Source organism: Amblyomma maculatum, chromosome 3 (genome assembly GCF_055883805.1).
Source record: "Amblyomma maculatum isolate TAMU_Amacu chromosome 3, ASM5588380v1, whole genome shotgun sequence".
Taxonomy (NCBI): domain Eukaryota; kingdom Metazoa; phylum Arthropoda; class Arachnida; order Ixodida; family Ixodidae; genus Amblyomma; species Amblyomma maculatum.
In genome coordinates this window covers 173,081,236-173,225,414 of record NC_139346.1, presented here as the reverse complement: position 1 = coordinate 173,225,414, position 144,179 = coordinate 173,081,236, and the positions used below count along the sequence as shown (strand labels likewise).

Sequence of the window (144,179 nt, the reverse complement as noted above, 5' to 3'; positions counted from 1 at the left end):
TCAGAGCGTGCTTCGCGGGGCACCAGACAGGAGGGCAACCCCCGCTTTTTTTTTCTCTCTCTGTGCTCGCGCACCGCCGTCTGCACGCGAGCCCGCGATGGCCGCGCGGCCGCTCCGCCGGCGCTCGCTTGGTCGCGACACGCAAGCCGTGACGTAGAGTCACGTGAGAGAAGCGAGCGCGCTGACTGGACCGTCTTTCGTGGGGCGGAGTCCGACGTACGCCGGACCGGCGGCGCCTTGGAGCAAAACCCCACGGCGCCGGCCACCCGATTTCGGGGAGTACTGGCACCATCAACTCCCCTTCTCGGGCGAGCGCCGGCGCGACGGAGGCGACGGAGGAGAGAAAAACCGGCTATGAGAATGAGGCCTCAGACGCAGGCCGGCAGACGTTGTTGGCCGGCGGCGTCCCAGGCCAGCTGGATGGCGGCTAGCTGGAGCTCAGGGTCCGAGCAGCGCAGCATGGTCTCCCAGAGTTGCGGCGTCAGATTTAGACCCCTCCCGGGAGAAAAGGGGCAGTCCCAGAGGATGTGTTCGAGGGTCCCTCTCGAGTCACAGTTTGCACACAATTCAGATCTTTCTCCTGGGAGCATATGGCTCACCAGGAGCGGGTGCGGAAATGTCCCAGTCTGAAGGCGACGCCAGGCGATGGCCTGCCTGAAATTTAGGGTAGGGGCTGGCGCAGCAGCCACCCGTCTACTGAGTCTATAATGCTGCAGAATTTCTGTGTAAGATTTGGCACACTCTATGGTCCCCGCTCCAAGTCCGCCCTCTCTGCCACCGGCTCGGTGGTAGAGCCCTCGAGCCATGGCATGGGCGGATTCGTTGCCGGGAACGCCAGTGTGCGATGGAGTCCAAATCAGCTGTATAGTTCTCGAGATTGGTGATTGCTGTAATATTCGAATTGCCTGGGGAGCAATAAACCCACGACTGTAATTTCGTATGGCAGTTTTGCTGTCGCAGATCACGAAACGCGCCTTTGTCTGGGCGCAGGCTAGAGCTACAGCCACTTCCTCAGCTGCCTCAGGAGATCTAGTTTTCAGGGTGACCGCGGTGATCGGTCTACCCGACCCATTCGATACCGCTGCAACCATAAAGGAGCTTGCCCCTCCGGCAGCATCTACAAAGGCTACTTCCTCCGGCGGCAAGCGGCTAAATTTCCTACTGAGCATTTGAGCTCTTTTTTCCCGACGCTCCGTATGGTGTTCGGGATGCATGTTTTTTGGCAGCGGAGGTATCCATAGCCTGTCCCGTACAGCCATGTCTATTTCAGATTTTGTCTGAGCGCCTCCCCAAGTGTCGATGCCCAGTTTTTCTAGAATGGATCTGCCTGCGGCGGTTAGGCGGAGCCGTTCTACCTGTGAAGTGCGTACCGCTTCCGCGATTTCATCCCATGTGTTATGGATGCCCAGTTGCAGGAGGCTAGCGGTGGAAGTACAGCGCGGGAGTCCAAGGGCTCTTTTAATACTTGTGCGGATGAGGCTGGTCAAACAAGCTGCATTGCACTTACATTTACAAACTGCATGACATGTTTTGCTTTCCACAACGAGAGTCATGCGCGTGGGCTATCTACTGCAAGGAACCTCCGGAAGCATATGACGCCAAGCGAACAGAACATTTTTATTCGTTTAGTTCCTTATAGGAATAGGGAACAGCTGGACAAGTACACGGTTGAGTGCTAAGAGATTACGACCCTCTCATTTAGACCAGAACACGCTCTTCTGCTTGCAGCATTTTGAACTGCCATTTATGAAAAAACGGAGGGCAAATAAAGGGAATAGTCAACGCATGTACACGTCGGCAAACTTGACATTTACTGTATGCAGCCCGGGCAATCCAGAATATGCCAGGCAGGGCCACTGCTGTGGAATTAGTGAAGGTCTTGATTACTGTGTCAGTCTTCATATGCCAAAGCAAGTTTTCGAATTGGGAACAATGGGGATGGGTGTGTGCCTGACGAAGGAAATGGGCGCGAGCCACGTAAAAATCGCGGGCTAGCTGGCCATCAGATAACAACACAGAAGAAGCTTTACACCTATGTGAGATTACAGTAGATATAATATGCGACACAACATACCATCAGGAATACTCCAGACTCGACCATTCCACCTTTGTTTACAGCAACCGGCAGCTACACGTCACGTCGCCATCTTCCAACGACTACGATGCCAGGTGTAAACCTTGTTCATCGGCCAGATTTAGAAAGGATAAATCATTTTTCAACCATCAAATAGTTGAATGATAATGGCGTTCATGCGTTCACCGCTCAAATGCATAGGCTGAAAAAGTATCTTTTCCTCTAGTGAGTATATTAACATAAGGTATGCATTCTTGCGCCATGACCTGCATATTCGTTTACCTCGCAGTTTGGTGCGAAGTCAAGGATGAGTCATTGACAGCGGCGTGGTCGTTATTTTTAAATGAGAGAGAGATAGAAAGAGAGGGAGAGAGAATAAACTTTACCGTAATAACGTGGGTTGTTCACCCAAATCCGTGGAACCACTGTCTAATAGAGCCCTCCAGGCCCGACCGATCAGCTGGCGCTGAAGGGGGAGTACTGTGAGAGCCAGCTTTGCCCTGCTCATCGCCAATTTCCTACAACCTGCAGGTTTTACGTTGTTCGGGGCAGTTACAAACAATGTGGATGATGTCTACAATTTCTCTGCAGGCCGGACATGCATTTGTGGGGCATTGCGCCGGGGAAATCGTATTGTGTCGAGCTAGGTTTGGTAGTGCACGGGCTTGCATGTTTCGCTATACAGTGACTTCATAATCTGAGAGTGCTTGCCGCTCCCATTTTCTGTTTACTACCGAAAAAAGCTTCGGATTTCTTCGCGCCATATGATTCTAAAAATTGAGCTTTTCCTTGTTCCGAAATCTGATATGACATTGCCTTGTACGCGGCTTCGAATTCGCCCTTAGTTCCATCGATCCAACTGTGGTATTTAAAATGTGATTGGTTGGTTTTAGTTAACAAGATGGATATAGAGGACTATTTCATTGCCGTGTATTGTGCCCGCCGCAGCAGAAAGTTTCGTCCTGCAAATATTTTTTTTTCTATTTTGAACCCGCTATTTATTAAAGTTACTTGAATTCTTCCCTGTAACGTCCTGTGTGGTTTTCTCGTTTTAAACTGGGCTCTAACAGTAGGAATGCTAGGAAGCGCGTGGCTGCTTTTCAAAAGAGGGATCGGTGTGGGTGGCTGATCCTGTGCCTCTGCAGCTGGTAACGCAGGTGCTTTTCTCGGTTACAGCGGAGGCTCCATCTCACTGCAGATTCTTATCGTGCCTTCTTCACACTCACCGCTTTAATGGTAGGCGATGGCTGGAGCGATGCACTTTTTGCAAACAACCGAAGCTTTACTCCTGTGGAGCTACGAACAAATGCGACGTTCTCCTAATCATGTGAAGCCATTCTAATCAGTGGTTCTGAATAAATGAGCTTAGAGTAGGGTCGTCAAAATAAATTAGCGATAACCTCTTATAGATGGGGATTTTTGTGGTTTTTGAACCAAGGTGTTCTCGCTTTTTTGAAGTCTGATCCTCGTCCTCAGTATTAGTTCAACTCTTGAGTATTTGTTGTACATTGTAAGCATAATAAACGAAAGGAAATATATGTATACAAACTTAACCTTACGCACCACTACAGTTGTCACTGCAGCCTGCGAATAACTTTTCACGCAAACAGTAGTGTTGTGAGCCCATGAAAAGCGAAGTAAATATTTCTTTTTAACGTGTAAGTAAAATCGAAGGGTGCAAAAGCCAGCTGGAAGATCCAAGCAACTACCCCGTCTTTGTTCCACTTCGCACACGCCGTGTTCGAAAACGTGAGCTGCAAAAACGTCTTTATCATGTTCAGGTGTAGCTTTGAAAATAACTACGAAGCTCAGGTCTCGACGTTGCCGTGCCTCAAAGCGCAATGAGAAAGCCGCTACGAAAATGTTAACCAAAAGGGTTGTGAAAGCGCCGGATTGTTCAGGTATAGTTAACGTAGCGATGCTGTGAAGGAAACTGTGCAGTTCGAAAGACATACTATCACAAGACCGTCTGGTTTAATAGTTCGTAGCAGTGAGCACAACGAAGGACCTTGCAAGACTGTGCACCCGACTGTTATCATAAAATGTTAACCAAAAGGGTTGTGAAAGCGCCGGATAGTTCAGGTATAGTTAACGTAGCGATGCTGTGAAGGAAACTGTGCAGTTCGAAAGACATACTATCACAAGACCATCTGGTTTAATAGTTCGTAGCAGTGAGCACAACGAAGGACCTTGCAAGACTGTGCACCCGACTGTTATCATAAAATGTTAACCAAAAGGGTTGTGAAAGCGCCGGATAGTTCAGGTAGAGTTAACGTAGCGATGCTGTGGAGGAAACTGTACAGTTACAAATATACACTATCACAAAATTATCGGGTTTAATAGTTCTCAGCTGTGAGCACAACGAAGGACCTTGCAAGACTGTGCACCCGACTGTTATCATAAAATGTTAACCAAAAGGGTTGTGAAAGCGCCGGATAGTTCAGGTAGAGTTAACGTAGCGATGCTGTGAAGGAAACTGTACAGTTACAAATATACAGTATCACAAAACCATCTGGTTTAATAGTTCGCAGCAGTGAGCACAACGAAGGACCTTGCAAAACTGTGCACCCGACTGTTATCAGAAAATGTTACCCAAAGGGTTGTGAAAGCGCCGGATAGTTCATGTAGAGTTAACGTAGCGATGCTGTGAAGGAAACTGTACAGTTACAAATATACAGTATCACAAAACCATCTGGTTTAATAGTTCGTAGCAGTGAGCACAACGAAGGACCTTGCAAGACTGTGCACCCGACTGTTATCAGAAAATGTTAACCAAAAGGGTTGTGAAAGCGCCGGATAGTTCAGGTATAGTTAACGTAGCGATGCTGTGAAGGAAATTGTACAGTTACAAATATACACTATCACAAAACCATCTGGTTGAATAGTTCACAGCAGTGAGCACAACGAAGGGACCTTGCAAGACGGTGCACCCGACTGTTATTATTTTTTGTTTGAGCAGTAGCCCTATAAGGTACAAGGCGTCCATGAAAGTAAATTTAAGACAGTTATGAAGCAAATGTGGAGATGGAAATTATGAAGTACCCAGGCCTTTCATACTGCCATGTACCACCAAACATACAATTTCGCAACAGAAACTCCACTAGAGCATGAGCCCTTGTCTGCACGTGCGGTGACCCCGGCTCGTGGGTAAACTAATAACACGCGCTCGTATGCGGGTGCGCCTGTGATTAGGAAACCGCGCTCTGTTTGCCCCGCACACGCGGTCCTGTCAAGTGCAGCGAGTACAGAACCACCGGCTCCTCGACAGCGCCGAGATTTGAGGGGACTGTGCATGGAGGAAGGAAAAAGGGACTGTTTATTGGTAGCTGCTATGGAGCAAGCGGTCCCTTTGAAATCACCGCAGTGACGCAACTGAGTCCCTTCGTCTCTAGTACCCTTTCAAGAGCCGTCACCATGTTGCCTTTTGTCGATGATTTACAGCGCTACAACAGCGCGCACAGAAGTAATAAGTAAATAATAAAATAAGAATAGTTCTCGTTTTGCTCGCTTTGAAAGAGTGAGGTCTGTACCCGATGAATACTCCGTTTTAATCTGCGCCGTCCGCGGTGATTGCGAGTCGTCAGGTGAAGCTCCGCAAATCTGCCTTAGCGTGGAGAGAGCAAACGCTGCCCCAGTGAATGCGCTTCGAGTGAATAGGGCTTTGCGAATTCAAACAACGCGTCCATTTATGTGTGTATCTAGGACGTTCTCGGGCTGCGAAGAACTGCGGGAAGAATTTACTTAACCGTATTACTTATTCATCGCAAAATCTCGATCTAGTGCTGGGTAAGGATAAAGACATTGATAAGGTCTTTATAAGTGATACAAAAGAACTAGAATTTTTTTTCTGAGGCAAATTTATGAAGACTTTGGTTGGTTGGTTGGTTGGTTCATAGGAAGGGAAAGGCGCAGTATCTGTCACACTTGCTCTGTGGACACCTGAACCGCGCCGTAAGGGAAGGGATGAGGGTGGGAGTGAAAGTGGATAGAGAGAAAGGGGGGCCGTAGTGGAGGGCTACGGAGTAATTTCGACCACCTGGGGATCTTTAACGTGCACTGACATCGCACAGCACACGACGCCACTTCGTTTCGCCTCCATCGAAACGCAGCCGCCGAGGCCGGGATTCGATCCCGGGAACTCCGGCACAGTAGTCGGGCGTCTTACCACTGCACCACCCCGGCGGGGCTGAAGACTTTGCAAGACCTAGAATTTGAAAAATATTCTGTGCATTCAGGTATGGTTGGCTTTTAATTACACGTATTATTCACGCCATAGGTCACCTATCTCCACAGTTAGGGTTCTCCAGCATTATTGAAACGATTGAACTGCCAGTTCGTTCAGAGCAGCTGAAATAAATTCTTATCTGCAAGTATGAAAAGAAGAGATAATGAAAGGGCTTTCACTCCTACCTTCCTCCCTTCCCTTAAAGCGCGGTTGAGGTGTCCACAGAGCAAGTGTGACAGATACAGCGCCTTTCCCTTCCATTACACCAATTAATAATATTATTTCTGGGACTGCACCGTCAAATAAAAGTGCTCGAAGACCTTTACAAGAGCCGAAAGAAGAGTTCTGTACACAGTTGTTGCCAAAGGCTATAGGGATCCAATATTGAAACAATTCGTAACAGCACAGTTTTAACTTGGCCACTCAGAGCTGCACACTTCTCCGAATGCAGAGTAATGACTCGTCTCAAGCGGGGCGGATAGCGGTTTGCGAAGGCGGCATTCGAGCGGAATTGGTGTTACGAGAAATTGCTGGTGAAGATAAAGCCACAGCGGAGAGCTTGATTTTATATCCGGTAGAACGTGACAATTATATAACACGCGCCTCTCGTGCCTCTTTCAAATATTAAACATTGCGGGCCGCATGAACGGCTGCTTTTGCCCAGGCACCAAGTGTCTTGTGACAAAGCGGCATTCCCACGCACTTCGCAAGCACCATGGTGCTGAGCACTATACTGGTCTGGGTCCTCGTACTGCAAGAGCGATTCGGAACGTCACGTTGAATTTACCACTGGCGCTGTTTGAAGTCGTCGCCAATAATATTTCACTTCTCAGATATTTCCCAATATTCACCATGTGAGGGAGAAGCAAGTATTAGACGAGGAGGAGGAATTGAATGTCATAACCGATTACGAGACACCCGCCCTTCCTTTAGGCACTGCTCTTCTCTGACACTTTGACTTAAGCTGTTGTCCCGACAGAGTCGGCTCTTTAAAACTGTCGGCTGTTTCCCATATATGCACCTTCAACCAGATAGCAGGATCTTGTGTTTACCTAGGAAATTTTCATAATTTGCAAGCATTCTATGGCGATTCTCTCGGATACACAGTACTGGAGAAAAGGAAAAAAAAAAAAAAGTCAGGAACGTAACGGGAAAAAATTCCGAATCCAAAAACTGTTCGCAACTTCGCCCAATTGTTTGTCCAATTTGACGGCCCTGCATAGTTTCCTCTCGATATTCGATGAAGCGCAGAATAAATAAATGAGAAGGTAACAAAAAAGGTACGCGAAAATTATATTTAACCAAAAGCTTCTGTTAGTTGTTAGTAGTGTAACGCTGACAGATAGGAAGCATGCAGAGTGGGTTAGAGAAATAACCCGAGTTACAGACATTACAGTCGAAATGAAGAATAAATGCCATGAGCAGGACATGTAATGCGTAGAGAGGATAACCGATGGTCAAGAAAAATAACCGTTTCGATTCCGATGAAAGACAAACGTATCAAGGAGTGGCAGAAAATTAGGTGGGTGGAGGAGGTTAAGAACTTCGTAGCGTTCAAGTGAATGCAGCTCGCACAGGACTGGGTTAGTTGCAGGGAAATGGGAGCGGTCTTCACTCTGCAGTGTTTATAGTATGGCTGCTGCTGCTGCTGATGATGATGATGATGAGTTGTTACTTACAAGAGTGGACACCGCAATATCGAAGCAGTAAAAGGTTTTCAATAATGTGGTCCTCCTCACGGAAGAGAATGTACTGATTATGATTACATTTTCCTAGTTCCCAGTTCACGCCGGTGGTAGCAGCCTCACAAAATTAATAGAGATACCTGCTCTGCGCTTCAGTCCCCCCCCCCCCTCCCCTCCTACTCTAAACCTTAATGAATAACCTCCAATTATGCTTAAGGGGCGTCGTGAACTGATAAAATTTGCCTTATGTAGATAGGGCACCGTTGCATTATTGAAATACTGAAAAAACGTCGTTATAAGGTGTCGGAATAATATCTGGACACCATGGAATTCACTGTAGAGATTGTGAGTGGGCGAAGGAAGACGAAAAGCATTGTTTGTCGCTTTATCATATAACAGAGCAGGACGAAACTGCGAGGGAGATAATCGAGGCTCAGGAAATATTGATACAGGTGCATATGTCAACACATCTTCGATACAATTATACTACAAAAAGAGTACCCTTTTTTGAGTTACTGTTAATTCCAGCTGATTTTACTAAGTGCGTTTGTTGTGAGGAGTTTACGTGTTCTGCTTTTCTTTCTTTTTATTGCCTTTTCTCTTCATTTTTCTTTTTTCTTCCTATCTTATTTTCTTCATTTTTTTTTTGGTGCATGTTTATTTTTCATCTTTTTTGTCGGATTGAGGACGAAAACCGTCATTTCTCAACCAGCGCTGTGTCGCTCCTCTTGTTTGGTGTGTTTTTTATGTCTTTTCACAGTTTTTCCGGAAGCTGCTAATCCAGTAATACCCATAGCACTAGAGGCCATCCATAGTATATTATACACAGTTTATGAGCAGGAACCGCTGGGAAAATAAATAAATAAATTAATAGGTTATATTATAATTAATTAATTAATTAATTGTAAGGAGAATGGGGAGTAATCCATCGTACACGCCAGAACGTCGAGTAGCAGCTCGTTGCCTCATCAGGACGTCGGAACTCTGACACAACTGAGTAACGTCGAGCACGGTTTGCGGGTTTCTGGCTACCAACATTTGAAAGATATCGTCGAATATGCCCTTCAAGATGTTGCTAATCTTGCCACCTTCGGGCACTAAAGGCCGAGATCAACGAACGTCCTGTATGTAACTGGTGAATGTTTTCTCAGGGGGCTAAGCGCGGGCGCGGAGGCGTAGTTAGGCGCATTAGCGCATCGCGGGGCTCCCGAACACCTCCGAAAAGCTCCTCTTGAAAGCCGATCATGTGAGCAGATCGGGTTCTTGGTTTCGGAACCGTAGATTGGCTACATCATTCAGGTAAAATGGGACGTTGCCGAGCTTGGTGTTATCGTCCTACTTGTAGGCGCTTACGCGTTCGTACGATGACAACCTATCATCAACGTCCTGGTCATCTGCGCCACTGAAGAAGCTGGGGTCGCGCTGGCGAGATAGGAAATATTTGTTGATCACAGTGCCAAAGGCAATCGCACTTTTGAACTTTTAAAACCGATATGGCTCTTCTCAAATGCTGGCTACAAATCTCTGCTTTCAACCAGTATCATAACTGTAATATTTGAAAGGTTCAGTATTAGAAATTAGCTAACCAGCTTGCTAATTATTATTGTTCGCCTGATTCTGATGTTCATCAGCACTTATAGAAGTTAGCCGCAGAACCATCTTCAAATTTTAAAATTCCCATTTTTAAAGCTTTGGGTTACACGTTAGAGTTAGGTGAATCCGGATTGTCTGAACAGTTTTGAGCATGAAAGTAGGGTAAAGGGATTACAGCCTATTATGCCGTCGTCATTAGCGCAGCCTAATTCAGATTGTTTGACAGTAAAGGCGGAATAGAACATTTTCTTTGCTTTCAGAGTAGATGAATTTCCCCTTCCTCATTTGTATACCTTAAACTGACCCTTTCGTGATGAGGAAACCTCCAGCTTCCAGCGTTTTATTCTAGTGGTAGTTTGCTGCCGAAATGCTTATAACGACACCAATAACTCATCGGGTTTTGAAGAGAATAGGTTTGAGCAGGTTGGTTTTCTGCCTGCGGTATCAAAAGCAAAAAGGTAGTGACCTTGAAATAATTATACTTTTAATTTCTCTGTTCATGGACGACTTCAACCACCTTCAGATATTTCATAGAATTTTAGATGGATGTTGGTTTTATGCCTCGGTGTGAAAGTCCCATTCTTTGCACAAATAGCGCGTGTAGTGGCCTAATGTGAGTCTTAAGTAGAATTCAACATGTGTGAACCGGGGAGTGAAGCGCGACCTTTTTCTTTATTTCCAGAGTGGCGTAGCTGTCTTTTCCCGTTGATACTTGAACGCTGAGCCTTTCAAAACTGACTAGACGCCTGCCTGTCGGGTTTGTGCAGTGAAGCATAAGAAAGGGAAAGCAATGCTGCACGTATGTGTTACAAACTTTGTTTTCGCCTGAACTTCCGTTATATGCGCAGCATTGCCTTGTGAAACGTGGTTCCCGGGAGCGTCTGCGTTGGCGATTCGAGCACGAATCGGCTGTTCTGCACAGAGACAAGTGCACTCTACACAGACGGACGCACCCAGAGTTGCGTTCTGGCGGTACGGTCGTAGGGAACTCCTGCAGCACGGTCGCGGCCTGTGCCTTCTACCTGCAGCTGCGAGCTACTACCCACACGCTCCAAAACACACGCGAGCGCACGCACATCCTCGCCAACGAAGTACAGAGCGCATCGAGAGAGAAAGAGAGAGGTGGATGGAGGGAGCGAGGGAAGGAGGGGGCGTGCGCCACAGACCACTTCCGCGTTTGAGCCCGGGTCGATGAGGTGCCGCGACCAACTGTTGCTTCTCAGCAGGCCCCTTACCCTTTACTCCAGAGGTGCGCGCCGGCGCCAGGGAGGGTCTGTTGAGGATGATCGCCGTCGCGCGCAGGCTTCCCTTACCCTCTGACCTTTCCTAGTTTCCCCAAACGCATGTTCCCTGCGCTTCCAGCCACAGGAGGCGAATCACTGCTGAGACAAAAAGGAAGAGAGGGAATTAGGGAAAAGAGCGAGGGGAAGAGGCGCACCGAAGAAGAGAAGGTGGAGAAGGGCGGGAGGTAACGTGAAGAACATTACAGCAGTCTTGGCGACTATGCGCCGCAGAGACAAGACGGAAAGCGACCGCTTATTTCTCTTCTGTGACGGCAGTGTGCGCTGTAAGCGTACGGCGCCTAGGGGGCTTACATCGCGTCCGGCTCCGCGGCGAAACATGTAGGCTCCCTAACGGCGCCAGACTAAGCAGCGAATTGCTACGAGTGCCGGACTGAGCGATGCACTTCGGCGATTTCGCCAATATTTGTGCGCATCACCGGTTGCCTATTCTGCGCACTTCGCACCCAGAGATGCCAGGGCAGGCTGGTTACATTTTCCCACTCGGAGGAGGAGAAGGAGGAGGAGGAGGAGGAAGATGAGGAGGAAAGGCTGGGAGGTTAACCCGTAAAAGAAACCGGTTTTCTACCCTGCACTGGGAGAGAGGGGTAGGGGGGTATAAAAGTTGTGGGTGAGAGAGGGATGGGTAAAGAGAGTAAGTCAGATCACAGACATGTCACATCACGTCACAGTCATTACGTGATATTCCACTCGAAGACTGTCGAATGGGTTAGGCGGGCTAAAGCCCGTCGTCGTATGTGCCGTTGTCAGATGGGAGGAGGTTTGGCACCAGAAGGCACCGCACCTCAAGGTCTCACGCGGCCAAAATTTGTCCGATTCACATGATGGGGAACAGCGCGGTCTGAAAAGAGGACTTTCTAAAAATGCACTCTGTCTGGTAATGCGATTTATGCAGGTGCAGTCAGTTTCGTACGGACGGCCGGTTGGACGGGGAAAATGCCGAGAAGTGACGGGCTCGTGAGAAGGATGCTATTTTTAGTGTAACGACATTGGTCATATAACATAAAAGAAGTAATTAAAGGGATAATGAGGTGCAACCCCTTGCAAATGATTTTTTGATTAAAAATAATTCTTTGGCTCATTCTGTGCATGTTAAAGTTTGTCCGACAGCATGACGTGCATTTCTCGCCGAGGAAATTGAAATTGAATGCCTTTCCCGCCTGTTTACTTTAATTCCTGATGCCCTTCTAGGAAAGACAGTCTGCCATCGTTTTGAAATGAACGGAGGTGTAACGTAGCATCAGGGATGCGCGTCAACACGTTAGTGTCGACGCAAGCATTTTACTATCGAAATAGACCACTCGCTGGTGACGCTGGGACATATATATATATATATATATATATATATATATATATATATATATATATATATATATATATATATGGCCCCGCTAACCAAAATTGCAAAAATAAAGATTTTATATATATATATATATATATTGGAAAACAACGTATATATATGCGTTGTTTTCCAAGATTATAAAATAAAGATTTTATATATATATATATATATATATATATATATATATATATATATTGGAAAACAACGTATATATATGCGTTGTTTTCCAAGATTATAAAATCTTTATTTTTGCAATTTTGGTTAGCGGGGCCATATATATTATGTATGGCCCCGCTAACCAAAAATTGCAAAAATAAAGATTTTATAATCTTGGAAAACAACGTATATATATCGACAGCGGCCGATGTAGCTCAGTTGGAAGAGCACCGGACGCGATATTCGGAGGTCGTGGGTTCGGATCCCACCATCGGCACGTTGTTTTTTCTTCTACTTTGTGTTTAATTATCTTCCCCTAAACAGATTACATTACTAATTTCTGTGATTATCTAAGCAAATATTAAAAAAAAAAGACATAAAAGTGCCATCCCCAACGCTTTCCTTGGCCTCGCCGACTGTTGGCTTCTTTCCTTCATGTATTATAACGAGCACCCTCATTTCCCCTTAATTGATCTGCTTGTAGCTTACGGGGGTCTCGGTTCTGGCAGTCTTGAAGCCGTAGGTAGCGTAAGAGGGTTCTAGCACAGCTTTCGCCCTCGCTCTTGATCACGTTCTACGTGACGCTGGCGGTAACAAAGGACGTTCTACGTCCGCCGCTATGGCTGAGGGTGGCGCTGGTGAACGCTCTCAAGGTTCGCATACAGACAACATAAATACCCAAGCAAGTAGCAGGAGGGACAGCGGCCGATGTAGCTCAGTTGGAAGAGCACCGGACGCGATATTCGGAGGTCGTGGGTTCGGATCCCACCATCGGCACGTTGTTTTTTTTTCTACTTTGTGTTTAATTATCTTCCCCTAAACAGATTACATTACTAATTTCTGTGATTATCTAAGCAAATATTAAAAAAAAAGACATAAAAGTGCCATCCCCAACGCTTTCCTTGGCCTCGCCGACTGTTGGCTTCTTTCCTTCACATATATATATATATATATATATACACGTTGTTTTCCAAGATTAAGCACCGGACGCGATATTCGGAGGTCGTGGGTTCGGATCCCACCATCGGCACGTTGTTTTTTCTTCTACTTTGTGTTTAATTATCTTCCCCTAAACAGATTACATTACTAATTTCTGTGATTATCTAAGCAAATATTAAAAAAAAGACATAAAAGTGCCATCCCCAACGCTTTCCTTGGCCTCGCCGACTGTTGGCTTCTTTCCTTCATATATATATATATATATATATATATATATATATATATATATATATATATATATATATATATATATATATATATATATATATATATATATATATATATATATATATATATATATATATATATATATACGTATATATATACACGTTGTTTTCCAAGATTATAAAATCTTTATTTTTGCAATTTTGGTTAGTGGGGCCATTTCACGATCAAAACTCGATAACTTAAAGGCAAACTCCAAATTCTAAAGGTAAACCATAAATGGAAACTCCAAATTGTACTCAGGGTATAACAAGTTTTGAAATACTGTCCTTGATCAATACTCACGGCCCTGTTCCTCCGCGGTGGCTCATTAGTTAGGGTTTTCGAGCGTTTATCTAGAGATCGCCTCAAAAACGGTGTCCATCATAGCCGATGTCGTTTTGATAAGGAAACATACCGCGCCATACCGTACCAAACCATACCATACCTTACCGTACCGTACCGTACCGTACCATACCATACCACACCGTATCATACCATACCATACCATACCATACCATACCATACCATACCATACCATACCATACCATACCATACCATACCATACCATACCATACCACACCGTGCGATATGCTGTACCATACCATACCACACAATAGCGCATCATATCATACCTTGACCATGGTATGTATATCATACTAAACCAGATATTACCATATTACACCCCTTGCCCTGCCTCTTTCACCTTGACATCACTTGTCTTTCACCCCGACAATGGATACAAGCGACCGGAAAGTTATGTTTATGACCAAGTCATCGTTCCCGCTAACCTCCTCCTAACGCAGCTCCAAAGGGCAGCTCTTACTGAACGCTGCTTCTGCTATTCGACGTAATTGTCTTAGTGAATCAACAAAGAATAGTGCATGCGAATTTTAGTAGTGGAACTATCACAAGTGTTTGAGTAGTGGAACTATCACAAGTGTTTGAGAAGTGGAACTATCACTCTATTGCACTCATGTCACTCAAACACAGATATTTCGCGTGTAATCATCCGAGCGTTCGCAGCGCTGTACACTATGCTGTTAATACGCACATCAAGACCTTGCCGGAGCTTTTACACCGTTTCGCACCAGATGGTTTTGTTCGCCTAGAATCTCGTTCAATTCGTCCTTGTAATACATGCTTGAAAGTAGTGTGACGCAAGCCGCGACCACCCTCGTACACTCTCACCAACCTTTGTGAAACTGTATTTTGACAGAATGTTTATAGGCACAAAGTTCTCGCGACATCTACAAAAGTTGTCATCCTCCCTCTTACGCAATGAGAAGTTTGTTTCATCACCACACGTTATAACTTCACACTCAAGCCTTGTTTCGCAACGAACATGGATAACCAAAACGAGTTGCCGCCTCGCATTTCATGTCTAGGTATACTTTTTGTTAATATTTTGATGCAATGTTTTTCACGTTTCGTTAGCTATGATTTACTCAGCGATCCCACTATCAATATGCCTGCGGCGACCATACCACGCTTCGCTTCAAGGCAGTTCTATTGTGTGTTATGCAAAAGATATTAGAAGTTACCTCTTGCCTTGTAAAGTTTATTGCAACCTGTTTCAATTAGCGTGGAAGTCCCCTGAAACGAGCTGAGTTGAGTTGAAAGTCCTTTATTGACTAGGAAGGCCCATGGCCATGGATGGTGGTAATTGGGAGTAGGCAAAGTCTTCAGTGTTTGCACAAGTCATCAGTCATCTCACATTGCCCCTGAAATTTTATTCAAGTTCCATACTTTAATTATGGATGTTCTTATTAGTCAGAGAACTATCACTCTTAGTACTGTGTGTTGGTTTTATTTTTTTAGTGCATTCGGCTTACTTAGCTGATAATCTCTTATCGAGTACATCAGAAGTTCCGAAGTGGCTTCTCATCGGTCAGGGGTTTTGTCTAGCATATCATACTTAATAATAATAAAAAGTTATGGGGGATACTTAAGTTCTGCCTTTAAGGGTAGGACGTGACAGCAGGCTACCAGCCCTCATATAAAACCCCGCTGTAATCGAGCCGTATGAATGTGCCTGCTTGGCCTCGGTATAACGGGAATGCGAGGGTCCTGGCAGGCCTGCTTCTGGTATTATCCTCCCATATGAAAGGAGAGCCCCAGTTGGCAGTCAACCCATATCAGCTGCTAGCTACCGCATGGAAGTATTATTCACTCACAACGTCAATGTCGACGCCGACACAGGCCCGACGCCGGATTTTCGGTGAACGGGGCCTCTAACGTCGCGTTAAAAACAAAACAAAAGAAAGCGCCGCTTTTTGTAAGGCATGAAACAATTATTTGTAGCTCGAGGCATTTGTCAATCAAAACACTGAAACACTCAACGTGCTTCGTTGTAATGAGATAAGTGAAGTTTTATATATATATATATATATATATATATATATATATATATATATATATATATATATATATATATGAAGGAAAGAAGCCAACAGTCGGCGAGGCCAAGGAAAGCGTTGGGAATGGTACTTTATGTCCTTTTTTTTTTTTAATGTTTACTTGGATAAGCACAGAAATTAGTAATGTAATCTGTTTAGGGGAAAGGGTTCAGTTCCCACCATCGGCACGTTGTTTTTTCTTCTACATTGTGTTTAATTATCTTTCCCCTATATATATATATATATATATATATATATATATATATATATATATATATATATATATATATATATATATATATATATATATATATATAAAATCTGAATTTCGGAAATATATTTTGTAGCGGTGAAGACCTAATGTCCTAAATGTTTACTATAGCAACACGATAGCGTCAAATGCCGTGTTCATCGAAAATTCGGCATTGGCGTCGGTATTGGGGAGCACTTTATTGAGAGTGTTGTGCATGTAAGAAATGCATACCTAACACTGCCTGATCCACCCCAATGGTTGTCTCTATTGGATGAGCTGGCGATGTTGAAAAAAAATATTAGTACCTTGCTAGTCAAAGTGTGGCTCGCACGTTTCACCTGTTGTATTGCTTGTTCTGTTGAACATCGAAGTCGGCAATAAAGAAAAAAAGAAAGAGGTGGCGTTGTGAGCGAAACATGCACGGCTCTGGCGGTTGGTAGCTGACAGCTGACATGGTTGCGCACTGATTGGACGTAGGGTTTCCTACTATTACGTTTGGCACGAGCTACCGACTCGATCCTATCCTTTCATATGGGAGGGTGATGTCAGACTGAGCCTGCCAGTACCCCTGGAATTGACGCTACCCCTATAGGCCACTAAGGCACGTTCATACGGCTTGGTTAAAACGGGGCTTTATATGTTGGATGGTAGCCTACGCTATCGCGTCATGCCCTAAAAGCAGAGCTTACTCCATAACCTTTTTTTTCGCCAAATATTGTATTCGGGGAAAAAACATTCACATTACTACCTAGGATTCCACTTGAAATGGGTATCATCAAATACCTTTGATTAGTGCATAAGTACTACTCCCCGCGTGATTGAATTTCACCGGGTTGGCACTGAAGCCGCCATCTAGCAACCGCTCGAAATAAAATTTAAGCATAATTCGCTATCAGCCAGTTTCAAACCCAGGTCGTGGAAAAGGTGTCAGCTTGGCTGGTCATTCGAGCGCACATAGTGGACGTGATTCATAAGTGCCTGAACACGGTTCACAAGGCACTTTTGAACCGTGTTCTTTTTATGTGCGGATTCTATCGAAAAAAAAAAAACGCAATTTGTGCGTCATCTACACGTCGATAATTCTGTATAAGGCAGAGAAAACGTTTCTTGATCATTGCTTATCATGTACTACATAATTCTGAATGTGGTCCTTGCGCATGCGTCGGCAGTGGTATATATGTACGTGTTGTCTCTACAATAAATCTGATGTGAGTGGCGCTCTGTCCTGTTTTTCTTCTCTTGTGTGTGTGCGTCTGGTATTGGCGCTTTTAAATTTAAAATAACGAGCTACCAACTAGCCAAACCAGAAGTACCCTCACGTGACAAGTGGAGAGAAGTAAAGGCCAGCGACTACCCGGAAATCCAATCCCAAGCCGCTGCGTGAGCCTGTGTCGCAGTCTTTATGGCTTCGGAAGCACCTGGTGACCGCCTTTCCCGCAGTTTTTCTTTCCCCAATAAAGCTGCGTTTTACTTAACATGGCTGACAACTGCGTTAGATCACTGCGCCATTTCGCAATCCGGTTTCTTCACGTGCTAGGCTGCGAGGATTTTGTAATGGGGATCATGGCGGCCTCAGCTGCAGTGGCTCATTACCACGATGAGGAATTTCCCAGAGTGCATAACAGACACATTTGTGAACGAGGAGAGAAGTGTTTGTGTGGTTTTATATTTTAAATAGAGATATAACAAAAAACGAATTTTCGTTTTCCGACAAGGCAATCTATCTCATTTAATTTCGTAGTCGTGAATAGAACCACACACTTGCTTCAGCTCAATTCGGCTGACGCTTGGCTCAAACGATGCCATCCTTCATTTCAAATGTCGTCGCCTTCATCACCCTTAATCTCCTGTGAAAAAGTTGGACTAAAGTTCCTAAGTAGGACTCCTTGATCCTAATAAAATGATAAACTCCCGTACGAATCAATCTAATTATGGAAATACGTCGCAAAACAAAAACAAACGAAGCAAAACTTATCTAAAGGAATGCTGTTTTTTTGCTTCGGCACATATATCTGTGCTAGCTGAGCGTTCGCCTAATTCTAACTTCAATTTGATGTCCTATGCACTGATGCAACAAGTTACTGTTTTCATTCAATATTAATTAACGTGCCTCCCCTCAAACGCCCACTTTTCCAATGATACTTAAATAGGTAAGTTTTATTAACATGAATTCATCCTGCAGTACCGAATTCAGGCCCCCTTTCTGCCCGCTACCTTCCCTGTTGTTGTTTGTCAACCATCAAACATATTAATCAGCAGGTTGAAGACAAAGCTGACTATTAAACTTGGGGATAGTGATAGCTAACCATGATGGATTATTACTGTTTAGACAGGTTTGTAGACACGGTCTTGACACGGTCTTGACAATTCCTGCATAACTGAACAGACCTCAATACAAGAAACAACGAAGGAAGCTCTGTCAGCTTTAGCCTATTAGGTCTTCCTCTTTAGACTTCATAAAAAGAAAAAGAAAACAATAAGGATCCTCTTCAGACATTTTAATGTCCCTTGAGACTAGGAACCAGGACCGTAGCCGTACATTTCAAACAGAGCTGCCACAGCTGTAATTACGCCCTTTAAGATTGCTATTCACCTTTGTGCAACTGACTATATAGCTGCTTCTGACAGGTTTGCATGACCCCTTAAAGTGACTTACGAGAATATAGCTGCAGAACAAGACAGGCTAAACTAACGGTTATCTTTGCTGCACTGTGTGTACCAAGAAGTTGTGGATTTGTTTTATTGATACGAAAATGTCGAAACAAAACTCGGGATTACGCCGAAGCCGAGGACTCCGTGCTGATTTTGATCATCCGACTTTCCACCAACCTGAAGCAAAATCTAAATTCAAATGTGTGTTTGTCTATCGCCAGCATCATGCGACTAACGGGGCAGGGAATCTAACAGATGTCTTCGTACTCAGCAGACTTCTGCAGGCATCGAAACCCGGTGTGGCTGCGTGCTGTTGCTTGCCGTCGAACCCAGCAAAGGCACTTTCCTCGGCGTTGTTTCACAAGCTCAGGCCGTGGGAGGCGAGCAGAGAGCTCTGCGTGTGTCGGTATTGCCTTCGGCTTTTAGGGCTGACTTTGACGTACGCTGGCGGGTCGCTACATTGGACTTTCTTTTAGATATTCATTGTTATTACGTGGAAGAGGCGGATACCGCGGGTGGGAACAGGGTTCGAGAATGCCTAGCGGTCGTATAATAAATACGTGTGCACGGTAGCATGCGAATGATCTTTTATATTTTTATATTATCTCTTGTTCTGTTTTTTTTTTTTTTTTTTTTTTTTTTTTTTTTTTTTTTTTTACCATGATTGCTAGAGGTTAGCGCCCGAGACATGCCCCGCTCGTAGTCGACGTAGAGAAGTGATTACGCAGCCTCGGTGACAGAGGCCTGCTTAAAAAGTTTTAAAGCGTGAGCTAACCTGGTTAAGGGCAAAAAAGAAAAAGATAAATGTATGCACCTAAAACCGACTAGTTCGTTTACCGTGTATACGCTAATCTGGGGCTAGCGGGAAGGTCAATGCGCTGCTGTTAAACAGTCTGCGTTCGTGGAATAGTTGCAAAATATAAAACAGATACAGAAAAAGTTGTGAGAGTATGATATTGACCTCTCTTTGCTGTATTTTCTATTCTTGTCGCTCTATTTGCCCCCTCCCTCTTTGAATGAGTGAAAAACTACGGCCTGTTCTGGGAGGGTGTATCACTTTCTCAACTAAATACCGGGAATTTCAACGCAGGCTTAAACAAAATGTCTGAAAATTGTGTTTTAAAATAGCAGTAAAGTATCTGCAGGTACAAATTCTCAGTCGCGCAGACAGAATATGCTGCAAGATTCTTGTAATTATGTATATAAGCAATAAAACTCACTAATTACATATTTAATAGTTTGGTGGTTAGTCACAATGCAGGGTTTAAAGCCGCCATCAAGATGATGGCATATCAGTTTTTAAAACGAAAAAAAACGTTCGTTTTTTCTAAAGCCTTGCAGCACGATGAAATGTGACGTTTTTTGCCGTACGAAACCTAAACTGATCTAAGAGACACGACAGAAGATCAATGTATACCCGACATTCGGTGATGAAGTACGAAGTCGATACGGCACTTAGTTCGAACTGCAACTAGTATTGCGCCTTGTCATGTACAATTTCGGACAAAAGTTTATTTGCTTCAGTTTTTTTTTTTTTTTTTTTTTTGTAATTGTAACTGGAAGTTGCGATATGTACAACCTGCTTCTAGACGCTATAGTGCGCTTTCTTACAGACAAGTAATGCCCCTTTATGTGCGATAGAAAATGTGTGATTCCAATTGTAACGGAATAGAATACACCATTTATTATATTCGAACCTGTACAATATTTTGCCGCCTCGCAGCCTGCTGCAGTTCAAAGACCAGTCATTGCTAACTTCATGATCGTTATTTTTGACAGCGACGGAGCAAAATGAAGTGCATGAAACGTCGTAGTAGAGCAAACAATTGGCATTTGGCACCGCTACCACTCTGTACATCATCACTAGACGTCGCGTCAGTGCCTAGCTTTCTGCAAGTCTCTTGCGCAAAGTTTCGGTTTCGTACGGAAAACTGCGTCGGATATCCCCGCCCGACAGGGCTTTAGGAAATCCGTTCTTCGTCGTTTAAAAATTCGATATGAGATTGTCTTTCTCAGGCTTCTAACTCTTTGGGACTAAACACCAACTGCGATAGTTAAAAAGTTAATAAGTGGGTTTTAGGTGTTCAGTTCGTAATGAGAGAAGTATTGCTGCAAAGTTCGTGCGCCGGGCATGATAGTTTGTCCCTGGAAATATTTCTTTCTATTTCAAACTCACTATATTTAGAAAATGTTTAAAGTGTTTGACGAAACACCTGGCCTATAATGCTTTCAGCCCTAATGGTACCAACAAATTATAAGGTATAGAAATATTAAGATGCCGAGACTTCATGAGTTGCAGGTGTCAGCCCAACCGTTGCAAAGTTGACCATGTCTGTGGTAAAAATAGACGCATTCATTGTCTAACTGCCAAGTTTGATATTCTGGTTTGTGGCAGGTCTTTTTAATAAAACTTTAAAAGAACTGCCACAAACCAGAATAAGAAGCTTTAGAGTTAGACAATGAATGCGACTATATTTAACACAGTTATCGTCAATATCAGCAACTACCGGACTGACACTCACAACTCATCAAATGGTCTGTTACTCTATAATAAAGTTTAAACTCCAAAAGCGAGTCCGGCTATACATGACGACGTAGTGCAGGACTCCGAAAATTTCAACCACACGGGGTTCTCGTCCTCACTGAAAAGCGGTCACCGCGGCCGGGATTCGATTCCGCGTCCCTGGGCTAGCCGAACGCCTTCACCACTGAACCAAAATGGAGGGGCCCTCCGTCGGATGACTGTAATTACGGAGGCTAATTGTAATATAACACTACGTGTTTGGAAAGCGCCAGCTTCACGCGAATGTGGGACACACCTTGTGGCGAAGGGCTTCTTCTCGTGTGTGCGTACCTTTTTTGCATAAAGCTGCCGGTTTCGAAACATGTAGGATGCTAATTCCCTCACACAAGGGAGCTAGGCAGCGTTGATCTATTTTAAGGCGAAAGCCTTTAAGGGCGCATGCTGTCGTGGACAAAATGTGTCCCGCTTTAGCGGCATTCTGATTGGCCGAGGCGGGATGACGTCATAGAGGTATCGACCAATCACAGAGCACCACCACAGTATGCGCGAATGCGTGCCTTATATGGGCTTATGTCAATCAATGATCAAGTACTAATTAATTAATGAAATAATTACCAATTATCCAATTAAGTAATTCATCAATGAACTGGTTAATGGTTGCCTAAATAATTAATATTATTTACATACTAATTACTAATTATAATTAATTAACAAATGAATAAATAATTATTATTAGTGCCAGTTGCGTGGCAGAATGCGGCACTCAGGCTTTCGCCTTTCACTGCTTTGGTCGCTAACGTCCCTCGTAATTTTACCACCTTCAGTGTCCCCACAGGTGCGAGGTGCGCCGTGCTTTGCACGAGGCACGGAAAAGGGCTTGCTTGACGTTTTCACAAGTACAGCTTTGCAGATGGAGGGATGAACTAATATGGGTTCATCCATGAAAACGCATACTGGGGTACTAGACAGCGAGATGAGAGACGGAATGGCAGGCTGGAAAGCAACAGCCTTATATCCATTTCATGTCTTAAGATATACGCGCTATATAGTTAAAAGGCACGCGGTATCGATCCCCCTGCCGCTACCTAGTGAGAATGGTATAAAACGCCGGTTTATGTTGACGGCGTAAAAAGCACAATGTCTTCTTGCAGAATGACGGTAGAACTTTGGCGCGTAGACGATCCGCTCATGATATGTGGCATCGCATTCGCTGGATTTCAGTAGTTCACGCTTCTGGTAGTGAATTTGCAGTGCACCATTCGCGCTATATAAGCGAAGCTAGGAGAAACAATACCTCTTTTGAGCCTTACCTTTTTGTGGTACTGATATTTGGCTTTTGCTCTTTGCAAGAACATCTCTCGCCACAATTTAGAGCACACAAGGAGTTTTAGCACGGAACGTTGCGCTTATTCCATGCAACGCATGCTTACATTCATAATACGGGCGCGCTCCAAGTCCGCATGAAAAATAAATTTCTGTAAAATTCGCTCTCACTTCCATTAAAGCTGCACGTCTACTGCAGCCACCTCGGAACAAAAACGCGTTCTTTCCCTTAACGCACTGCCCTCGGCACCAGAGGGGAACAACCATGCTGCGCTTCCTTATGGAGGCGTCCAGGAGACCTCTATGTATCACCCGCACTTGCCTCCCGTATATAAGTCGGCGCGCATCGTCGGCTCTCTTCAGTGTCCGCATGTGCTGCGGGCGGCTTGTTTCCTGTTTCCCGAGGCCTGGTTTCGCAAAGCCTGCTGAGGGCTATACCATAAATGCTTAATGGTGCACCCGCATGTTTTTGGGGGCCAAGTTGATTGCTTAGTAGGTTTTGAGTCTTTTATCTTTGTCTAGAACCCCCATGCTGTCTCTCTGGCTCCGAGATAAAACGTGCTGCTCGCTTTGCCCTGGCCACACGCGAGCAGGAACACACACGCCAGCAAATGGCCACAAGGCTGTGTTTTGAATATTTAACGAGCCACTCCTTGTCGAGGGTGATTCTAGTCATGGCTTATTAAATAAAGTGGCGGGGAAACGAGCCTACTTGTAAACAGCGTGCCGCTAGCAGATGAAAGCACACCTTGAAAGCCTCTGGGAGACGTTTCTATCAACTTGGCCGGTGACTGTGCCTTTTTGTGGAGTTCATTTTGGTGCCGCCTGGAAAATATTTCGAAATCTTTCAGGATGCGGCGGCCATAACACTCTCCTTTTTTTATCCAGCGGAAATTCATCGGGCAAGAGGTGACAGAAGGTGAATTCAGAAGTTTAAAAAAAAATAAAAACGAAACGACTACAGTTAATTCTCTGTTGGGATGGAAGAAATGTTGAGCGAATTTTCTACAAGCCTTTGTATAGTTATTTTGTTTATGATGCATCACAGCGGTCGGAGCATTCTACATTGTAAATCCAAGTTTAACTGCGAAAGCAATGAATGGATAATAGAATTATTTATCAAATGATTGGCCAAACGCATGTAATACTGAAAAATGAAATTATGCCATCTTGCATAAAAAAAGACCTCGCTCCATGCTTATGCCCAAAAAACTTGCCACTTATAAGCTCACTCTTGCGAAAAATATCACTTTCTGTGCTTTCCGCTGAATACCCTAATTGCGATATGATTAGCGCCCATGCCTTCCAACACGGATGAACTACCACTGGCTGTCGCTCACTATCATAGAAACAACAAATTTACAATTTACGCATTCGCATGCAGTCTTTGTGACAATTTTGTATCCAAGCACAGCGTTGGAAGGTGCTCGCGCGTCGCCTAGTGTCGGCACAGTTTCCTGTGACGTCGGAGACAGTGCAGAGGGAGGAAGCGTTCCTCTTTCGCTCTCGACAAAAAGGGCAGAAACTCGTAGCGTTGCGGGGTCCTGTACCGTGGAAGCACTAACGATAACTGCGCCATAACCTTCGTACCGCTTCCTCACGGTCGCGTCGCAGGGGCCTTCGGCCTAACGAGAAAAACTTTATGAGTTCGCGTGGAGCCTCAGGAAGGTAACAGGGAAATTTATAACACAACATTTGCCCTTCTTCGCCTAGAAATATGCAGTCCATGAAGACGGGATGCAATGTCGGCACTTGTTTTATGAAACAAACTTCGGGGGGAGTAGATGATAGGCTTCGAGGGAAGTAGATAGCCGCAATATTTAAAACAAAAAAAGAAAAAAAATAGGCCTCGCATCATCTTTTGGTCGTGAGTACGAACTAAAGTCAAGATGCAAATTTAGTGTCTCGGCTTTTGTTTGGAGATGGTTTGTGCTTTTCATTTTTGAATAACATGAAAATTTCACCTGTCTAATTAATTTTTTTTTGGCGATAGAGAATCCCCTTTATATGATTCATGCTATTCCTGATAGCCGCATATTCTGTGTGAGTTAATAATTATGAATTTTGAATTTTTTTGCGTGTTTGTGTGTGCTCATTACGCATACAAATAAAGAGCACTTTGATTGATTGATTGATTGATTGATTGATTGATTGATTGATTGATTGATTGATTGATTGATTGATTGATTGATTGATTGATACTGTAGCGGATATGACAAAATCTGGATGGCGCCTGCTGCTTCATTAGCAGGTGCAGCGAGGAGTAAACTTCTGACCATACAGCTCCTCGGTGCGTTCGAGGTCCTATGTCAGTAACAATGCGAAATTTTTTATAAATGTGGTGGCCTGATAAATTAAAAATGAAAACTTTGCTGTTGAAGACGTGGGATGGCTTAAAGAGTTGAATAGGCTGTAAAGAACAACTCATTTGCGAACAACCTCCATGTTATCTGGATGCCCATGAATTTGGAAATGCGAATATTCTAAAACATAAGTTATTCTTTTGAAGGCATATTTTTCCTGATATTGAAGATTGCGCCGTAATAACCTTGGTATCCGCATATCCTCTCTCGGGCATTTGTAGCTTTCTCATTTTACTCTCACGAAATTAACGTCTTGGGTATTCTATGATGGACTTAACTACTGTGCATGAGCGCGGGACCGCAGTTAGAAGCAAAATTTTAATACGCACGGGAAGATTTGATTGTTCTTATTACGATGTTATTAACGGTGTCTTACAATGTCATGTAGTTTTTTCACGGCAAAAAACTGCCGTTCGAGAAAGCTAGACTTTTGAAGAATTGAAAACATCCTAAGTTGTTTTGCAAAGCGCAGGACTTTAGGTTTGTTTGAAACCATGGTTGTGATCGTTTTCTTTGTTTCTTGTTCTGCAAGTTGAACCTGGAGATCTGCTTCGGGGGTTCCCAGGACTGTACTCTGAATTCTTTAACAAAGTTTATATTTACCTGTATCTCCTTCATAATAATTTCTGAGGCAGTGCATATCCTCGACTGTGAACTTCCCTACGGCCAGCAGGTAATACAATTCTCACTAAAGATTTCGCTTTATTTTAGGCCCTGAATAAATAAAAGAAATGAACGAAAACGTAAACTACCCTGCGTATGCATGACAGGCATACACAGTCCATATATAACAGATGGCCATCATTGGCTAATTATTGAACAGTGAATTTCCATTATACCAGTGACGTTCCGCATGTCAACATAGAACTTGGAGGTGAATTTGTGCTTACTGCTTTGATGCATTCCTAACGCCTAAACAGCATTTTTAGAGGTGGAGGTGGCGATTTCTGGTTGCAAACTTAGGTATCTTTATAATTACTTCTTTCATCCTAACTCGCATCTTTCTGAAATATGGGGATTGTTCACCTATCACAGAAGAGTGTGAGTTAAAGTATTTGCACGAAAACATGCGACACAAAGTGCAATGATTCCGTCAAAATTTGTAAGGGCGAAATGATGCTGCATCCGAATTGTAAAAGATGCGAATTGTTCATTATTCATCACAAAGCTTTGTGTCCTCCACAGGCAGTCAAGATGCTTGCCGACCAGTCAGCGAGAACGCTTGTCTGTGCAGCATAATTGACTAAATCTCCTATGCGTCTCTAAACTATAGTAGATAGAGTCGCGAAGGCTGTCCTAATCCCTTTGCCATTTTCCAATACAGCCCTCTATGTAAGCACTGACCGGCTGTTCAGTTAACCCGGATCCCTGTAACAGCAGCTCTTTCACTTTACATGTAATATTTCTTCACACTAAACCAATCGTTGACTTTGAAATCACACTCTACACTTGTCAAGTAAATCCAGGAAAAAACATACCACCTCTGTCAGCACAATGTCCCGTATTCTGTGTGACGTCGAGGCAAGTCAAATAACTCTAGTTGGCCAAATTTTCCGGAGCCCTCCACTGCGATATCTCTCATGCCCTTAGTCGATAGGAACCAACCAACGTTCGCATTTGTTTCTACACTGCCCACCAAAGCTTGAGGTTCACTACACGCAGAAACTGTCAGGGGCACATCTAAACATGCTCTGTTGTCCAATTGGACAAACTGGTAATATGGTCGAGTGGGCATTAGTAGGTATTATTCCGTATTTTGTGTTTGCAGGGACTGAGTGATCATTAGTTTATTGCCTTACCTTTATTAAATCGTGCTCTGGTGACACAGGTCTTTGAATATTTGTGTTGATAGTACAGACCATGACCGACTGAAATAAAGACCTGCACATATAGTGGGGTCCTACGGGACCGCGTGCGCCACCTTTCGTTACCTCTCTCGCCGTAGAGAGTGCTTTGTTAACCTGTTCCTCTGCCATTATCATCATCATCAAATTATATATTAATTTAAACAAATTCTAAAGAAAAATACTTTTTTCAAGTTATACTTCAAATTCGCCTTTTTGTATTTTAGCGGAGAGGTTGTTTATTTCTATAATGTTTTTCTCTCGCCAGACGACATACCGCGATTCCGCTTTGTGTGACGACACTGCAGTTAACCTTCGCGCATGCGCAGTACAGGTGCTTGTGCATTACAGTGTGGACAGATAACTAAAATTATAGCGACGAAGAAAAATCACAAAACTAACCCATTTTTGAAGTAATGAAAAACACCCTTTTTATCAACAGGCTTACAGTAGCGCCAGGCCGCCTGTAGTGTTATTTCCGTAGCGGCGCGGGCTATGAACTAGAAAGTGTGTAATGGAGCAGTACTATTTTTGCAGGTCTTTATTTCAGTCCGTCTTAGTACCGACATTCTTCGCTGATATTTCATTCTATTTCCTACAACAAGCTCTTTTTTGAGGCTAGCGAGAACTTATGAATAAATATTATAAAAGATTATCTGTCCTTCCCCGCATGGGTCGACGATGTCCTTAGAAATCTAATACCGACAATGATGCGATGATACAGAGAGATACCGCTTTGATGCCTCTTCCATTAGTGTTTCAGATGAGTAATCGATTTGTCGAGGATTCGTGCAACCGAAGGCAAGCTTCCTCTGCGCGGGGCCAGTTTGTTCTTGAAGGTTCGATTGCAGCTGGATATTCCTGCATGCATATCACGCTCTCGCGTGCTCCGCATCTAATACATTTTTCTTTCTTGATCAGGCATGAAGCCAGATAGGATAAATGAGCTAGCCGCTATTTGCAATCGCCTAAAGTGCTTCGGCACACACAGTACTAAAGGCTAGCGAAACGTCGTCTTTAGAAAAACTCATAATCATTAGGTTCATCAAGATATGTGTTGGGTTTTAAACTAGAAGTGATGACGTCCTTCATAACTATTTCTTTTTCGTGCCAGATAACACAAGATGGATCGTTCTTCTATGGAGTTTGATAGGCAACGTACTCATCAGCCCAGTGGTCCCCATTGCGTACTAAGGAGTAGAGGCAATATATCCAATGCCTCTGATATTTTTCAGAACGCTCGTTTATAGCATTAGCGTCATTTGTAGCTAAAAACTCCGCGATTCAATATCGCCAAAGAAGGCAAGGAACTTGATTGCTTCTAAGCGTGATTCGCTAAAGTGAGCGCAGCGAACTGTCGACGAAAGATAAGAAAACCAAAGGTGAAGAAAACGCATTATGTACACTTTCTTCATTTCCATTTTTTTTTCATTACAAAAACACAACACTGAGAAACAATCAAACAAAACAGAAAACAAAACAGCTCTCTTGTGACGAGATTCTCTTTTTGATGTCTTTCTGCGATGTGACTGCGTACAGCATTAGGGATTCTCGCGACGACTGGACGACAACAACAACATGAAGTCGAGTGAAAGCACACGCGTATGTACAAGAGTTATGGCTTTCGAGTCATGGTATGAGCTGCCCGGGTCACTTGAAGATGGGCTTGGACAGCCAGGGGCAACTCTACTTGTTTGTCCTTTTTTTTCATTTTCCTTCCTTTTGTTTGTTGCCCCTTGGCTGGCCGTACCAACTGAACTCGGGATATGCGGCCCGACAGTGGCTCGTGATGGTGGTATCGTTGATTTGCCGAGGGGTTCCTGGGAGGAGCCCCTGGTAAATCAATGGCTGTTGGTTGGATGGCAGGCGCTGCCTTGTTCACCACAGGATGCACTTGTGAGTGAGGTTCAGGGGTGTCCCTTCGGGGCATCCGAAGGCGTGCGAGAACTCGACCAGGTTGCCCATCGGGATGTTGACCCTGTAGGGAAAGGGGGAATAGAGCTTATGGAACTACAAATATGGCCGAAAGCACACGCGCACCAAACTGACATGCTGATAAAGTTTCCCTAACAGCCCCTTGTATCTCTCATTTGTCAGCTGACTCAAAACTTATCGTGAAAGCTAGCATCCCGAGTTGCCACATTTGCTGCAACTTTAAGCGCAAGCGAGTTCGAGTTGTTACTAGAAATAGGGGTCATGACACTTTGCTTTCCTGTCACGTTTTAGTACAGCAGAAATTCGTTAATTTACTGTCTCACGTAGAATTAGCTTCATATTATTACATACAAATAAATTAAATCAATTAGGTGAAAAATAGAAATAAACAGGCAAATGCACATGTGCAAAGTAACGCCAAAGTTGGCTGCGTGCAAAACGAAGTACAAAGAAAAAAATATGTAATATAAAACGAAAACAGATAATAACGCTGAACAAATTCTCATCACTCTCTAAAACTAAGAATAAAGTGCCATTACAGTAGGACATCAGCCGATGGCAGCGCATTAACAAAATGATGGTTTAGTTTGGTTTGGTTTGGTTTATGGGATACAACGTCCCAAAGCGTCTCAGTCTATGAGAGGCGCTGTAGTGAAGGACACCGAAAATTTCGACCACCTGAACTTCTTTAACGTGCAGTGACGCACAGCACATGGCCATTGCTTTTCGCGCATTGCTTTTCGCGCATTGCTTTTCGCCGCAATCGAAAAGTGTCCTCTGCGGCCGGAATTCGATTCCGCATCCTTCAGCACAGTAGTCGAGTGCCGTAACCAGTCGTCACCACTGAGATTCTAACAAGGCCTTTGCATCACCTTCTCTCCCATCAGCGAACATCACGACAAGCGGACGAGCGATAAGGTGTCAGCCACTGAATCTGCGCGTACAGGCTTGGGTAAAGGGGCGAGATGACATCATGTGACTAGACTCAGATTCGCGCTCGCACCTTCATTTGCTGGTACTTTATCGCCATCCGCCTGTCGTGACGTAGGCTGCTGGGGTGCGCAGGCCTTGTCAAGATCTCGGTGGTGCCGTAACCAGTGCACGACCACAGCGGGTGTTAACGAAATGAGTTTCGGGAATTTTTTAGTATGCAGTTTTGTAGCTTCAGCTTCAGTGCTGAATGCAAGATGGTATAAAGTACAGGTATAAGATACACCTGTATTGCATTTTATACCTGTATAAAATGCAGGTAGAGAATCCACACGAAACTGAACTTTTTTTTTTTTTTTGTAAGATAACACTTCTGTAGCATCGAAAGTTCAGTATGTAGCGTATCTTGTGATTGTGTTTGGCGTTAATTTTCCGTCATGTGTAAAGTTTTCCAAATCTATTAATGCAATGGGAGCTATTTCGTGCGTGCTACTACGTAACAGCTACAAAACTACTGCTTTTTGTTGCATGTCCATATCAATTGAGATAACACCAATTAATATGTGATCTGTTTTTCGTATTGCTGTACACGTGAATTGTCGGGTTGTATACCTTGCCTTGTTCACGAAAAAGGTTTTTCTCTAATTTATGAAACGTTATACAGTCAGGTGCTTCATCCGGCACCAACTGCCTTCAGCTTCTGACCCTGCGTTCCAGGTTTATGTTTTTTATGCTGTTGAAGTTGAGATAATTTGAGGTAAATAGAATCATCTAGGGCTGTCAGCGTTAACAGTCCGTCGCACATCAAAGGAAGTGCTGCAGGGAGACGTAAAATATTATCGTCGGCAACACAGGGCACGAGAGAATACTGCCAAAGATTACTCGTAATTGGACAACGCGGCTCCGCCGCTGAGCATCTCCGTTTTGCGAAACATTACCTATAACGCTTGCCTGCGACAGATATAGCATGCGTCGAGGCAGTGGGCGCTTATATGCGCCTAATCTGAAGCTTTCCTCTTGGGATAAACGAAAGTGCACTCGCACTCTTAGCAGATTTATATGGCCTCCCACCACGCATTGCTCGGATTCAGCTCGTGTCAACTTGGACCGCTTTGCCGCACTGCGTTGAACTTTAAAGCCGTTCCAAAGCCAGAGTCAGAAATTTCACATTCCCGAACGCAGGACAAAAGGAAAATCGGGAAAGGTTCCCGGGAGAAATTCGCAAAGGGGTGAGGATGACGGGGCCCCTGGCACAAGTACAGGCCGGATAGACGGGGGACATCTCATTAACGAAGGATTGGTTGCGGATTGGGCTCCCTTCCATTCTCCCGTAACGGCGGAGGCGGCGGCGGCATGCAATCGAAAGGACCTCGAAGCAAATGTTGAAAAAACACCGACGCACAGGTTTGCTACCCTATGCTGACGTGTGTGCACGCGTACGCTTATAATCAATTAAACAAACGCGCACAGACACGCGCACGCAAGTAAGGAGCTCAAGGGATAGTTTTCCATTGGTGTTGCAAGATGTGCAGGCTTCTGCACGCGCTGCTGTTGCAGTCAGGACCGCTAAGCCCCTGGAAAATAAATCTGGTTAACTGCGCTTATCCAGCGTGCGCCCAGGTTCTGAACGGATACTAAACAGTCTCCCTTGAGACGCTCCTGGACGGTAAAACTCTGCGCGCGCTCGCGGACATTTTAGAAGGGAACTCGAAAAGCGCTATTTTATAGGCGTGTTCATTTCAGGAGCTGAATTTTAACTAAGTTGGTAGAACATTCTTGCAGGCTAGTTGGTGCATGACTTTTGCTGGAAGCTTAGCGCGAAAAAACAGGGCCAACAGAAACACTGAAAACAGGACAGGATACAGCGCTACTAACAACTAAGTATTTGCGAGTGGATCGATGTTCCATTTGCTCGCGCCGATGAAGCTTGTGAGATAGGAAAGACCCTTAACGTTGGCCATCTCGCGTGCTGCATTGGGCGGAAGCGGTTAGTTTTACGCCCTATTTCGCGAGTGGGAAATAACCCTACTAATTTTATGCGTTCCACGGTTATAGCGCACGCAAAATTATTCATCTCCTCAAATTGTAAAACAAGAGAAGAAAAATTAGGAGCGATAAAATATGCGTGATGTGCAAGAAATGCAAATTGATGCGGCGCCTTTTTCGACTTCGCTTATGGCGCAATGAGGGGCACATTAAGGTCATTTTCAATCAGTTTGACTGTTGACTGTTGCTACCCGAATCGTCACATCCGCCGGGTGCCATTTGCCGGCAATGTTTTAATCTGATGTGCGGAGCCAATTTCAGCTATCTCTAATTTTGCTGAAGTATGCTTGGTCATCCTTATTTTGACGAGTCATGCTTATTCATAATATAATAAGCCATTCTTGTCTTTAGTTTTCAATAGTATTTTTATCTACTATACCACTTGTCTCTTGTTATTCTCACCACCGATTCCATTTCCTCTCCTCACCTTATCCACACATAAAAGCACACGCCGAGAGAGAGAGACACAGAGAGAGGGGGGGGGGAGGAGGAGGAGGAGGAGGAGGAGGAGGAGGAGGAGGAGGAGGAGGAGGAGGAGGGAACTTTTCTTTGTACAAAAAAGTGACTATCCGGTGTTTCCGGGGTTAGACCCCGATGCTTGGGAGCGTCGCCTTAGTTACAGGCCGGTAGTGCCGACCGCGGCGGCATCTTCCGCCAGGCGCCGAGAGACTATCTTCGCCTCCAAGAAGTTCTTTTTGCTCCGACATTCACATAATTTTGAAAGGACTAACTTCATCCTGTAACTAACCGGTCGTAGATTCATGGACTGCTTGCTTTCTTTATGCTCATAGGCTTTTTATGCGCAGGAAGGGTTAGCTAGTACGGCCTATCAATAAGTTCGTATTTCTCGTGTAATTCTTTGAATGCACAAATACCAACTGGGACAGGAAATGCTCGCTCGGTGGCCGATGAACACGTTTCAGTATATCAAGTGCGCGATGGGACCTGAAAATCGTGACAACAGCCGTAGAGCGAACCTTCAATTTTTCGGTGTACCAGCCAGCACCTAATCAGAACGAGTTCTAACCCAGAAACTGCTTATTCCTGGCAACGAAGAAGAAAAAGAATAAAGTAAGCTGCATTGAATTATAGATCCGAAGCACATATCTTTCTTACTTAAACCAGGTACCATTGAAGTGCCCCCGACTGTTATACAGTGTCCAGCCCACTTATATCTGCCGTCGCTGTTATGACAAAGAGTTGCTTAATAAATGCAAAGGCGGTAATACCGTCCAGATATGTATTAGTGCCATGGAACTGCGTCTCAGATAAAAGTAACAACCATGCCCACGCCACTCGGTTATAGTGAACAAGGAGACACCGTAAACTCATCCGAAAAGGTGTGCTTCCTGTTAGCGTGTAGATCAAAGAGTCTCAGCTCAAAGACAGTTTATGTGTCCTGTTGCTGCTGCTGTTGTTGCTGTGCTGTGTTGCTGTAATGTGCAAGCAACGCAAAGGTAGTCAGCGCAGCCAGGGCGCAGGCACCAGGAGACTGTTTGCGTCGCATTTGTGTCATGCGGGCAGTACAAACTAAAATGAACATTATCAGGTTGCCTTCACATAACGTGTTGTATTTAGGGTCGGAGCGGCTCTAATTCTGAGCAAAACGTTGAGTTAGGACCCTACATCAGCGCGGAAACCGTAGCTTATATTTGGGATCTTAATGCAACGGTTAGCACAAGAGCGAGTCATGCTGAGCGCTCTGCGTGGGCATGCGCTGGGGGATTTCGTCGCTGGATCCCTATACATTTGTTGAGGTTCGAAGATAACGTTATAAGCGCTCCATGAGTTGCCTTGAATGCCTCAAGCGCCAATTACGCCCTAAAGCGGCTTGTTCGGTAGAACGGCCTCGACCGGGAGAAGGTAACCGGGCTTGAAAGCTTAGAAAACAGCTTGATAGGGTTTGCTTTAAACAAAGAAACGTGAGCAGCGCATTAATCGAAGAAAATATACAAAATACATGATATTTTTTGTCTTTGATAACTCAAACGCACTAACCAAGAACCGATACAACGAACCCAATCTGTCTGACCATGAGGTTCGTTATAAATGGGCTCGACTGGAAGCCTTGGTCTGCATGCACAGAACTGCTTGCCGGCAAGAGAGTTTTCATTTGTTGGCATATTGCCGTGCAGACATACTTTGATTTAGTTTTTTATGGCGTCTGCTAAAAAAGAAGATAATTGTTTCGTAATCGCTCACAAGGAGCAAAACAATTATGGATAAATATTCTCTTTAGCATTCTACATCAGACAAAAGCAAAACAATAGAAAGAAAGGAGAGGTATTGGCATTAAAACCCTAAGGCTTGATAAATCTCATGTATTCACCTGTATTTGGATGGACTGTGCGTGTCGTACTGGATGTCGTTCTTCAGTTCTTGTGTCCTCATGTTGGTACACCATGCCTGAAAGCAAGAACGGTCAATGCGAAGAGTCAAGATTCAGATTATGCGCGCGTTTTGGAATTTTGATGATTTGGATATGTACCGGGTATACCCTTCGCACTTGAGCGGCAATATCTTTTATATTATCGAACGATAAACTTTCGACCCTATCGCGTACATTGTGAGTCAATTCCGTAGAATCTATACTCGAAAACTACCGCTCAGGTTTCTTTCGCTCACAGTATAGCAGGAAAAAATTAGGGGAACACTTAAGTTCCGCCATTAAGGGCATGACGCGAGAGTGTTTCACACACACGGACCAAGCTTGCCACTTTTGAATTTTATTCCTTTACTATTTTTACTTTTAATGCACTGATACTGGGATCAGCAAATTTTGGCTTTCTATTCCGAGTAGCTTGATACCTTTGAAACACTTTGAATTTTGTTAAATAATTTCAATTATTTAATTGACAAATTACACACTCTAAATTTCTTATTAGCAGCATCAAACATTGGCTTTTCTTCTGAGCATTCTGAAATCTTCGCACCCCTTTTTACAATTTTTCATTTTTAACTATTTCAATTGGCTGCTCAATTGCAGCTTCTAGAATTTCTTATTTAGCATCATCAAGCATTGCCTCCTGATTCTGAACAGCATGACACTTTCGAGCCCCCTTGAGCCAATTTTGTATTTTAAATTAATTAATTGATCAGTTACTCACTATAATGTTCTAAATTAGTATCATCAAGCATTGGCGTTGTATCTAAGCATTTTGATACCTACCTTTGGACATCATTTCTTCGCTTTTTCATTTTTTAGATTATCAATCAAGGAATTGATCAATTACTTACTTTAAATCTTTTAATTGGCATCATAAAGCATTCGCTTTTGATTCTGAGCGTTTTGACACCCTTGAACAAATTCTTCTCTAAATTTTGATTTCTTTAATTCATCTATTAATGAATTAGTTACAATGCTTTCATTAGCTCGTCATCGCTTAGTAGAAACCAATTAATTATCAATCACTAGAACCACAATCTACTGCGATAAGGTTTTTTTTTTCTTTTTTTACGCAGCCCTCAATTATTTCCGACACACAGTGCCGACAACTACGACGCCGACGGCTTTTGAGGAGTACGAGCTGTATATTCGTTTAAAATGTAAAATAGTTGTTTGGAACATAAAGACGAATTAATTAATTACTTCCTTCTCAGTGAATGCTCCAAAAGTGGCTTAAGGAGGGATGAAGAAAGGAAGACAAAGATGCAGCTTAGGGGTAGGCACTGGGTTAATCTCTACCACCCGGGCTTCGCACGCAGTTGACGTTTGCATTTAAACACCCGGGCACGACCGAGTTAGTTGGCAGGAGCTTAGCAATCTCGACTCGGCAGCCCAGGATGCCCTTCTCGACATCATTAATTCTTACTGGGAGACCGGAACGGTACCGGATAACCTCAAGCTTTCTCTTATTCTTCCTATCCCTAAACCTGGCAAAAACCCTCGACTTCCTAGTAATTTGCGTCCAATTGCACTGACTTCACATCTCTGTAAACTCATCGAGCGCCTGCTGCATACCCGGATTAGTCACTACATTGAATACGTCAGAGCTCCGGGATGGGTGCCCAAAACCTATTACTTGGATAGGGGTGTACCTCAGGGCTCCATTCTCGGACCCATATTGTTCAACTTGGCCATGACACGCGTCGCCGAGAATCTGGAAATCAGCACAAGCGCAAGATTCGCTATATATGCCGATGATATTACCGTCTGGACTGAGGCAGCGGATTACGTAGACAAATATTCTATGGAGACTGAACTTCAGGCGGCCCTTCTTTGTCTTGAAGATACACTAACCAAAATTGGCCTCGAACTCGCACCACATAAAACAGAATTGATTAGTATCGACGGAAAACATAAAACCAACCCCAGTATGCAGATCCATCTTCACATCGGAGGCAACACCATCACCTCCTCAAATGGGCAAATCCGCATTCTTGGCCTGCCCATATCAAGCTGCAACAGCCCCCAGAAATGGGTTCGTCAGTTACAACGCCTTTGGCCAGCACTGCTACATACTATTCGTCGCCTGTCCAACCGGCATGGCGGTGCGCGGCAGCATGCCTGCCGTGCGATGGCCAGAGCAGCGGCGGTCGGAAAAATCCTCTATGGTACACCGGTCCTCCAACTGTCGAAGACTGACTTCGCTAAGGTCGAACGCCTTCATCGCGCTACACTGCGCACTATTACCGGTCTACCTAAGCACACTCCTATAGCCGAACTTGAGCGTTTGGCCGCTCTTCCACCGCTCACTACCATCGTTACCGAGTCACAGACGCGTCATCGAATACGTCTAGAGAACACTGTCCAGGGGCGTCGCCTGCTGGCCTGGGATGAACAGCGTAACGACAAAACACCAGCCCTATATGCATCACTTCCCCCTTGGGAGATGCCAGTAGTCACACGCGTCCATCGCCGACCTATAAACCGCGATTTTGTCATTCCCCGGGAGCTCCTAGCTGCCCATCACCGACAAGAGCGAATCCCCGATACGACTGACATATACACCGACGCATCCATTACAAGCGAATTCGCATCTATGGCCTGGGTATGCGATGACAACCCTTCCCTTTCAGGCGCTTATGCCTGCCATCTACCTCAGGGTACCCCTCTTCACGCTGAACTCCTCGCGATTTGGGGAGCCTTGTCAGGAGTGCCTTGCACCGGAACTGGGTCACTACGTATTCTTACTGATTCCTTTGAAGCTTACAAGGAAATCGCTACTCCGGGTTCACAAGATGCAACAGCTACGGCTATACAGCGCCTCCTTAAACGCCACCAACTCGCGACCAGAACTGTCGCTATTCACTGGACCCCAGGTCACTCGGACGAATCAGGGGGCAATGCGGCGGCACACGCCGCGGCTGCCTTGGCAGGTGGGATGTCCACATTTACTTCCCCACCCCCCTTGCTTCATCCTTATTCGACCTTGGGCGGGCAACTCACCCCTTCTCTTGCCCTTATGCACTATACTCGGACCAGTCTTCGTAGCCTCAGTCAGCATCGCATGCAGGTGGCCACACCAGACCCACCTTTTACGAGAAGAACCCACCTCACCCGAAGTCAAGAAGTCTTTTTGAATAAGCTCATCGCCCATGCGGCTTACACGCCACATATTATGGCCCGCTGGCGTCAGTATAAAGAGAAAATGATTACGTGCCCCCACTGTACGACTCTAACCTGCGGCGGCATATCTCATTTACTTTGGGAATGCCCTGCTTTTTCTACTGGACGCCCCGAGATCGAACCCTACCGCCTGAACTACCGTTCCCTTCTAGAAACTGATGCAAACACACAGATGATATTTGCCAAGTATGGCTCGCTTAGTGGCCTGGTTAGAGCAATGTGATTCGAGTGACGACCTAAATAAACAATGAAGATTATGTCTACTCCCCTTTATCCCCATCCATGGCCATGAGCCTTCCCATTCAATAAAGGACATTCAATCAATCAATCAATCACCATAGAAACGTTTCCGTCGCGGCTCATGGCAGACCTAGAGCACGATGTAAAATAGTGGCCTTGAGTTACTAGGCCGGCAGTTACAACAGAGCCACAACAGCGATTGCGTCTACTTTACTCGGCGTTCGCCAAAAACAACAACAGGGAAATATATGGTTTGGTCTGGTTTATGGGGTTTAACGTCCGAAAGTGACTCATGCTAAGAGAGATGCCGTAGTGGAGGTCTCCAGAAATTTCCGACACCTGGGTTCTTTTATATGCACAGACACCGCACAGCACATGGACGCCTCCCGGTTTCGCCTCCGTTAAAATGTGGCCCCTGCGGCCCGTTCGAAAATGTGTACTACGATCAGTAGCCGAGCTTCTCGACCCCTCAACCAATTCAGCAGATTATAGTGACTCATTTGGGACTGTCTTTATTTCTTTTTTTCGACTGCATGGATAATTATTAAATATATTCGGAATATGTATTCATTTTTTATATAGAATTCCATCTCACTCGCGTGGTAATGAATCGTTTTTTTTTTTTATTAGCACAAAGCTAAAAATCTTCAACAGAACCTACTTGCCATCTCAACACTTGTGCGCACCAGGTGAGGTACCGCGTAGGCAGCACGATGGAAACGTTTCGGTTGTGTATTAACCCTATATATTTGTAATTACTCGTATTCGCGGAATGCGTACATATACTTTGCCATCAGCCGTATCTCGACTCAAGGACACAGCATTCGGGCATTGCATAACGAATCCAAATCAACAGAATTTTGTTGTTACTTGACTTTTTGGAAATCAGCTATATCGACGCAACGCCCGATTCATTTTAATGTTGCGTGCAGTCATAGGCAGGGAACGCGAAGTGTGGGTTTACTTGAGCCAATCTGACAGAGAGATTAACGAATTCAGAAGTTTATTGCGGTTTAAATGCCACTGTTGTTTTATAGCTGCCGAGATTACATTTTAAACACAAAGGTGTGTGCACTGCGCCTCTGTGCATCTCCGAACATTGGCAGCCTCGTTATACTAGCGAGAAAGTTATAAGTACAGTTCATATTTTTACAGTATTCAATTTTCACACTAACACAGGGTAATTACACATATGGCAGTGTAAGAAGAGCACAATGAAGTGGCCTTCGTGGACCTTCAAGCATACATTGTCTAGAGCTCTGGTCCATTCATTTTCTGGTTTCAAAACTTATTCTGGATGCGAATATACCGGGGCGACAGCAAAATGTTTTCTTGGTCTGAGGATGAAAGATTCGACTGCGTCGAGAGATTTGACTATAGTAAGAACCACTTATCAGCCCAGGAGTAGGCTTCAGCGAAAAATACTAATTAAAACTACATTTATGGGGCCACTCCTCTACAACGCCTCTTTAGGAAATCTACCAGGTCTAACTAAATTTGTGTTTTTTTTTAGCAATATATCGTGGTATTTAGAACTTGTATATCCCGTTGTGTCATTAAATATTTTATTGATGCTTTTTTATATTTTTCTCCTGCATTACAATGAGTTGAGACGGTCCTGACTTACAGGGCGGGAAGCTCGCTGGTAGCTAAATTGAAAGCCATACCGTTGCTGTAGAGATGAAGAACATTTGGTCACTGGTGAAGCGTTCCAGGCCTGGCAGAGCGATGCCATTTGGCTTTCCCAGCTTGGCCAAGCTAATGCGATATGCCTATAAGAAAGAATTGAGATGCGCATTACGTGAAACGCCGAGAAACACTATATTCCCGTCACATGTGCAAGTTTCGAATGCCCAAGCTCTGTACAAGCGCACCATCGGCTTCGTTTACTCTCTCCCGGTTATATCAGACTAGACTACATGCTTGAACATATGGTAACAACCGTACAGTTCGAGGCGAGGAATGAAATGAAATCCCTAGCGCTCACAATGAGCAAATGGAAATTCGTAGGTATGAAACACTCCGCAAAACTAAGGAAACGAATACGGTCATTCTAAAATTAGATATGACGGGTAGCTAATCAAGTTTTGTTTCGTAAAGAAGCGTTTTGGGCAGGGAGGCTGGTGATGGCGGCACCTGCATTTCGTTTCTTGGTGTTCGATTTTATAAAAGCTCAATTTGTTGTTTAAAATTATTTGCTTGCGGTGAGAACGCAGTAGTGTGCGGCTAAATGCCAACCTGTGCTTTTCTTCAGTGACCCTTTTTAATTGAGAGCTCACGGCGTAATCTAGAAGGCCGCACAGCCGCCTCAGATGAAACAGTTACTTCGAAAATAATGATCCCCACACTCGAGAAGGCACAAATTATTAAAGGACAGGTATCCATGAAAAAAACTTTTGATTGCATTTCAGCGAAGCAGCCTACGTATTGTTTGGTGCTAGGCGTGTGTTAATTTTTTGGAAACAATGCATTTTGTGCAACCAATTGGATTGAAAATACAGCTTACCTATTCTAGAAAGTAACGAAGCACGCGCGCGCATACACAGAGAGACGAACGTGCACAATACCCGTGCATAGGACTGTGTGTTACAAATAGCTAGCTTCAAAACATTCATTGCCTTTGGCTTTTGTCAATTATTAAGGGCTTTAAACGTTACAAATCACATTTTGAATTACGCAATAAGTTGAGTTGCTGCTGGATTTGTGGAACAACGTCACCGTTTGCAGGAGCCATGGGAAAATGTGCTGAAAAACACGACAGAATAGAGAAGGACACACAATAAAGGATTATATCTTATAGGGTATGACGTGTGTATACGTGTTATGTGCACTGAGCACCAGTGCCTTCTTTTCTATAATTAGGGGTTCAGCCCCTAATTAGTTTATTTGATAGCCTGCGCTTCTTCTGTTCTGTGTGTACTTTTGAGCGTCAAAGTTGTTTTAGCGCATTTTCCCAAGGCTTCTGCAGACGATCACCAAGTAGTAAGGCAACAGCCCTGGTTTAAACGTTGCCATTGCAACTGAATCTCCTCTCACATCTCCGATACTCACAAAAAAAAAAAAAAAAAGACATTTATGCAAAATTTCTGCCGCTACTTCTGCATAGAGCAAGTTTCCTACAATTACTCACCCGAAATGCTTCTCGTATGCCGCCATTGTCAGCAATGTTCTCTCCTTGCGTGTTGATTCCATTGAGCTAATAATGGAGGGAGAGGAAAGGTAGTTATAATCGTATATTCTTCAACAAAATAAACCGAAAGTTATGGAAAAGTAACCGATAACGCTTTCGCCCATCGTTGTATGTCATCACTATATTTAATTTGATTGTCATAAGTGGGCGGTTATTTGATGTGTTTTGAACGCGTCCGAATCGCCGCGCACGTGCTATCCTGATGTCACTTCCGGCAACAGATGTGTTCGGGAAGTTTGCTTTCTAGGCTCTTCACTAGAACTCAGTTGGCATCAGCAGGTATAACACTATTATGAAACACGTTTCACATAAGGAGACATGTTCCTCCGTAGCTTTTTTTTTTTTTTTTTTTTTTAATAATAAAGCGATTCGAATGAAACGTTTACAACTGAGAGAAGTGTTTCCTTATTCCATGACACTTTTTTAGTTCTGAGATAACTCATTTCGTTTTTGTTCTCAGTTATATGAAAAAGTGAAAAACAGTGAAGGCTTGTGCGTCTGCTGAGCATCGCATTAATAATGACAGAGAAGTGCAAAATTCTAGTATTATATGCATGATTTTGAAAAAAAAAAATATCATAGCATGTGTATCGTTGTCAGCGGCTTGAGCATGAATATTTACAACATTTTGAATTTCAAACGCTAATAATTATTAAATTACTGTTTAAATAGTCGCATTTTGAATAATGAGAAATTTATTATGCAAAATGTGGTCTTGATGGGACTACGATATGCGCACAAAATATGCACAAAAGGCATATTTCGCCCAAAATAAGCAGTTGAGAAACACCGCGGCAGAAATTTATCGAAAAGTCCAGAGAAAAAGACATAGTTTTTGAGAAACGCTTTTATTACAATTATTTTCTGGGAGGTTGAAGCGGTGATGCCGCCGTTGTGAATAAAGTCACAGGCCTACCATCTTGAGCAAGCCTGATTGCGGGCGACGCCGCGAGGGCCCCGCCGTCCTGGCCCAGGATTCTAAGCTGTGACCACCATTATTCCTAGGCAGCAGCTCTAAGGAGTAATCTAATCAACAAATTGATGGTAAAAGAAAGCGCGAATTGATTGACCATGGTCTCCCCGGCAACGAAAACTAAAGCTGCTGGTCAGACCTGCATCCTTGCTAGCTCGGAAGTATTTCTTTATTTCGCTCGATTTTTTTTTTCGGACTATATTCTTCTCGTAATAACGACGTTACATGGCTCTGAACTCAAGAAACCGAGCATTTAGATGATGAGGTACGTGGACGTTCAAATATGCGTTGGAACAGAAGCGCATACAACATTCATCATTATGAATGCGCAACCTACGTTCATTCCCGCTTGGGGGTCCACGATGGTTCCGTACTGTTCAATGAAACACTTGGCTCGGTCGAGGAACTTTTGCCTCGTGTCATGTGTCCACCAGTTGCGAAGATTACCTTCGTAGTCGAATTGGCTACCTGCACGAAAATACGGAAACAGAACAGTTTGCAGTATTACAAACAAGTCATGAAAGCAATACAAGTTGTAGCTTTCCGATCATTGAAGATTTATTTTTGTGAATGTTATTATTTATGCATAATTTAGGTACTGCACCCGTACGTTACATGATATAGTATTAGGCGTTATGCAAAGGAACAGACACCCTCCCCTTAAATGCTGGCGGTGAATACAACATAGTAAACAGAAAACGATGGCCCATTTAGCAGCGCTTTAAGGATAGGTCAGTCAAGTGTCATACTTGAAAGGGAGGCGGGGGATGGGAGCGGGGGGGGGGGGGGGGGAGGGGGGGAGGGGGGGGTGACTGTCTGCGCCAAATCTATGCTGAACATGCTAAATAAGTATCAATGACATGTAAAAGAGAGTAAAAAGATGCAACTCCAGTCGTTTTACGCCCACCGCAATGCTCTCGGTATCGAAAGGGGAAAACTTGCCGGAAAATCCGGCAGAGGGTTACACTTTCTAGGCAATTTTCCTCGTCACGTACGCCAACGGCAGACAGCGCAAAGGAAAGTAATTGCTTCTCCACACTATAAACTGATGGCTCAGGCAGAATAATCCAACTGTCAATCGCTAGGCTCATGAGAAGGCAGCGCGGGCACAACACGTTCGGCTGTCATACTGGATGAACTATGCACACCATGTGTGGGTTCAGTGTGAGTTCAAGTGAAGGTTCACTTCTAAGCGCCAGGGGTAAATGAGATCGGATTTGCGCTACTGCATTGATATTGAGATCCACCGATGGTTGATGGTGATAGTGGTTTCTCAGCCACTCATTACTGTCTGTGAGCTCAGGCTATGCGTCTAGGTGTGCAGAGGCAGTAGTAACGCTCTTCTTTGTCCAATTTATATTGTCCAAGCAAGGTCTGCTTCCGAGCCACCGAGCGATTCAGTAGCGGCTATCTATTTAGAAGACCCGCGCACATCCCAGCCTTTCCAAAAGCGCAACATTGTCCTCTCTTTTCGCGGTTTCTATCACGTAAGCTGAGCCGTAGCGCTATCCTTGGCGTGTTGATGTGAAATGTCCGCAAATCAGTGTTGCGATTTTCGCCTCACCTGCATCGTCGAAGCCGTGAGTGATCTCGTGGCCAATGATGGAGCCGATTGCGCCCATATTTACAGAGCTGCAAGTCAAGAAAACGGCAAAGACCAATCAATCAATATGTTTGAGAAACATGTTTACCATCTTGCTTGCAGTGCATGAATGTCGGCGCAATAATAATAATAATAATAATAATAATAATAATAATAATAATAATAATAATAATAATAATAATAATAATAATAATAATAATAATAATAATAATAATAATAATAATAATAATAATAATAATAATAATAATAATAATAATAATAATAATAATAATAATAATAATAATCAGTCCTGACACAGCCACTCTGAACAAAGCTCGTTTCGAAGCTCAAATGTATGCTTCCATGGGCCGTCTGCGATTCTTCATCCCTGGAAAACGCTTGATCTCCTCCAGACACCTGACTCCATATGGAATCCACTGCGTCGCACCGATTAACCATTGCATATCTGCTCTCCGTATCTCATGCACTGCTCATGCCCATTTTGTCTTCTTAGTTTTATTGAGGACATAATTTGGCCAAGTTAGATTAATATCTGCCCTCTTCCTGTAGCTCATTGCACGGTCTGTAAATATTTATTATTCCATTTTGTCAGTCTAGGCCAGAACTGACCCGATGCAGTTGTTACGTACTTTGCTCTGGAATAATGTTGATAAGCTCCTATTCAGTGGCTTTAAGTAAAGATCTATCTTATATTAAGGGTAACAAGCTGTCTGCACAAAACTCTGTATTTCTGTTATTTCTTGTGTAGAGTTGGGCACGGCATCTGGATATTGCATACGAAAGGAAAACTACAGCTAGACAAAAAAAAAGTACTCTCCACAAAGAATTATGGGGTAATCATTAAGTTATTGGTCAAACTTTATTTCTTTTTATATTGCAGGGATACGCACATACGTAATAAACTTCAGTAAAAGTTTTGTTGTCTTTGCTAGCTCAGTCTGCTAGTCCGAATATGGGGTCAGTATACATGCTTACCTCAAATAAATGCTACAATCAAGAATATGAAACACGTCGACGCCTACCTTAAACTGGTTATCTCTTTTCAGAAACCTCAACAATAATATTCTTCATCGCAGCATAGCATGAAAAATTCGACATTCGCTTTTTGTGAATATATATCACACTAATTAGTTAGTAGTAAGTAACCTTCTCCACTAATTTCTAACGTGACAACATTCAAGGCCTCCCATTCACCAGAATAACTAGCGTCGTCGTTTTGAGCGAAAAATCACGAGCATGGTGCTGACAGTTGCTGGCTGGCCGCTGACATAGGCGCGCACTGACTGGACTTAAGGTTGCTGACGTCATTTTTGGCATCAGCTGCCAACTCAGGCCCCTCCATTCATATGAAAGGGTGATAACAGAATCGGCCTGCCAGGACCCTTGGAGCCTTGCATTGACTTTACTCCTAGGCCACACAGGCACGTTCATACAGCTTGATTCTTTATATGTTGGCTGGTAGCCTACACTGTCGCCTCCCAAAAGACGGAACTTAAGTGTTTCCCATTATTTTATAACAATAAAACTTTCTTCCGGAGAGCATGCATATACTTAGGAAAATAAGTGGCAAAAAATTAACACTTACGGGGGCAGGCCATAACCATAGAAAGGACTCTGAAGGATGCCAGCCGGAAATGCTGAAAGGAAAAGTAAAGTGAAGTCCTGATATAAATGTATCAAAATACGGCGCATTTCTGAATGGATTCCAGCTCTCCTGAAATAACAGCGCAAAACGTGGACGGAAGCGCAAGACGAGAAGACGACACAACGCGTCTTGTCCTCCCGTCCAGGTTTTGCGGTGTTGCCTCAGGATGAAAAATCAAGAGGCCCAAGCTGCTTTTCTGGATTCCAGCTCTGTGGTGAAATACTGTTGCCAGGATGCTAAGTGAATGATAGAAATCTATGCTTTTAGCATAAAAACGTTTCGTGCCCTGGCACGCTCTTTATCAGGAGATGCTAGCGTAAAATTGCGCCGCAGGTAGCCATGTGAGCGGGAAGCATCGGATGATACGGTTTCATTATATGCGTACAACTTGAACCTTTCTGCTTAATTCGAAAAAGAGACATGAACTAAACTTCTATCTCCGTTCTTGTCACGTGAAGCGATGCTGTTTATTTGTGCACTAATATGCAACTAATAAGGATGGCATGCGTGGTAATTACCAGATTGTCACTATTTGAGCACCACAAGTACAATACAAACATCATGAGGGACACAGACATATGGTGCTATCTGTGTCATTGTTTGTGCGCCTCTTTTCGCTGGTAAAATAATGCTTAACCAACCAGCTTAAGCTCCCATTAGGACTATTTATCATCTTAACCCTTAATAAAATGGGCAAGATAAACCGTACTTGATCATTTCTCACTAAGGGTCAGTGCATACTTCACAAAACAAGACTTCTGTTTCCGATATGAGCAACACACCTTTAAAAATATAATATAGAAACGCCCAACCCTTACATATTAGGGTTTGGTATCTGTAGAATCATGTCGTACTTCCGACTGACAGCGATTAATCCATTTTCTCAATATAATGGTAATTTGACTGTAGGGTAAGTATATCCGCCTGAAGTGTAAAGCATTATTCCTTTGGAATGGGAATACTAGTTCTTTTTTTTTCAACTTCCGTACGCATGCCCTTGAAAACAATATCGCGAGTAATTATATGCAAAAACCCGCTGTTGTTCTCAACTCAGTTTTCTAGAACTGCCGTTGCAAGGAACGCCTCGTGTACTTCAGAAGCGCTAGCTCAAAGCCACAGAGTTATCACAATTAGCAACGAAATATTTTTTAATACATGAAGTGATTGCCTCTTCCTTTTCTTTCACAGGGAAGTGTACGCTGCCACTCTTTTTTTATAGTGCGTACTTGCAGTGTAATTCCCCCCAGAATCATCCACGCTTCAGCTTCACTGCTTTAAGATCATTCATATTTCTTTTATTTGTGCAGGTGGCGCGGTAATTAACAAACAATGAAGCAACCTTGCTTGCATTTTGCGGTCGTTAAGAGTTTGACAGCATAAAGTTTTTGCAAGCTCCTTTCTAAGCTACTCTTTTATAGAGATTCGTTCGAGTAATGCAGTTTCGAGGAAGGGGTTAACCATCCCTCCTGTTTTCATTTTAAGCAGCTCTCTCTCTCTCGTGTAACCTATAATACGTAGTTTCGCATTCAATTCGAGAAATCCTTTTGAGACAAGACGATACAGAAATGTTTTCCTAAATCGCTTTCGCCTTTCAAAAGTATCTCTGACATCTTCCGAACTAACAGACTCCAGTACTACATGGCTGGCATCAAAAAACAAACGTAAAAATACACCGTGACGTCGCCGCCTGCCATCACGATAGAAGCGCACTGCGCTTCCATCAAGCGGCCGTGAATGTATTTTGTCATCAAGATTCGATATTTGCTCTTCCCTTCTGTCACACAGGCCTCATGAGCGAATTATGTACCGATAAATTTGCAGGGCAAATGAAAACGTACTTACCTATGGAGTTAGCGACCCGGTTGTAAAATGCGTTCACGACAGCGGATCCAACATACCTGCAAGGAAAATAATTCAAATTACTCATAATTCTGCAGAATTCCACCAATTGACTCTTTGCATCCTTGTTAAAAAATTTCAATCAGTCAATCAAGTGCAACAATATGTGAAAAACTATCATTGACCCAGGTTTACAAAATCACTCTTGTTAATCGGGATCGCCGTGTACATGACCACAGGCGCTTGTATCACGTGGCAAAGATATGCTACTGCTCAGTAATTATAGATGACACCAGCAAATCATGTACAGCTTTGCTTTTGGTCTTAAGGTTCTGGAATGTGAGTAGAAGAGGATTACTCCACATGTGAAGTTTTTCGCTCAGCTTGGCACAACGCAACTGGAGATAGAGAAAATTAAATCTTCATCGCCTGAACGACTTTGAATAAAAAGAAAAAAGTATTCGTTTGTCGCGAAGCAATTAGGAGCAAAGTAAATTACAGAACAGGCTTCATGCAATCGCACGTTTAATGTTCGTCTGTTCGAGCCAACGATGGGAAAGGAACACGTGAAGGTAGGTTCGCAAAGAATTGCCGAGATTTGAGGCGTCGCGCAGTATGGCTCCGCGTGCACAGCGTTTTGCAGAGAAATTCGTTGCTTCTAATCACCACAGCCGCTTTCGCATTTCCACGGAGGCCAAACCGAATAAGATAGTGGCATGTTAAAATTTCTGGGCACAACAAAGGAGCCTTGATTGACCGAGAGCCTCGACCAATCAAGGTTCCTCGGAGCTGCAGATAAATCTTGAAGACTAACCTGCAGCTCAGTACTACCGCGTACAAAGTACTTAGCACCTAAAGATTAGCTTCGGCAAGCAAGTAAAAATCTTCATCAAAAAACGTTCAATGTTTGTGAAGACCTGTGCCTGGTTACCGCCACGGCATTTCGCTGACTTGTGTTCTTGTAGCGCCTAAAAGACCATCTGCTTAACCAAATGACGACATACACTTTCTAAATCAAGGGATTTCCTCTCTCCCCGACGAAAAACATTTGGTCGATCTCCACATCGCTGTTGAAAATACAAATACAGTCCCTAGCATCAGCAAACGCGCTCACGTGAGAGCGCATCTGGGTCATGCAGCCTCTGCATAGCATTCCCACTAGTCAAAACGTGGAAGCAGGAGATTGAAGCTGTGGAATACGATGGCGGCGTTAATATCATATACTTCAGTATCGCACAATACAGAGCTGTAAGTGCGGTTGATTTTCAGTGCCACAATAGTGCGGCAATCGCAATAAGCGCTAAGCATCCTCGCAAATAGCTGCTGTGTGTAAGCTGTACTAACTTTTGCAACATTTCAGATATAGTTGACTTTGAAAGCTGTATTAAGAAATGACGAAAGTACGTGGTCACCGGTACCGAGAATTCCGTTCAGATACGTACGTACTTCCTTGATTAATAATTAATTTACCTGGTTCCAACCGCGTGAACACATTGAATGGATTTTCCAAATGAGGGCGACCGTATGAACATGTGGCAAGCTAAACGCACGCTGAAATTCACTTCAACAGTGGGCAGAATTGGCGTTCGTCCATTAATCACACGCATTGCATGAGAAATTTAACTATGCTTAAACAAACCTGTGTCATGCACTGTTGGTTAAGAAAGAGGCACACAAAAAAGGCTTACTCCTCACTTCTGTTGTAGGTCTTTCGAAGCTTCTCAAGCCTCTTGAGCATGCCGTTGTAACGGACGTTTAAGTACACGTTTAGGAACGGCGTTCCTGGAATGATTTTCTTAATCTGTGAAAAGATAAAAAAAACAATGCTGAAGCGACATTGAGTCCCGTAATGTTGGTAGCATCACAAACGAGTTCGCTGTAATGACAAGCGATATTTTTGATGAAGCAACGGCAAGGGCACATTGGCATATTGCAGGCTGCTTAGCAATCGAAAGAGATGGTAAGGTGTAGTAATAAAATGATCAACTCACAAGCCAAGAAGATTAATTGAAGCTTAAATCAGTGGAAGCACATTTTCGTCTGCACTTTCATTGTGAAAAAAACCCCATGAGTCGCAATAACCTCATAGGTTTCCTCATACTAAACTCATAATAAACTCGTAATATCCTCATATCATTTCATACGAATATCGTTCAACGTATGAAAAATATATGAGATTGTATGAGATTTGTATGAGTCTAGTATGAGCTTAGTATCAGATCTGAATGAGGTTATTGAAACTCATGCGGATTTTTTTCGCTAGGGTTGTGCCTAAAAGGGAGCTGAATAGTTATGCTGGTGTGCAAAATGTTGTTATAACTAGGAAACTTTATTAGATCGTTTCGGTAGACAGGGTATACATAGATCGGCAGAATTTTGTATCATATTTAATTGCGCTAGAATATTTTGGCAGAAACTATATGCACTTCTTGGCGGGAAGGCGTTCGTGCGCCCGCCATTTTTTGAAAAAGAATATACCCACGAGGTCGTAGCGGCTGTTGAGGTGAGTGTTGTTCTTGAGCCAGCTTGGGTACGCGATGTTGTCGACAATGGCATTCAGCTGAAATAAAGGAAGAAATTAGCACTCTCGTTTGGTGCTGGGTAAAATAAAATTGTTTATCATTTCGAGGTCTTTCGGAAATGCAATATCATCTTTTCTTTTGCCTTGATAACTTGCGCGAAATACACATTTCAGTTCTTCAAACTACAGTAATGAACTTCGCGAAAAGAGAATACGAAATCAGTATCTCGACGGTACGTCTCAAAACGTGCAGGGTTTGGGCCAATGTAAATATCCTACTCACTAGAGGCTGCAGTGGTTCCCGAGAGCTAAGTGCTGAGTCTTTTCTTGGGATCACGTGTGAGAGGCACTCAATAACTATAATGATTTTAAAGCATTTACAAATGATGCAGAAAATGTGCTTTAGATATCACAAAGTAGATGCCTATAAATATGACCTAAACAGCTACTTGTGCACCATTTTATGAATCATTAAAATTTAGGTAGCTAATAGAACACCAATGAATTGTTATATTTCACCCGTGATTTTTCGTTAGGCATGTGCACTTGTGTTCTTCATGCTTTATTTCGTCTCTCACTAACTGGAGTTCATCCTTATGTTGAAATATGTGGTAAACGTTATGTTCTATGAAAAATATGGGATTTTTCTGATAAAATCTCTTCAATTGAACTTTTAAAACTTTTTTTCTGGTGGTATGATATTAAGTGTAAAATATGCACACCTTATTTGCGGCCTGATCTTTAGTGTAGCCATCCATCCAATCGTTCTGTTGGAGCAGGGCGCTAAATGCCACTTTCAGATCGCTCACAAGTGAATCCATCTGCAAGAAGAAACAGGGGATGAAACAGCATTAATAAAAACAGATTAATAAGCGGTATTGAAGCTTTTTGGGAAATCATGAAATGCACATGTAAACATAATAGCCACACAGTAAAGGAACTGATATGAAGTTACACCACACGCGTCATCCAAATGCAGTTTTCAGAAGACCTCCGCAGCCTCGCATTCGGGGGGAGATGGGTTCGAGCCCCCAGTGGCGACGGGAACTAGCCGGTTTTCCAATTTTGTGTCGAGATGTCCCCTAGCATGGTACTTATTCTTTGAAGGGGGACACGTCTCTAGGTAAAGAGTGGAGGGGGAGTCATAGTGACTGTAGTGTGTCATAGTTGCATGGGTGTCTACGAGTAACAAAGTATCCACTAGCGTGACAATGGGCTCATAGTGGGACCTGCAATGCTGGGAGCCCTCGAAGGTTAGGCCACAGGAAACCGAACTTAGTGTGGACGTGACTGCAACCCACTGGCCCAAATGGGTACATATATCCTTCGGCTGAGTGTTCGACCAGTTGAGAAGCTCCACCTGGACAGGATGCCTTTGACATTCCCTTTAATACATTCGCCCGTCGCCCTTCCCATCAGCCGCGGGACGCACTTTGGTATCGCTGGATACCTATTCGTAAATTAGGTGGAAGCGCGGTCCCAGTCTGCTGCTCGGCCATAACAGGATTTCAGTGCTCGGAGATGTAACTCCCCCGGACAGTTCCGAGGAACTACCCCATTGGTAACAGCATTGGTAACAGCGATCATCCTTTTCCTATTCCCTCGATGGAATATTTAGGGGCGAGGGACCGAAATATGCATCGTGGGGTAAAGTACATTACGGGGCATTTCTATTGACTGAAGATGAGGGGAAAAGCCATTTCCCAAGATTTCACCCCAATACGGCGAACACAGGACCAGGGGAAAGCTTGTTCCGTTTTGTCACTTGAGGGCGCCAGGTGGCACACTTTCGCATTCGAAGCTAATGTTCCGTATGGGAAGCGGATGTAAGCTAATTCTCCGTCAGATCAAGTGAGCAACCCTTCTTTACTTTCATTGTTGCGCGTCCGAATCCTTCAAACAGGCGGTAGTTATTTTTTTTTTACCTCTATATCTCTAAGCAGTAAAACAGCAATTGTGAAAAATTAATCTGTGACCCATGACTTTCACCACTGCATCGGCTTCATTAAATGCTATATAGAGCAATGAGGTACAGCTGCTTGAGCAAACATTCCTATCGCCATGCCACTAGCCAATACTGGGACCAACTGATATGCTCTAACCTTTTTGAAATCTTTCCTCAGACTTTTACAGAATCTCAAGTAATTGCTTCCAGGACATTTGCATTACTTCTCCGGCCTATGGCAATGGCTACACATAGAGATCCCGCTGAGGTATGGCATCTCGTCATGGTCCGTACTGGGACCGGTTGTCGGAAAAACGTTAATGCATTGAAACGCCTTAGGTAATGAAGAGTAGGGTTCTTTGCGCTGTTTTACGGCCTTAAAAGGTTAAGGAGGAAGTCAATTCAGTCCTAAACTTCGGAATACAAGTTTGCATGGAGGAGCTCGAGCGCTTAACTGTGAACAGTATTTTACGCCCTTTTTTTCATTTCCTGTTCATAAATTCATGGTTGCTCTTAGCTGAAAATGAGGTGAGGTGACCTTGGAGCTTGGGCTAAATCGAGCAGCTTTGTCTTCCACCCACCAAATACGACATGAAAGGCGAACTTAAAATAGATGGCGTAATTTCTGAGTTCGTGTTCGGTTTTGTTTCTAGGTTTATTGGGTATAACCGTATAAGGCGATAAAGCTGTTCAGGCTTTGAGGGACGCCGTAGTTGAGGGCCCTAGAAATTTTGTCAATCTTAGGATATTTTACGGGCACTGACACCGCATAGTACACGGGGGACTTGCCTTTCACCTCCATCGAAAAGCGGCCACCTCTACTAGGGATTGGGTCCGTTTCGAGTTTTACGGCAATTTGAGAATTAAGGCTGCCAAATGAGAGGTTAAGAATGATGGCACAATGCACACCACCCAGGGTGTTGTGCAACATACGATGTGCAATACACTTTTAAAAAGTATAGAACAGAAACACTGGGCGGACAGGAATTGGTGTCACCAGTTGGTCCAGTAGTGCACTCTTGAGTTTTACCATATTTGCTTTTCCGACTACTGAATTGATCTTTTTTTTTTTTTTGCATTCCCTGATATCCCGAAAACTTCCAGCGCCGAAAACTTCCAGCGTCGAACACTTTTCATTCAGTGCAACCTTTACACCTCTGCCAGGAAATATGCGCTTTCAAGGCGGGCACTGCTTCGCCTGCGATACTAAAATGTCCCGTATGAGTTTTCTCAGTATTCTTTGCATTATGTCTTCCTTCTGTATCGATGGTCTACCTTGCAGAAAAATGATATATGCATGCAACACGTGGCTTCTGTGTTAAAAGAAACCTACGTCTTCCTTTGCCTGAGCGCTGAATTCCTTGTCTATGTACAGCCTTCCCATGGGGTGGTCGAGGAGCGCGCTGATACTGCCGATGCAGCGCTGCCAGATGGGTAGGATCTTTTCCACGCCCTGCACTACACGGACGAACTCAAATTCCAACTTGCGCAGGAGCTTGGACGATGTCGGCCCAAAGTTCTGCATGAGTCTCCACCCCACGTAGTTGTAGATGGTGGATCTGCGGTACAGAACGAGTGGGGGAACTGGTGAGATTGGGATGACAGTCAATATCGCGTAGCTGAGCTCGTACTGTCACCAATTTTACGTTACATGCGGAATGTGAATCTGCGGATTCACATTTCACAACTTCAAACTTCACACGTCTAAAATTCACAAATCCAGCTCAGGAAAGACCGATTCCTTCTTGTTTGAAAAAGGTGATGGAGGACTTTGTACTACTTGAATATCTTGTTCTCTATCCTTGCTAATTGTCATGCTCCTACCTCTTATGATTGTCATTTATATAATAGCATCTCATATGGATCTACCTTGTTCCGTACATAGTCCCATTATGAGTTGGTTCTGCGTTCTCCGACATCCTATTCTATTTCGACGTCTATATTTGTGTGTCACAAGTAGGTACGACTTCACCAACTCCTCGTTTACAGCTTCTTGTGCAGACACGTTCATGTCACGTAATCATTTCTGACATCACAAGTACCATTAACTACCACTTTCTCTCTTATAAGTCGTTTTTATCAGCAACCCTATCTCATTAGATGCCATCACGTGATTACAGTTTATATAAATATTGAGTTACGTTATCACTCTGATCAATGTTATCTCAGTATCATTATCATGACTATCTAGTGATCTGTGTGTTGCTTGGCTATGATATATCTCATCATAATTATTGATCGATTGTTAATTACTTATAATGATATAGCTCATCATAATTATTGATCTATTGTTATGACTTAGTTATCTTTAGTTATCGTCGTTGTCTCCTATACATATCTCGCTGCCACACGCCCTGTCCTGCCACCCATGACCCAAGAAATGCTTTACTGCTCTGTCTTATTTAATATCTGGCTTTTTTGTGGATATGCCGCTTAGTGCGCAACGTTGCAGCGCTACCTCACTTTTATGCAGCTCTAGGAACCCTCTTGAAACTAAATTGGTGCTGAGGATGAGTACATGCGTTGATAACGTGGGACACTTTTGTACCACCAAAAGTGTGTTACCTTCTCTGTAGATAGATAAATCAACTGTAATTAACGAAAAAGCGTTGTGTGCCCCGAAATCGATCAAGAAATGAAGTCAGTTACAATTAAACGCCGCAAATTCGTTATATTTTCTAAAAATTAAATAACGTCTCTCACAGACCAGAATTGAAGGAGGCTGCTCGGAAGGAGGCTGCAGCCATGAAATTAGGAGACGCCTGCTTCTGGGAAAGAGAGCAATGGTTAGCCTTGACCGCCTAGTAAAGAGCAGAGACATTAGTCTGCCAACCAAGATCCGTATAACCCGTGCTATGGTCTTTCCAGTTGTGATGTATGGATGCGAGAGTTGGACTGTGAAAAGGGCTGACCGCCGAAGAATTGGCGCGTTTGAATTGTGGTGCTGGCGAAGACTCTTAAGAGTTCCTTGGACTGCCAGAAGATCAAATCAGTCGATATTGTCGACCATAAACCCTGACTGCTCATTGGAGGGTCAAATTCTAAAGTTAAAGCTCAGCTACTTTGGTCATCTGATGAGAAGAGAGGAGTCGCTGGAGAAAGATTTGATGTTGGGAAAGGTTGTGGGTCGCCGGAGAAGGGGTAGGCAGCGAACGCGATGGTTAGATGGCATTCTCGAGGCATTGCAGATGAAGCTATGTGATGTTAAGAAGATAGTGAGAGACCGGAAAGCGTGGCGTGACATGGTCCATAGGGTCACGAAGAGTCGGACACGACTGAACGCCTGAACTGAACTGAACTGCTTAGCTTGCGCGTTTTTCTCACCTCAAACTAGGAACCATTCATAATTTCTTTAATCAAGGAGGCTTTGAAGGAAACCATCTCGCCGGAAATTCCAAAAAGGTTCTCGCCTTTTTTGGGACACCTTAGTGGCTAAAGGCGTTGTCGAATCGTCTTTAAACGCTCCGTAGGTAAGCAAGCACACTGAGCAGCGAAGAGCCGCTTCTACGCTGCTGATGTAAGGAATATGCTCTTCCCGCTCCCTGTAGAGATGTGACGGCAGATCACATATGCACTTGCCCCGGACATCAACCACCGAGACCTATCAGGACACATGGGCGCCACCGCTGAGCCATGGTGGCACTAATTTCGGACAGAGGTCTGCATATCTAATTCTAAGCCACTTATGCTGAAGAGCACATTTGAGCAAAGAAAAGAATACACACCGTAATAAAAATATATATACATATATATATATATATACCTAAATAAATGTGTTCGATAATGCGTCTAAAAATCCTAACACACATCATTTGCTCAATGGTTGTTTTGAGGTACGTGGGGCTCGGTGCGGTCGTAATGCGTTTTACACCTATTGTTTCAACGCTTTACATGGTTCGACGTCAAGAAGCAAGATAAATTAGGAGGGAGGCAGAGTTATATCAAGGAGAGGGAGCTACGGGCTCCTTAATGAGGCATATTCAAAAGTTCACCGAAGTAAGGCTAGCCGCTCGTAAGTCATCCTGAATGATACAAGGAGCGATCTAAAATTTTATCCTCAGATTTTACTGGGTAAAAATTGAATTGGGGGTGTGTACACTTTCCTTTCTTCATAAAAACCACTGACGCATGTTTCATCTGTAGATTGTTGATAAGCAGTAACAATGGCACCACAATATGTAGTGTTTAAGCTCACCCTTCAACCGTTTTGAGGAAGTCGAGAGTAGAGTTGTAGTATTCCGGTTCCCTCATGACAACGCCTTCCTCTTCCGTCATGGTAAGGTTAATTGGCTCGAAAATTTGGTTCAGTATATTCAGCCAGTCGACCTAAGGAAACAAAAGAGGAACCACAGTTACAAGCGGCTCTGTTACAGACTCGGAAGATTTGGAAACGTCCGTTCATTACGAGTGAAAATAGCAAAGGCTTCTGTAAATCGCCAGACATTGGGTAATCGCAAATCTGACCGGCATTGGAGTTCTATCTATTCTTGCCTGCTATCGCTGCTGATGATCGTTTCTCAAGATGGCACTTAGGTTTTTTACTATTACGACTTGCTCCACCCTTCAAGAAAAGAGTGAAATGTCCTTGAGTGGTAGCGCAAAAAGAGTGCCGCTTGCAGTTGTCATGTACTGTGCCCAGGTAGGTAGATGGTAATGACAGCTATTAATTTCTATCCACTATATAAAACTTACGGATTGCTCCTACAGCGCACCAAACTGACTCTGCAATTGACGCAGTGTTAAGCCCAAATTCGGCATTCAGGTTTATAACCAGCAAATAGGTGTGATCACGGTACTGGTGTGCCACGTCAAGGACATGAAAGGCGAAAGTTCAGACTGACCTTCACTCGTGCATTAATAGTCAAGATCTAGGAAGCACGTCACTATTTCGTGGCAGTTAAAAGCCACACCAGTGAAACGTGGCTAACAGATACATCTGCAAAACTTCAACCGGCAGTTACAACAATTAAATGCAGCTTTCGCCAACCTGGTGGTCGGAAATTGCACTGTTTTTCGCGTTCTCAGGTTACAGTAACAAAAAAAAGACAACCCTAGGGAAAAAGCCGCATGAGTCACGAAAACCTCATACAAATATCTCATACTGAACTCATTCTAAACTCATAAAAATCTCATATTATATGATATATTTCTTATATGGTGAATTATATTTGTATGAGATGATATGATATTGATATGAGTTTAGTATGAGAAGTCTGTTGAGGTTATTGGGAATCATAGGGTTTTTTCACTAGGGTTAAGAAGATGATAGACTGTAACTTGAACTGAACTTTAATTGACACGTGCGATGTCAATCCGGAAGCTGTTCTTTTTTATTTCTTGGAATTTAACCAACCATGAAGGAAGAATACCCCTACTTCTCCCCCTGATTTTAATGAAGCGACTGCACATAATTTTCATGGTTTTTTATGCAAGAATTACAGACAACTTCAATATTCTTTTTCTTCGTAGACCGATTTCTTTTTAATATACCCATTAGTAAAACCAAAAAAAAAAAAATCCGCTTGCCTGTGGGAACTCCGCACTCAAGTTGGCAATCGTCCGGCGGTTGTACATGGTGTCGAAAACTCGTCGATCTTCCGGAGATCTCGTGCGCTGCAAGAAAATTGGCAAATGCTTATATTGCTGCTCTTCCTAAGCAGACTTTCTACCTGGCTTGTTCCTTTGCTTCGTTGTTTTTGCCTTTCTTAGTTATTTATTTGCACTCTTCAGGACAAGACCCCGGAAGAAGCACCCAGCGGTATAATGACATACGTGAGCCGTTCCAACAAGCTTCGCGTGCTGAATTTTTTTTAGCTCAAGCTCCATGAGTAACTGGACATACTTCCTTCTTCGAGTGCACAAGTTGGTGCAGGCCGGAAAAAGAATATGCGCTCGACCGCGCACGGGGTCAAGGCTTTAATGCGCATCTGCCACTTGACAACTTATTGAAGTAAACCTTGGATCACGTTGCACCTGTCAGGCTCGTGCATCGGTAAAAAAATTATGAATATTTTTAGCGTGTTACGCAAGCGAAGATGGCATTGAGCGGCTGCACACAAACCCGTTATTGTTACGAAAGACCCTTTTTGGATGCGGATAGCGGGAAGTTTTATTCAACGAACAACATGCGCTTTGGTTCCAGGCAGTGTTTATGTCTCGACATCGGCTGGCGGAGCGTAAAGGAAGGAAAAACGAAAACAAAAAAGAGCGAAAAACGAAAAAACAAACAAAAAAGAGAGAAAGCCCTAGTCGTTCTAGGCCAGGGCATATGGAATCTATAAAAATGAATGGTGTAATGTGTAATTTTGTTTATTCTGTCAAAACATAATTTCCCTTTCAGGCTGCGCGCTGGTCAAGGTAGAGAGAACATTGGATTTGTTGGTGTCGCATTCAAGAACAACTACTCGCCGCATCTGTCCAATAGGAATCAGCGCCGAGGACCCAGATAATAGAAGTTCAGCTCATTTTTGTGTGGTGTGTTCTATACGTATAATTCGGCTAGCCTCTTCGTTGTTTCAGACTACTGCTCTCAAAATGTATGGCTTTTTCATCATTTTTATACAAACTTCTGACTTTTTGTGTGCTTTTCAACCGAATTAAATCAGTTCATTTCCCACTTAACAACCAAGACGGAGTGGTTGTAAACAAAAGGCGGCCATAGTCAGCTTAAGGAGTATACCAACCTAAATCATTTAAAGACAACACATACATCAAGAATTCACCAACGGATGCTCGTGAATACAGCATGCAGGTACAGTAGCCCAGCCAGATGCGGATTAGGAAGGAGACGCCCACAGCGCTATACCTGTCTAAATGTATTACCAACTAGTCCCATCAGTTCAGTTCAGTTCAGTCGTTCAGTCGTGTCCGACTCTTCGTGACCCTATGGACCATTTCACGCCACGCTTTCCGGTCTCTCACTATCTTCCTAACATCACATAACTTCATCTGCAGTGCCTCGAGGATGCCATCTAACCATCGCGTTCGCTGCCTACCCCTTCTCCGGCGACCGTCAACCTTTCCCAACATCAAATCTTTCTCCAGCGACTCCTCTCTTCTCATCAGATGACCAAAGTAGCTGAGTTTTAACTTTAGAATTTGACCCTCCAATGAGCAGTCAGGGTTTATGGTCGACAATATCGACTGATTTGATCTTCTGGCAGTCCAAGGAACTCTCAAGAGTCTTCGCCAGCACCACAATTCAAACGCGTCAATTCCTCGGCGGTCAGCCTTTTTCACAGTCCAACTCTCGCATCCATACATCACAACTGGAAAGACCATAGCATGAGTTATACGGATCTTGGTTGGCAGACTAATGTCTCTGCTCTTTACTAGGCGGTCAAGGCTAACCATTGCTCTCTTTCCCAGAAGCAGGCGTCTCCTAATTTCATGGCTGCAGTCTCCTTCCGAGGTAATCTTGGAGCCCAAGAAGAGAAAATCTGTCACAGCTTCCACTTCTTGTCCATTGATGCTCCAGGACTTGTTAGGGCAAGACGCCATGATCTTTGTCTTTTTGATGTTCAGTTTAAGCCCAAACTTCTCACTCTCTTCTTGTACGCGCATCAGAAGTCTCCTGAGTTCCACTTCACTTTCTGCCATTAAAGTGGTATCATCCGCATATCTAAGGTTGTTGATACATTTTCCAGCAATGTTCACTCCATATGAAGACTCGTCCAGACCGGCCTTCCTCATGATGTACTCTGCATATAGGTTAAATAGGCAGGGCGACAGTATGCAGCCTTGCCTCACTCCTTTCTCAATCGGAAACCAATCGGTAAGACCATGCCCAGTTCTGACTGTGGCCTCTTGTCCTTCATACAGGTTCCTGAGGAGACAGATGAGGTGAATTGGAACTCCCATCTCTTGGAGAGCTTGCCACAATCTGCTGTGATCTACGCAGTCAAACGCTTTCGCATAATCAATAAAGCAGAAGTAGATGGGTTTCTGGAACTCTCTTGCTTTTTCCATGATCCACCGGAGGTTGGCAATTTGGTCTCTAGTTCCTCTGCCCTTGCGAAACCCAGCTTGCACGTCCGGAAGCTCCCGATCCACATACTGCTGCAGCCTACCTTGGAGGATTTTCAACATCACCTTGCTAGCATGCGAAATAAGTGCGATCGTGCGGTAGTTGGAACAATCTTTGGCACTGCCTTTCTTTGGAATGGGGATGTACACTGACCTCCTCCAATCCTGTGGCCACTGCAGAGTTGTCCAAATCTTCTGACATAATGTATGCAGAATGCTAACAGCGTCATGGTTGAGGTTTTGAAGCAACTCAGCTGGAATGCCATCACTTCCGCTGGCTTTCTTCTTAGCAAGACTGGCTAAGGCCCATTCAACTTCACTCTTCAGGATGCCCGGCTCGAGATCAGTAATCACAACCGTCTTATGTTGGGTTTGCACATTCGGGTCCTTCTTGTACAGTTCTTCTGTGTATTCCTGCCACCTCTTCTTTATCTCTGAGGCTTCAGTGAGGTCCTTGCCTCGTTTGGCCTTTATCACGCCCAGCTTAGCACAGAAGCTTCCTTTGATATCTTTGATTGTCTTGTACAGAGCTCTTGTGTTCCTTAATTGGCTGTTGTCCTCAACTGCTTGGCACTGTATGTTCAGGAAGGCATTCTTATCTCTCCTTGCTATTTTCTGAAAATCCGCATTGAGAACCTTGTATCTTTCTCTTTCCCCCATAACTTTTGCCATCCTCCTTTCCTCAGCTATTTGCAAAGCCTCTTCAGATAACCAGTTTGCTTTCTTGCATTTCTTTTGCTTTGGAACTACCTTAGTAGCAACTTCTTGTATTATATCACGAACATCAGTCCACATCTCTTCGGGCTCTCTGTCTTCTAGATCTAATTCTTGAAATCGATTGCTCACTTCCACAGCATATTCTAATGGAATTTGATCCAGATCATACCTGAAAGGCCTTCTAGTTTTCTGAGTTTTCCTCAATCGAAGCTTAATTTTGGCAACAAGAAGCTGATGATCGGTGCCACAATCGGCCCCAGGCCTTGTTTTTACTGCTTGTATAGCGCTTCTCCATCTCTGCCGGCAAAGAATATAATCGATCTGATTCCTGTACAGACCGTCCAGTGAAGTCCATGTGTACAGGCGCCTCTTGTGCTGTTGAAAATGAGTATTCGCTATGGTCAGGTTGTTTTCTTGACAAAACTCTACTAGCCTCTGTCCAGCTTCATTCGACTCGCCAAGACCGAACTTGCCTACAATTCCGGATATTTCTTCACTCCCGACCTTAGCATTCCAGTCTCCTACGAGAAAAACGACGTCTGATGATGGGGTGCGGTCTAAAAGGCATTGTAGGTCCGCATAAAATCTCTCAACGTCAGCTTCTTCAGCAGTAGTGGTCGGTGCATAGACTTGGATAACTGTTATGTTGAGAGGGTGACCTTGGATCTGAAGTGAAATCATTCGGTCGTTTTTGGGGTTGTACCCTAGCACTGCTTTACCCATTCTTCTGTTTACTATGAGAGCGACCCCATTCCTTCTCTTGGATTCGTGCCCACAATAAAAGACATAATGGTCGCCGGAGTTAAATTCTCCCATTCCGGTCCACTTGAGCTCGCTGATACCCAAGATATCAATGTTCAATCGGTTCATTTCTTGCTTGACGACATCCAGTTTACCTTGCGTCATAGATCTTACATTCCATGTTGCTATGTGATATATCTCCTTGCAGCATCGGACTTTCCGGTCGCTTCCCGACACATCCACAACTGAGCGTCCTTTTGGCTTTAGCCCAGCCGCTTCATTCGTCCTGGAGCTACTAGGAATCGCCCTTTGTTCATCCCCAGTAACATGTGGGACGCCTTCCAACCTGGGGGGCTCATCTTCCGGCGCCATATCATTAATGGTATTGTGACTGGCCATAGGGTTTTCTTGGCAGGAAATACTGGAGTGGGTTGCCATTACCTTCTCCAGTGAATCACATTTTGTCCCATAAACGACCGTAATGCAGCAAATTGTGCTGCATAAGTGAACTTAAGCCGGGATATTTAAATACATATAGCAAAGTTCATCACGTGAACACGAAACCAAATCGAATTTAATCACAACATCCTGTTCAGAAGAGCTGAATAAAGGTATTCTTTCCCAAATTCAGCCAAGGTATCGGCAATATCAACTCAGCAAGCCTTGATGGCTAGCCTGGTGTTTTATTTACTTCGGCTAAGATTTGGTTATATTGTTCCTGATTTCTAGTTTCAAAGTGACACTAAGGCGATATTTATAAAGATTATGTGATTATGCGAACAAAAACTAAACAAAGCTGCAGTTGGGAGTCCGTATACAATTAACTGTATGCGTGTCGGAGATGCCTTTCGTTTTTGGGATGAAATGAATACGCTCAAGGCTAGCGAATTTTGTAGTAACACCCACCAACTGCCAGGAGTTTAAATGCGAGTAGAATATTTAATTGTACACCATCATTTTGTTTGTATAGGAAAGGTGTATTTTAATTAGACGGCGATTTAGGAACCGAGTTTTATGAAACTTTATTTTAAAAATGGTGCGAAAAAAGAAAGACTTATACGTAGTAACGCTAGTCAATAGCTTGAAAGCTCGGAACATATATGGAAACCTGCATACTCATTCAGCTGGTAACATTGTCACCAACATATGCTTGAATACATTTTCTTTTCCCGAGAAAACGCATATGTGATTTCTTGGTGCTTGTATAATATATATGTCTCGATTTTACCAATTTTGTCAATTTTGTGAACTCTCTGAAATCAACATGATTGATGGCGAATCTCTAATAAAAATAGGTGAGAAAAGACTAAAGACACGACTGAAGAAACCACAAAGCTAAAAAAAAAGGTGCCTCAGATCTAGCTTATTATTCGCTAGTCAGTAGGACAGTCAGTGAAGCCCGGTGGGCAGACAAGTCTTGCACAAGAGCCAACTACCAAGTATACGCCCAACTCCGCGCCCTGTTGGCTTACCCTTGCAAGCTGTGACTCGAAGTTGATAATGTCCTCGACGATGGCATCGATAGAGCTTGCGCTGAGGCTCGGCTTCATGAAGTGAATCGTTCCCGCCATGTACTTCTTGTACGCTTTGACGATGGGCTCGTTGTTAGGCGTGGTCATGTTGATGAGCTGGTTGCGGCCGATTCCAAAGCCGGGTTGATCGAACTGCAAGATGCAATGTCAAGTTTACCGGGAGATCAATGTTAGGAACTTACCACAGGTCTATATAGTTACCAGCGTAACTCGGTATTATGCATATGAAAATCTGCAGGGAGAAACTTATTGGGATAGTTAAGCATCGCCTTTAAGAACATGACGCTACATCGTCGATGGGTCCCGTCAGCGGTTCTTCTTGTTGTTGTTATAGGGGTGCAGAGATATTAAATTTTGAGATGTATAATTACATCGCAAAAAACAAAAAGAAATGATTGCTAGGAAATTGAGAAGGAAAGTAAAATATGAAAAACCAAAATAAAAAGGATAATTAATAACGCACGCAGTAGGAGAACACTGATATTTGTATTTCAAGTTTAAAATATTCAAAGCATGTTAGCAAGGCAGACGTTTTGATTCTATTAAAAAAGTTTTGAATGGCGTTAAAAACAGACTTGTGGCTGTACCCAAGCATGGTGGCACCGAACGTTAATAAAATCTGGCTGCTTAAATTTAGGCCCAGCTGTTGTAACGGCTTCTCCAAATATCGTTTTCTCATCATGGTAAAACGGCGGCAAAATAGCACGAACTGTTAATTGTTCCCGGTTCCCCACATAATGCGCAGACGGGAGTAAGCACTAAACCAGATCTGTGCATGTAGAAATTTAGTGGCGGAATAAGGCAGCGCAGCCTGGTTAGAGAGACTTCAGTCTGCCTTGATTGACATTATTTCCTACTTCAGGAATACTTGAGATGAAGGAAGTAGTCCGATGTTAATATAGATCCAGAGTGCGTGCTTAATAAGGAGCGCCTACGAAATCTCGCTGCTGCTATCTACGCTGTTGCCGGGAGGACAGGCAACACGGGGCCCATTGAGAGACTCTTTAGCTAGTCTATCAGCAACCTCATTGACTTTCACATTACTGTGGCCTGGTACCCTTGCCGATGCAGACACGGGCCCGGCTTCTTCTTTTTGTCAATAACAATGATTCTGTGGAAGTCCGCACAATGCAAGCCCCCGTGAAAAGTATGGAACCCAAAGGGTTTGCTTCAAAGTTGTTAAGAGAGGTTCTCGGGAACATCTGGCAGCCCAAAGCTTGGAAAGATGCAGGACACGAGATGAGTCCCAGTTTTCCACCTCTTTGATTAATTTACGTGCTGCCGCGGCATTTCCTTCTGTATACATCTTAATGATGTCTTATATCTGTATGTATTTCTTGTATTACTCCACATGATTGTATAGATTGTATTACTGATTGCACTTGCTGATCTTTTCATGCCTCGTGATGTCATTAATACTGAAATGTGTGTACCTTCCCTATCCTTCTTGGACATGCACCATGTCCGCAGTATTTCAAGAATAAATAAAATTACAAGGGTTCAACGCTGCTGAACCAAATATTGAGCGAAAGCATTAGCTGCGGGTGACCGAGCGTTCTTCTTCTCTTTTTCTTTTTCCTCATCCCAAATGTAAAGCCCCGCTTTAACCAAGCCGTATGAATCTGACTTAGTGGCCTATAGGGGTAACGTGAATGCCAGGGTCCTGGCAGGCTGATTCTGACATAACCGTCCCATGTGAAACGAGAGACCGAAGTGGCAGCTCCTGCCAGCCCACACCCTAGCGTCCCGTGGGGTGTGACATCACAACGTCATGTGGGTAAGACGTACGTGGCTACCGCCGCGCTACGCTGAAGGCTCGAAACCTAGAGTAGTATTTCTTTCGCAATAAAATAAAATTAATCTACGAGACACTTTCATAGTAAGCTTGAAGTCGCGGGCATCATGCAGCAAGACAGTGTACAGGTATACTCACGCTGATGACATAGACGGAAGTGTTCTTGAGGTCGACGCCCACGCCCGCGGCCATGATGAAGCTGAGCCCCGTCTTGGTGTAGGCTTGCACGTACAGCTCCTCCCAAGAGGGCGCATCGAGCCAACCCAGGGGTCGAGGCCACTCGTGAACACCGACGCTGCTGAGCATCGTGCGAAGGGCCGCGTACTTAGTCTCCTCGCTAATGGCTGAGGGGCGAAATAGAATGACATCACTTAGTTCATTGGCATGACGTCTTTCTATCAGATGGCATATGTTCATAAGACCTCGCCTTCCTGATTAGCTAGCGTGATGCTACGGTACATATCCGGCACATGTGCTTGTTGTGGTCATGAGACCAAATCTCATTAGTTGAAGGTCATTGTATTTTGTCTACACTCTGAGCTATAGTAACTATGCGTGGACTTGCCTGCTTTGCTATTCCAGCATATTAATAATCTCTGGCACTACTCCCTAGTGGGCCTCGCTACGATTGCTAAGGGTTTAGCTGTCGACTGCTGCTCCCGGGGACGCGATTTTGATTCCGGCCACGATACATCGTTTCAACGGAGGCGAAATGTAAGGCGCCCGTGCACTGTACGGCGTAAGTGCTCACCAATGAATCCCAGGTCGACGAAACTAATCCGGAGCCGTTTACTATGATGCCCTCACAGCCCATATCCCCATAACACACCATACCAACCGTACATCTTGCAAGTATTTATGTCATTCATGTCTATTGCTTCAATTAACCACTATCAGGTGCCCACAGTTAAACTGCCAAAATACGAACGAGCACAAAGTAATCATGTTTCGGTATTTACCATGGTGCTATAATTTCAGCCGACCACCTTCTTGACACGCGCATGCATAAAAACTGGACTGACAACCAGATAAAAAAGATCTTTGATAGAACAGCTATATCTATTAATGAACTCACATTCGTTGGTACAGCAGTGATAGGCAAGCACCACTTGGTCCGTGACGTTCTGGTCTTCAACCTTGTACGGCGCCTTCTCTAAAATATCTGCAATGCGAAACGCTCATCAACTACTGCGGCAGGCAGATGGCGTTGACGCATATGCAAAACAAGAAAAGGACTAGATTTTGCTCACCTTCGAGTTTTTTCCGCATCTTATATCTGATGATGGTTGTCTGATTGTTTATGGCGCAAAGGCAGCTTGGGCCAAATAGCGCCAAAAGCAAAGGGAGCCCCTTATATATGATTATATTCTACTTTTTCTTCTTGGTTATAGTTGCCCTACAATAAAGTAGACGCGTGAAATCTTTAATTTGCTCTCACAAGCCACAGTTAAGATTTATTAGTCGACGTTCGCTGCCTTTGTGCGGATATTCATGTTAGGAAATTGCCTTCGATAAGACCATCGGTGCTCTCTACGCTTGCCGCCCAATTGACCACTCTTCCATGACATCATTAGCCCAACTAGCCATTCATCCATGACATCATTATAAAAGCCCTTATGCGAAATTCAGGGCAGAATTCATAGGCGCAGAGGCTGCAGGCTTGATCAGCATTGCGGCATGGTTGATTAACGGCATGCAGCTTTGGTTAAGAAGATATCGTTAGACCAACAGGTAAGGCGCAGAATGTTTATTATTATAATTGGAACACATCTATTTGAGCAGTTTCTTATTACGAACTGCTTTCAGAGCCAAACTAGACTCTAAACGCTCACGATTCCCCTTTCCTATTGGTCGGCTGTGATCGGCGAGCAGGACATGCCCAAGAGGTGTAGAGAATCGCCAGCGTTTTAAGATTGGTTTTCCATTGAGAGCGGTTCGTAATCTTGCCCAGATTTATTGTTGGAAGACTAGCAGTATAACAAAAGCAACAGAGTCTATTTTAATGTTGCGTTTTGTAAACTGTTTTCAACCATAGGGCTGCATTCCGAATGGTGCTTTGCAAAAAAACTGTGTCAAAGTACGGGAGCATAATCGAATCTCTTTTCAGTTTCAAGTTCACTGCGAAAACAAGATTGCGACATGAAAGAGCAGCGCCAAGTGGTAGTCACTGCGACCACTGCTTCCTATACTAGCCTACTAAGAGTGCAGATAAACCTACCTCTCAGTTGATTAAGAACCTTCAGCCGCAGTCGATCGAACTTGCTGAACCTGCATGAACGAAGAAACGTTGAAAGTAAGAACAATGATTTCTGAAGGCAGTGGAAATTTTAAATGTAAAATCATTTGCATTTCGCAATTTAATGTGGTGAACGATTGCTTCAGAATATAGCCGTCATTTGCTTAGCGAGAAAACGCAAAAAGAAACAAACACGGACAACAGGAAAAGAAAGACACACGAGCGCTTACTTCCAATTGGTTTGCTTTCATGCGAGAAGCCGAGTTTTATACTCTTGTCACGTGCGCAGGCTTGCAAGGATAAAAGGACGCCAAGAGTCTTTTTCAAGTCAGACGTCAAATGCTCTTTTCTTTTTCGCTTTCACAATCAATATGACTAACGAACTCGCACAAACACAGCCATTATTACTTAGCAAGGCAGTTCACAAACAGTTTGAAAGGGCCGCGGCAGCTGTCTCGTTGATCTAACATGACACCGAAGCTAGGCTACGTTAAGACGCAAATAGCCTAGCTTTATTTTATTCCAAACGGGAACCATTCTTGATCGGTTTAAGAAAAACGACGATGGAACTTTTCTTTTTCTTTCTCCGCTCTGCAAATAATATTTTCGTCTTCACTACCCTTCACATTCCCCTCCTCCGTTTTGTTCCATCGTGATATCGCCAGAAGATAATGAAAAAAGTGAGCTATTGTATTTCTCATTGTTTTCTTTAGGAAATTAGTTAAGATTTCAATATTTCATTAGCGTTAGGTAGTGGACATCTGGCTGCATTTCCTTTCGTCTTACCGGATCATCAGTTCAATGTTTCAAAAGAAAGAAGAAGGAAATACAAGAAAAGAGGCCAAGAAAGAAAGAGCGAAAGAAAGAAACGAGTCAGATCAAGAGTAACTAGCTTTTTTTTTTCCTTTTTCTAATGGGATACCAGAATGAAACCTATAAGCGAAAATATCTTTTTCCAAAGTTACTTCTAGAATGAATGACAAGCGTAAGATAATATTTATTATTGTCTTTCCCCGAATCATTAATTTCGCGAACAAAGCGAAGGCTACGAGCCAGAGTCTGACATAATTGGACCGACACACAGTCGGCGAACGATCCGAAATAACGCTTACGTTAGCGGAAAAACTGCAAGCCTAGCTTCTTTCAAAATAAGCTGGCGCTTGTGGTACTAATCGTAAAGCAAACAGAGTTCGAGGAAAGAGACGAATACAAAACGCAGCTTGAACAGCGGCGGTCGTCATCAGTCTATGTAGTTGGGATTACCCACACCCATCGCGATACGCAGGAAAGCCACTTAGAGGCGAGGAAGTTGGATCGTTAGCCTCGGCCTTGACTCGAGCGCCTCTGTCGGAGAGAGAAAGCCAATTAGCGTATCGCTGGAAGCTCAGTCAAACACCACAACTTTTTCTACACGCCCTGCCGAGCACAAATTAATTTAATCGCCAGTCCTTTCCGTTATTAGGCGGTGACGCTAAGAGTGCGAGACGTCGACTTCGGTGGCACGCCTCTTCGCAGTTGCCCGCGGATGGACGATCATTCGCACACAGCTTCCATCGCCTTGCCTTCCACACCCCACTCACCTCTAATCTCGCTATCAAATCGCATAGCGCTCGCTTTCATCTTATCAGGTGCGTAATCATGCTACCCTCGGCCGTTCAGTAATTGTTATGCATCTCGTTTATTCTTGCACCACTTTTGCATTGTTAGGAATAAGGGGGGGGGGGGGGGTGATTACATTTCAGTCCCTATTTCGTTAGTTACACTCAGAATTATTATAAGCCCCGCACTCCCCCGTACCAAGACTGCATGAGCTCTCTGCCTGGTGGAAGAACTATGTTAGCAATAGAGCGTATTCGCGTCACTTGAAGGGCGCCATTTTGTTCTTCATTTATTCATCTTCAGCGGTGGAGGCCCTAACGTGTGGCCAGAGTTCTATATGTACGCATGGTGTTTTCGCATTGCTACTCGTATGTGTACTACAAATAGCGGCCGCAGTGACATCGGGGAATATTCCCCCACGACCTGTACTTTAGAAATAACTTTCTGCTATAATCCAAAGTAGAACTCACCATAAAATGCCTTCAATTAGTATTGAAAGGTTCATCCTTCCGTCAAAAGAAAACACCGCAAATTAAGCAAGATTAACCTTACGAACACGGCGAGAGAAATTACCTATAGGAAGTTTAATAAACGTGAAACAAAACATTTACAATGACCTGACCCTCTCCAGTTTCCTGCGTCTGTCCTGCTTACTGCTCTCAAGGGGTGCCGTGGTATCACCGCCTTCCAGAGGTGTGGAAATAAATTTATGTACCTAACGAAACACGCTCTCTTATGCTTGGCTTTGTCGACAAAGATAATCTTGGTTTCTGCTGAAGTGTGAATGTTCCGCGTTCGTGTTCCTATATATGGACCGAGACATTGAAGAAAATGAGGAAATCAGGGGAAAAACCTTATTTTCGAAGTGGAAATTTTAGTATGTGACACGGTGAGAATTTGTTTCAGTCCACCAAGTTTGGTCTGCCTTCAACAAGGGCAACAATTTTCTCGCTCGCCGAAAGACGACGCGTTTCATTCAAATTTAATTCATATTTTGTTACTTAAATCTCATTAATTTCGTACTGCGTATATATTTGCACTACCTCATTTGTCACACTCGCCTACGCTAACTTCGCTCATTCATATATATTAAACCAATCTGCAAGATATTCTTGCTGAAAGCTCATGCTTCTTAGGTTATATAATTGGGAGCTTACCAAGCATACTTCCGCACGGAGCTCACTGGATCTAGTCCATTATTTTTATTGCAGAAAGCATAACGTCCCAGCGGTTACCTTTTGTCGTATTCCCAGGAAAAACGCCCCATTTGTGCGTTTGCTACTGACTACCTTTTTTTTGCAAAGCTGTAGTGCAGTCCCACTCTAAGCTGTGGGCCGCGGGTTAAGGGAGGGAATTGTGGAGGGTGGAAGTGTAGGGAAAGAAAAGGGACGACGTTACATTGTGGCACACACAACGTTATTTTCTCATTTCCGACCATCCCTTGGGTACAGTACGCTTTGTCTTGGATACAATAGATTATATTAAGGCGCTTTTATGACACTCCCGACTTCCACTTCCGGGTACGTGGATGAGAATGGAGGCAATTTAAACCGCTCTAAACCTGACATGAAAAACGGTTTCGTCTCAATTTCCGCAGGTCTAGCTTTCCCCTCTGTGCCTAATCAAATGTTCTGAGCACGTCGCTATACCTTCTTCCGCAGTCCAAGTTTCACTATTACTGTCGCAATTCGATTTTAATAATCCTCCCCAGAGAAGGGGCTGAGCTCTGCCCATCGTTTTTTTTTGTTTTGTTTTTGTTTTGTGAATCGCGAAGTAATTGGGTTTTTCTTGAGCCTGTTTACAAAGCGTGGTTATTGCTAGCTCCCAGACATGGCCAAGTTTGTAGAAAATGAAGAAATGAATGTGAATGCTCGAGTGCTCACTCGCCTAGAAACGCTTGGCTTATTCCTCATTGCAACCAGCCTTCGTCACTCCATCATGGTCGCCATTTCATCTCGGAGCCCACATTTCTGCTGTCCTTCAGAAGCGTATGAGTCGACATGAGCGAGTCTGTGCAGCTTGTTTACCATGTTTTAAACTGGGTTGGCGCTTTCTACCTAATTGTGAAAAATCTCTGAGTACTTACGCATCTTCTTCGGTTTCAGCAAAACTTCCAGTCCCCCCCCCCCCCCTCCCCTCCTCCTTTCAAAGGATATAAACACCTTGTGACGCTGGGGCTACGTCGACCCGGCCTTCACTTGGTAGCGTGCAGAGACTCGGGGTTGAAGTAGGATTGAATCTTCGAAGTTGGTGAAATATGTACAAGCAGGTTTAATGGCACTTTGAGAAACTTATTTACAAGATTATTTACACGAAAAAGAAGGGTACATCAGCAAAATGGCAAGCGTTAAGAGTTCATAGCGAGAAGCGACTGGATGAGCCGTTTACCCAGGGCTCAGAGCGACATTTCGTGCTCTGCAGCGTCCTTAAAACCCCCTATGTCCAGCCCCTCTCTGAAGATGCTGACCAACCAAATCCAGGGCACGCCCCTCAGGTATCGGCATCCAATCGAACACATCACTGCACTGATGGTCTGAAGCACTGACTGGTCCGGCATTCATTCGTTGGGCGTGATCACTTGTTGGCGGGAAAAGCTTGGGAACGGCGTGGAGAGGAGGTACATTTCTATTCTTCAGCAAAGAAACCACAGGCTGGTTCTGACAAGTGGTTTTACTTCTCAGAAACCCGAGTGCACGTGGCGCCGCATCCGCTCCCAGCATTGTCCGTTTTCGACAATTGCAAATCTTTCCTGCATTCCTGGGAAATCACTTAATGGCTGTATGCGTCATGCTCCTTTCTTGTCCTGCACGTCAGCGGACATGTCACTCTGTCGTCTCCTTTGGAAAGTAGGCATTCCTCACTGGACGATAGGGCTTATCGACTGGAAGGGTGAACAAAAGAAAGAAAGCACTTCCTGCATTTCCCGCAGGGGGACGTTTCTTTGTGTTTTTCCAGACGTTCTCTTGGCAGGGTCAATTTGGCATTTGCAGAGTGTCCACAAAGCAAAACAGGCTTACAAAACAGGATTCCTGGAAACAGGCTCACTTAGAGCCATTGGACCATCACCACATATTCACAGCACTTATCCATGCCCACAGGCGAACAATAGAGCGCGCAAATGCGGATGCTTGGTCGTAACAGCCTCCTCCCCCGCCAGAAGAGTCTCGGAGGGCAGCAGTCCCAGCTGCTGCATGAAGAGACGACTTAATGGCCTGCACGTGAACGCTTGAAGCTCGCTGTTGCTTGTCGCGTTGTCTTGATTGTTGTAGGCCAAATTGCTCGAGCTGTCTGAAACTCAACCACATGTCGAAGCAAGCACTCGGCTCCCGTCTGAAGAGACCAGGTTAAAAGAAAACTGCCATTGTTGTTCGAGAAAAGCCCACTCTCAAGACGTTCAGGACCCACGTATTCCTAGAAAACCAAACGTGCTGCTTTACATAGTCACACATATACAAGCGCACGAAAAAAAAAAAAAAAAAAAAAAAAAAAACCTGATTATCAATTTGGATACATGGTGAGGAACATCTCGGACCGCTTAGAAAGAGCGGCTAAGCGCGTCCGCATTCCCATTTAACTTCCCCTTTTTGTATCTTATTTCAAAATTGTACTGCTGTAAAATCAAGCTCCACCTAAGAAGGCGACTGTTCTTCGATGTCGCAGTTTGCAGCCAAGCCAGGCGACAATGGTCCGTCTCTACGATGAATTTGGCCCCTCCAAGATAGCACTTCAATTTTTGAATGGCCCATACAATGCAAGCGCACTCTTTCTCTGACGCGCAATAAGCCCTCTCTCTAGAACTCAGTTTTCTGCTCAGGTAGAGCACGGGGTGCTCATTACCGTCGTCATCTCTCTGGCAGAGAACAGCACCTAACCCTCGATCACTGGCATCACACTGGACCGTGAATTCTCGGGCATAGTCTGGAGCTCGCAATACCGGACGACTAATCAGCACAGCCTTCAGGTTTACGAAGGAGGCTTCCTTTTGTTCGTCCCAGACTACATTTGTCGGTTCTGTCTTGCGGAGAGCGTCGGTCAGAGGGCTAGCCAAAGCTGAATAGTTAGGGATGTAGTGATTGTAGTATCCCGTCAGACCCAAGAATGCCCGAATTTCCGTCTTCGTAAATCTTAATCTCGCTGGGTTTCCTGAAACCTTGACCTACATTGTGACCCAAGTAGTCCACGGTCGCCCTTGCCAGGCAACATTTCTCGGCCTTTACGGTTAGTCCAGCTTGACGCAAAAGGCTCAGTACAGCTCTTAGATGTACCATATGGTCCGCCCATGAGTCGGAAAAAACCGCAATGTCATCTAAATAAGGCACCGCGAATGTTTCACACCCCTTTAAAACCCTATCCATGAGTCGGGAAAAACAAAATGGAGCATTTTTGAGCCCGAAACTCATCATTGTTGGCTGGTAGCTGCCCGTCGGAGTGACGAAAGCCGCGTATCTGCTGGCGCGTTCAGTGAGTGGTACTTGCCAGTATCCTCGAGTAAGGTCCAGCGTAGTCACATATGCCGCTCTACTGACCTGTTCTACTCTCTCCTCAATATTCGGAATAGGATACACTTGATCCCTGGTGAGAGAATTTAGCTTTCGGTAGTCTACCACAGGCCTAGGGTCTTTACCTGGAGCTTCTACTAAGATCATAGGCGAAGCATAATCGCTTTCCGAGGGTTTTATTACTCCCAATTCCAGCATGCGAGTTACTTCCCTATCCAGAATTTCTCTTTGCCTTGGAGAAAATCGGTAGCACCTTGATCGCACTGGCACGTCTGAAGTCAGCTCAATATCGTGCTCAGTCAAATCAGTTCTGCCTGGCCTGTCCACGAAGCAGGCCTCAAACTCTGTTATTATCTCGTCCAGATCGGACAGCTGGGATTTCTTTAGTTCTCCTCTCTGCTCCGTCTTTTTGAGAAGCTCCTGAGCGTTGCTTCCTTTTCCGCTGAGGCAAATCAAGTTGTCCCCCATCTCCTCGGGAAGGTTTAACGTTAGATTTACCACGGCTGGCTCCATAGCTAAGTCCTCTCGGGTTCCACTTAAAAGTCTCGTGAGATTACTAGACACTGGCGGCAAGAGGTCACTCTCAAGAACGTCCTCCTTCCGCGTCTCATCAAGCTCACTTTCAAGTTGACTTATCTGAGATGCCTCGCTCTCAAAGTTTTCCGACCTGCTATCTTCCGCATCTACCACTGTTTTAACTGCCGTTTCCTCCGCTGTGGATTCTTCTGGAATGAGCAGTGTAGCTAGTTCTCGCGCCTTTGAACGTGTTAGGGTTTGCACAACTCTGTCTCCGAAAAGGATGCCCCTCTTTCGCAGTAGCATGTCCGATTTGTTGGAGAACAAATACGGATAGCACTTAGGAAGCTTTCCTGAAACGGCAGCCTCGGTTGTTAATTCGCCGAAAGGGCCCTCGATGACCACGTTCGCGATCGGCAAGCACACACTCTGTTCCTCCACTACCTGGCGGATCCATGCACACTGTCCTGTATAGTCGGAAGGCGACACATACGCCGGATGGACAACATCCATCGTTGCGGCCGAATCGCGCAGTACCTTGCAAGGCTTCCCGTTGACTACTAGGTCATGCAGGTAGGGTTCCAAAAGCTGCATATTTTCATCGCAGTCACTGACATACGAGAAAGCAAACTTTTCTTTCCGGCAGTTGACGGCAATGTGACCCTGCTCATTACACCTAAAGCATGTGAGCGGCTTCCTAGCCTCAAGCTTTTTCTTTGTGTTCTGCGCGTTGGTCACTTCCCCACTTTTCTCACTGCCGTCCTTTCTAGGGCGTTTGCCTGAAGAAGCCTTCCTTTCTTCGTTTGCAAATCTAGCAAAGTGCCTTTTCTGACGGTTATTTACACTGAACTTGGGATTGCGGAGCCTATCTACTGCTGGGTTGCTGAATTGTCGGCGCGAAGCGTACTCCTCAATGAGTTCGGCAGCTTCAGTTGCCGACTTAATTTCGCCTCGGTCCTGTAACCAATTTCTTTCTTTTTCTGGGAGGCAGTTATAAAACTGCTCCAAAAGAATTCGCTCGACTACAGCGTCCCTATCACTGTAGGAATCTGTGCTCTTTAGCCACTCGCCCAAATTTACTCTTAAATTGTACAGGAATTCAGGGTAACTCTCGTCCCTGGACTTAGTAGCTTTCCGAAAACGTTGTCTGAACGCCTCGGCGCTAAGCCTATACTTTCTCAGAAGGCAAGCTTTGACCTTCTCGTAGTTGTCCGCGTCCTCCTTGCTTAGCCGCGCGACAACCTCCGCTGCCTCGCTGGGCAGAACCGTCAATAATCTCTGAGACCAAGTGTCTCGCTGGAAGGACAGTTTTTCGCAGGTTCGCTCAAAGTTAGCCAGATACAGACCGATATCCCCTGATATCACATATGGCTGCATGTACTTTGACATCTTGAAATCTGCCTCCTTGTTGAGACGAGGTACCGCTAGCTGGGGACAATCGCCCGACCTCTTGCTCAACTCTAGTTCTAATTTCCGGAGCTCAATTTCTTGGTCCAGCTTTTTTGCTTCTCTTTCAAGCTTCTCACGTTCGTGCTCCCTTTCCTCTTTTTCCCTCTCAAGTTCACGCTCCCTTTCCTCTTTTTCCCTCTGACGTTCGCGCTCCCTTTCCTCTTTTTCCCTCTGACGTTCGCGCTCCCTTTCCTCTTTTTCCCTCTGACGTTCGCGCTCCCTTTCCTCTTTTTCCCTCTCAAGTTCACGCTCACGCCTCTTTTCCTCTTTTTCCCGCTCTTTCTGCTGTCTGAGCTGCTCCTCCTTTTTTTGGGCAATGAGGTTCCATGCTTCACTGAGCTCCTCATCATCGGCTCCCAAATCTGTGATTGCCTTTATAATCAAAGGTTTTCGTGCCAAACCACTTGTATCAATTCCCAATTCCTCACACAATTGCAACAGTTCCGGTTTCTGCAGCTTTTGTAGGTCCATGATCGCTCCGAGTGTCGGCTACTTCCAAAACAACAGTGCAAACTACCAAACCTAAAGGCGTTTCAACACTTTTTACCAGTTCTAAAATCTAACCCTGTTCTAGAACCTGGTCCACATCAGAAGAAAAGCCAAGCACTCACCCACACATGGGATCGATGTTCCGAGCTGCTCTCTTGTTGGCCGATTGTTGCTCCTGCTTGTTGCTTGAGATGCCACCTCCGATCACCAGATGTTGTGGCTTGTAGATTCTGATCCACCTCGAATCACCAGATGTTGTAGCTTGTAGATCCAGATCCCACCTCCAGTCATCAGATGTTGTGGCTTGTAGATTCAGATCCCACCGCTGGTCACCAGTTGTCGTGACGCTGGGGCTACGTCGACCCGGCCTTCACTTGGTAGCGTGCAGAGACTCGGGGTTGAAGTAGGATTGAATCTTCGAAGTTGGTGAAATATGTACAAGCAGGTTTAATGGCACTTTGAGAAACTTATTTACAAGATTATTTACACGAAAAAGAAGGGTACATCAGCAAAATGGCAAGCGTTAAGAGTTCATAGCGAGAAGCGACTGGATGAGCCGTTTACCCAGGGCTCAGAGCGACATTTCGTGCTCTGCAGCGTCCTTAAAACCCCCTATGTCCAGCCCCTCTCTGAAGATGCTGACCAACCAAATCCAGGGCACGCCCCTCAGGTATCGGCATCCAATCGAACACATCACTGCACTGATGGTCTGAAGCACTGACTGGTCCGGCATTCATTCGTTGGGCGTGATCACTTGTTGGCGGGAAAAGCTTGGGAACGGCGAGGAGAGGAGGTACATTTCTATTCTTCAGCAAAGAAACCACAGGCTGGTTCTGACAAGTGGTTTTACTTCTCAGAAACCCGAGTGCACGTGGCGCCGCATCCGCTCCCAGCATTGTCCGTTTTCGACAATTGCAAATCTTTCCTGCATTCCTGGGAAATCACTTAATGGCTGTATGCGTCATGCTCCTTTCTTGTCCTGCACGTCAGCGGACATGTCACTCTGTCGTCTCCTTTGGAAAGTAGGCATTCCTCACTGGACGATAGGGCTTATCCACTGGAAGGGTGAACAAAAGAAAGAAAGCACTTCCTGCATTTCCCGCAGGGGGACGTTTCTTTGTGTTTTTCCAGACGTTCTCTTGGCAGGGTCAATTTGGCATTTGCAGAGTGTCCACAAAGCAAAACAGGCTTACAAAACAGGATTCCTGGAAACAGGCTCACTTAGAGCCATTGGACCATCACCACATATTCACAGCACTTATCCATGCCCACAGGCGAACAATAGAGCGCGCAAATGCGGATGCTTGGTCGTAACACACCTTCAAGGCCCGCTTCCTTCTCTGTCTTTTGCCTCCTGCTTCTCGTACAAATCCCGACGACGGGCCCTCGTGGATAAAATACCGCGCAATATCGCTGCATGCATTCTGTAAGCGCGACATACTTGCGACCGAGATGACCTTTTTATTTCTTCAATTTAGAACTACCGGATCTTATCGGGCTACATTCTACGCCTCCCGAAGAGCGCGGAGCTCAATAATGACGTCGGAGCTGGCGCTCTTTCTCAAAAGGAAAGAACAGGGACAAGAAAACGTCACACGCGACGGTGTCGCTGTCGAGACTGGGCACGTGCTCTTTTTCTGGCGCGCACATTGGCGCAACGCTGGCGCGGCTGACCGGTCGCTGGCTTATAAGGCGCCTTTGAAAGGTGCGGCGGCGGCGAGGGCCTCGGAGTCGCACCAGACGGCGGCGTTCAAGGTTAGCGGAAGTTGGTCCACACAACGCCTCTCAGGTGCTGGGGAGAGCGGAGAGACTCTTATACAAGAAGCGTGGCTCGCCTGTTGCCGCTGCTTTGCCGCCTCTTCTGCACGGACCGGCATGCAGTTCGTGACGGCCATGCTAATAAGACGTCGCTGATGAGACAATCGTAGGGGTGCCTACGCGGGGAACCTTTCGTGATGGCGCAAAAAAAAAAAAAAAAAAAAAAAAAGAAAGAAAGAAAGAGGAGTAGATGCGAAGGAATAAAGACATGTGCGGGGGTGAGAGAACAGATATTGCTCGCAGCGATCGCGTAAGCGTACGCTTCGCTTATCCGTGGCTATACTTTGCCGATAACAGAACTCGTGATGTGGGGGAAAATGCTTTTATGGCAACGAATGAGGGTGGTCAAGACAGGGAGTCTTGAAAGCCGACCGACGACGCATGTTATATAGAGAGCTCTTCTATCTCGTCCTCGCTTGTATTATGTCATCGTAATTCGCAGAAATGGGAGGACTGTAGCGTTGACGGGCTTATGCTTGTAGTGTAATGCTGTGGTGACGAAGCTCGGTACACAAAGCGGCAGGGAAAAGAAAAATTTCGCACCTCGGCATGCAGGATAAATTCGAAGTGATAAACGAATATGCTGAACATCGTTCATTACGCATCTCGCGAAGTTTTGTTGGCGTCCTTGGCAACTCCTGCGGCTGTATTCTATACAGTTGAACAAATTCTGGGCGCAGTACGTGTTCCAAACGGATGCGACAGCGAGGCTACTGGCTTCGTAAATGACGGTCCTGGTGCATCCTCGCTTTTCAGCCTTCCCACATTCCTATTTTGTTGTTCGACTTTTTTTTTTAAAGGCGAAAAGTTCGCACCGCAGCATTTATAAATAGCGCGCAACGCAGGTGATATCTCCAACAATGCCAAAGATTATAAAGCCAGTAATGTAAAGCGCTGACAAAAAGTAGAGTCAATGTTTAATTTCAAATGAATTGGGCAATTGAAAAACTTTTCTCTGCAGGAATTTCTCTCTCAGACCACGGTCATATAAGCCCAGAAATTGTACGTATGGAATATGGCCTTGTACAGTCATATACCACGCATCGTTCCGCCGCCGCAAGAACAAAGCAGTGTGAGTTTGAAACCTTGAATGAAACACAGCAACCTAACAGTAATTAGGTAAGTTGAGTCGCAAGTATCGTGTCACTGCGTTTAACAAGTGATCCTCATTTGTTAAACGCTTTGTAGAACTCCTGCAGAAAACGAATTTCCGACGAATTTGATTGATGAGAAATTAGGGTACTTTAGCTCTGTTTCTCATTGCGGAGTCATCATACCCTTGATGCAATTCATTGATCACTGACCATGGTAAAACACAAATGATGTTTCGGGAGCAGCTACGGCTCCTTTGTTCACAATGAACAACCGGCCGGACGTCACGTCCCGGGCTTTTCGTAGCGGTTAGTATTGCTCATAGAGATTCCCCACAGATAGGGTGCAGTGTGCTATCCGTGTTTGACCATAGTTAGTAACCTGTGAATTTCATCAAGCCGTGGTTCCTGACCAGACCGTATGCCTCCGAACCCTCGACTAAATCCTCATAACCATGTCCATCTATTATAATGGGGATATCTTCTTAAATTCTGCCCTTCCTTCTAGTTCCGATACTTTTCTTCGTCTGAGCTGTCTTGAATAAGCGGATACCTACGTGACCACATATGCAGTGTGGGCAGTATGCAGCCATGTGAAGTGATATGTACGTTTGTACAAACGGACGTGGTTGTTGTCTCGCACTCACGGGACAGCTCTGCAGAGAGTACACAAGAATTGTGCAATGCACAGTCTTTCTCAAAAGTGGGGTCTGCTTCTGAGCCACTTCTTGTGGTTTGTAATACATTTCCAGTCTTCCGAATCTCTTGATGGTAAGAAGATTGTTTTGTGCTACCCTCTCAGAAGGGAAGGACATCCTCTAATGCTAAATTAGCGCCACTAAACGACTCGGAAGCAGATACCCTCGGCTCCACGCTCTTGACAAAGGCTTCACATCTGCCCTGCAAGGCCTAGAATATGTTATCCCAGTTTTAAATATGGTACCGTACATAAGTGCGCACAGACGAGGTATTCGGTCGCATACCGCGCGGGCGGAGTTAAAAGCCCAGGCGATGCGCAGACCCACCACGCGCACGACAGCTCGAGGCCTCAGTTGACACGTCTTGTCATGTGAGTTTAGCGTAGAACAACAAGTATGAGGAAACGGGAAGGACACGGGTGCGGTTTGGGGTTCTATATGCGCTGCGCCGAGTTTCATCGTCCTTGCTGTGGTAATACACCTCAGAGCTGGCTACTACAGTCGTACGCAGTAAATCTCCCGCTTTCTTTGCATTCGCTGCGCCTGCTGCTTTTGCGCGGTGATGTCGTTCCTTCTTTTTTTTTTTTTTTCGTACCTGGCCCGTTCGTCCGGTATGGGGTTGTTGCGCATCCAGTTGTTGCACACGTAACCGTAGAAGTCCTGGCACGGGTCGACGCTTTCGTCCATCGACTGCAGAATCAGTTGAGCTGGAACAAAAACACAGCAGGGAAAAGAGTCACGAGTGCGGTCCGTTCGAACGCTGCAGTGTTCGTTCGTCTTGTGGCGAAAAATAAGAACTTCACTTGTCATAACTACTGTAGTAGTGAAAAAAAAAAAAAAAACTATAGGAAATTGTCTGTCATCGCTGCAGAATTTCCGTGCGATTTTTGGACATGAACATGTATACAGAGCGATAACGCGGATTTATGTGGTAACATTATAATTTTGTAAGCTCAGCAATGAAAAACACGCTGGACTACGAAAAATATCGGAAAAATAAAACAATCGAAGCACAAAAAGTATAACACAACTACAAAACGCCCAACGCTACGACAAAACTACAAATATTTTGTCCTATGTGGCACAAGGATTTGCCGTCTTCTCGACTTAGCTCTAGGGTCTTAATAAGCAGTGTACAAGCGGAGAGGTGTAGAGAGGGTGGTTATGCCCTCATTCACACCATGCACCGGATATTGTTTTGGGCGCGGCAGCAGTTAGGCTGTGCGGTTTGGTTTGGTTTGGTTTGGTTTATGGAGTTTAGCGTCGCAAAGCAACTAATGCTACGAGACACGCCATAGTGGACGGCTCCGGATATTTTGACCACTAGGGGTTCTTTAACATGCGTTGACATCGCACTGTACACATGGGAGCCTTGCTTTTCGCCTCCCTCGAAAAGCGGCCGCCGAGGCCGGGATTCAATCCCGCATCCTTGGGAACAGTAGTCGAGCGCCCTAACCCCTGCACGACCGCGGCGGGATTTAGGCTGTTCATTCCAAGCGTTGCTCAAGAGCTATTGTTTAAGTAATATGTTTGTTTCTGTTCTTGCATATACGGCCAGATTGAACTTGGTGTTGTCATCTGTTTAAGAGTATATGCATTCATTCTAACTGGACATTATAAAAGAAAATAATGGCTCTTCACGCACGGAATGAGGCCGCTTGGTAAGCCGTACGTCACACCTCGACTGCAAAAGTGAGCGACAGGACAAGAGTTGTTCCTTTTTTTTTTTTCGGAGTGATCCAAATCTACCCAAACTAAATCAGAAAAGCATGACTGTTTGTTATCCGCAATACCTATAGCGCTATTCAAATATTATATGACATGCTTTGCATGTAAGTTGGATCAACTCTACGTCTTCAAGTACTGAAACATCATGCGAATAGTTTTGCCAGTGTCAGCATCTACATTCTTTTTCAAATGTATACGGCGCAAGGAGTTTTGTTCGAAGCCCAGTAACGAGGCTCGTAAAGCAACTCTTGCGTTCGAAATCTCGTAGGTGACAAATCTAGCCCTCATTCTCTTCTAGCTTACATTCATATTCCAGTATTGCTGCCAGCAGTTGCGTTACAATGCTTAGAAGCAAACCTCTTGGACCGTATACTTTTGACAAAGACTGTAAATATTTTATTTCGCTTTTACCGGTAAGAAACTGTATAGCTGAGAGAGCTTTATGCTAGAACCTCTATTCTTGAGCCCTAATGAAACCTCAGTTCATAATAAAAACTGCTTAGAAATGATTACACGGCGGAGTAAACAGAAAAAACAATCACAACTTTCAGCCTGTAGCATTACTGGTACCGGGGTGCTTCACCAGTATCAGCAATTAAATGTGAATAATAGGCTTCTGTGAAGCGCTGCTTGACAGGTATCATTTTGTTGCGTTCCCTCTTTGGAAGTGGAAGAGTAAACTGACTAGAATATATGTTCTAGAATTTTCCGCCGGGGTGGCGCAGTGGTTACGGCGCTCGACTACTGTTCCCAAGGACGCGGGATCGAATCCCGGCCTCGGCGGCCGCTTTTCGATGGAGGCGAAAAGCAAGGCGCCCATAGGTGCAGTGCGATGTCAACGCACGTTAAAGAACCCCAGGTGGTCGAAATTTCCGCAGTCCTTCAATACGGCATCTCTCATAGCCTGAGTCGCTTTGGGACGTTAAACCCCACAAACCAAACCAAACCGAACCATGTTCTAGAATTTGTCCTGCTTCTCTGTTCCGAACGGAATCCATTATAATTGGCAAAATGGTTGGCGATAAGACAGATATAAAAACGACTTTACCACTGCTACTCCTGTTGATCTTTTCCGCGCCTGCAATTTGGCTAGTAGTAATGAATGCCGAAGGTCAATTCAACCGAGCCCAAGTGAACACTCATATTTGAATGTAACAGAGGTGCATTCCTGTTTTCTTGAAAACAGGGGCTAATGATTCCTTCGTTATTGGTTTGTTCTGGGTTCAGGTCTACCAGCGGTCGCTTCATATCCCACGCAGCAAATAATAAAAGTAGGTATAGATTAGTGAGCAGAGGTCTAGGTTCGGCGTGGCAGCTTTCGTTATCACAGGTTTTCAAAGAAATTCTCTGTGGATTTTCTTGCTATCACAGCTCAATTTGACCTAGTTTTGGTTTCTCAATTTGACTCATTTAGAAAAAAAAAAAGGGGGGGGGTGCGGGGGGGGGGGGGGGAAGACACCTCGAGTGATTGCACCATGACAGCAGGACATTGTACTTTCAGAAATATTTCGCTTCAAACACTTCCAAAGAGATCAAAGAGTCTGGCAGTTACAACTACAAAGCCTTGCAATTGCTTTTAAACGTGCGATTAAGGTAAGGAACGAGCAAAATGCTTACGAGGAACCCTTGACTGTGAGTCGGAATTACTGCAAATTATTGTCTACGTTTCAGCTACTTTAACTTCCCAGACGATTTAAAGGGCACTATGCTGTCAATAATTACCGTGGAGACGCAGTCTCAAGCAATGCTGCTGACGTCAGAAACATTTCCTTTTCCACTTTACTTACTTCTTCGCAGACAACCTAAAGCCGTTGCACAGTAATAATTAAAAAGTAAAAGAAATATGCGTCCTTTGAGCAGCACTAGCGTAACTGGCTGGCTGAAATTACTGTTTAGAGGCATGACTTTTTACTTTATTCGTGCATGCGTGCTTAACAAAAACAAACAAAAAATAATGTAACAGAAGATAAACGACCAAGTGGCAGACTATCTGAGTCTGCTACTTTGTCTTACGCCTTCAACTACGCTAAGGTATATATTCTCTCCTGAATGTATGTTTTGATTCTACAGAGCAAGCCATCACCTTTTTCTTCCTTACAACAATCTCCATTCCATATTGTCTCTGCCTTCCTTTCATGGAGGGCGCTTCCGGTTAACCAAGAGGGCCGTGTAAACACTACCCAATGCGACAGAGGTAATTTTGGTCGTCCACGCAGCTTTTAACGCGAGGCGATAAGGCTGCATTCAACGTTTTCGTCGCTACTGCTGGGTAGTAGCGTGCATCTAATCTTAGGACAATCTGTTTGTTGACCCGCTTGCGAAATGCTTCTAGTAGCGATTTTCATGTGGGGCCACGCGCCAGCAACAGATCACCTTCATCCCGATCTTATTACTCTCCCTAAAGCATTTGCTTTCAGCGCACAAAACAAAATTTTCAATTTCAGATTGATGCGCACTGGTTATCGCAGGGGTTAGCAACTACCAGAGAAGGAATGCAGACGTACCTCGTTCGTGACAAACTGTTGAATTGCAGACTTCTGTTGACAATTCCTGCTGACCTTTCCTCCAGACTGCAATGCAAATACAAAAAAGATCAACTCAGAGACAGTTGCTAACCTACTCGCGATAAGAACGCGGCCTTAAACTAATTAAACTGTAATAACAAATTTCCGTCTCTGTAAGTTAGGACGGTACATCTGGGATAGAAAGGACGACAGGGTACAAATTTAATATTAGTCTCGAGTGTTTATCTTCACACCTACTGCTCTTAAAAATTGAATCAAGAATGTCCCCATTTATAGCAGCTCACAGCTCGCGTTGTATCAGTGTCGCACCCCTCTCTCATACTTGCAGAGGTTACTGAGCTTGTTAGCTTAGCTGCCAGAGGCCTCGCCCTTCTGGCTCACTCAAGAACTGTTGCTAAATCTCCCCAAGGGAGTCTTTAAATACAGCAATATTTATGGACCACCTTTTTTGAGCGCAATATTCCTTTATTAGTGATCCATTCTGCCTCAATCGCCCGTATGGTGCTCAACAAATCTTGCATCTACCTAGAAAGTGAAGCCCTGTACGACAACGTTACTTTTATTTCACATTTAGCCACAATTGCGCGATGACTAATCACTTGCTATTCGGCGCTTTCGGGTCGAGATCCCTTTGTGCCATCAAAAAATCCCCATCATCATCGCCCTCAACGAAATATGGCGTTGCTTGCTTTTAAAGCGCACAAAGTACACGCATGTGTTATTTTGTACCTTGGCCGGCCGTTTCTTCGAGTAAACATCAGTTGTTAGTCCAGCGCTGTGCCGAGCACTTCTTTTCTTGTGTTTCATTCGCTGTTTGAATATGTTAGATTCGCAATTACTAGCCCAAATTGTCACCATGTTAAATTCCTCCCTGGTTACGTTTTTAAAATGGCCGGAGATTTAAGTTTGCTTTAAATCTTCGGCCATTTAGTACAAGTGAGTTGACTCAACGTTTCCTTTGGTATGTGTTTGCACTTTAGTTCGTTCAGTTAAAACGAATGCAATGCTCAAAAAGCGGTGGTAATCGTCCCCTGTGCGAAGACGTTTTTAGTACTGAATGCAATTCCTTGAATATTCTAGTTCCGTCTGAGAAAACGCTCTCCATGAAGAGTGCTTGCTGGGGTGGATGACTCGGGTTATTGTATGACAACATCCTTGAGCCTCACGCTTTAATTAATTTATTTCTCTACTTAATATTGGAGGTGAAGCTGATGCTGATGTCCACTTCCAACCAATTGATGCGTTTTACTAAAGTGATTATGTTTGAAATTTTGCGAATTTCTTTAAAAATTAATTACCCCCCCCCCCCCCCCCCCCGGTCATTACCACCGCCCTCCTTCGCCTTCTTACATTGTACGTGAAAACACGGTGCAAACGTTAGGTACACAAAATAAGTAGATACTATAGAGGAATTGTAAAATTGAGCGAGTAAAAATCGTACACCGTCCAGGCCTACGGGAGTGTTCAGATTCGTGTCCACCCTCAAACAAAAATTTCTCTTTGAAATTTAGTGAAGAAGAGCTCAATATACGAGCTGAGAATATACACACTTTAAACGCTGATTAACTCATCCCCTTCCCCCAGTGCAGAGTAGCAAACCGGTTTCTTTTACGGGTTAACTTCCCTGCGTTTCCTCCATATCTTCCTTCTCCTTAAACGCTGATTAAGATTTTTCAGTTCTCTTTCCTCGCTCTTTATTTCGAACAGGCTTATGCCAACTTCACAAATCAATTTATCTGTTTAGGAGAGACACAAATGACTTACAGATTTCTTGTCACCAGTTACAGGCTTACCTATTGCCACAAACTGCAAAGTTGCATATTGTGCGGCCGAAGAAATACACTAACCCCCCTCCTCCCTCCCCTCCTCTCGTATTAATGCGCAGCATCGCTGCCGAAGTCAAGGATTAGGGGTGCCACATCTTCCGTCCGTGCATTGTATCGGGTCTCTCTCAGGCTACGGGCAGAAGAAGGCGTATTGTACTCTGCGATTATTCCGGCTGCATCGCAAGCGGCCAGTGGCCGTCCTTACTGAGGAGACGATTGCGAACACCATTGCGGCAGGCGGTCTCATGCATGGTCGGTTACGCAGGCTACTCAGCGTGAGCTCCCTCTGCATGCGGTGCTGTTTTCCACAAAATTCCGGTTCTCCGCGTTGTCGCTCGTTATCTATTCTCTTCGGGAAGCGCGAAGTATAGGTTTGCGCGGGGTTCGATTGAGAAGCTTGGCAACAGGGGTGTCAAGGCCTCGACGATAAATGCAAAGCATTGCCGGAATGTAGCGGTGACTACAACACGGATCCACTGAGCTATCAATTTCGTTATGTAATCATACACTTGGCGCCCCTGCGACCCACTTCCTTTTATTTTTACCGCAAAATCACGTGCTTCACGGCTTTCTTTTTTATTTTTTTAGGTTTTATGCAGGAGGTTCGTAAGGACATGCTTTACCTCTAACCTGACTTCCTGGCGTCTTGCCGAGGTATGCGGAGCTCTCGAAGCGAGTTCTTAGAGGAAAGGACCTGTATCATCGACGACGACTAGTGTTGCTTTTTTTGTTTCATTAGTAGGCATAGATCCCGAAACCTGTCAGAAATGAGCAAAATAATGAAGGCCCATCTGATAAATGCTCAGACCTGCGAAGGCCTTCATTCTGGAAGTCGCCTGTCACGCACCTGAAGAGGAGTTTCACAACCCGCCTGTCATTTGCTGCGGTATTTTATTCGTTATAACTCATGGGCTGTAACTACAGGTCTCAGTATTGCCCTGTATGGAACGTCTAAATCTTCAAGACGTTTCGAGATGTCGCCGCTGTCCGAAATTTGGTTAAACATGGGTTCCAGCCAAGCTGCGAGCGAGGCAATGAATAATGCCCTTAGTTTTGCGATTCTCAGTTCTGCCTTCTCGATTTAGTTACACGCGTTAAACGTAATGACTATTACTGGTATGGTCGCGACAAAGAAACTAAAATGGCGGCGGTTTTGACTCTACTACGTCAATACCGAAAAACCCGCCCTGCTGCCAAGCTGCTATTGTTTAAGAGTCAGTGCAAGAGTCCCAACCTTTCGGCTTCGCCATGGCTACTGTTGTGGTTGCGATGAGAATAATGGCGATGACGATGAGAAAACCAACGCTGACCAGCAGGCACCGTTCCATCTTCGACCGCCGGTTCCACCAGGAACGGCCACTGCAAATATACAAATCAATGCTTAGATATGATGGCGTCGCTACGCACTGATACTGACAAGGCATACACAAATTTTATTTCCGTGCTGAGGTCACGACACTTCAACAAAAGCAGCAACGTCATGAATTGATAAGTGAAAAGAGTGCTGTATTTAAACGCTTTTTACTCGATATTTTACTTGCCCCTTTAATCAAGATAGGTGTACCACCTGTGACACCGGAGTGTGGAGATAGGAAAATGAAACTGCGGGGGTTACTCATAAAGCTAACACGTTAACCTAAAGCCTTAACCAAATAAAAGAATAAAACGCCGTAAGAGTTTGTGCTCAAATTAGACAACCTGGCAAATGAGCGTCGTTCAGTATAAATGTGTTAAGACGTAGATCCGTATTCGATGGAAAATGTTGAACAGTGATTTGGAGCTTAATGAGGTGTGCCATATTCACGGGGAACTGAGGTAAAGAAGGCATCACGGACTAGTATGGTGAACTAGAAACATGCACTTAACATATAGGAGTTGTAAAATGCTGATAATAATAATGGCATGGCTAGTTTGTTGCAAGAAAATTCCGCACTGAATATATTTTTCCATGAGAAGCACCATGGTCAAAAGTTGAGACAGAATAACAAAGCTGCAGAGATTTATATGTTCGGTAAAATTGACCTGCACTTCAACTTTAGAGTAGAAATTTTAAAATGCGTACCACGGTGTGCCGTTATTGCGCACATAAACGAAGCGGAAATTGTATTTTTAATGGTTTCTCAGGCGTTGGTTTTAACTCTAAAACGAAGGGAAGCACTGTACGAGTGTTTATATCGCGATGCGAAAAACCACGAGAATAGTATTAGACTCTCCTGGGTAAGTGAAGAAGGTTCATTGCACTCATTATCAAAATAGCGAACAAAATGGAATAGCTTTTCCTTTGTTCCTTTTATAGTTCAGCTCGCAACATGGGTAAAGGTGACGAATACTGCAAGCTACCGTGTAATTGTTATACCGCAAAAGAAATTGTTTCCTTCTCATCGATTGTCGCGTTTCGCAGATGGCGTGTAACAGGCCGATGATATCGGAAGTTGTCGAGCTTAGGGAACCATTACGCGTTGCATAACTTATAGTTGTTTCCTTTGTGTTGCGGCTATCACGCATTGATCGACATGCCACGGGCCGAATACAAGCGACAAATCGCGGTCATGGAAGAACACTTCGATTAGAAGATGCAAGTCCTGACACGTCCTTCTTTATTCGATGTTCGCAATTCTGTCGGAAAATTTTTAATAACGCAGATACGCGCAAACCCCCCCCCCCCCCCCCCCCCCCCCCCCCCCCCCCCCCCCCCCCCCCCTGCCCCAGCCCTCTGCAGAAATAATCGAGTGTTTTCTCATTTTGTGGTTTACTGACAATAAGTATAATTTTTGTGAACGGAGTAACTTTTTTTTTTAACGTGTGATCAGTTGTTCTTCGTTATGCACCTAATGTAGTGAATATGCTGCATAGTATTTTTCTTTTAAACACACACACGTCTGCATGAAAGAATGAGCAAAATCTAAAAGCCGAATAACGTGCGATTTACATTGCCCACGCGTATGGTTTGCTTTACAATATCGCGGAGGCCACCGCTCTGTGAGGCCTCAGATTTTACGCGACAGCCTAATGGGCTTGTTGTGCCGGACATCCATCTCCGCCTCTGGGTTTTAGTTTTGAGGAACGTGACAGAAAAAAAAAAAAATCCCACGTGATTTCCTATCGAAATCGTGACACAAACGTTCTTTGTGCAGCATTCACGGTGGTGTCATACCATCCCGCTTCACATTTAGCATCCGCCCGCTAGTTAAGCTGGAAGCTAGTATGCGACAGGGATCCGAACCGATGGCACATGTAGCGCTAATTATAGTCTGTCCATTCTATGTACCAGTGTCCACCAAGAAGTGAGGCAGATCCGCGCCTTCATTTCCCCCAAAACTAAACCAACCAAATAAGTTGAACGGTTTGCCAAATTGCCAAACTCTGTACCAGTCTCTCAGTGCAGAAAATAAAAAAATTTAAAATCTTGAAATAAAATGGCATTGTTATCACGTCTACTTTTAATGCGAAGCTTAAACGTCGTTCTGGTTGTTTTTGTTTTCTGTTTTTTTTTTTTTTTCAACAAGCAAACGAGCAAACGAGCAACCGAAACCACGAAGCTTTTCAACAAACCTGGGCTAATGTGATGGAAGCAAATGATGTACGCATGAGGCGTGTGTTAACACCCCTGCCTTGCGACAGATTGCAAACCCAGAAGGAATATTCCAAAATCCGCCAAGAAATTACTCGTTGTGCGAAGATGTAGTCTGGACGAGCGCCTCAGGATGTTTTCGCCGACGTATTTTCGCGAACACCAATTGCGTCGAAGAAAAGCAATAAAGTGAACGCGGAATTCTGCCTGGTGACTGATGAGCATGTCTTCCTCGTTGCGTATGGGTACTGGAGAGTTGGAGACTCCCGTTCCAAGGAAATATGCTTGGCGGAAAACGAAGAGGCGCCGTCGGGTGCTCGGTTTAGTTTTGACAGGCACACCGGCTATCAAATATAAGTTTAAAGATTTACTAAAGAAGCCGTCTAAGGTGCTCACGTCGTCTACGTGTGATGGAGTAGGATGTTTGTTGCAGAAAAAGATGGAGAGATTTTTTTTTTATTTTTTGCTTTTAGGAAAGAGGTGGAATGATTGCCGCATCGAGTGCGTCCAACGCTGTTCAAGCGCACCTGCAGTGCAACTAGTTCTGAGCCCAGTCGAATCAGAATCTTATGAAATCACACTTCCAGTGAAGCAATGTTAATCGTTACTTAGATACAGCATGTAGTTAACTTAAAGTAAAATATGTGCCTCGGTTTGCGCTAATACTGAACGTCACACAACAGACACCGTCCTCGCCAAGCGCCAAAGGTGATGGCGGCGCGTTCAAGTACTAAACGAATGGGAAAGCTCGCTTGAAAGCGTTTCGATGGTGGGGTTTCAAATATTACCTTTTTATGAGTAAACAAAAACTAAAAATCCCAGTTTTCTAAACCACCCACCATCATTAAATAGCCCCATCGGTCGTAACTCGGTGGAAAACGCCTATGGTAATCGAAGGAAATGTATTAACTTTTCACTGCAACAAACCATACAGAGGGGTGGGGCTGAACATTAAGACAAAGTGGAAAGCGTAGCTAAACGGTGCCTTAATTTTCCTGTGGGTTGTAAAAAGGTTCCTCCACTCGCGCTGAAGCCGCCGAAAATCGAAGGCGTGTACCGAAGATTCAAAATTCCCGAAGTAATTTTGGATGTTCATCGCTATTCGGCGCGTGGTGACTTTTGCATACGTTTTTCGAGGTTGTAGTACACGGGCGTCTCCGTATTCGTTCTCGTCAAAACGCGAAACCGCAGCCGCAGTTGAGCGAGATTAATCCAGCAATATCAGTGCAGATAGTGCTTGGAGCGGTCGAAGCTATAGAGTACATGATGTGATTTATGATCTCGCCCAAAACTCGTAGAGAAAATTCCGCTTCTTCAATGCATGAGAGAGCGAGCAAAAGGTGCCTTTTTTAATGTGACATGTCTTGATTTTTTTTTTCCTATTTCAAATGAGGCGGTGTGCTGCTATTCTTAACGATGTTACCCAAGGTCAAGATAATCCTAGCATGCATGGAGGTCCAGTGTTTACGAAACTTACACTTCTTTAGAACCCCGCCGGGGTGGCGCAGTGGTTACGGCGCTCGACTACTGTTCCCAAGGACGCGGGATCGAATCCCGGCCTCGGCGGCAGCTTTTCGATGGAGGCGAAAAGCAAGGCGCCCGTGTGCTGTGCGATGTCAGTGCACGTTAAAGAACCCCAGGTGGTCGAAATTTCCGGAGTCCTCCACTACGGCGTCTCTCATAGCCTGAGTCGCTTTGGGACGTTAAACCCCACAAACCAAACCACAAACCAAACTTCTTTAGCCCAGCTTTTGTGAGTATCAGGCAAAATAATGTAGAGGGGCATCCAAGTTAACCAAATTAGTATTTCGCTTAGATATTTTGGACAGAAAAAACTACAAGGGTTCAACGCTGCTGAACCAAATATTGAGCGAAAGCATTAGCTGCGGGTGACCGAGCATTCTTCTCTTTTTCTTCTTCCTTAGCCCACATATAAAGCCCCGCTTCAACCAACCCATATGAACGTGCCTTATTGGCCTATAGGGGTAACGTGAATACCAGGGTCCTGCAGGCTGATTCTGACATAACCGTCCCATGTGAAACGGGAGACCCAATTTGGCAGCTCCTGCAAGCTTGGGGTCGTCTACGATGGTCGTCTGAAGGTCACAGGTCAAACGTGATTACTGCCGAGACCACGCTGACGGCTTCAAAGTGCGAGTAGTATTGCTTTCGCAATAAAAAAAAAAAAGGTGTATAAAATCGAAGGTAGAACGGAAGAGATGGATTAATGAGCTAGGACGTTCGCCCCGACGTTTTGAAAATGTTTGCTGGTGATGCAGACGCGGGTATAAACCCTGTTGGCAGGCAATTTCCTTATCACTCCTTAAGCTTTCCAGTCAACACGTGTGCTTTACTTTATCGGTGGGTGTTTGCCCATTTTCGCCCGTGCGGCACGTGCAACGACTCTAAATTGTTGCCCCTCCGCTGCTGTTAGCGCTCAAGACCAAACCCGCGTCCCGAAACGCGTTTGAAAAAGCACTTCTTCGCACACCCGCTGGTCGAAAGAGATTATATTTAGCCGCGATCGATGCCCGGAGCGGACGTGTTAGTTTAGGAACCATGGAGCACTCCGGGAGTCCTTCCTGAAGAGCGTATATTGCGGGCAGCCTAAGAAAAACGCGTTCCGGATGACATACTCCGTGCCGCGTATACAAGCATTCTGGGCGCGCTCTATGCCCAGTGTCTACGCACGTACACTGCCAGAAATGATATCAATATATACACAAGCATTTTTTCTACAGATATACTGCATGCAAAAGGTTTTTCGTGGCTGTAATTGATTCTGCATCTTGTGAGCTGCCGGCTGAATAGCGTCGTTCGCGAGGTTGCCTTTGCAAGTTCTTAAGGAGCACTCTCTATTTGTTCTTTCTCAATTCCGATCGCTTCAGTCTGTTCGTCCATGATCGCCTACAATATTGTAGCACCATTTCATACCTAAACCGCTCAGCTCCAAGTTCGGAATACTCTTGTTTATAGCAGTGTACCGTCGAAATGCAGTAGCACTTTCTATAGTTTTGTACTATTCACATAGTGCACAATGTCAACCTCATGAGCAATGGAAATGACCCGGAGGAAAATAAGCCGGCCGTCTCACATCTCCTGAGAGGGTGTTATGCGTTTTGGAGTTTGCCGGCATGTAAGGGCCTTTCACAAAAAACGCCAACGACGTTCAAAGACGCGAGCAGCGGTGTGCTCCTGGGGCGAAAGCTTTGCGTCTCCCGAGAATTCTGCACCCAGGTAGATCTGACGGAGAGACAAGGTGAAGGTGGAAAAGAGGAGATATTAGTCGGAAGAATTAAGCTGCCGCAATCGGAATCAGCCGCCAGTTTGCAAAGCTGCATTTGGGGACATTATGAGGGTACGAAGACAGGATGGAGCTTTATTGTGGACGCGCTTGAAGAAAACGAAAGATGGTGGGATGCAGAGCGCTCAGTCATGTCTCGGCCTCGAAGAAGATAACAGTCGGGGAATCTTTGGCAGCAATTGCTGTTGCGTGCTTTTTCTTTTTATGTTTTGCGACGACGAAGGCGTGACATCGCGTCAGCATGCTTTGGCGTCAAACATGACGTCATTGCAAGCGACATGCTGAGATATGCAGGTCCTGCGACGTCATATGAAATCTATTAGAAAGATAAAGAAATATGAGCGAATACCTATATATAATCAACATCGCAAAAAAGCTGTTTCTAAATGTTGCGTTATATATTCCCAATCGAACTGGGCGTTTTCCCTTGCGGTTTTTCCCGCTTCCGTCGGCGGCTTAACGTGGATGTAAATGTTCGATTAGACCAGGCAATCGCGTGATGGCAGGGAATCATTACCGATCAACATTACCTCTCCAACCTGCTTACAATTTTCTAACGGGCATAAGCATACAACAAACTTGTCAACAAGACCGCGTGGAGGTAAGAAAAGCCTGGCGCAAAAGGTCAGGTTGGCAAGCGCTCAATATATGCTCGTGGTGGCAGATGGAAGTGTTTATGGCATCCTCTATTCTGTCCTCCACAGTTCTAGGAGCGGGAGATACAGCCATATGTAACTCATAAAATAAAAAGATCTGCAGTAAAAATACGTTTTGCAGTAAAACGACCGGTGCTCGCCCCCACAACGTTTGCCTGTAGGTTCGGAGTACATGTGCGACATCTCGCGTCGCCCGGAACAGGGAAAATCTTGTCGCTTATCGTTTAAACGAGCAATAATGCACGAGAAATATTTATTTTGCTCCTAGCGTACACCGATATAGTTTCTTCAATGTTCAAAGTTTTCGACAACTGCGGTGGCACGGGCGATGATAATCCGGACATCACCATGACGACATTTCGTATGATGTATGCCATCGCTAATCACTCTGTTTGCGTATAAGAGCGGGGGAAAATAAATGACAGCACGGAGGGCGAAGCATGCTGGTGATTTACTGAGTAAACAAACACCGAGGCCATCGGCTCGCAGCGCGAAGCACAGCTTGGCGACAAAACCGCGCGCTATCGACGGTCTCCCCTAGCTGCGCGTGAGTACCTACAAAGAGGGCTTTACTGACAAAACCGCCGGACCCTGACGGCATTTATTATTATTATTTTTTTTCATCGGATGGAATTACCGCGCCAACAGGAACCAACAAATCGATGCGCCCTCAAGCTTTTTTTTTTTTTTTTTTTCTCGCTCTCTGCCTGTCGCGCTTCCTTTTCGCGCTCTTAATGAAGAGCTGTTTGCGCTTTTGACATCCTCGCCATGCACCCAACCACCGACTTCAAGTGTAACCTCTGAGTTTACTTTTTTTTTTTTTTTTTGGTCAGTCTCGTTACATGCTGTGTATTTCCATTCCACATAATCAGGTTTCTTGCTTCGGTTTGTTACTGAAAAGCGAGCTTCCTCCTTCTAGAAATCTATCATCAAATGAATACAGTAAAATACGACTTGTGTGCTGTGGGGTATTTTTATGTATTTTGTTAGCACATGATGCACGGCAAGCTGTTTGTAAATACACCTGTGTAAGCGCAATTTTCTTTGTAAGGATAGACCGCTAATCCTCCTGCACTCCTCCCCCTCTTCCCTTTCCCCCACCTCTACTTTCTCTCCTGTCAGGAAAAAGAAAACGTTTTGTGCGCCGACGCAAGTGACTAATATTTTTTTTTAGTGGCAGATCCGACATTCCCGGAACAGCGCTGTGTTATCGTCATCTTTTATTTATTTGTTTTTTTTTTTTTTTGCTGAATGTTGAGGTGATCGTTCTTTTCTTTTTCGGCCTCGTACTGAATGTCATAAGCGTATAAAGCTTATTGTTGGCTACGCTAACACACTGTTCGAATAGTTGCGCATCATCCCTACTTCTCAACTTCATTCTCACTACTGAGTAGAGAGAAAGCGCCAATGTGTTCACCCCAAGCCGATAATTGCCGAAATTTAATCATGTGCATCCTTCCTTTCTCGCTATGAATGATTGAAGTATGTGCTGCATTCTACTCCATTTTACGGAATTTGCTAAGAAATATAGCGCATGGCAAGCCTAAACCCCATTATGTGCGTATACAATCTACCGAATAGCAACCCGTGAGTAGTCTCCTCTTTACGCTCGTGGGTAAGCTGGGAAAGCGCATTTTCGAGTGTAAAATACTTGGCTTCCTCTAAGCAGCGTAAAATTCTAAAGCGGGGGCAAGCTAGCTACGCAAGCGTTTTGCCATCTAACTCCTACAGATTATATATTACCTCTGCTCAATAAGGTTTCTCAGAGAAGCTGATCTTGCAGCAAACATCTTTAATATTAATCACTTATCAGGGCTTGGATGTTTTGCATGAGGATGCAATTGGCGTGATTGACGCAGGATCAATAAACACATGCGCGGCACGTTCTCTATTGAGAAATACGGAACCCGGCTTGGCAGAGCCTTAGAGTTAAATAAAGGTAGCGCTGTCGACTGAGACGTGAAAACAGGGCTAAATCGCAGATCGTGATATCGTTTTGTTCAGAGAACAGCGCAGGCAAGAAGCACTGGCGTCATCAACGGCGTCATGAAATAACTGTTTATCGAGCAAGGTCATGTGAAGGTGACATGCCAATGGTGACGTTTTCATCCCCCCTGTAACACATTGTGAAATGTTATTTTTCACTTATTCTTATGCGTAAATAAAAACGAAAAAAGCAACAGAAGAAGACGGAAAGAAATAGGCTTTTGGTGCTCCGAATACACTAAAATCAAGCCCCATGCGCTACGCAAGAAACTTTGGATGCAGGCAATATTTCGATAATCAGTAGCCTTCAATCTCCTTATCAAGGACAAAGGGACATCTAAGAAGGAACCGTATAAAGAGTTCTCTATTTTAGCAGCTCTAGTCAACCTTATATTTAAAAAAAAAACGCACTGTTTTAGCATAAGTTCCTCACCTGCTCTTGTTAGCAAACATCAATAAATCTCCAGTACACGAAACGACGTTGGTGTACTTGACAAGAAGACAAGCACATGGTAATTATGATTACTAAATAATTTGGACACCATATGTAGGCTTGGCCACTTTAGGAAATAACCACTGCGTCTAAGGTTCTTTGATGCATGGAATGTCAGCCAACATTATCTTAGAAGCTATTGTAAACCTAGGGTTACATGTCCAAATACCAGGCGTTTCTCATAACTGCTACACTATTTGTGAAACGCAGCTTTCAGCGGACACTCGGCGTGTGCGAGACGCCGTTTCGCAGACCCCTGCCCCTAAGGTGATTCGCATTTTTCTTTTCCTCTACAAAACCTCTCCACAACCAAACAAATGAAAATACATGTATGACATCGAAGGAATGGCCTTAGCATAAAAAAAAAATCCAGATATTAACGCACCATTATCGCCACGAGAATGCTAACCTCTTAGCTCTACGGTAAATAGTTCAGCCGTACAACCTGTGAATCTCCACTCACCTTCACTTTCAGCCGCACACCACCTCAGCCGAGAGCAAGCCGGTGCTTAACTGAACACGGCAAATAGCCATTGCCTATGGTATAAGCGGTGCCTATCCTTCGTTCGCTCCCCACGACTCGTGATCGACCATCAAGGAACGAATCACGCTTCTTTCTCTGTTTGTGTATTTGTGTCTTGTACGCGTGCTTGAGCTGTCATTAGGTGCCGGATACGTGTCTGACAATGCGCCTGCTACACCGGCTCTGTCCAGGAAAGAAACTGTCGACTCTACGCACTGCCCTCTGACAACGAAAAGTGTTTGCATTTCCTTTGAATGTACCCGTCCTGCCTTCACCGCTGTCGGTGATGCTGTTGTCATTGCTGTCTTGGCTTGCTTAGGCTGTCACCACATCCACGTTGAGTCCCGCAGTTAGTTATTATTAATGCGATGGAACTGGTGAGGTCGTTAAGAAGAGAAAAAGGAGCAGATGCGTAAAGAGGCGCCGTTGATGCTGAACTTGCGTTTGTCCGAAACAAGCAAAGAATCCTGAGTTCCTTCAGATGTAAAACATGATCTTTAAAACTAGCTACGATGGTTCCCTCAAGCTGGCGTTTCCATAAATTATTTTTATCGGCCGTAAACAATAACACGCGCCGTAAAAAACAAGAAAAAAAACAGACATTTTGATGATATTGGCATCGCTTGAAAAGTCGCCTATCACACAATGAAGTACATTTTTCTCTGAGAGAACCCCCAATGAAGCTCTCTGTGTGCACTGATTTGTGTGGGTGGTTTAAGCTCACAGCTGATCACGTGACAGCTTCCTTTTGAGGTCAACAAATGTTCCTACGTAAATCTCGCTGAATGGTAACAACGAAGGATCAGTATTCGTTCAATTGTGTATACTTTTCCTGGCTTTGTGCCTGATGCGTCTTGAGTCGAAGCGGTGAATTCCTGCCCGCCAGACCATGTCACTGTCTCTGTAGCTGCGACCGAGAGGCGCGTAGTTCAGCAAAGCGTCCTCTAGACATTTACAAGACGTTCATGGCTAACCGATGAGAGACAGCTGGCTCGAGCCCAGAGCTTCAAGGACGCGCAGGGCTACTTGAAAACAAAAACAAAAGCGAGCAAACCTCATAAAAGTAATTTCACGCAAAGGCTGCCGTACTCGAACCCTCGGCGCAGTGTTGGTTACATGCATCACTTGCTCAAGCCAGCCGCATTAGCGCCCGGCGGAATAATCGAAGAAACACGGCGTTGCTGTACATATTCTTTTTATGTATCACTTTGTATATGTATCTCTTTGTATGAAGATGTATCGCTTCGTATACTTTATTTTAACTATACCGGCCGTGCATGAAATTTTCGAGCTTGTATTGAATTCGTACGTTTTTTGTTTTTACCATATTGTGTTCGCCGGTTTTGCCTCTTTTGACTGCTTTTGCTGTACCAATAATATTTTTCATAAGTTTATACATCCATCCATAGGAGGTCCCGATACAGCCCTGAGCTCTGGGACCTCCTTCTGTATTATTTATGTAATACCTGTTATCATGAATAAACAAACTTTCTTTCTTCTTTCTTTTTATTTCGCGTGATAAAGGCAGCGCATATTCAGTGGACGACGCTTCACGGATGGACTAATACAGCGCGGGGACTAAAGGACAAGACATCTTGTTACATTGCGGCTCTATGGCGACGAAGATGGCGCGAAGCACGCGAGCTTCGCTTCGGACTCACAGGATGGCGCAAGACGTCTGTTGGTCGATAACGGAACAGGTTTAAAGTATTATCTCTGCATCCTGCTCATTTCGCGAGGAAAAACAAAACAAAATGAAAACACGAGGACTACGCTGACAGAATCGGGCGGAGAATCAAGAAAGAAAGATAATCGGCCGCTCCGCACAAACACAAAGACGTCATGACCGCGCCGGAACTGTCCTTGAGGAGCGTGGCCTCTCGGAGGACAAGGGATGACCGAAGAAGGACCTCGCGTGTGCCGTCGACACGGTGCTGTCGTCGCGCACAAAGTCGTGTCATTCAATGCCCATTTTGCGAGCCTGCCGAAAGGAGGCTCTTTTGTGCGACGTGTGACGCGCGCTTTAGGCGTCGCTTCTGGACTTTGTCTCAAAGTGTTTTCGCATAGCTCGTCTTCGCTCCAGCCTTTCTCATTCCTTCCCTCTTCCTTTCTTCCGTTTCCTTTGTCTGCTCACAGCGCGAGTTTCGCATGACGATGACCAAAGCCCTTTGAGTTCGGCTGCCTTCTCAAGTCTGCCTGTGTCTTGAATTTCAGCGCTGTAGCGAGGCTCTACGTAGAGTTATAAAAGAATATTTGTTTTCAAAACCCTTTTGAGCTATTCTGCGAAGTCGAGTCTGATTAAGCGAAGTGCCTAAGAATGTGTCATCCTGGAGATCGAAATGCTTGTGTGCCTGCCAGGTGTGACCGGCTTTGCAATTTCTGTGCATATTATGCATTGCATCCGGGAAGCGGCATTGCATATCCAAATACCGCATTCTTTTAATACTAATTTTGATGAGAATATGTCATGAAAATGAGTGATATATTTAAAACATGTTGCGCAGTGTTGAATAAACTTACACTGACAATGCAATCTTCTAGTGGAGAGCATAAATGGACAATTTCAAAGCAGCAACAGAGAAAACTGCATTCAATCTTATAAAGCTTAAGACGCTAGCTTCGGGAGGCGTGCAAATTTGAGTATGGTGTCATTTTCCTGCCGATAAGAGCCGTTTTCTAAATAGTCTCTACCAGGACGTCTGAGAGCGCTGCGACAGGATTCCTGTTATAACAACCTGAAACGCGAGCTGATTTCATCACAGGTTTTCCTCACAGTTACACGCCTCTATAAAAAGACTCTTTTCAATCATAAGTAATGCCCTGATAAGCATGCAGGAATATCCATCGAGCTCGCGGGTTGATTCATGTTTAAATAATTAGGCGCTCCGAACTTAAAAGAGCCCTCTCAAGAAAAACAGAACAAAAAAACAAAAAAGAAACGTCACCAGCGAATGGTTTTCCTAGATGCAGCAAGGTCTGCACTGTACAAATATGCAACGACAGGGAATTACGTATGAGACACGCAAAATGAATTTCGAGAGACATTTGTCATTTTTTTACGGCGGCTACTTACGAAGACCATCTTCCTTGTTGCGCAACAGTTGCGGCCCTCTTGCCTTCGTGTAAAAATTCCAGGATAGGGAGGTGCGGGGGGGGGGGGGGGGGGGGGGAGGCTTGGGGCGTTTTATGAATCAGTGTGAGCTCACGAGTCAGCAAAACATCTAGAATTCTAGATAATGGTGCCTTAATTGCCGCTGCTTAACACAGCTCCCCACTGTCGCTGGGACTTGGGTGAGTGCGCCCCGTGGTTAGATCTTTCCGTGCCTCGGGTATACGCAGTGAAGAGAAGAAAGTACGCTTGTTTCCGTGGCGCTTCTGGGCATTTCAGAAGCACCGCTGAGGCTACACAGTCCGAAAAACAGTACAGAAAATGTTCTGTTGTTATGACACAATTTCTTTGCGGTTTTTGACGGGAAGCCTGTTGTGACATCAGAACGTTCTGAAGTAACATCAGAAATTTCTGTAACAGAAAAGTGCTACAGAACTACTAACAACAGAAATATACTACAGAAAAAACTACAGAACTACAGAACAGTACTACAGAACTAAAGAAAAATCTGACTTTTACGACAGAACAACGGAATTTTTGTCATATTTTTGACACAGTTCTCTAGTTTTTTTTTTTTCGACTGGCCTAGGCTTATATGATGTGTCCCAGCGAAAGTTAACTGTTCTTTTAATATAAATGGAACATCCTAGTCCCCCTTTGAAACCAAATGATAGGTGTCGAGAGTCACGAGCAGTAGTCTTCAGTAAATTTCGTTCTTTAAAGATGAATAATAAGCAAAGTGTAAATAACTAGCATTCTATTTGTCAGCTATAGGAACGAAGTGTTAAGGTAGAAGTTGCTGGTCGTCTTTAAAAACTGCTAGCTGAGATATTCGCATCAGGGAACCGTTCAGGTAGAGTAGTTACTCGACCATCCTTAAAAGATGACTCGCGCAAGGAAACGCTGTCACAGGACAAAGTTGGTAGCGTCCCAAGACGAGTTTCAATAATTCCTCTTTTTGCTGAAACGCTTTTTTTTTCTTTTGCTGGGGCTTCGTGTGCGCAAAGGGTGAGTAACGCACATGTGGCAGAAGCTAGTCACGTGACACCTTTATTTGAAGGCCTGTATAATAAATGGTTCGTTAGGTGCAAACGTTTCAGTTGGCTGTATTTAAATACATTTTCCAATTTTCTGAATTCAAGTTCTCTTTCTGGCACTAACAATGCGATAGTTTTTAATTAGATTTGCTGATTGAATACATTCGAGAAAGAATACCGCATTTCAAGTAACGAGACTCTCAGCAGCTCTCACTTGGCTTTGCTGGAAGATGGCAGGCAAGTATTTTTTGAAAGCGTGGTTATTTTTACCGGGACAGCCCATTTATGCTGTATTGAGGAAGATTTCCACTCCCGGCGACACATGAACGACATGAACACGACAGAAAGACAAACAAATTTACCGACTTGAATGTTCAGGAAACAATATAATTTTTTACCGTTGCCTTATGCGTATCAACTTACCCTCGACTACAACGTGAACGTCGTCTAACAGCTCTAATACGGCTTCATTTGGGAACAAATTGGTGTTTATCATGTGAGAGCGAAGGTATACGTTCTGCTTATAGGTTCTATTTTCTCCAAAACGACTTCGTGGACGTCAAAAGCCGTATGTTTTGCAACGAATGGCAGAAGCGTGTCTTGCGCATACTGGTTAACCCTGTCATCCCTCAGCAAAAAAATAAAAAAAGGAACGCCAATTGAAAGTTTCTGAAGCAAATTTTCATATTCGTTAAGAAAATTATAAATACTGTGAACTTAAAATTAAGCAATTATTCTACCATTCGTGCTTCTAAGAATGATGAAACTGCACTCAGAAACTCAGGTGTACAGACAAAATTAAAGTCAAATTCATTTCAACTGTCCCATCAGAAGACAGAACCACAAGAGAACAGAAAATTGTACCACCATAGACATTGCGGACTGTACTACCCTTACGGTTATCTTTCGCAAAAAGTGGTCTTACAGCAAGTCTTCAAATTTTGTAGCGGCTGGCACATTTCCCCTGTTTCATAGATGATGTACAAAATGTCATTCGCGCAGTACTGCCGCAAACAAGGGAAGCAAGGGCAACCGAAGCGAAGGATGGCGTTCTAGCTTACGGGCGTAGTTACTGTTGTTGCAGGCCAGTCTTCCCTTGAAAGCAGGGACTGCCAATCATACCGCTTGAGCATCATTGGCTCGCAGGCTAAATGGAGCAGCCATGAGGGCCAACAGACAAAAGTATTCGCCGTGACGGGCATCTGACTTTAACAGACGTGAAGGTAACAGGCTTCCTTCGCAAGTGGGGGATTAGGAAACATAATAACGGGGAGGAGAGGGGAGGGGGGTCTAAGACTTTGCAGAGAATGCCTGCTAGCTATCTCCTCTTGCGTTAACGGGATAGGTGTTGTGGGCCAGTGTCGCAATATTTCTCACTGTAAACCTTTACGCAGACCTATTTCATTTGTGAGTTGGGAATGCATAATCGCATGCTTTTTCGACTCCGCTTACGGATCAATCAGTAAACTCATTCCTGACTCTGTTATGTCAGTTATGTCCGTGTGTTTGTTATTTCCGAGTTTTCTTTATTTTACTGCCTTGTATCGTCCGACCACACTCTTTCAGGAAAAAAAAAATAAAGGTTTCTAGCTCTATTTTTCCACCTGTCAACCTTGCCATGTTGTAGAGATGGCAGAGGCACAGCGCTCTGTGTTTGCCTTCTTGACACCCTTAGTACATTCGCAACACCATTCAGCTACTGCCTGAGCAAAATGTTACTCAAGTAGTCGTGAACCTTTAGGGAGAGACCTCTGGACCGGGAACAGTAGGCTCTTGAGAATAAGTCATCTGTTGTCACGTTGTATACGACGGTTTAGGACTTGGCGTACGCGTTTACTTCCTCGACACAATGCCCTGAAGGCGACAAGTCTGCTTGCGTGTTCTTGTCGCGTCCAGGTATAATCTGCACGGTCATGTTCAACAGGCTCGGTGCCCGACAGTTATCCTCGTTAGGCTGTCCGCAACCGTAACGCAGTACGGAGAGGACGTCCATCGCCTGGCATGATCGCTTAACGTATATCCACCACAGCGACAAGTTCGGCGGCAAGCAGAGCACGGCGACGCGGGATCGACAGCGCCGTCTACTCGTGGCGTGTCTCCGTTCCTGCACGCTCCTTTCGCAAGGAGGTAGCGCGCGTCATGCGTCCGCTGCATATTCAACAGGCCGCTGGCGCCGACGGCCGCACTGAGCCGTGCCTCATTGAAGCTTTACTCAAGCTTGTCGACATCGCCTTTATTGTGTCTCTTTTCTACTTTATTTTCTGTTTCTTTGGCAAGCCCCGCCCGAAGGGTATCCTCCGGTCCACTGACGCGTAAAACAAGCGCGTCGCCCAAGAAGGAGAAAGAGTGTATGGTTGTGCGCTGCAGGTGATGGCTGCATTAGAGCACGTGGCTTTCTCGAAATGAACACAGAGGCGGGTAACGTTCTCTGGTAGCTATGCAAAGGTTGTCTACTGGAAGGCATGGTTCTGAAACAGGGTTACTGAGAACACCTGCGGTAGCTTGTGGCAGAAATATCAATATGGAAGCGGAGTTTTTGGATATCAAAGTCGATGGTATCGTTTACGGACGCGTGGCTAACACTGGTGTGTTGTATACCCTTGAGCGCTACCAGTGTCAAGCGTTTTCGGAACTGAAGAGGAAGTCATAGCCGTACGTCTTACGCGAGAAAATAAGCAAATAAGTGCTTCCTCGGTTCGGTTCTCACCTCAGTCCCAGTTTGCATTACTGGTTATGCGAAAGTGAAATGCTATCTTGTTGCTTTATTGTTTGTTATAAGAAACTATAAGAAAAGAATAGTCTAAAGTAGAGCTGGCAATATTGGGATAGGTACATAATGATTGATGCGTGATCATATATTGGAGAAAATTGAGGTTTCGGGTAAGAAACGTAATTTGAAAATACCTTCATCGCAGAGAAAGGGGCACGTTTGCTGCTAATGGTATTGGTTAAGTATCAATATTGTCTTTCCTAAAAAGTAACAGAAATATCTGCTCCCAGAGAGGAGAAGAAAGAGGCAATTTGCGGCATAGGACGAGCTGCTTGAGATAGAGAAATTTTTATACCAATACGGTCCTACCAGCAGCTACAGCGAGCTGGACAATGCTATGTATTCGACTGATATCGTCCTGTAAGAAAAAAAGTCATTTGAAGAGCAGTCCTGAACAGTATACCGTAGCCTGCTAAGAGAATATGGCTTGTGGGGACAAAGTAAGCCTAATAATCATATGTGTGTTTTGTGTATATAGTAACGGTGTTCTACAATTATTGTTGAAATAGCAGCAAAACGAGACGGTTTCGTCATAGCAGTTAGTGCAATACCTATATATACACACCGTTTTTTTTTTCTTTTTTTTTTCAATGAGCAATATACACGATAGAAAGGAGATTTGCATGGTCATTGATTTATAAATATCAGACGGTCGCGAAATTATTAAGAAGTATATATGCAAAACAATGTCTCCGCACTGTTTGGGGCGCTGTCATTACAAGACGATCTATATTAGAGAACTTTCTTTGATTTCGGCATCTGATCAGTATTCTGAGGTGAAAATGCAGTCGCTATACACCGATTACCTACTCCTGGCCTACTATAGGCGTCACCGAAGGTCCGCTGTCGATGGCTGCGATAACAAAAAAAAAAAAAAGAAATGTTGGAAAGGACACTTAAACTGTGCCTTTAGGGTATGTCACGATAGCGCTAACCAGTCCCTCCCGCGGCTTCCTTTTATCCTCGCTCGCGTACACGCTCTTTGCCTATCGCTCAATCACTTATCCCTTGATTTGTGCCTGTGCTATCTAAAAAAATACTATTTAACGTATAGAGTCGTAAGCTACCACGTTATGATACCCAACAGAGGTAATAGTCCCGCTTAATTAACCAAGCTGTAATAACGCGCCTGCTTTGTCCAGCTGTAGTATGTCTGACTTCCGCCAATCAGTAGCCGGCCATGTCACCTCACACAGTCACTGCCATGATTTCTAGTCAATGCCAGCAACGCCAACGTCAGATTTGGTGGAAAAGGAAATCTTTAATGCCATCGATGTTTTCGCATTAAAATGCTTATAGTCCGACGGCAAAGAATCATTGCAGGTTACAGATGTGCGTCCAAGGAGATCGCCTATAAGCTCTACATTCTTTCTTTTTTTTTTTTTTAATTGCATCTATCATCTGCACCGCCGCGGTGGTGCAGTGGTAGGATGCCCGAATGCTTTGCCGGAGCTCCCAGGTTCGATCCCGATCGCCGGCGGCTGCTTTTCGATGAGGAGACACGGATAGGTGTCCGTGTGCTGTGCGATATCAGCGCACGTTAAGATCTTCAGGTGGTCGAACTTACAAAGTAGCCCTCCACTACCGACTCTTCTTTCTCTGTTACCTTCCTCCCTTCCCTTACGACGCGGTTTAGGTGTCCACAGAAAAAAGTGCGACAGATACTGCACCTTTCATTTCCGGTGAAAAAATTATTATTTTCTATCCTCTTAAAAACGACTCTTGCTGTTTATCAGGGCGCGAAGATGATATGCTCAAGGCCACGCCAGACAGTAAAGCAGTGTAGATATGGAAATGTTTGACCGAGCTGGAGAACTGCCGGGCTCAGTGGCATTGCTGAAATAATTTGTGGTTTAAGAACCAGCATCGGGTCGAGGGCGATGTCTGACGTAAAATAAGATTCTAGTATTGCTTTTTCTGATGCGCAAGGAAATGAAAGGCTGTTGGGCTAATGCTCGCAGTCGTAAACCAGTACGTGGTAAAATTATTAAAATGACTTTTGTCGTCGAATTAGTAGAGATACGAGGAATGTGCACGTAAAATGCGCGCAATCGACTTACTTTAGTGTTGGTAGCCGGCAGCACTTCAAATGATTTGTGGCGTAGGTTGTGAAAACACTTCAACGGCAGGAAATAAGTGTAAGCTAATCTTCTCACACGCTCAGCTTTTTTATTAGTTAGCTCTTGTTCACGGTTTTGGGAATAGAGAAGAAAAGCCGCAAGAAAGCCCAAAAAGCTAAATTTAATTACTTTGTGCACAGGAGATATTTAAATATTCGTGTGCCCATATTAACATAGGACCGATCCGATATGATCCACTACATATCATCCGTATATGAATTTAAGGCTGATCAAAGAGAGCTGTTTTTTGTTTTTTTTTTTCGGAAAAAAAAAAAAAAAAAACCTAACATAATACTCCAATCGGATCCTGTGCGGTACCTGAATAAATAAATTGCGAACTGAGCCTAGGTGAATGAGAGTGCGGTAGGAAAGGTGCGCAATTCAGCGTGACAAGATTGTAAACAGCAAGCGTCTTTGTTTGTTTAAAGTACTTCATTATTACAATTGGTTATTGCTCTTAATGCATGCACTGTTTTAGAGTACTTGTCCTTCGCGTTTTTATGACGGAATTATTTTGGCAGGCCGCTACACTCCACACAACGCGACACTGTGGTGTTCCGTAGGGGCTAAAGAAGCGATAATGGTTGCGCTTGCTCTAAAGCTCTTACATCGTTTATATCTCTCCACAGGATGATTTCTATATTGAAACGAGGACTAATTATTGTTGTTTTTGCGCCATTAACGCATAAAGAAAATACTGGATAGTTTTAACCACTACCGTTGGCAGCAATCGTTCTGATCTCTGTATATGTAAACACGCCCAACAGAAGACAGTGAAGAAAGTGAAATACGAGGGGTAAGGAATTGCTCAAACCACCTTTAGAACATGACCATTGTGCTTTTTCCTGGTAAACAAGGAAGATTACTTGTACACCACATTGACACAATCGGAAAGGCTCTCTTTGGTATGATTTATAACGTCCATAGGGTCTTTTTCAGGGAGAGCGAAGCGAACTGAATCTTTGGTGCAGTCGACAATGACAGAGCGAGATGAGGAACAGCCATGACACTGACGATGAAAAAAATGTTGCTTCCAAGAAGGAAGGCAAATGAAAATGAATCGCCTAGACACGCAGCATGAAAATCCTGGCTGTAAATGTGCTTAGATTTTTTGTAAGTATTGGAACAGAACTTCGCCGGATTCTCTGTGGATAGGGTGTTCGTCGGTAGGCTCCTAGAGTCATATTCGTGAGCATTCAGTTCAAGTATGCTTAATATTTTGATTTTACCAGATGTCTCATTTCGCCCTCTAAACTGTCACAGTTTTCTCGAGGTTGGGGGCGAACTGAGGGAATTCGAACTATTCTATATGAAATTAATTTTAGTGTGCTTCGCTTCATATAGACGTTTCATACCTATTAGAAGGGAAGGCGGGACAGTAATAAATATTTCTATTACATTATTTTGTTGATGCTCATCAATGATAACATCCTCTATAATTTCAAAACTTGCCTTGTGTTTCGACCCTCTCTCTTCTGATATGTTCTAGGGAGATCCGCAGCATGGAGCTCTTCGGACAATCATTTCATCCTGAAGCACGAGCGATTTTACACTTGAAGAGAGTGGTTGCTGCCTTTATTGGTGTGTTCCTAAATCCAATTACGGTCGAACTCACATGGAATTCCGGTGCAGAGGAGCAAGTCGACACTTAAGAGATGATTAGGGCATGCTACAATCGGAAGCGAACGCGGAGAAACGATGCCGCTGAGGCAAAGACAGAAACGCGCTTATTTAGCGCACGAGCAGCGGTCAGTTAAGCGACAGTAACATATGACAGCTGAAATCACGCCTTGGTGAACCCGTTCTGAATAAAGTGCGACAGAGCGACGTCAGCGTGAAGACTAGCCAACATAAGTGCAGCTAACTTGACGTCTTAGTTCTTACTCAAGCTGTACGGCCTATACATCGGAAACGTCGGTACAGCTTACATGCGACATGACTGCAATGGCATTACGTGAAGGCAAGTGCAAGAAAAGAATACCTGAGCTTTCTGATGTTTCTTATCTTTATTTTCTAAGATACAGAGGGTCTCATCTATGCCAACCACAAGGTCCCTAACCTTCAGAGCACAGGATACGGACACAGCGAATCGTTGACTTTGCGCCACGCGATGACTTCCGGAAAGTCCGCTTCGTAGCAAAGCAAATAGCTCAGCAAGAGAAATCCGAGGACGAGACGTTCGTTAACGAGGACGACCTCTCCACACGAGGTCGCGATAGTAGTATGCACGTGGAGCGACGACGAACGCGCGTCTCCTGTGTCATTGATTCACGACGACGTTGTAACGGCCAGTCGGCGTCTGTCGGGCGTTGTCGTTGGCTGTGTATGACTGCGAACGCCGTAAAAAAAAATTATTAATACTGCTGGAGCATTCCTGGTCGAGCTCAAGGTACATCAGGTGCACGCGAAAACCTTCACGTTAGCCTCCTTGGAAGTGTTGTGTGTTCTCACCCGTGAAACTCGTAACCGGTCACCGTTCATCCCCTGGCCAGGGTCCTTGGAGGGCGGGTCGAGACTGTCTCTTCGCGCCACCATCAGCGAATATTGCAATGCTGCTCGCTTAGACCGCAAGCTCTACCCCGACCCTCATCCTAATCTCTCCTTTAGGGAGGCTCATGTCCTCCGGCAGATACAGCTGAATACGCTCATAACCCTTGTACGGCTATATCTGTACAAATTCCGTCGTGATCCATCATGCCCCAACCGCCCTTCTCCTTATGCCAACTTTTCCCCCTGCCTATTTTCATGCGCGATTGCATTGCAATCGGTATTCTTTTCCACCCCCTCCCATACAATCTGGACCTGGGTGGACTGGCTTGGTGCGGAGAGCGAAGAAAGCGCCTGCTCGTCCAACAGGCCATCGATGTATTAGGCGCCTAAGTGTTGCGCCTCAATAAAGTATTCTACTACTACTACTACTACTACTACTACTACTACTACTCTGGTAAATTTAACAGAACAAAGACCACGCGTACCAAGAAAGTGGTGTTTGACAAGCTGGAAGCTATGCAGTTGACGCTATCGAATCTGAGGCTGCTAAACAGTTAGCGACAGCGTATTTTTCCTGCCCATCATTTCTTTTAATTGATGCGTAAGGCATCGCTGAACCTAGGCCGCCATGTGCAGCTCACCAAGACCGGCAAGCATTATAATAGCAGCTGGCCGATGACTATGACTTTCCAAGATGAAAACACGCGATGCGGGGTGCAAAACATGCGGCAGTGTCTAGTGTTTTCTCCTTTCCAATAACTGCATTTTATAGCACATGCATTTGGTTGAGTTTACTTATAAGGATTTAAAAGATTCCATTCAGGACAGTTAAAACAGGATATGCGCGTAAAAAGACAGGGCTTGTGCTGTAGGCAGCAGCTAAATTTGTGTTCCAACAGCAGCAGCAGAACTTACCCTCGCGTGCATCGTTTCCAGAAATATTCTACATTATCTGGCGTTCTATACAGACGCAAGAGCTAAATGGCGTAAAAAAAAAAGTGTTGTATGAAACTTTCTCTAGAGTTATTTTTTATAGTTGTGCTTTGAGGAAGCTAACTATAGTTATATAGTACTGAGTTGGACTCTGAGTGTAATACACAAAAGCTATTCCTTGTTGCTTCTTTCGAATATTAAACAGAAACAGGGGTCTCATTGGTTGTTGACGAATATATACGACTTTGTTAACTTGGATATACACGCAATCTGCTTCGAGATCGTTAGATCTAGACATCGGAAGTCTAGCGTTCCGGCAGCATTTCAGGGCCATTCGGATGTCGAAGTTTTAGGGGGTCGTACCACTACCCTGGAAATGGTCCGCTCTTGTCCGCTTAATGCTCTCAGATGCGGAAGCGCTTTGTCTCTCCAGCGTAAACGCGACCCTGCGAACGAAGGTCACATGTGGCTCCTTGGTAATAACGCTAGTCACAAACAAAACCCAAACAAAAAGGAAGCACGTCAAAAAAGACCAGAAGACTCCCGGAAACACGGTGGATAAACAAAAGCAGCATTCACTTGCGTCGACAGTGGAGAGGGTTTCAACGGGTCAATGGAAGAGCAAATAATGCACTGAGTGAGGTTAAGAGCAAATCAAACTTCTTGCCTGCAAGCCAACCGGGAACTAGCATACGCGCGTACAAACGAACATGCTGCCTCGTGTGTTTTTGGCAGAAAGAAAATAACAGAGACAAAAGGAACCGTAGTACTCGGAGGCGAGTGAGCTGCCCAGTCTGAAGAACGAGATCTTCAGTTCCTGGGGTGCGAGTTCTGTGGTACTGAGGAATGCCGTATGCAGTCCTTAGTCTACGAACAAAACTGAGAACGCAGTCGGTGCGTGGATGAGGTTGTTTTATTGTCTAAGCTGTTTTCTTTCCTTCTAGCTACTAAACCCTTCTTCGCGGTCGTCTCCGACTGCCAAGTTCAGATGCCATGGTCCCTGGATTCAAGCCAATGCCTCTCGGAAAACGCACCCGTCGCCTGAACAACTCCTGCCGCGAGACGGCGCTGGTGATTTGTTATTATTATTATTATTCTTTTCACTCTTTTCTCGCCATTCATCTAGTTCTGCTGCGCCTTTGACGGACATACGCCAGGCAGTCCGGCAGACAGGCTTACACAGTGGGAATTTGAACGGGCTGGGAAGCAAAAATGTCAAGACGGCTCCGCCAGTGCTAGCTCGCCCGCGGCACCAAAACACGCCACGAACGAGCACAGAGGTGAGCAGTTCCGTGCAGGACGACTGGATAACTCTCTGAAAGGACGAGTTTTCATGCGCTGCCTCTCTCTCTCTGAGGCGCAGTTTGCTGTTCTATCTTCTTCCGGACGACCGCGGAACGAGTGTCTTCGACAGAGTGTCTTAATTGTCTGTATAGGAAAAAGCGCTGAACCAGGGTTGGAGGGGCGGAAGGGGGGGGCTCAGTTTGCCAGCCGAGCCAACGTTTCGCCAAGTGGACCCAGAGAAAGACAAGTCCACTTATCGAAACTTTGGCTCGGCAGGCGAGCGGAGACTCCTCCCCCCCCCCCCCCCCCCCCCCCCCACCCTTGTTCAGTGCTCTTTCATATTGTGTAGCCATCTTTCTCTCATTCTACCCTTGCCTGCAGTACGAGAATTTGAGTAGCTGCCTCCGACTGTGCCGTAAGAACGGACCTTATGGGTTATGTTCATTGCAACACAGTGACGTCACTTCCAGACGGGCTCTGCGGCTAGCATCAACCGAGAAACTGGAGTAATGTGACGTCCGCACTTACTGGACACGACTCCGAAGCCCGTATGAGCTAATGCGTCACGGATTCCTCTAACCACGCTGCGCGCAACATCTCTCGCTTTCCGACCGAAGGGCAGCTGCTCTTGACGGGTGGCACCGATCCCAAAGGAGAAGAGGGAAGTAGGCAATAAAGGCCCGCTCTTGTATAAGCTCCCCACGTGCCGCAGAGCGAAAGTGAACAGGGAGCGGAAGTTGAACGGGCTCCTCATGAAGGCGGTTCTGGTTTTGCCACCCCAGCCAGCAGCCCGCAAGCGCGAGCCGACTGGATCGCTGGAGGGGTTGGGTGCATGTTCTCTGTGTCTCTTTTGCCTCCGCTCCGCTCAGCGTGCTGTTATAAGCTGGCCGGAATGTACTGTACCTCTCAGTCGCTGCTATTTGCTGTCTTCCTCGATTCTTATCGGGGTTGTGTACGCTTCGAAGAATGTCTCGCTCGGAGTTATGTGCGGAGATCTGCCAACTGTTGTTGCTTTGTCGTGTAGAGCTCAGGGTGAGGAAGCAGACATTTACTCGTCACGCGGGAAAGAAGAACGAACGCCCCAATAAAGTTGTTCTCCTCCCGGGCAAGAATTGACAGCGACAATGGTCCACTTCCCAAGACATGCACTTTCGTTGATAGCTGACACTGTAGTCCGAGTATTGTTTTTCGGGCCTGGTTGTGATTGCTGCATTGTGACTCGAGCCGGACGTCTAAGGCGCTTTTAGTTTCCGAAACTCGTGCGAATGTACGCAATAAAGAAAGGCGGCAGACGCTCGAAATACCGAGTGCGAGGCATGACTAACTATTGGTATCGGTTAGCAAAACAACATAAACTGTAGAAATAATCGCAAATTTGCAATCGTGAATCATTTCATACATTTTTCGAAAGAAGGGCAGCAAGATAATTGTTGTATTAAACGATAGTGAGCTCCTATGACGACCCAGCACACATGCTCCGTTCAAGAAACCCAACCTCATTATCTGTTAAAAAGATTCACGGGTCACTAACACATTCACAGGGGAGCGAACTTAGAGCGTTGAAGCTTTTGAGGGTTCTAGTGCAGTTGGTGAGGCCGCATTACCACCACGCACTGCACGTGATGCGCATGCGCGCTTGGTGTCAGGTTTTCTTAACTCATTGGAAGATAATGGCTGTTTCCGCCTGGTACACCTTCACGCTCTTCACTTTCCATTGTAAAGTTCACTGGTATAAATGCTCACCGCTGTTCCGATCATCCTCTCTGAGGCGGGAAGAAGAGAAGTGGAAACTCATGAACTCGTGAGTTTCTCATTTAACTGCACGAAATAGCAGTATCATGCAGTTACATGTGATACACAGCTGCCTTTTCCCTGACACCTAAGTTAATGTGTGTTATATGTTTTGACAGTTGGTACAATGTTTAACATGATTCAATACTTTTCTTCTGCCTGTTCATTTTAGTTTTTGTAAAGTTCTATAAAATATTCTGCATAAATAAAAAATAAATGAATGCAATTGTTCAGGAAGGAAGTCTTGAGGCCTATTTGGGGATTAAAAAAGAAAAACAAATTTCCTCTGAACTCACCATAATGCAGGTCAGTTTCAGAATACAGTTTTCGGGATTTGACGGCAAGGACTAAAAACGTTGCTCTTTTAAAATTCCTATAAAAAAATAATAATCAATTTTCTTATAGCGGCAAGTCCCCAAAATGCGTTGTTAATTTTCAGCAAACCATTGTTGGGAAAATTAGAGGTTCTATCGTTGTGTGATACATACAAAGGGAACAAATAGCCGCTGTCCCCTATAGGAAAGCAGGAAGGAGTTTTCACAAAGCAACAAGAACGACAAATCCCTTATGCTTTCCTTGTTGCTAGAGCACTTAGCTCCCTCTATATGTTCATTTTTAGGAAGTTAGAGGCTAACACTCAGTTCCTCGGCTGCAATGATTACAATTGCTATTCATTAAGCTTATAAGCTTAATGAATAGCAATGCGTGTATATTCCACAGCGGCTTTTGTTCGATTCAAATAAATGACGCAATGGCAACGGGTGTTTTCAAATCAGAGCTGCTGAAGGGAATATTGTTATTTTAGGAAGTAGCCTGGTACTAAACGTGCTCATGGGGCCTCGCAGTTCAGCCTTGAGCGCAGATACATGTGTCCAAACAACGGCCGAACTTAAGCGGCTGAGGCGACGCTCAAGTCTGGCCATGTCAGAACTTACTTTATTTTTTTTTTATTTTTGTTTTGTAGAGCAGGGATGGCATGCAGTTAGAACGCACAAATATGCTAAAGATAAAGAAAAAAACAGAGAGACCGGAATGGCAGCAGAGGAGGCCCTCTTTTCTTGGGAAAACCGAAAATTCCACGCTGAGTCAGCCGACCGCAGACGCGCCCCATGCTATTCGCGCAATTCGATCACGTCCACACTCTGCCGCAGTTCTGGGCGTCGTCGGCAGCGAAGAGCGTGGAGTCCGGAAAGCCGTCCGTGGGCCGTCGACGTCGGGAGGCGGTAGAAGTACACGCCTCGCCGCGATTTCCGCGGGAGGCTTTGCGATATGGTACGGAAGCTGAACAAGGCTCGGCTGTGTGTTCCCGGAGAAAAAAATTGAACACTGCACGGGGGACCAAAGGTACAGATAAAGCAAGAAAAAGAAAGAACGAACCAAGGAAGCAAGGAAGGAAGGAAAAAAGGGAAGGAAGGAGGGAGGGAGGGAGGGAGGGAGGGAGGGAGGGAGGGAGGGAGGGAAACAAAGGAAGGAAGGAAGGAAGGAAGGAAGGAAGGAAGGAAGGAAGGAAGGAAGGAAGGAAGGAAGGAAGGAAGGAAGGAAGGAAGGAAGGAAGGAAGGAAGGAAGGAAGGAAGCGAATATAAAAGGGGAAAATTCTGGCTGAATATTAAAATTTTACTTAACAAAAAAAGTGTAAGGAACAATAGGGAAGATTTAGCAATAGGCTCCTGATTCATCTCGAGAACGTAGATTATTTTTGCGTGCACCAAATCTCCGCACATCGGTATAGGATGCCGAAAGTGTAGCTGAATTAGTAAAATAAGAAACACTCACTCTTAGTAGGCAGTGAGTGTGTGTGTGAGTGAGTGAGTGAGTGAGTGAGTGAGTGAGTGAGTGAGTGAGTGAGTGAGTGAGTGAGTGAGTGAGTGAGTGAGTGAGTGAGGTGAGTGAGTGAGTGAGTGAGTGAGTGAGTGAGTGAGTGAGTGAGTGAGTGAGTGAGTGAGTGAGTGAGTGAGTGAGTGAGTGAGTGAGTGAGTGAGTGAGTGAGTGAGTGATAAAAATCAGTCTCTTAAGCCTCCTTCAGTTTTCGGTGAATCGCGAATTTAGAGAAACGTGTGATGCTGGACTCTCGCTCTGTTCTTGAAGGAAAAAGTGGAACTGGCTAATTACATGACAACGTATACAGCTCGTTGGGTCGAAAAGCCAACGCTGTACTTTAGGTTCGGCTCGGGTTTCGTCGGAAGTGCTCCGAACTTGGCAAGAAAAATGCAGGCCTGTAGTTGAGGTGGTGTCCTTTCCATTACGGTGCGGCTAAGATGTCCACGGAGAACTGTGAGCGATGCTGCGCCTTTCTGTCTTATGAGCGACTTTACAAACTAAGCGTACGTGTCTCTGTAGCCCGGTTCCGGCCCGGGTTTTGGGTCGAAATTTTTTTTCCGCAGCCCTCCATCACAGCACCTCTTCCTATCCGGTTCTCTTCCCTTACGGCGCAGTTCAGGTGTCCACGACAAAATTGTGACAGATCATGCGCTTTTCATTTCTAGCAAGCCAATCTACATTTTTGCGCGCAATGAAAACGATTAGCTGATTGAAATGGGACTGTTAAAAGTGATATCGTGTCAATTGTTAAAGCTTTAGCGCCCAGCTATTTTTTTTTTATTTTAGCTTCCATTACTTCACAGATTTCACGGGCTGTTCGAATTATCCGCTCTAGGCACTCAAGGTTATTCCTACTACAGCGAATCACGGTAGCCCATGACGGCTCTACCACTTACGGAATAAGAAATTCTGTATTCTCTACGAAGAAATAGAAACTATTTAGCTGTCTTTCTATGCTACCAAATGAAGCAAGCTTCCCCTTTATTTTTTTCTTTCGCCTACCTCTCCCCGCGCCTAGAGTAAACAACTAGGCATATTCCGGTACCCACTTTGGCTTTTTAACAGCCTACTTTAAAGAAACATTTTCACGCGATTGCTTTCTTCCAGGAATGGAAGACGTAGCGAACAACTTGTGGCCAGCAGGTGTAATGTCAGTCATCTGAACCTTCAACTCCCTATTTATTCAGGACAGCGTCTTATAACTCTATCATGGCGCACCAGTGAGTTCTTAGCTTGGGATCCACTCCGACGGAGTTTTTTTTTCTAGGATTTTGTGTCTTCTTAACGCATCAGGACAACATGCAGGTACATCACTGGATTCGCTAATCGTGCATAGCTGCTTCTAACGCATTGAAAGACCTCGTAGTGCCCTTCCAGTTTTTCCCTTATTGCAAGCATGTCTAATTTAACCTTGCCCCTCTATGCTTAGCGCTATACCAGCCTTATACTCAGCGTTATACCAAACGCTATCTTCTTTCAAGAGAGAGAGAGAGAAAGTACAGAAAACAGAAAATGCACCAGATTTCCCATCTGTGTCCATACGCCCGAATGGCGTGTGCGCTTTGCACATACATACTTCCAACGAGTGGCATTGCCCCCTCTTTCCGGCCTCTGACAGGTTCACTTGCCATCGGACAAACGGCCCACTTCAGAAAGGAAAATACAAGCGCAAAAAACACACAAAAAACGAAGAAAACGACAGGACAAGTGCTTGTCTTGTTGCTTTCTTCGTTCCGTGTGTGTGTGTTTTAATGAACTTTTTTCCCCTTCCAAAGCTAAGTACCATCTGGACCAGATACAAGTTCTGTTAAGCACACTTCACGGCAGATACAAACGAAACGTGCCCTCTCACCAAAGCTCATTGTATTAAAACAACATTTATTAAAACACCAGAGGATTCATTTATAACAGCATCAGTGCATGTCTCCCATGCCTGCAACATGCACGCCTAACTATCGAGCCGAGTTTTGTGCCTTGAATGACGAGGTGCGTGCTACTTCGCCGAAGGTTGTCTCATCTCGGTGACATGAAATGGCCGACGGACGAATTTTGCTACGTATGTACGTTGTGCACGTCACCAAGCAGCTCGAGTCAACGCCCCAGCGTTTTCAATCTTGCCCCATAGGGGGCACCCTCTTCCAAGAATCGATCCCCTTGCTTGTGTGACGATCTTATGTTGTGCCTCAATAAAAAAAAAAAAAAAATAACGAAGTGTCGACCAAAAAAAGCATAATTCAAAGAGAAAACATAGTTTATGTATGTGCCGCCGTCCACAGACACGTGGACATACTCTGGGTCGGGCCTCATACATAAGCACTCGACGCCTTGCTGAGACCTGTGTATATGTTGTCATATATGTAGGATGCGCCGTATGGTGGCGACTAAATTACAGTGGGTGTGCGACAGGAATTACTCCACACCGTCTGCTCTGGCCAGACGCGCGCCGAATGCGGAGCGAGCGAATCCTCTCGTGTGTCGTCACTATCAATATCCCGAGTCATCGTCCGCGGTAATCGAACCGGCGACCTTGGAATTAGTGCGGAAAGCGTTAGCTGTTCCTCTGTGCCGCATTTAGATGGCGGGAAGCGTCGCCCGTTGAAATGCTTACTTCGACCAAGTGCATCCTTTGACGTACAGTCTTGGTCAAACGTTTAGAGCCCAGGGGTTCTGCTTCCCAGCCACGCAGGGGGGCTCCTTCTGCATTCTTGGAAATGCTTGCCATTAGAGAAGGTAATATACAAGCAACTTATTAATTTCAAAAGGTTTGAGACCCTGGGAATGCATTACGAGCCGCATGAAGTGGCTCAGAAGCAAACTTCCTGGGCTTTAAACTTTTTACGCAGGCTGTACGAGGGCTTGCTGGTGTCAGGATTTATTGTCAAGAAATATGTTTACCGTCGAATGCTTTGTTTCTTTAGAAAAGGTGGGCTGTGGTCAGGTGAGCCTCGCAGTACGTTTTGAGCATAACAAATTACGAGTCCCCTTTGTTGCATTTGCGAATTTAAAACAACAGACCTAAAGGAGGGCATTTTTATAATGACTGCAAAACGAGGCTAAATATAAAACTGAACTGGCCGTTGAAGACAGTTATGAAAGAAGAGATGATGTATCGTCATCCCATTCTGTTCGAGCGCAGTCATGCAGGCGGTTAACGGCAGTAGGAGAAAATACTGCTGGGCGCCTTCTTTTTTTTTTTTTTTTTTGCATAGGAGGGGGTGGAGAGGAGATATACTCAGCAGAGGTGTGAACCGGTGTGGGAAATCATGCATATTCAACGCAGCTAGGCACTCGAGTAGCGCATCATTCATGTCACGAGCGCTCGCACGTGGCCAGCGACCACATTAGGCCATTACACAGGCGTTGCACGGGGATGCATAGAAATCAGTGGGCGTATTGATGTTTTCAATACATGCAGCCTTGGGGTATGCGATTACCACCACGCCTACGTTTGCTTAAGGACGTGCCTCTGGTTACCCGACCAGGTGCTGACGGTTCGTCTTGGCTTGTAAAGCTGTTTTTTTTTTTTTTTTTTTTTTTTTGTCTCTCTGAATTGTGTAATGCGACACTGCAGTTCTGTTTTCGCCTTTCTAGGGCACAGTTCTTATGCGTCCGTTCGGCGGTCGGGCCGCGTCACAGTGCACGTTAAAGAACCCCAGGTGGTCGAAATTTCCGGAGTTCTATACTATTGTGTCTCTTATAGCCTGAGTCGCTTTGGAACGTTAAACTCCACAATCCAAACCAAACCAAACCAAACCAACCGTTGTTTTCGGTGTAATCGAGCAAAAGAAAGTCACGAGCCATGAGCTGCGAGAGTGTTACGAGTCAAATAGAATGTCTTAGAAGAAGAGAAAAAAGAGAAATTGTGCCTGCGCCGCTCGTCCGCGGCTCTTTCTCTTCTTTCAAGGCATTCTCTTTCGAAAGTTGGTGAGAAAAGAAGTGATTTGTAACTACATATACATACATACAAGTATCTCCCTAATTCTTTGCCTCAATATATATAGCAAAAACTCTTAAATAGCCGCGCTGAAATTTTGCATTAGGACGTATTGTAACCTCCTTGGAATTTTTTTTTATGGATCAGAACAGCTGACGTCTTCGCTATATACACATATACATCGTTGATTAATTGATGGATATACTGATTGAGTGATTCATAAATCTACTGATTAATCGATTCATCGATCAATATAATGTATCGCTAGATCGATCGGCACAGAAATATTTCTAGTACATTACTTTTATTTGTTTCGATGAAGGCGAAAACCAAGGCGCCTGTGTTGTAGCGATGTCAGTGCACGTTAAGAAACTCTGGGTGGTCGAAAATTCCGGAACCCTCCACTACGGCGTCCCCCGTAGCCTGAGTAACTTTGGAATGTTAAACCCACAAATCAAACCATTACTTTTAATTGGGATGCAGCGATGAAATACTTTAAGATACCGCTACGAACATATCGATTAGAATGGTTTAACCTTCCGACGCTTGGAAGAATTGCCCTTTGACAGTTTGTGTTCCGTTTACACTGAGTAGGTAATACTACCCCGGAAAAACAATATGATCTGCGGCTGTGTTGATCGTGATGTGGCGCTGCGCAAAGGAACTGCGTTCATAAGCAACTTCCCGTTGAAAACAAATGCTTGACCAGAACGTCTGGGTAAGCTGATCGATTGAGCGGGCAAGTTAGTCAGCAGGCTGGTGCTGATTGCTGAACTAAAATTAAGTTCTTTACAAGATTTTGATGGACAAATGTTGACATTCAAATAAGAAGCAGTTACGCAAGTAGATATATAAACTGCTTTGTTTCGAACGCTGATAGTCATGGGAGACAAACAGAAATGCCTAAATAGGAAACGTTTTATAATTCCTAGCATTGAGGCCTCGAAGTACGGAAACCGATGAGGCCAAGCGAAGTGTCATAGGTGTTAGGTCCGGCGTGCAGAACCGGAAACGCCACCATACCGGTCTGGCAGTAGTTCGTTTAAACTTCGCGATTGTTGTCCCAGAACAAGCCAGAAGAGAGAGAGAGAGAGTAGAAGAGATCTATGTGAAGTAGAGCGTCACGCCATATAGCGCCCAGATCGGCAAGCGGCGCGGTGCCAAGTGGAAAACCGGTAGCCATTTGTAGTACGTAACGAACAACGCAATCGGCGTTTTCCTATGCCCTGGCCACCGCGCAAGCCGTCAACTGTGCTGACGCACGAGAAGTGGTTTACAGAGTAGAGGCTCCGATCAGCCGAAACGAAAGTAATCCGGCTGCATCGGCAGCAAAAATAGTCGACGGCAGTCAGCATCTCTAAAAGCATGCAGTAGCTGAGGAACGTACTTTTAAGGCACGCTTAAACGGCCGTCACAAAGTGCTCAGCGAAACATTAACGTCAGTGGGGGCCCTGAACCGTTGTACTTCTTGATTTAGCCGAATTTAAAGAACACTCTGGATTTTCCAGAGCCCGTTTCGAGCGTCGTCTGCAACGTTTTTGTTACGGAGCAGACGACGCAGATTCTGGCGAACTCTACCGGTTGGTTGGTCGGGCAGCGCTCAATCGTGATGGGCTCAAACCAGTTCAAGCCTCCCACAGCACTGCACGGTTCTTATGTGAGGCGCCGTATATACCCGTGCAATGTTTCGGTCGCGGTACGCTGGGTAAACGTTGAGAAATGGAGTGGCCGCTGCTAAGAACAAGAAAAGAAAAGCCAACATAGCGGTGCAACGAGTCCGACGTAATGAGAAGGATAAAAAGTAAATGGCGCAGTTCGACAGAATCGCAGGGGATTTTCGTTGTCCTTAGACGTGCGGTCTGTGCCAAGACGGTGGCGTCAGCATTTGTCACGACATTCTCCTTTTACTTTTTTTTTTTACTTTTTTGCCTATTCTAGTTGCTCTGTCGACTTCCTCGTAGCGCGGCTGAAAGTGAAAAGAGGGTGCTTACGTGAAGCGTTTTGTAACGCACTATTGCGGAACGCACAAAAGAGGTGTAAATAGAACATTAAAGCGCCACCAAGGAGCGACTTTCGTCGAGCTAGGGGCTCACTGTTTATTTTTTAAGAACTGCCTAATATACGGATTCAAATCGGAGGACGTCTGGGTAAAGTCACCAGAATAATGCTTTCTTGATGGGGCCAGTCAAGTTCTCACCAACCCGGCAGTGGTTAATAGAGCGTTAAATCAACACAGAAATGGATAAACGCTAGAAGGGTATCACATGAACAAAGCTGTACAAAATTTGTGGTGTGATAATTTTTTTTTTCTTTTACACTATAAGACCTAATTCCAATCCTTTTTATCACGGTTCCCGCTTTTTCAGGCTTACTTTCGGCTGTTCCAACGCCTACTTACAAGGTTTATATGATAATGGTAAAATAAAGCCTATGAGGAGCACTTGGAACCAATAAGATGTGAATAAGGCCGACTGTGCTATGCCATCAGCGAGGAGTGAAATCCACGACTTTCCACCATCACTCCGATGGTATTAGAGCGAAAATGATCCGATAACACGCCCGTCGTCCGGCCCGTCGCGAAAACAAAAGAAGCGGAAACAATTACGGAGAAGACGAGCTCCCAGGCAACTTGAGTGCCGGAATAAGATTCTTTGTTTCATCTCATAGGGAGGGGGGGTCTATAGCGAGGAAGCCAGGAGGAAGCCCCTCCCCTCACACACACACGCACAGAGAGCGAGAACTGAGAAACACGCGAGGCATACCGCGTTCTGATGGCTCTAAAATAGGGGCACTGGTGTCGGCTCTATAGAAAAATCGCCGCGGCTGCGCAAACGAGACCGAAAAAGCATTCGCTGCACGCACGCTATAGGTTGGACTCCGGCTTGGTTGAAACGGTCGGCTGTACAAATTTGTTCGACGCGTAGCGCGAGCCGCAAAACTCTTGTGATTGTGAGCGACGACGCGACTGGCACGAAAAAGGCCATCGGTACGAGTGAAAAGACTTGGCCGAGCCCTTGTTTGTGTGCTCCCAGCAGATATCCCTCAGCTTAGTAGGAAGTGTTTTTTTTTCTGTATTTTTGGTTACCTAGGCTCATTTTCTCTCTTTCTATTTCTCTCTCTCTCTCTGTTGTGGTCTTTTTGCTCTGTTTTGCTCGACCGCTTGATTTCTCCGAGCTTCGCTTGGCAAAAGGTAGCTCGTGTGCCCTCACTGAACAAAAATGCCTCGCGGGTGTTGACATTAGGAAGCGGAATGGAAAGAGGATTGCGTCGGGTCGCAGCAGCCCAGAAATTATTGTAACCTTGATAAACACGTCATAACTCACTCCTTGTTTACGTTCTTGTTGCACACTCCCGCTTACGATACCAATGTGGGCAGGAACGTCAACAGTACTGCAACTAGAGAAATAATAGAGCGATGACAATTATGGGTGCTAAGTTAATTAGAACACCAGCTCTTTCAAACTGGTTTCTACTGCCGCTATACTACGGCTCTAATTGGTACTACTACTGCCACCACTACTGCTTCTACTACTACTAGGTTGCTGCTACGAAATCTATTACGACTGCACTGCTACTAATACCACCACCACCACTGCGACTACTAACAAATCATTCCAACTATTACTACAACAGCTGCTACTGCTGCTATTATTACTATTGCACTACCATTACTGAAATTCGCCTGCCGTTGCTATGCCAATACTACTTCTAAGTGCTCATATCGCTTATGCTTAGATTTTAGTCTAATACAATATGCATATTGTTAGGTAGTTGTCCAGCACTCATCAATACAGGCCTATATTTGTACAAGCCAAATTCTTACCATATTCTGTATGCCCATGCATTCTGGGTTATGGACTTTGTACCAATTATTAAAATAAATATATATTATTTTTTTAATTGCATACTCTTTGTGCCGAGGGCTGCAACAACCTCGCCCCACTCGCTTGCCCAGTGTGCCGCCGCTCTTTACTCGGAGCGAGGAACTCTCAGGGAATTGCTCACGCCGAGCACGCCTGACTGCAAATAACTCGGCTGCCATTAGCTTAGTCTGCTTTCATGCAACGAAAAGGAATTAAGAGAAACCTCTGGCACTGGTTTATATATATATATATTGTGGACGCGACCCTATGGCTCATTGATTTCTGCATCTCTGATGTTCTTTTTCTGTGTTTCGAAAATATTTTAGTCGTAGGCGGGCACTTGGCAACCCCACCAAGGGCACGCGATGCAAGAAAGTTATTGAGGGTTCGAGTTCAGGGCACGTTTAGGATCTCAAGCTCACATCTAGGCAGAGGGATCCGTTTCAATGACGCGCTCACTGAGAACTTGTTGACACAGCGTTGCGGTAGAGAAATCAGTAGTAAAACAAGATGACGTTCGGAGTTCCCTCCATGAGCGCCGATCTCGTGCGTATAGTGCGAGAGGTCAGTGAGCCTGCGATTTATACACCCCCTAAGTAAGCGATACAAAAAAATACACATCCGTATACGCTTGAAAGCGTAGCTCTTCCGAAGCGTCAGACTAGCCCCGTCAGTGTTTTTCTTTATTTTTTATTTTTTTTAGAGATAGTATCGATCGTTTGAGCCTCATTGCCAATGGTTTATACAGCCCTTTGAAGACTCCGCCATGAAGCCCGAATACCCAGTTTACGAAAAGAAAGCAAGATCGATAGTCGAAAGGAAGTTGTGTTTGGGTTTATACAGTTTAGTCCTTTTACTTCTCACGCTTGACCGACCGAAGGGAAAGTTCATACTCGTTTCTCAAGTTTCGTCCCGTCGGAAATTTTTATATCATTTCATTTCTCTCCTCGAACAGTCGTGATTTTGAGGAGACATCGCGACAGCGTTATGATGGTTATTCCAGGGCACACCTCACCCCTTAATATTGACCATGATGAAGACAAAAAACAGCAGAGTAAAAGAAGTTATAGCTAACTTTACTAATATGGCAGGCAGTATACTATTATCACCGCATCTGATCGGCCCTCTCCCTGTACGCCAACTTACTGACCCGGTCACTACAATAAGCTCTTGTCGCTGGTACTGATGACCGTAGAGCGATATCTAGAACGCTGCACGTTCTAGTATGTAATAAAAAAATATTGAGATAGATACGATTAAATCTTTTCACGACATACCAAACACCGTTAGCAGTTCCTCTACTCTGTATACCTAGCACTTGATATTAACGCGGAACAGGAACGTGAGGATCAATGATAGGCTTTGTTGGTTTTCAGCTTACCCATTGTTAGAAGAGATAGCTTCCACATTAACGAGGCGTTAATATGCCGAGAGTTTCACCTACAGAATATTCATTCATTCAAGTACTGGCTTCAACGGGAGATGTATTTTTACACCGCACTAAAGAAGAAAGGAGCTCGATGACCGCGCATAGGGCTGCCGCATTGATTAACTGCTGCGATGGGCTGGTTTTCGCGCCTCTGAAAATGTTCTGAGCTGTATGAAAACGATATTTTGCAAGTACGCTAAGTTTTTGGTGCGCTGCTATAACCGTAGCAGTGATTGAAACCAATTCTTTGGCAATCGCCTCCGCAGCTAAAACAAAGAAAGCTGCCATTGCTTTTGCTGTTCCTATGCGGGTAAACAGGAAATGAAAAGACTGGCTATAGTGCGCATGTCGTTAAGCAGAATGCGCGACTGTCTATGAATCGCTTCCGGAGGTTACGGTGGTGACATCATAATATTCACAATCACGATCATATGTAAATAGCGAGCCCAATCCCACAAATTGAATGTAAAATATGATAAGAAAAATATATCAACTCCAATTGTATCGGCAGCCTCTAGGTTAATATTGACGTTGAATAAAGAACAATTACTTCAAACGGCGTAACCGCTATTTACGTTGGTTTCGCAAGTCTGAAAAGGTTTCTCGAGAGCGTACAATTAAAGTTGCTACATGCTGGTTTGTGCCTGGCACCAGTGCGACGGCCCGCCCTCCTGTACAGTTGTACGCATCTGCCCGCGTCGAGGTATTGCCGTAATTGCTGAGATGTTGCGAAAGCAGTGCTCATTTGTGTGTAGTTCTTCTTTCCCGTGCTTTGATCCTTGTGGCACCGAGCGGGGCTCGTTCTTTACACCGGAAGCCCTTAACGATTTCCTTCGGAGAAAACTGTTCTTCTAGAGAGAGAGAGCAAGACGTGTTACGAAGTCGTCGAACCGACCTCACCTTCAAAGCTGTCTGCCTGCTACCTCTATACTAGTATACTAGTCGCTTTTATAGAACAAAACTAGTTTGTAAAACAATGCGGTTTTGACGTTCTCCTCTCGATCGTTCTATTCGTGGCGGCATGCGTAAGTGCTCAGAATTGCAAATTTATCATTGGAGGTGTTCACTACGAATGCTACGTCGCTTGTGTAGAAGTTGAGGACGAAAAACATTGACTCCATTCGCACCTTAATACGGCTCCGGATCTTCTATAGTGTATGGCCGAACCTTTGCAGCAAAGGCTGATCATATGGTTTACTGTTCAAATCTAAATTATCAAAGGGTGCGGCTTCAAATTTCGTCGCAGAAAACAATTGGTCTAGCGAAACAACAATAAAACAACAAAAATATTCTTTTTTTATCAGAACAGTCTCAGTTTTTGTGTTCATTTATATGCGATTTGAATTGGTATTGCATTGTATGTTTAAGTGTGGACCATATTTTCTCGTATGTAACCATGCCAACCCTCTCTCCCCCGCTCTCCCTCTCCACCAAATGTAATGCCTGTGTGGGGCGTTTAGGGTATATGATTAAACAATTAAAAGAATCAGAAACCCTCTTTTTCTCGATTCAACAAGAGAGAAGGCCCAAACGTGTCTGCTTTGGGGATAGTTTCACATGATTTCTGAGCTCTTACGTAAGATTATTCTCTCTTCCGTTATTGCGTAGAGGCTCATTAGAATTATTACGCAGCATACATTGTTCAAAAGTTATTGCTGGCAGCGTACGTCGCAAACTCTTCAAATATTTGAGGATGCTTCTCTCTGTGCTCGTTCGCAAAACTATAACCAATGCGAGTAAGAGAAGAATAAAAACGTGCGATTTCACTCGAGAAGATGATATAATAACTAAAGTGTAAAAAAATGTACGAACGAAATAAAAAAAATACTGCTGCGATGAATGACAGCGGGCGTATGAGAATCAGCTTTGAAAAAAAAAAATATAAAAGCAACGAAAGAAGTCTGTCTGTCCGACCATGTACTAAGCGACCCGGAAACGCGCTGTCCGAAAAATCTTGCATTTAATGAGCAGCTGTCGTACCACCGCTCCTGTAATTTTGGGCACCCAGCGGTTCGTATTCACTGAGCAAGAGCTCCATTTTATCCTTTTCTTTCTACATCGTTTTTGTTCTCTTTATCAGGGCCCACTCCAACGTGTCGCTGGCAACGAAGGAGAAAGAGCTATTGTTCCAAAATGACCGGTTTTTGTCACATCTTCACCGTCGCGGTGAACGCGAGAATGTGCGAATAATAGTTATTACGAAGGAAAAAAAAAAAAAAAAAGACGTTCATTCAGTGCATTTGGTTGGGCTGGAGAAACCTCGTTGCTCTAATGTTGAACCTATACTGACACTATTATCAAAAATAATTGGAATTCTGCTTTTCTCACTGAACAACCTGGGCGGCGCTGTGGAAAGCTGTTTCATCAGGAATGTTTCTTTTTTTTTTTTGTTCTGCAAAGGCGTCTGACTATACGAAAATTCCTCCAGCTGTGAATCCAAGTGACAGCCCTCTTGCCCGCTTGCCCCCTCAATTCCCCCTCCCCCTTCCCGCTTTCGCAACCTTACCGTCCTAGTTTGTTCTTTTCATGATGAATACAATCAAACTCTGGGCCGTTTCGAGAAAACTATTCGGTACGCATTGATTTTCTTTTCCGGGCTGGAAATTTAGCTTATTGTCCTGGAAGATGTTCGTCACTTTCTGTGCATAATCTGCTAATTCGTTCCCGCTGTGGAATTACTCTGAATTCAACATCTGACAAGTCAGTGTTGTCTATATGACAGCGCTCATTTATAATTTGTTGCTGCTTCTCACGTCGCATACCACTTGGGGGAGACGGAGTCATTCACTCCTGCTCAGCCATACTTGATATTGTAATGAATTAAATATATCTATTGTGCAATGCTAAAAAACAAAAAAAAAAAAAATGCGACATTTATGAAGATAACTTTTATGAAAGCGTTTGCGTTCCGGCCTTTCGGTTCGTTTTGGTCGAGTAAGGACACATAGTGAAAGAAACACTGGGAAGTTTCGAGAGGAATTTGACTGTTAGAGTGACCAACTTGATAAATGTAAACAAATTACCGCGATCGAACTGGCTTCAACTGTGCCGTAAAATTGGCTTTACTTGACGACCTCGATTATCCTACGCTATACTAGTTAGCAGCACAAGCTTCTGGAGGTAACCGTGATCGCATGAAAACCAGTCACGTGACAGATGCATTAGATGTATATAGGCGCTTCTCGTGACATGTGACAACGATGCTTGGGAGACTGAACTTACACGAGTGAGTTACTTCATGGGCGAATGCCTCCTGTTATGTGTTTGCTGTGCAATCACGCCAAGGATATATTTAGCTCCCAAGTGACACGCTTGAAGGAAATGTGCGCAAAAATTAGTGCCAAGTGGTTAGGCTGGCGGTATTAACCGCGGAGAGAAGTCTGGCTGCTACCTTCCTGCATGATTGCGCTTATGAATTAAAAAACAAAAAGGGAAACTTGGTCTCTGCTACTCCTCTTTCCCCCAACTGCAGCCACTCTGCACGGCCGCGCACATGCAGAAGTAATATAATGCCTTGCCCGCCTATTCCCGCTAGTAACTAACAACGACATCAAAATAAGCTTAAACGTATCCAATCGTTCCGTTCCTAGCTAGTGACGGTTTCTTCTGGTACCCAAACAGAACTGTCAGCGGAAAAGAAACGTCAAAATCTTGCTGAGCCGGCTAAGCTGCAGGGACTCGAGAAAGCGGCAGTAATATGAAAGGGAAACAGAAGAGTGCATCGCTATGACAACGACGTCCGGTATATTATTGGCCAGGTAAAAGACCGCGCGAAACTGCAACAGCTCACCTGATCTCCTCTGGCTTCTTGGTGTCCATGGTGACTGGATGTGATGACGTTCAGCAAAACTCCTCGCTTTCGTTTTTTTTTTCGTCGTTCCAACACTGGCGGGAATCAGATTGTTCGCAGCACTTCGGTCGTTAAGTAAAGGCTTCTCCTGCTTGACGCAGCACCGGCGGTCACCTCGACAAACGCTGACTGTCCGTGCGCCACGGTGCCTCTCTTAACGGAACGACGCCGACGCCTTTCCTCCTCGCTTCTTCTCCACACGCCCTCACTCTTTCACTCTCACCTTCTTTCGAAACGAAAAACGCGAAAAACGTCAGCAATAGCAGCACCCTGTACAAAACCAGCGCGACAGCAGGAGGGAAACAGAACCAGCCGCCTTCTTCAACTATACTTTCTAGACATATGCAAATAACGCGCGAAAGAACCAAGAAACCTGAAGTAGAAAGCGCGCGGTATAGCCGACAGGAGCTTCGAAGCGCGCGCACGGACGCGTTGCCCCGGCAATTCTCCTCTTCCAGCGCAGATCTGTGTCTCGCTGCTAACGACGCTGCCAGTGATGGCGATGCAAGCACGAAATCACCGTTACTTGACGACGGTCTCTGGAGCGCGAAAGGGAAACAGCGGCGGTCTTTATAACGAGAAATAAGGAGAAGAAATGATAATGATGAGTTTGGGGAAGCGCCGGTGAAGATGAGGAGCAGCGAGCGACGTGCGGCGAGTGTGGCGGTAGCAGCAGCAGACGAAAAGCGGCCGGGCTGCGGAGCAGACGACGCGTAGAAGCAGGCGATGCGAAACCGAAAGAAGAGCTCGCGGCGGTGGCGCTGCTAGCTACGAAAGGGCGACAACAAGCGACGGCGGCTGGCGCAGAAAACGGCTGGATGGCGCGAAATAAATTGTAGAATAGCGTTTGACTGATGAACGCTGTAAACACTAAAACACCCACTGTACTTTGCTACCACTCTGGATATTAAAGTTCGACACCCCGTTTTTCGGGCTGTGCTGACACGCCCTATAAGTCACTAAAGTGACTTCGCACTGCTAAATCGCCTCAGTGATCGCGAATGCGTTTTACGTGATGCGGTTGGCGCGACACTGCGACTTAAGAGGGAAACGAGCGCAGTGTCGTGCTATGGTGGTGGTGGAGTGGAGAAGCTCCGTTGGCGACGATTGCTGGTCGTGTGCCGCTGCTGCAGCGTCTCGCAGCCGTTTAGCAAAGCTCCACGCAAAGAGAGGGAAGGGAAGGAGGTTAGCTAGTGAGTGTGTGCGTGTGTGCGTGTGCCAGTAGCGTCGCGTCACCCTCCCTTCCTCCGCGCTTCTTGCCTCATCGTCGCCTCCGGCGTCGGCAAGATCCGAAAAAGGGAAAGAGTTGCCCCCAGGGCCAGCGTAGAGCCGCTCTCCGCAGCGTATCGACACGCTCACTCTACATCTTTCTCTCTCTATCTGCTCTTCACCGCTCTCCTTTTTTTCTCCCCTTTCTTCAGTCCTTCTGTCGTTTTCTATATTTCCATCTCTATCAATCTACCGCTCCCTCTCGGTCGCTCACTTTCTGTGGGGACTGCCACTCGAGACCTTCGCGCAGACCACACTTGCGCCTTGCTTGAATATTATCGTACTTTACCTTCTACTGCCTGGCCCGTGCTCGGCGCTGTGGGAAAGCGATACTCTGGGGACTTCCTTGGTTTTCCGGATAGGGGCGGAGAGACCTTTCCGATTTGTTTTCCGAGAAGAAAGGGTTTGTTTATTCGCGCCATTGATTTTCGGTCCCAGGAGGGCACTCCTGTGGAAAGCGGGGGATTTCTGTAAGCTCGATCCTGGGAAGCTGCTCCTCTGCAAGGTCGGAGCAATGCAAGCTTGCTCGGTTTCGTTGACTCAGGAGACCGGCGAAAGTGTTATAAAGGGGCGGTTTTCGTTCAAAGCTGGAAAGGCGTGACGGTAAGCAAAAGCAAGCAAGACGATAAGACGAAAATGGAAATACCAAAGTATCTGAGATAGTATTCGTGCTAGCCTGCGAAGCGTATATGCCTTGGAGAGACAATCGTGACTCATATGGAAACTTGTCGCGTGGCAAGAATAATTCTGCCTAAAAAGTTTAGTAGTCAAAGGTAGATGAAAAAAAAAAGGAAAAAAAAAAAAAAATATATATATATATATATATATATATATATATTTCTACTGCGCCGAAATGTGGATTGTAAAACCCAATGAATGAGAAGTAAGGTGTTTGTCTAGTGTTCATAACTGTAACCTTCACTTGGGCTTAATTCACCGATGGTTCCTCTTTCACGTGCGTTATTGATGTCAAGATTCTTGCTTGTTTACTTTCAATCGCACTCGGTTTATTTGATCAGGAGACACCTTACTGCACAGCCCGAACGTGGACCACACATATCTCCTCTCATTTTGACTTCGCTCTTCGTCATTTACTGCTTTTTGAAATCACCAGTTTCTACACCTGTTGATCAATTCGTGCAAAGCGCTGTTGATTAGAAACCGCCTCTTGCCAACTCTCACCGGAGCACCAGGAGCAAACGGAAAAGTTGTGAAAAATTACGTCGTGATCAATAGGACTATAATTTGCTGAATCTTTCAAACCATTTCGAATTCTTTTTTTTTTTTTTTTTTACACGCAAGCTTGCCATAAGGCATATTATAGAAACTCATGTAAATTATTTTCCGTAAAGAACCGGAGCAGGCTCCCGCTCTTATCGTTGTCGGTGAGCCATTTAGAGAAGTCCTCTTTCCTTGTTGTGTTTAGTCCCACTTCCCGCAGAATCTTTGTCCTTGATGCCCTTGTCCCTGCACAAGTAAAGAGCAGGTGGCGAACATCCACTTCTGCAGCTGGTGTGGAACACTTCGGGCATGTGGTTGGTCCGATGTCTGCTTGAGATTCTCATCGGCATGTTGCCGATGGGGTAAGAGCCGCCTCAGCTCTTATCCTTCTAAGGGAAACCTCCTCCAATATCGTTAAGTTATGAGGGAGGAAGAATGTACACGGGGGAATGAGGGCACGTGTACTTTTCCTTAAAGAGGATGCTAAGATGGGAACAGCGGAGCGGGCATCAAAGGGGAATCTGGTGGGGGGCGCATTAGTGTTTGGAACTTCGTGTGTGAGGTGGTCAACTTTTCTCTGCTCAGCGTTCTCAGCATCGTCTTGTGTCGAATGTATCTGGATGCGTATCTTTGGTTTTTTATTGAGTGCGTGGAATTCCTGGGTTACGCATAGCGTATTTGTCACTTTCTTCAGTTGTTTTATGGCGGCTAGGGAGTCTGTGTAGATGTGGGCTTCTGTTATCGCGAATTGCGGTCTGAGTGCGCATCTGTAGCGCTTCGGTACGGTAGTACCTTGTAATGTGAACGCTTCTGGTGTATTTGTCACCGCCGATTTGTTTAGAGCTGCGAGACAAAGGGTGGTGGAGACGCCGGCCAGATGTACCACACACAGATCCGCGACGGGATAAGCGTACACAGCTAAGTCTTAAACGAAGCTCTTCTTTCAGTAGTCATTCGCAGTACCCGGCTCCGCTCCATGTCCCCTTTCGTGCGAGCAGCAGTTGCACGAAACAAAAAAAAAGCATGCTATGTATTGACGGACCTCTTCAGAAACAAGTTAGTTAAGACGAATTCGCGCCAGCAAAGCAATTGCCTCTTTTTTTTTTTTTTTTTTTCTCGCTTAGCTGTTAAGTACGGCTTGGGAGAACTCAACGTAGACGTAAGGACAAATTGATTTCAGTGAAACTTCGCTGATTTGAAATGTCAAGGCTGTCACGCATTTCGATAAGCTAACGAATTTTAAGCTGTTAAAAACTTCGTGATTATATATAAAAATACTAAATATCATGCGCATTTAATGTTTTCTCTGGAATTTTGATACAATGTAGTTCTCATTTTTTTCTTCTCGCTATTTTCATTGTTCCCAAAGCTGGGTGAGTTCCCAAGTGTTTTTTATACATGCGTGTAGCTTTCATAATGGTGTGGTTACCGATCCAAAGGCAAAATGTCTTAATTTATTCTGATTAGCTTCTTTAACGCCCAGTTCAGAAATATACGTCTATTAAAGTGTATACAAGTCTCCTTGAAATTCGCTTTCACCGAAATGCGGTCATCATTGTCCGGGTGCTGTCTAATTCGTTTCTGTTCAGCAGCAGAGTTCTAGCTCTAAACAGTCGAACACCGCAGGCAAAATCTAGACAAGAATACTATTCGAAATTCAGTCATACCAAATTTGAAAAAGCGGACCTGACATAATTTCAGGCGCATATATGCTTAGTAGCCAGAATATTCCGACAATTTCAGCGAGAGACTGAAAATTGGAAATAAATCGCGCAACAAAGTCATGTGCAGGTATTTACCCCATCTATTTAGGTCTATTTAGCGGGGGAAATTTCTCCGTACGCCTTCCTTTGCCTGAATGAGTTTGTGCGCAACGCATGAAAACGCACAAAAAGAAGAGTACGCATTTGTGAATTCTCCGCCCGCTTTATCGACGGGCACGTGCTGTCGACATGGCAATGCCCAGACGGCGGCGGGGAACGGTGGACTCGTGCCAAGCAGGGGCTGTCGTCGCCTTGGGGAAAACGTAAACTTGACCTGGCAAAAGACGACCACCAGAATCTGAAGGAACGGTGCTAATATGGCTGCGGTGGCCTGCTGCACCGATTGCAGACACTGAGGCATTCACGCATGCAACCCCCGGTTGCACAAAGGCTCGCTTGTCTACAAAAATGTTAGCAGAAATGAAATTCTGATGTGGGCGATCAGCTCTGGCTGGAGCGGGTGTGGTGATGACGAAGTTGAAACAAGGGGTGGGGCAGTTGGCGCTCTTCATTTGATGGAAATAGAAGTTGTACAATCAATCAATCAATCAATCAATCAATCAATCAATCAATCAATCAATCAATCAATCAATCAATCAATCAATCAATCAATCAATCAATCAAGTAATCAATCAATCGACCGATCAATAAATCAATCATCAATCAATGAAGCAAGCAAGCGTGCAGTTAACGGGTTGTTTTCTAGATGGCCGGGATGACAATTGCTATGCTTAGGACGGAAACCTTCACCTTAAGATCTAATGCTATAAATGCGGCTGTTTTCTTCGCTACTTCAGGCTTGTAGGTACCCTTACCCCTGTTTGGTAGGATGCGAACATTTCGGTGTAAATAATACAGGTCGAAAAAGAAAAAAAAAAAAACATTCTGAGATTTTAGCTTATACGCGAAGATCAAAAACAGCCTGTACCTTATTTTCATCCGCCGATAATACAGTTTATATGTACATAATTTTGTTGCATGTACGTGTACTTAGATTAGAGCGACAAAGGAAAAATAACACCTTTGAAACCGTTGGGCCTTCCTTTAATTCAGAACATCAGATTAGTCGGCTAATTTTTGGTTTGGTTTGGTTTAGAGGGTTTAACGCCCTAAAGCAATTCAGGCCGTGAGAGATGCCGTAGTGGAGGGCTGCAGAAATTTATTCGACCACCCGGGGTGCATTAACGTGCACCGCCAACGCACAGCCCACGGGCGCCTTGCTCTTCGTCTCCATCGAACAGTGGCAGCCGTGGCTGGGATTCGATCCCACATCCTTTTGTATGCTTTTCTATCCTAAACCACCCACTGGCCAACGGAAGTTTCATACACACACACACATTAAGAAATATAAATAAAGCCGATGCGCTGAGTAACCATATCTCAGCTGACTTCGCAGTTCCGTCCGTCTCTCCGTCATCTGTTTCCTCTCATGTTGGTTTTCGTGAATACATTTCGCCTCGTCGCTAGAGGCGCGGCCGATGATTTCGCTTGGGTTGGCCTCTGAGGAATCAAACTAGGCACCAAGCACGATGCTCGGAGTGCATCATCGAAAAAAACCCTGCTTCGTCTGCTTAGTCTCCGCAAGTGACACCGATTGCGCTACGTCTATAACTCCAAGAAAGGCGGTCTTGTTTTCTCCCTCTCTCTTGCGCGCGCTCTCGGGTTCTCACTCCATTTTCCTGCTTATCGCCTTTCCGACCTTATAAATGCTTGCCCAAAGGGGATTTACGCCTACAACGCATAATCAAAGAAGCATTGGCAGTGGTAAGACCGGCGGTTTAAGACGAAATTTTTCTTATATTCAGCACTCAAAGCTTCCTTGGTAAAGTAAAATTGTGCTCGTGTTGCAACTGTCGCAGTCATTCACATGCGTGCGGTTTTTTTCTTCTATAGACTATGAGGCAGAATAAAATGCTAGTGAGTAATAAACGGTATTCCCAAGCAGTGACTAGAGGTTTCATTAGTTGATATTCTTTTTTTTTTTCTTTACTCAGACAAAAAATGATACCACGGCAAGGGACACAGTATAGGGCAAATGGAATTTACGTGACAGTCGAGTTCCAGCCACACTACATTGCTCAACAGGCAGACATGATGGTGCATGTGAGCTCGCAAGATATATGCCAAAATATCTACTAGCTATAACATGAGCAGAAACTAGTGCTTAATTATGCAAAAAAAAAAAAAAAGCAGAAAGAAAATTAACGCATATTTATGCAACGCAAGCTGCACGATTAGTTCCAAAATTCAACGGCGAAATGTCCTGCAAGGTTTCGTTTCAGGCAAAAAACATTTGCTGTGGTTTAGCTTCAGTTAAACCCAGTGTGAAGCGAAAGCTGAAGCATGATTACAATTGTAAAACTCTTTCTTTAGCAGAAAATTTTTTTTTGATTATGGTTAGAAAGCGACTCTGGTTATCTGTAAAGAAGCTCGTCTTGGTTTGAACTTGGAGTACTCCGAGCCCATGGCGTAGCTGCGCACTCGATATTGATGTCAGCCATCATGTGTCTCCCTACGCAGCTGCTCACGCGTTAAGCTACTTCCCACATTAGTTGACCTTGACTTTGACCTTGACTTCGTTGGGAACATAGCTGCCCGAAGTGGTTGTGGCTTAAATTCCGACTTGAACTGAAGATGCTTGAAGGTCATCGGAATCATACGGTGACCTTGACTTTATTTCGCTTAGTGAACCTATCGCTTCAAATTTGTGGGGATTTAAGCATGGCTTGAACCTAGTGATAGAGCGAAAGCTGAGAGCATTGCAGCGATAGCCTCTGTAACACCGTCTTTTCAATCATTGGTCTTTTCATATTTTTTTTATAATTGGTTCACAGGAAAGGAAAGAAGCAGTATCTGTCACACTTGATCTGTGAATAACTGAACCGGCACTGCATGACAACTGTTTAAGGTTTTGACCTTCAAAGTTTTTCAAGGTCAAATTTGCTTCCATGCTGACGGCTTGAGAACCTGGCGTGATGAAGGTTTCACTTCAGAAGTAGAGAGGTGCATTCTTCCAACAAAGCACAACGAACGTTTATTTCATCATTTATCCTACATTTCTCCATTTTTAGTGCACTGTATGTAGACCCCTTGCTGGGTTATTTTTAAAGGAGAGGTATTACAACCCACTTTTTTTTTATTTCGCTGAGGTGGCTGTGTAGCCCTCTTTCGAGAAACCGCTCGAAAAACCAGCAAACAGTCGTCACCAGTTGGTTTCGAATTCATCATAATCATTATCAGCCAGACTTTACCCGTTGCAGGTCAAATACCTTTCCTATTAGCCTCCAATTAACTGGGTCCTGTGCTAGCTGCATCTACTTGACCCGTGCAAACTCCTTAATCTCATCCGGCCACCTAGCTCGCTGTCGCCTCCTGCTGCGTTTACCTTCCCTTGGAATTCAATATATTACCTGTAGGGAACATAGGTTATCCTCTCCTCGCACTATATGTCCTGGCCATGTCCATTTCTTCTTGATTTCTCTTGAATGTCATTAACTCATCCGGCCTGAGGCAACGAGATCAGTTTCGCGGGCCATTGCGTTAGCTAGACCACCGCGTCGTTTTGGTAGCCACTTTCAACTTCCTGTCTTGTACGTGCGCTTTGGTAGTCACTGTCTTCGTCGTGTTCACCTCCTGTAGCAAAGTTGCACTAAATGTCATAATTAGGCTTTCTTCATCCTAATATAAACTTTAAGAAACCGTCAAATACCCATAAGTAAACACGGCGATACGTGGCGTAGCAAACCAGTTTCCCATGATACAAAGGCCGCTTCGATTGCCCTCCTAGCCAGTTATTTGGTTTTCTCTGTTGAGCGGCTATTTATTGGGAATTGTGATTACGAAGATGCTTTGAGAGAAGTAGAAGTTAAACAAAACGAGACTTCGCTAAACTCAGCAAGACGTGCCAATGCAAAGTTAAGCGAAGCAAAACTTCGCAAGCGAACGATAAACATATCTTCTGCAAGTATGTGCGCGTTCAGCTAGGCAAAATCTCCGCTTAAAGTAAGATAATAAAGAGGAAAATTTATAGTCACTTTGTTTGTTCCTAGCAATTGTTCAAACCGGTAGTCTGGGTGATGTCAGTTAAAGCGTTGCTTTGACCAATCCTCAATGAAGGGAGGATCGAGTTAGCTACAGGCATTTGAAATTGCATACAGACTTCTAAGCATCAGCGATATAGTGAGTACTTGCTTGTAGTTGCTGAGTTTCGAAGTACTTCGAGATTGGTATAGCGGTAAATTTCCTTCCGGCCGGGCTAATAGCCAAAATAGAAACCCTTCGTTTTTTCCATCGAAAACGCAATGCTTCCAGAAAGTTGTCCTGCCTTTCCCTCCCCCTGCAGCTGCTTTCTCTTTCTACTTCTTTTAACTACGCGGCAAACTTCATATAGTATGAAGTGAGTATTGGCGAAAAGAACTGAAAATGTGCCATAAGCGATTTCCTCGAGCGAATTACACTGTGTCGATGATTTTTTCCAGGCGGTGCAGGTGAGTTTTCACCGCAGCGTCCATATTTCATCCCCGTTGCGTAACCGTGCAAGTAGATGTGAAGACATGAAGTAGCCGACATCGAAATATAGCGATTCCATCACACGAAACCCTTTTCTAACATTTGTCCTCTTTCTTTTATTCTTCGCACCACCTTGCACCACTTCTGGAGAATTTTCGGTACGAACTCGAGCGAACATTATTATTTACCTCCGCGCTGCGTGCTTCAAGTGCCCTCGGGGCATGCGACGATCAAGGCTCGAGGTGTGTGTAGAACCATATTGCGGAAGGCACTAGGAGGAAAATAACGAACACTCCGAGTCGAAAGTTCAACTTTTTCATCTCGTTTTATTTTTCTTTTAGATCTTACGCAACGGTGTTTCGAAACCACTGTTTACCCAGAAGCGTGAGATATATCTCTCCCTTTTCTCGGGTCTCATTTTAGGGCACGTGCTCTCAATATCTTCGCGCGTGAAAAAAAAAAGAAAAAAAAAAAAGCGAGGCGCTTTCCAGCTCGTTGCGAGCAAAGTGACGCAGGTCGTAAACGTTTATCGCCTTTTGGCGTTCACGCAAAGCTACATGCAGCTGGTGAGAATATTTATTTGGGGAGCAAAGCGGAAAATATTCAAAAGTATTTTATAATGTAATCAAGGTTGACTGTTGTTAGATTTTTCGACGCAGAAAGTCTAAGCAATGCGTTATGCAAGAAGAGGGGGGTCTCAGCGGAACGAAGTTTCGGCTTTTATAACGTAGCCAAATTTGAATGTTTCGCTACTTTTTCTAAGTTAGAAAGTCTAACAAACCCGTTATGCAAATAGAGGAAAGTTTTAGGAGAGCAAAGCCTCCGGACAGTTAGCGCGAACTCAGATGCGACTACGGGAGCGAGTGCTTGGGCCCACAATGGTGACTCACACCAAGGATTCAGGGCCCATAGCAGGCACAACACGCATCTAGAGGTGCCAGATAATGCAACTGGTAAGAAGTGTTATGCTAACTCTTCTTTACCTTCTAACGGAGCAAACAGTATGTCTGTCATCGATCCTTCTTTTAAACACTATCTCACGGCTATGGCAAAAAGCATTTCGAGTCAACTGGAGGTCTAACCTAGTACAGTGGCGATGAACGAGCCCATGAGCCTGCCATGAGCCAAGGCGTAAATGCGCTTCACTGCAATGCATGAGTGAACAAGCGGAAGGCTGGAAGCTTGAACAATCTGTTTCCAGTATGTTTGGGTGGTTAGGTTGGAATACCAAGCAAGCACTCTGCCCTTAGCTTCATCTACTAGATTTCCTCTCAAAGGTGTAACCAGCAAACAATGTCTGCAACTTAAGCCAGGAGTACAATCGTAAGGGAGAGATGTAACTGAGCTCAGGGTTGGAAATAACAGCTTTCGATTTCATACGCTTTCTTCGTTACCTATGGAACTAAAGTTCCGGTTTATTTATTAAATTTATTACTTCGTGCTGCTGTAGGCCGCAGGCTTGTAGCTTGCGGGTGAGCATGCATGGTTGACATGAAAGTAGAATCGTGAAATACGGTCCTCTTGGCTGTGATCTCCGATCACCTCCTAACCCAATGATTTCAAACAGCGAGTGCACGACGATGCCATAGCGTTCAAATTCTAGAATGCATATGAACGCCTTTGGGTTTATTCTATTCGAAAAGAGGAAAAAAAAAAGTGCGACAGATATTTTAATTCTGACTTCGGGAAACGCAACTGGATTTCCTAGGAGAAGGCAAGACCTCCTAACCGCTCGACTCTGTCAGGAGCAACCCGGCTGACTTGATACGCCATCAGAGTAGTTTGCGACCGCATTCGCGTCTCCATCTGTTGTGAAACACTTCTTGCTTGCATACTGCTTGTGCGGACGACACGTTCTACTGAGTTGCGAAGTGTCGACGTCTGAGGGGTTGCTGTCGTGGGAGGCAGTGAATGTGATGAGATTGCTTACGGGACGACCGGATGGCTTGAAAGAGCATACACGTCATTATACCTGATTATATGCCAGCTAAGCTCACAGTGCTTCGGCAGTGTAGGTTTAAGGTACTTCAAATGCAACACCACAAAGAATGGTACCCCTACTTCGTTTACACTTTTTTCATCGACAATTTACACCTTTTTGGCGACTCTACGTTTGCATGGGGTGTATGGTGTGTATAGGGTGCATGGACACAGAAAAATATTTTCCGGACCCTTAATTCAATCGTACTGTATGGGAAGCGAGGCAAATGCAAGAAATTCGTGTCCCATCTTATATTGTCAGCGTTCATGGCACCTTGAGTACTCTTGTAACGTGTCACTCCTTACCAGCCAGGTAAGAATTAGCTAAACTGCATCCTGTGTTTTTAGGCGTCTAGGGACTAAAGTTTTTTCTGCGGCCATAGGCTCCCAAAGCACCGCTGGGCGGCGCTGCTGCTCCTGATGGGCAGCTCCATCTGTGGCAGAAAAACTCACACTGGGGCGCCGCCGGCTTGGCTCGCTGCCTTCGCGGAGTGCGCCGCGCGCTTTCTTTCGAACGAGCACGCGCCCTTACGCGCCCCTGCAGGCGCATGGCGACATGCTGCCTGCATTCCGTCTTGATGATTGGACAACCTGCCGCGTATTTCCATGGAGGAAACGTAATTATAGGCGAGAAAATTTTTATTAACGTCTGCACTGTAGAGCAGACGACAGACGGCGATGAGTAAATATTGATTGTGAATGCGTTTCCCACGTTAGCGAAAACGTAGGGCGTTTATCTCGAGGTAAGTCAGCTATGTAACTATATTGTCGTATATTGCCACGTAGCCGTTTAGGCCCGTAACCAGAAGGTTGGTTTTTAATAGGGGGTTCATCTAGCAGGCACAGGAGAGCAGGTCCAGAGCACCGAGTGACAGCAGCCGACTTCACCTTCTTCTCATCGAACGCCCCGGGGCCACTTCTTCGAGTCCGCGCACGAGATTCTCGATGAGCAGCCGCCTAGCGGCTGCTGTTGCACACGCTACATTATAATATGTTTAAAAACTGAGTAAGTATTATCAGTACTCTGAAATAAAGCTGCTCGCTTGTTGATCATCGTTCTGGCCTGTAGCATGAGATCTATATACGGTTTTGTTTTTGTTATTACGATGTTACTAACGCAAATCTTGCAGTAGAAGAATAAGTTATAGTCCGAAGGGGGTGTTTCTTCAAAGGCACGAACGTTAGCAGTCTCAAAAGAACATGCGTGCTCCGCGCGCTGCACGCGACATATCCGGGTCGCTGGCTGGGAAGGCTGGTGAAATCTAAGCTTGTACTATAATCGTGTTTTATTTCGGTTGTTATTAAATGGTTGTGTTTCATTTATATTTGGTGTGCATTCACAAAACCTGTGACGCGAATAGGGTGCTCCTGCTCCACGCGAGTAGTGTCAATCGAGCCATAACTAGGATCGCTTTTGTATTGCACTTCCGACATATTTTCGTTATAAATAATAGTAATGTTGGCTAATTTGCTAATTTATTGGCCAATTTGCGGAAATCTGTAAAAGCGTCTTAGTAAGGCATGCCCCCCCTTCCAAGAAATAAAAGAAAGGTCTCGTTCGTAGATATTTTCTGGTCGTAGGTCACATTCACACATCATTGTCGGTCGCGGACGTCGCACGCTGGATATCTGTTGATTTACCAATATACTTTGTTGGCCGAGTTGATAAACATCCATTATTAATTTAAACAGCGCGTACAAGAAGACACAGGACAAGATAAAAGGAAGCCACAGTACAAGCGCTGTGGCTTCCTTTTATCTTGTCTTGTGTCTTCTTGTTCGCGCTGTTTAAAATAATGTCTGTTGATTTGGTTGCTTTCAGAGCACTCGCAAAGCAGGGAGAGAGCACAGAAAATCGGCAAAGCAAGACACGCGAGGAGCAAAGAGCAGGATAATCCTCCACCCCCTTCGCTTTGTAAGCATGGCGTTAAACCATTGTACTCTTTTCGATGCCTCTCCAAGCCGTCTTTGTCAACTGTCGACACTTCTGAGTTTATGAAGAAGGGGGAAATTGGATCTTTTCGATTCCACAAAGAACGAGAGACTTCTCAGAACGCTGTCACGCAGTTGGTAAACAGGTCTTGTGGAAACCAAAGGAATCTCCTAAGTTTCACACATGAGCCTCGTCTTTTGGCGCTTCGCCTACTATTGTGGCTTCCCAAGACACAATGCTACTTAGCACCTCCGTTTCGCATCAGCGGAAGCGTTTTTGTATCGCCAAATAATCGCCAGGCACAACTCGATCGCCGCGCGTGCACAGGAAGCTAGCGGAGCGTCTGCTCCGGCGACTTCCCATCGTTTCACATTTCGCCACCATGCCAGGAATGCAGCGCTGCCATCAGGCTGCGAAATTTGAGTTTGGGTTCCCTATAGCAGAAGGAATCCGCCGTTGGGAATTCGCGTGAATGTTTTCATTACTTCACTGCGAACACAATGCTTTGGGCAAACACATGAAATATTGCATGATTACAGCATTGGGCTAGCGACCAAAGTTCTTCCCAAAACCTGCACAGCTGGTGCATGCATGTAATATATCCGATATAGTGGCACACACGACTTTTTTATCGCTTTTACGTTTATCGAACTCTACATTTTGACTTTGGTAGATCCTTTAAGAGCTTCTATTTTTGAACATTATTATTTTTTTCTCTCTCGCTAGTTCGTTCAAGCTCACTCTTTCTGTATTTAGTTCTTTTATTGCTATCACCTTGGCATCGGGATTACGCGCTTTTATTTCGTATACTTTGGCTGCTGCCTTGGTGTGCCGAGGATGCATGGTGCTGTCATGTCATTGCTTTTTCCAGGCCCAACTCTTCCATCTGCCTTCTACCATTGTCATAATCATAATCGTCATCTTCATCAACCTCATATCACCCTCTGCAGTGCAAAGGTCTGCCCCATATTTCTAAAATTAACCAGGTCCCGAATTCGAGCAGTTAAATCGAAATGCATAATTACAGTTTGAGTCATCATGTTGTTTTGTGCATTGTTATCTGATACAGGTCTGTCTTCTGTTGTTTTAGCCTTTAATAAAGATACTAAAGAAACTCCAGCCAACACTCGTGCAAATGCTGCCACTTATTTAAAGGTAGGAGGAAAGGAACGGGAGTTTGAGACAATTTCCGTGCCTATATACTACCGGTATTATACCGGTCCCACAGAAGCTCACATATTACTTACCATCGGCCAGCCTGCAACTCACTGTAAGCCTACCGGTTGCGGATGTCCCTTCAGGGAACCCACGTGCGTGGTATGTACTATGGAGAATAAAATTTTCCAGGAGGCCTGAAAAGTTATTTAGGTAGGTAGCTCACTTGACTGGCAGTGAGCGCCTTATATTGCTGTCACTATCCGCATCACGGGAGCGCTACTTTCATCTCCACATGTGCTGTTTTGAACCATTGACTCATGGTAAAGATAAAAGGTTCAGTTGCAGTTCCCATGACCTGGATACCTTTTTCCCCGACAGTAACAACCGCTTTTTTTTTTTTTTTTTTTACAATACACTATATCTTCACTTCGCAATGACAAACCACTAGTTAAGAGCAGTTTTTTAGCCCGTAAGCGCTTGTAAACAATCCACATCTTCTGTCACGGGACCGACAGGTTGTTTGCACTTTCGTGCACAGTAGACGGCATCCAAAAACCTGCCCCCAAATATCCGTGTTGGAAGCCTCAAAAAAAAAAAAAAAATCTCAGCACATTGTATTTGTATGTAAAGCAACCGTCGGCGAAACCTTTTAGTTCTTCTGACAAATAGGCAAATCTTGCGTAGGGGCTTGCTGTCGTTAGGAGCGTACTAAAAGGGTACCCCCTACTGAAACCCTTATTCGCCATCGCAAATAAAGCAATATTTAAAACCGCTTTCTGACGAAGAAAGTTCGCTGAAAACCATTGCTTGACCATTGGTATATTGCTTGGTATATCAGCAGTGAGTTGATAATATTCAGAGCAAAATTACCAAACTCATATTTTTAGGAGTTCTGGGATTGTTTTTCGCGCACCGCTAGTCTTAGAAGCTTAATGTGCAGTGCCTCTTTGGATTGAAAGCACCAGCATCCTTCCTTCTAATAACTTTAGCCTAAACAACGGCCTTCCAAGGCTGTATGCTACAACGCGCGCAAAGGCGGATCAATTGGTCTTGAAACTCTGAATCGTTTCCTTTCATGTGTACATTCTGATTTGCAGTATTCTCGATATTAGTTACTCTAACTATGAACGGATTGTAATCCTCAGTGCTTTGTAAGCAGCTAAATTCGATAATAAACTATTTGAAAAGGTTTCAGATGCCATGCATGGAAGAGCTTTCCGTTCACAAAACATTAGACTTTGAAGGTCATAAAGCTTCATAGGCTGCCATCCATATACTAATTTTATATGTGCGATGACTATGGTAATTTCCTTGACGTTTTCTCATTCCTCTTCCACATCCTCCTTGAGATTAGTCTGCGCCAATTTGTTTTACAACCTCTTTCTCTGCGCCATCTACGAATATGGACCCATGCTTCCCCACTGCTTCCTCTCTGGAGCTTCTGTTGGTCTTACGTGCATATTTTGGCAACATGGAGACATCGCGTTCTTCTCCATCCAACCACCGCGTCTTTTTAAACATGCACGGAATATACTTGGACGCAGTTCAAGAACCTCGCAAGAGCGGCCACATGCGACGGCCGCTGGCAGGTGCACGTGCTAGCACGTGCGACGCGGCAGAACGAGATGTAAGGAGTGAAGGTCGACGCCACAGTTTGGAGAGGTTTCTTAGGGCCGCATCTGCTGTCATCCAAGGCCTGTATTCCAACTTGAGTCCTTTTCAAAAGCTACAGCTTCGGCGACAGCTGAGTGGCCGAAACACCTGAAGTAGACGAGCCATCGCATCCGCTCTCGGTACTTCGGCATTGTCAGGTGTCACCGAAAGGGACGATTTCCACGGGGACGCAAGTTGGGATACACGCACCAGCCTGAACGCTGAGCCAAGTCTGGGTGAATTAGTGGTAGCTGAATATGGCGCCTGAAATGCTGGTTCTATCCCAACTCGCCGCTTCTACTTCGTTCTGTTCTTTCGGTGGATAAGTACTTTTTACTGGCACTATTGACCCTGGCCGCTCATTGGAGGGTCAAATTCTAAAGTTAAAGCTCAGCTACTTAGGTCATCTGATGAGAAGAGAGGAGTCGCCGGAGAAAGATTTGATGTTGGGAAAGGTTGAGGGTCGCCGGAGAAGGGGTAGGTAGCGAACGCGATGGTTAGATGGCTTCGTCGAGGCACTGCAGATGAAGTTATGTGATGTTAGGAAGATAGTGGGAGACCGGAAAGCGTGGCGTGATATGGTCCATAGGGTCACGAAGAGTCGGACACGACTGAACTGAACGGAACTGGCACTATTATTCCTATCTGGTGCACTATACAGCTGCATTGTTAAGCGACAAGCAAAACGCATATTCGCCTCCTCATTACATCCGTTTCGTTCACATTGATTTACCTTTGTATTGTACACCACATGTTTAGCTATAGTGAATATGTACGCCTCCTCTAAAGATTTCAAGTCGTACTCACCAATAAACTTGTATGGGGTCGGTTTGTGACCGGTACGTACACTTTGTTCTGAGAGTATGGCTGAGATATATACGCGCTGGTTAAATACGATTGGTATGCGGCCGCGCAGCAGCCAATCCCGAATCACGTAGCGACATTTCGTAAGAAAGATTGCGTAAGCACGGCTCGTGACACTCAAAGTGAAACGTCGGGAGATTTTTGAATATTTCTTTGATGATCGCATCGCGTTTCTTGGATAGTTCCCATAGCACGCTCTCTGCGCTGCAATAAAATGCTTTTCCAAAACACTACGTAAAACAGTTGTAAAACAATCATGAACAGAAAACCGATGCAGAAACACGGCTGCGATGCGCTGTTATTGGAGGCATTTCGTATGACGCAAGCTGAAGTGGTCAATAATGATCCCAATCATTGAATATGCCTCGAATATTTAGAAACAGACCTGGAATTTCCTTCTCCAGCAAACGCGGAAAAAGTTGGTGAGTGAGTGAGTGAGTGAGTGAGTGAGTGAGTGAGTGAGTGAGTGAGTGAGTGAGTGAGTGAGTGAGTGAGTGAGTGAGTGAGTGAGTGAGTGATAGTGAACATTTTTGGCTCGGAAGAGGATTTGACATTGAGTTCAGCGAACAGGTTTCTTGTGCGGCTAGCATCAGTGGGACAGTACTGTGCGTAACTTCCAAACAATGGGGTTATCGAGGGTAACTTAATGGTAATGGGGTAACGATGGTAACCACCACCAACTTAAGCTACAAAACGAAAATCTTTTACTTTTCTGAGCAGTTATCAAATATTGAGACCAACTGCAAAATCTGGCACAAAAGTTAAACAATTAATTCAGGCCCAAACTAAGACTGCTCGGAATTAAAAAAGAAAAAAAAAAGACACTGACGCTGACAGATCTGAGTATTAGGAAAGGGATTATTCACTAAAATAAATAAATCTGGGTTTCCTCTTTCATTATTCATTTCTGTTCGCCACTGCAATCGGAATCAGTCGCACCTAGCAGGTGTGAAATGCTTAAGTTTATAAGATGAGCAAAATATATCCCCCTCCCATCAAAAAAAAAAAGAAAAAAAAACAAACAGAAAAAAGAAAAAGCTTTGGAACAATGGCTCTTGTAGCCAATTTTTAGCTGTGCGTCGCACTTGTCGCGTCGATGGCGCGACTTTACCATATGGCGATACACATATTTATTATTTTTAGTATTAGTTGGTCCTTATTTTAGTTTTAATATTTAAGGAAGCACTTGGCAAGTCTTATTTAGGACTGAAAGTAACGTTTCGTACGAAGAAAGATTTATAAAGCAATATCATTCCAGACAACCACAACAGAAATGTTTTGGAATGTATGAAAAGTGCTTCTTGCTGTGGGTGCACGCGTTATGTTTCGTATTTTTAAGCAGATGCCATGTTCCTTCATTATAGGAGCCTAGAAAACGACACCAAGTCTCTAGATATGCGAAATTTGCGTAATGGCAGGTTGCTCCAAGTTTTTTCTTCTTTTGTCATTAAATATTAGATCTGCTTTGAGAAATGAGACTGATGGTTACAACCAAGTGGAACTTTGCACTAAAAGCCACGAATATATATGTATATATATATATATATATATATATATATATATATATATATATATATATATATATATATATATATATATATATATATATATATATATATATATATATATATATATATATATATATATATATATATATATATAATGCCTTCAGCTTTACCACACATCATTCATAAAGAAGATTAAGCCCTCAGCAGCATATTTAATGCAAGTGATATGAGCAAATGACTTGCAACGCTACCGCCGGCTGCTTGGTGCTCGTGATTAACCAAACGACCGTATCGCTTCCGAGCGTTTCAGTCACTGTACACATCTTGCCAGTAACGTGCAGTGTGCACAGTGTGACGATTGCTGCCTGTATCAATTGATGAATAGAATAATATTTTTAGCGTAACTAGTACCAATTCGTGGGTGCCGCATATTAGATTGTGCGTTGTCAAAAAAGCCTAACACGACGCATTTTTCTAGGTCTCCTCAACGTGATGCTTCACTGGCGTGCGCTTCGAGCTGAACAATGCTACCTTAAGAAGACCTGCAGGAGTAATTAGGTTGTTTCATCCTTACCACTTTAGTTTCATTTTTAAAGTACGTAAGGAAACGGCAAATAAAAATGTTCAGTTCACCATGTGGGAGGTTTTCAGTCACACGCTTTGCAGTCTATAGTTCACGCGTAGACCTCGATGTGGAAAGTA

At 44.7% G+C, this 144,179-nt stretch overlaps 1 protein-coding gene across 1 annotated transcript; it reads right to left on the bottom strand.

Annotated features, from left to right (window-relative positions):
- Nucleotides 1-28,311: 28,311 nt before the first annotated feature.
- Nucleotides 28,312-126,727, bottom strand: LOC146196967 (neprilysin-1-like). The gene is made up of 22 exons (XM_084598680.1): nucleotides 125,560-126,727; nucleotides 85,892-86,016; nucleotides 82,811-82,876; nucleotides 79,174-79,285; nucleotides 66,402-66,451; nucleotides 65,259-65,345; nucleotides 64,322-64,527; nucleotides 62,329-62,520; nucleotides 56,900-56,986; nucleotides 55,569-55,699; nucleotides 52,707-52,932; nucleotides 50,151-50,249; nucleotides 49,390-49,467; nucleotides 48,596-48,708; nucleotides 46,911-46,966; nucleotides 45,009-45,060; nucleotides 43,385-43,452; nucleotides 42,158-42,288; nucleotides 40,788-40,853; nucleotides 39,325-39,429; nucleotides 34,178-34,254; nucleotides 28,312-28,915 (listed from the first exon to the last, which is right to left on the bottom strand). Exons 1-22 carry the CDS (start codon nucleotides 125,586-125,588, stop codon nucleotides 28,816-28,818), a joined length of 2,256 nt encoding a protein of 751 aa, XP_084454806.1. The 5' UTR covers nucleotides 125,589-126,727; the 3' UTR covers nucleotides 28,312-28,815.
- Nucleotides 126,728-144,179: the final 17,452 nt, after the last annotated feature.

Excerpts from the sequence above, each read along its gene's own strand:
- LOC146196967 (XM_084598680.1), bottom strand. The coding sequence starts at position 125,588 with ATGGACACCAAGAAGCCAGAGGAGATCAG. Across the intron at positions 46,967-48,595 it reads ACCTACAACAGAAGTGAGGA|GTATGTTGGATCCGCTGTCG; the intron begins GTAAGCCTTTTT and ends TTTTCCTTGCAG. Across the intron at positions 39,430-40,787 it reads GCATACGAGAAGCATTTCGG|GCATATCGCATTAGCTTGGC; the intron begins GTGAGTAATTGT and ends TCTTTCTTATAG.